This window comes from Enhydra lutris, unplaced genomic scaffold, assembly GCF_002288905.1.
Source record: "Enhydra lutris kenyoni isolate GAN:26980312 unplaced genomic scaffold, ASM228890v2 scaffoldscaffold8, whole genome shotgun sequence".
In the NCBI taxonomy this organism is placed as follows: domain Eukaryota; kingdom Metazoa; phylum Chordata; class Mammalia; order Carnivora; family Mustelidae; genus Enhydra; species Enhydra lutris.
In genome coordinates this window covers 18518933-18662669 of record NW_019154092.1, presented here as the reverse complement: position 1 = coordinate 18662669, position 143737 = coordinate 18518933, and the positions used below count along the sequence as shown (strand labels likewise).

Below are 143737 nucleotides of genomic sequence, written 5' to 3'. Positions count from 1 at the left end.
AGACCATCGCTCCAGGGGAGGCAGTCCCTGCTCTAGCTGACCTCCAGCCCCAGGGAGCAGGGCCCCAGCTGCCGGTCCCAGCTTGCCAGAGCCCTACTACCGGGCAGATCTGTGCTCTGGGTTAAGGTACCTCCTTCACTCTCTCATTTATTCAAAACATACCTTGTCGGGAGCCTGGGTGGCTCAGTGGGTTGGACCGCTGTCTTCGGCTCAGGTCATGATCTCAGGGTCCTGGGATCGAGTCCCGCATCGGGCTCTCTGCTCAGCAGGGAGCCTGCTTCCCTCTCTCTCTCTCTCTCTCTGCCTGCCTCTCTGTCTACTTGTGATCTCTCTCTCTGTCAAATAAATAAATAAATAAAATCTTTAAAAAAACAAACAAAAAAAACATACCGTGTCAGGATCTGTTTGGCCTTCCTGAAGCTTTGCTTCCTAGTCGTGATGGGGACAGAAGACAAACGAGTAAATAACAGAATTTCAGAGAGCTAAGGGCTTTTAAGAAAATAAAGCCCAGAGGGGAAACTCAGACTCTTCTGAGCATCTCCTGAAACGTAAGGAATTTCTTTTCTAAAACGGATGGGATCTCACGCACACTTGAGCACGATGCCCCGGGGGCTAGTGTGCTGCATGGCCTGGCGCTGAGGTTGACCCTGCGCCCTGCAGTGCTGCTCCAAGTGTGCCCCCTGTGCGGCATGTCCCCACCCTCACCAGGAGCCTCGGGGGGAGGGATTGCGGAGGAGAAGGCAGACACAGAGGTGAGCAACTCCCTTGAGGCCCTGAGGTCTCATTAGTGGGGGCGTGAGGACTTGAAGGAGGCCGCCTGAGCTCGCAGCCCACCAGCCAGCGGGCCCTTCCCATGCCAGGGGACAGGGGACCTGGGGACCAAGGACCGAGGGAGCAGAGTCGGAGCGGGGAGGTCTGACCATGCGCTGGGAGGGGCGGCCAGTGGCAAAGCCCAAGCCAGGGAGGGACTAGGGAGGGAGTCGGGTCAGCCTGGCCGTGCTGATTGGAGTGCTGGGGTGGGAGAGAACCCTGGTCCCTCCATACTGGCTGCAGGTGGTCCCAGCTCATTGTATCACCAACCACTTACAGCTCTGAAGGTCCGACCTCCAGATGGGGCCTCGGAGACTCTGACAGGACAGGAAGCCTCCCCAGGCTCCCTGCTTCGCAGTCCAGAATGTTTTCAGGGCCGGCTCCCTGGGCCTTCCCCATGCTATGGCTTGTCCATGGGCATTGCCCACCCCCCTCGGCCACCTCCCCAGATGGCTGGGGTCTGAGCACACCAGGGGAGTGGCGGCCGCAGGGTGGTGCTGCTCACGGCCAGGCACTGCCCCCCCGCAGCACCCCCCCCCCCCCCCCCCGGCCCTGATGCTGGCCACCTGCCGGCAGCCCCTGGGTCCTCTGAATGGGGCAGCAAACCACCAGGAAGGCCAAGTCCATTCCGGAGCCTGCACAAGACTCCCTCTGTTCTGGAACCTTTCAGAGGCAGCAGACACCCTGAGCTCCTGGTGAAATGGAGGTTCTTTGCTCCGGCAGGGAGCTGACTTTTGGTGGCCTGCCCTGAGTAAAACAAACTGGTGTATAAAGCTTTGTGTGGTTCCCTCCAGGATCCACTGGGGAGGGGTCTGAAGGAACCGCGCCCCCTTCATCCCCCAAGCTCCCCGCCCTTGGCAGCTGAGCGTGGAATCCCATTTCAACAACTACCTGAGCCAAAAGGAACATTTGAGTCATTTCTTTCCTGCCTGTGGTGTGAAAGGGCCCGCAGGGCTGGCAAGGCCAGGCCCTTGTGCCCATTTGTCTTCACACCGTCATTCCGAGGGAGCCTCTGGGAGAGCAGTGGAGCCTTGGAAGGCCGGGACTTAATCCAGGCCCGGTTCCCAGGACCAGGGCGTCTGTGGGGCCCCTGGAAGTTACCAGGAGCTTGGGGACGAGGGCGCTAAGTCAGAGGGAGAATCCCAGGGCCTGTCCAGGCTCTGTCTGTGCCGTGGCAAGTGACGTCAATCATTCTTTCACTTTGTCCTCACTCCTTCATTCTTCACACCCGCGTTGAATGCGGGGAGCTGGTCTTGGTCGCAGGTGCTTCCGGGTGCTCCTTTGCTGAAGTGGGGGGGGGGGTCTGGCTCCTCACGTAGGTGAGGCCGTGGGCGGATCCTGCCTCACACCCTGGTGTTCGAGGTTGTCCCCGAGGCCGATTTGCCCTCGTTCTGGCAGGAGCAGCTCCATGGGACTTTCTGTGTGATCAGAGACAGGAAGCAAATACAGTGACCCTGGTACAAGGCAGAGGAGAAGGGTGCTGACCCCCTGCACAGTTGAAAATCCACGGAACTTCTGACTTCCCGAAAACTTAGTTTCTAATAGCATACTGTTGACCAGAGCCTTACTGATAACCTAAACAGTTGATTATATGTATTTTGTATATGCATTATATACTGTATTCTTATCAGTTAAACTAGAGAAAAGAAAATTCTATTAAGATCATAAGGAAGAGAATATGCATTGATAGTATTTTAGGTATATTTTTTGAAAAAAATCCGTGTGTAAGTGGACCTGGTCAGTTCAAATCCAAGTCCTTCAAGGGTCCCTATATCCATTCCCTGTTCTCACAGAGGCCCTGAGCCTCCAAGAAGACAGAGACAGAGCTGTGTTTAAAAAATGTAGCTTTACTGAGATGTAATTCACATGCCCTACAATGTATCCTTTTAAAGTATACAATTCAGTGGGTTTTAGTCTGTTCATGGGACTCCGCAACCATCACCACTATCTAATTTGAGAACATTTTCATCACCCCGGAAAGAAACCCCGCACTCATGGCCATTCATTCTTCCCTCCCCTGCTCCTGGGTAATGTACTTTCTACGTCTATAGGTTTGTGGGTTCCAGAGATCTCCTATGAACGGAGATCATGTGGCACATGGCCTTTTGTGTTAGACTCAGGTTTTTAAGTAGTTCATAAAATTCTTTCGAAGGCTGCTTTCCTTAACAGCACATCTCTGCCCGGGGTGGGAGTCCTGAACACCGGTGGAAAAACTTGGGGTGTAGGGATAGGACCTGCACCAGCACCTAGAGGCAGATGAGGGGGCTCAGGAGAGAGGCAGCAAGAGGGGGCGTGGTCGACACTCTTCCAGAGCCCTGGGGGCTCCGGTCTCAGTTTATTTCTCAGCGATGCCCCATTTGATCCCCAGGCCTTCGGTCAAGTCTGTTATGGCAAGATAGGCTGGTGTTGGCTGCGCTTTGGGGAATACAGGGGCCGGGTCTCCCGCGTGCGCTGGAGTTGGGCAGGGGAGAGGAGGACTGGTCACCACTCTCAGGTGGCAGCCCTTGAAGCTTTCGGCTCCCAGCCACTCCTCTCACGGGGTCTTCATGGTACAACTGAGTCAAACGTGTGCTTTCTGTTTGTGTTTTCGTCAACGGTTTATCATGTCTCCTCTAAGTCAAGCATTCTGTCCTGGGCAAAAGGGAAAAACAAATATGGCCGTAGGGGGAGTTTGTGCTCCGGCACAGCCCATTCATGTGCACATGACGTGAGGACACGGATCGGGAGGCAGAGTATGGAGAGCATCATGGGGAGCGTCTATCTCCAGGTTCCCGGCCACAGCCTTGGTGGAGGCCCTATGGAGGCCCGTTTGGAACCTCACCACAGGTGAGGGCAACAGACCTGGGGGACGGAGGGGCTAGGAAAGCTGTTGGCCTGTGCTGGGGATGGTTCCCACCTCTGGGCACCCCCACCCCTGTCTGTCACCCCGGCTCAAGCTCACCGTGGTCTGCCTCCCCTCCGTGGAGCATTGGAGCTCTCAGCCGCTGCTCCTACAGGCCATGTGGAGACGGCTAATTGCTTCCCCAACCTACATCTCTTCTTCCTCAGTGTATTTGTTTGCTGGGCCTGCAGGAACGAGACCACAGACCACGTGGCTCAAACAACGGAAATGCCTTGCCTCACGGTGCTGGAGGCTGGGAGTCAGAGATGGAGGTTTCGGTGGGCTTGGTTCCTTCTGAGGGCTGAGAGCCAGCGGTCCATTCTGGGCCTCTTGTCCCCGTGTCTCCTCACCTGGTCTCCCTGTTATGCATGTGTCTGCGTCCCAATCACCTCTGTTTATAAGAACACCAGACAGGCTGGATCAGGACCCACCCTAACTACCTCACTATAACTTGATTAGCTCTGCAGAGACCCTGTCTCCAAATACGATCACATTCTAAGGTTCCGGGGGTGAGAACTCCAACGTGCCTTTTTGTGGGGGCCACAGTTCATCCCGTGACACTTGGGAACAGCAGTAACAGGGAGCATTTTACTTGAGAGGCTGTGTATACAGCTAACAGATGCACACCCTCCCCACCCCCCGTCCATGCTGCTTATTTGGGTTCAGGCCTAGGAGATGTAAGCAGAATTTGGTGGGTGACGCTTGGGGACAGTTCCTTCAAAGAGCTCAGAGAGGTGGACTTCCTGCCTTCTTCCAGCTTTTTTCTTAGACTGAGGTCATGATAGCTGGGGTTCTAGCATGTATCTTGGGTCCCTCCAACCTTCAGGTTGGAAGCTGTGTTTTTTTTTTTAAGATTTTATTCATTTATTCGACAGAGATCACAAGTAGGCAGAGAGTCAGGCAAAGAGAGAGAGGAGGAAGCAGTCTGCCTGCTGAGCAGAGAGCCCGATGTGGGGCTTGATCCCATGACCCTGGGATCATGACCTGAGCCGAAGGCAGAGGCTTTAAACCACTGAGCCACCCAGGCGCCCTGGAAGCTGTATTTTAAGGACAGTGGAGCCGATGTCAGAAGGAGCTGGGTTTCTGACAAGACTGAAGCCAACATGGCACCCATGGGCTGCCCACCTCCAACTGTGTCAAGTGGGAGAAAATACTTAAGTCTTCCTTTGTTCATTCTAGTCTCTGTGACTAGCTGCCAAAGGCGACCGTAGTGTAAAGAGTCTCCAAGGAGCCGTGGGGTGGTGCGGGAAAGGCATGTGGTGATACTGGGGCGTGAGATATACAGGAGTCAGTGAATGTCTCTCCTCTCATCTCTTCAAACACACAGTTGCCTCATAGCATAAAAATGACCTCTCTGTTCTCTGCCCTGCCCTCTAGGTTGTAAGCTCCTTGAAGACGGGTCCATGTCTGCTTATCACTGTTTCCTCAGTGCCTCCCACACAGTCTGCCCACAGAGGGTGTTCTGGGTGTGTGGGCCCGAATGGACTTTAAATCCTCTACACTTGCCAACTCTGTGGTCTTGGACTCTGAGTCTCAATTTGTGTGACAATAAAAATGGAGGGTATAATCCCAGGGCTGTTTCAAAAAGCAAAGCACAGTTAAACGTGTAGTATTTAGCACAATGCCTAGCACATGTTGGATGCCCAGGGAAGGGAGGCCATTATCAGTATTATGATTTCCTAGAAAAAATCTTGTTCTAGCCCCTGTGTGAGGCTCCACTTATCTTCTGACAACCAGAGTTTACTTTTCCCTATGACCAAGTCTCCGATTTACACACATTCTGTTCATGAGGTTCCCATCTTATTCTCTTGGCTGTCTTTGGGTCTTGAGAACCTCATTAGTACATGCGTCCCTGGGTTGCCTCCATTCCAGTTCTGGCGTGGTAAGCCTTCAGGCTCAGCCAGCTTACCAGCTAAGTCAGAGTATAGGAAGCGTTGGGTGCTATACGTTCTGCCCAAGGGTCTTGGTGAGTGAAAAGGGTCTTCCCATGAGAAGAATAGGGAATCCGTGGCAAAGATGGCACCAGTGTTCATGGTTCCTCATGCCCATTTGCCATGCGATGGAGCCGTTTCACCACTGCCTGCACCTGAGCCAGCCCTGTGACTTGTTTGGCTTTTAAAGGCAGTGGAAGTGACACCATCAGTTTTTAGTTAAGGCCTTAAGAAGACTTTACGCTCTTCTACTTGCTCTCTCAGACTCTTCTCTGAGCCCTCTTCTCCACCAGGCCCTTAACTTGGCTGCGGAGTTCAGTTCAGCAAGATTCCTGCCCAGCCAGTTTAGCAAATAGCCCTCCCCCCTCCCCCTTACCAAACCGAGTTCCTGGTATTTTTCCATCCACGGGCTCCCTCCCCCTGCCCGCTGGCTACACATCCCCAGCTCTCTGTTGGATTCCCAGTTGAGCACCTTCTCTGTCCCCTGTTACAATGGTCTTGACGTCTCTTGCAATGGCCTTGAGTAGTTTTCCTTGCCTGTTTAACTCTGTCCAGGGCGTTTCCTTTGACAGCTTCCACCCTGAGAACAAGCCCAGACTTGCCTGCTGGAAGATGAGAGACCTCGTGGAGCAGGGCTAAGTCCTCCCCGCCGGGGCCTTCCCAGACCAGCCGGCGGCCCTCAGCTGACCGCGGACACCCTAAAGGAGCCCGGTGGAGATCCGCTGAGCCTGGCTTAGGCAAGCAGAACTGTCCAACTGACCCCGAGGGGCACGAGAAATCGTGAATGTCTGTTAGTTGATACCGTTGCGATTGGGGGTTTGATTTGTAGCGATATTGTGGTCACCATGGATGACGACGGGTACAGCGGAGAAGGAAAGGGTGAGAGAGGCAGAGCAGAAGGATGTTTGGAAAGAGCCGCCGCCCTGAGCCCTATTGTACGTTCCCCTGGCATTAGAGAGGGACAGCTCTCTCTCTCTTTGGCTGCCACACCCGGGGAGGGGAGGGGGGACGGGGCTGCTGCTGACTGTGTGTGTCCTGCAGTCACCGGGCAACAACCCAGAGGCTGGGGAGGACAGAGCCTCGGGGGCAGGGAGGGACTGGCTGGAGCTGGGGTGGCCTCGGTCTGTGCCCACTGGGGGACAATGGGGAAAACCAAGTCCTGTGTTCCACATCACTTCGAGTGAGGGCAGGGGGACCGAGCTATGAATAGCAGGCTGAAGAACTCTGAAATGTCGGCACAGAACACACTGCACGCTGGAGTCCCTTCTGGAATATTCTCTTCCCTGGTCTGGGCCCCACCCTGCCCTGGGCCTACTGTTCTCCCACACAGCGTCTCTTGCCTCCTCAGCCATTTCTTTATTTTCGTATCTTTAAAAATTGTGGTGGGCACCTGGGTGGCTCAGTGGGTTGGGCCTCCACCTTCGACTCAGGTCATGATCTCACGGTTCTGGGGTAGAACCCCGCATCGGGCTCTCTGCTCAGCAGGGAGCCTGCTTACCCCCCTCTCTCTGCCTGCCTCTCTGCCTACTTGTGATCTCTCTCTCCTCTGTCAAATGAATAAATAAGCTCTTTAAAAAAAATTGTGGTAAAATATGTCCAACATAAAATGTACCCTTTTGACTATTTTCAGTGTCTGTTTTGGGGATTCACAGTGTTGTACGATGATCACTGCCATTTCTGGAACTTTTCATCACCCCAGACAGAAATTCCACATCCGTTAGACAGTAACTCCCGATTCCTTCTTTCTCCCAGCCCCTCGGGGACCTCGGTTCTACTTCCTGTTGCGTGAATTCGCCTATGCTCGATACCTCATGGAAGTGGGGTCATAAATCTGTTCGTTTGTGTCTCTCAGCTCTTTATTGTCAAAAGCAAGGCTCCTGTTGTTAGACATCTGAAAAGCAGCCCACCAGGAATATGCCATTTCTTTACGTTTTTATCATTTATTCATTTAAGTAATCTCTACACCCACTGTGGGGCTCGAACTCCCGACCCCAGGATTAAGAGTGATAGTCTTCTGGCTGAGCCAGCCAGGAACCCATCAACACCAAAAGTTTTGTTTTTAGACCTCTGAAAAGCATCCCATCAGGGATCTACACTTTCTTTAATACCCATTTCTCCCTCCGATGGCCCCCTATAAGAGCTGGGCTGCGTGACCGTGACCTTGGGGTATGGGTGTCCCTGTCCTCATCAGATCTCCCCACAAAACAAAACAAATCCCTCCTCCTGACCAAGCTCCTGAATAGGGGCCATGAGGACACCCACCCTGCATTTTCCTTTCCACCTCGTGAGTCCAGCCAGTCTCCCTACGCACTCTGAGCTGCAGGGTTGCTCCCACTCCAGTGCGATGGGGAAGCCAAGGTGCACTGAGGGCACTATGGGCCTCAGATTGGTCTCACCAAACCCCAGAGGACAAGGTCCATATTCCTGGAGTGGCCCCAAGGTGCCCCACCCAGTTGTAGGTCGAAACCTTAAAAGATAAGTACTGCTTTAAGAGCAGAGGCCCCTGGCTTGCGGCAAGTTGAGATCAGACCAGTCCGAAGGGGCCAGACCAATCCAGTGGAGACCAAAGTCTGCAGGCAGACTGTTCACACAGGTGGATGAGGTAAAGAGGATGATGAGGGCAATGTAGAATCTTGCTAAGCTCCCCACCCCAGCGCCGCTGGCCCACCCCCACCGTACACATGCTCACACACACGCACGCGCGCTTGTTCACACACACACACACACAAACACGCCTCAGGGCCTCATGTTTTTCAAGCCCGAGAGGTGAGGGCTGCTCCAGACATAAGTCAAAGGAAGTATTTTTCAGAAGACTCTGGGGGCCATCAGCAGTGGGATCAAAGGTGAAACTGACAGAGGGGGTCTTTTTCTCTCCCTTTTTTGAGAACTTAGCACTGTTCTGGTCCTTTGGCAAGTTAGGGACAGAGCCTGGGGGCCAGTGGACAGGACACTGGTGGTGTTTGAGGTGGGGAGGTTGAGAGACTGTGGGTACCCAAGGGGGCAGGGGAATTGGGGAGGGAGAACAGGAAGTGGCAGGGAAGGGGAAGGACGGTCAGCCTGTTATCGTGTGTGACTCCCCCTGGGGGCTCTCAGGTTGTCTTTGATCAACTTTGCCCACAGATGGGGCACCAGACAGAAAATTCCACCCTGTCCTAGGCATGGAATTTATTTTTATCCTGTGGCAAAGCGGATTCTCCATTATCAAGAATCCCTTACATGCCTTTCCTCCATGATCTTCCCCAGAACCCTTGGTCAGGCAAGTCGATTGCTGCCGGCGTTGCGGTCTGCGGAGCGTGCGGACATGGTCCTGGGCAGGAGCTGGGGAACCCCTTGAATCCCTGTCTTCCTGTCTTTAAAATGGACAACGGGGCGCCTGTGTGGCTCAGTTGGTTAAGCGTCTGCCTTTGGCTCAGATCATGATCCCAGGGTCTTGGGATCGAGCCCCACATCAGGGTCTCTGCTCACTGGGGAGCCTGCTTCCCCCTCTCCCTCTGCTCCTCCCGCTCATGCTCACACACTCTCTCTCAAATAAATGAATAATATATTTTTAAAAATAAAATATTAAAAAAAATAAAATAGACAATAATCCTTTATAGATATGTTAAAATAATTAAATGGGGAAAAGGTATATATATATATATATATATATATATATATATATATATGTTTGTGTTTATTCACCATATGTCTATGTACATATGTCTAGGTACACATACCATGTATATGTATGTATGTACACAGGGTGCTCAGCATAGTACGGAGCACATGATAAGCAGTAACTATTACTATTATTATTATTATCCTTATCCATGATGGCTCTCCACAGTGGTTGGCTTTAGGTGGCAGGAGATGGGAAAAAATGGAATGTGGCAATAACGGAAAGTGACTTTGACATCTCTTAGCACTTGCATATCCGGGTGCATGTGGAACACACAGGCACCCCGGAAGTCCCCATTCAGGGGTCACAGGACAGGACACATTACATTCTCCAGATGCCCATAAGCACGAGTCTCAAATGGTGCTCTGTACTCAAGCAACTGGTCCTTTCTCAGGTTGGTTCACTTTCCTGGATCTCCATGACAGTTCAAATGCTTTCACTCTCTCCAAACCCTTTCCTCCTTGTCTGGCCTCCCCTCTCCCAGGTAGATGGGCCTCAGCTCTTACTGAAGGGGAAATAGAAGCTGTCAGATGAGAACTTCACCTTCCCGTCTCATCCACAGAAACCAGCTCTCTCCCCTCCTTCTACAGTTGAGGGCTGCCTCCTCTCCAGCTTAACATCCATCCCTCCTTCTCTGCTCACTTTGATTCTGCTCACTCCTGCCGCCTCAGGAACCTGACCACATCTCTCTCTTGGTTATTTGACTCCTCTCTTTCAACTGGCTTTAGACACCCTCAAGCCTTCCTTAACAACAACAAAACAGAAACAAGAAAATGCTGAACTTGACTTCTTTCTTCATCCCGTCGTCCAGAGCTGGCTCCCCAGAACCACCAACATGGCCGCCGACAAGCCAGAGCTACTGCCTCTTGATGCCGCCAGCCGTCGGGAGCACAGTGAAGCGAGGTTTTCAGAGCAGGGAAGACAAGCTCGGGATGCATCAGGAATTGGAAGTTTGCTTTGAGGTGAGTCTTTGCGTGTGGGGATCTCGGACTGTGTCACAAGCACGATACCACAGGGACAGCAGGGGAGGTATTCACAACATCTTCAGGCACAAGCAGTAAGTGCTTTTCTCTGAAGAGTTGAAGGGTCTTTGGGGAAGTTTCTGCAGTGAACAATCACAGTATTTGCTCGGGACAATCCCAAAAGAGTCAAGAAAGGCTAATGGAGAGAGTGGAATAGTCAGTGGCTAACTGGGCAGTCAGTGGTGGTTTCCCTTCTCTGCCTCCGGGCTGACTGTGGGCTAGAAGGTCTTGGTTCTCAGCCTCGAGCTTCAGCTCTTGCTACTTCCTTCCAAGACTCAACCCTTCAAGAATTTTCTCTGCTTGCCGATGCCATCTCCTCGCCTCCTTCTCACACCTCCTCCCTACCTCCTGACCTCAGGCACCTTCTACAGCAGTGCCCATCCTCAGCAACCATCATGTCTTCTAACTGGTTGGTATTTTGCAAGCCTCATCACACATGGCCTCTCAGGGCCTGGGTCTCCTGCTCCTCGGTGCCCGTGAGACTACACGCCCCGGGAGTCTGGCTCCCTCTCTCTCACCACTCTTTCTCTTCTTGGCAGACTCATTCTAGTCTACCCAGGTATTAAACATGATGGTCCCACAAAACCTGGGCCTGGGGCTTCCCTCCTCCCTCTAGACCTGCTCCCGTGGCAATCCCAGGCATTCCCGTTGCCCTTGCTACCATCTCCAGCCCCACCTACCTCTGGAGCTCCATGTCTACCTGGCATCTCCTCTGCCTGTCTCCAAGCCTTTGTGAGCCAAGATTTCCGTAGATATGAAGTTAGCTCTGGGACAGACAAATCCCCGAATCTCAAGGGTTCAGCATCGTAAAAGCTTACTCCTCTCCGATATGTGGGTCCAGAGCGGAGTTCCTGGTCTGTTGCTTGTTTCTCCCGCACGATGAATCAAAGGTCCCGGTTCCTCCCATCGGCTGGTTCCACCACCTGCTGTAGCCTCGGAGTCCTTTGCCTTTATCCAGCGGGTAAGGTAGGGGAGGGACGAAATGCTTTCCCTCTGCGCTCTGAGATTTAATAGCTGGGTCTAGGAGATAAAATTACAACAGGCAGATTAATAGGAGAAAAGGATACAAATGCATTCATTTTTTACTATTACATGCCTGGGGGCATCGCAGGAAAAAACAAAATGAATACCCCTCCCCAAGATGGTGAGAATTGAGAGCTTATATACTGTCTGATAGGGGAAGGGGAGGGGAGGTAAAGACAACCCAGGAAAGAGAAAATGATTTTTAGGAAGGACGAGGAGGGAGACAGTGTGTGACAAATTTGTCGGGCTGTGGCGCTGCTGCCTTCCAGTCTCCTCTCCTGCGGTGAGAGTAAATTTTCTTCATGGATGAAACTCCTCAGGAGGGGAGTCTATGGCAACCGACCTCTAGCTCCTTTCGGAGGATCCGACTTTAGGCAGGTAAGGAGAGTGCAGAGAAAGCCTCCCACTGCATTTGCTGTTCTTCTAGTGCCTTCGGCTCAAAATAACCAGTACACCAAAGCGGCCCATATTGGGGTGGCGTGTCCTAAGTTCCTTCAGGAGGGAAAAGGGGAGTGTAAAACTACACCTGAGTTTTAAAAGCTTTGGACTGGGAAATAATATTGCTTCAACTTGTGTTCCATTGACAAAACAGACAAAATCAGTCGCGTGGTATTATGGGTTGGATTGTTACCTACCATCCCCCAAATAGGTATGTTCAAATCCTAATGAGAAGTACCTGTGAATGTGACCTTATTTGGAAATAGAGTCTTTGTAGATATAATCCAGTTACAATGAGATCACACTGACTTAGGATGGGTCCTAATCACATGACCCTTACTAGATGGTAGAAAGTTGGGCATGCAGATATATACAGAAGGAAGGTGACCCGGTGAAGTGTGTGAGACACAGGAGAGAATGTTCTTGAAGACAGGGGCAGAGATTGGAATGACCCACCTATAAATCAAGGCACATCAAAGATTGCCTGCAACCATCAGAAGCTGAGAGAAAGCTGTGGAACAGATTTTCTCTCAGAGCCTCTGGAAAGACCTGACCCAGCCACCACCTCCATTTTGGACTTCCAGCCTCCAGAACTATGAGAGAATAAATGTCTGTCAAGTCATTCACTTTGTGGTACTTTGTTACAGCAGCCACAGAAAACCAATATACTTGGCCACACCTGGTTCCAAGAAGAAACATAGTCCCACATTTTGGTGAAAACTCCATCCTACTGAAGGGTTTCTGTCACAAGATGGAAGTCTGAACTCACCCTCTTCCCTCCCACTCTTTGACCGCTTTGGGTGTTTCTTACCTTAGTGTAGACATTGCCCTCCTTGTAGGCTAGAAACTTGGGTTTGAGCATGACCTCTTCTTCTTCCTCTCCTCCCATATCCATTGCCAGGTCCTAAATATCTCTGGGGTCTACCACTTCTCTCTGTCTCCATCACCACCCACTCCCCAAGCTGATGCCCCATGTCCTGATCACTGCAGAAGCCTCCTGACTGGTCTGCCCTTGCGCATGCTTATTTCTTGTTGACCTTCTCCTGAGACTCCTGCCTGAATTCAGTTTCCAAATCTCAAATCCGCTTATGTCATCATCCTATTTAAATGAGTTAAAGATGTTCTATTGTCCGGAGGATAAAGATAAATTTCTCGTGGTCAACAAGGCCCTTCATGGTCGAGTATTGAAGGTTCATTTGATGTGTCAACTTGACTGGGCCATAAGATGCCCAGACATTTGGCCAAATGTTGCTCTAGGTGTGTCTGTGAGGGTGTTTCATTTGAATTGGTAGACTAAGGCAGATTGCCCTTTCTAATGATGCTGTATCTCATCCAATCAATTGAGCTGAATTGAACAAAAAGGCTGAGTAAGAGGGAAATCCTCCTGCCTGGTAGTCTGAGCTAGGACAGACTCAAATGGAAAGATCCATTCTTCTTGGGTCTTGAGCCTGGTGGCTTTCAGACTGGAGTTTACACCTTTGGCTCTCCTTGCTCTCAGGTGTTTGGGCTTGGACTGGAAACACACCATCAACTCTCCTGGGTCTCCAGCTTGCTGACTGCAGATCTGGGGACATCTCAGCCTCCGCAGACATATAAGCCTATCCATCCATCCATCCATCCATCCATCCATCCATCCATCCATCTATCCATCCATCCATCCATCTTCCATTCCCTTCTTTCCTTCCTCTTGGTTCTGTTCCTCTGGAGAACCCTGACTAATACACAGACCTTATCTATCTCTCTGGTCTCATCCAGAACCACACACCACACTCCCTCCTGATGTTGGGGCTTTGCATGTGCTCTCCTCCTAGAAAATCTCTTCCTTCTCATCTTGTCCATTTTACTCCTATTCATTTTTCCTATCTTGGATCAAGCATCACTTCTTCTTCCCTAATTTCCTTGACTAAGTCAAAGTCCTCAACTAGATTCCCATTAACACATCATGAACCCCTCCACTGTAGGACTCGTCAAAGTTATGCAGCCATTTGACTGTCTGTCTTCTCTATAGCCTGTGAGCTTCACCAAGATAGTCACCATGTCTGTAGTAACTACACCTCACTATTGTGCCCCAGCACCTAGCACAGTGCCTGACCAAAAGAATGTGTGGATTGATTCTTGTCACCATTTTGGGGGGATGTCTGTTTGGAACCCATGCCAGGAATGAGCCAGAGCAGTGATAGACAGTTATCCCTGTCCTGGGTTGGGGAAGGGGTAAGAGACAGGTGAAGAATAGGTATCTTCCATGCAGGGGTTTCTTTGTGGGGACCTGTAACCTCCACGGCAAGGGCAGCCAGTCAGAATGGAGGCAGAACGGAGGCCAGGAGCAAGTCAAGACAAATGCTACACAATTGCTCCAAGGACACTACTAGACCTCAGAGCATCATTGGAAAAAGCCTTCTGAAATTACTCATTTTCTCTCTTTAAGACTTACTATGGACAAGATTGCTGTGTCCCCCCAAAATTCATATATTGAAATCCTAAGTCAGCAATACAATGTTGGAGTTGGAGCTTTTGAGGCTAACTGGGTCATGAACGTGGAGTCCCTATGGGGGGATTAGTGTTCTTATAAGAAGAAACACAATAGAGGCGCCTGGATGGTTCGGTCAATTAAGCATCCAACTCTTGATTTCAGCTCAGGTCATGGTCTCAGTGTCATAAGATCGAGTCCTCTGTCCGGCTCTGTGCTCAGCACTGAGAGTGGAGCCTCCTTGAGGTTCTCCCTCTTCCTTTGCCCCTTCTCACCTTCCCCTCACCTGCACGGTCTCTCTCTCTCTCTTTCAAAAAAACAAAAACAAAAACCCACAAGAGAACTTGCCCCTCTCTTTGCCCTCTGCCATGTGAAGGTACCATGAGAAGACGGCCATCTGCACACCAGAAAAGAGGGCCCTCACCAGTCACCGGCTCTGCACGTGCCTTGATCTGGAACTTCCCCGCCTCCAGAACTGAGAAAGCAACATCTGTTGTTTAAGCCGTCCAGTCTGCGGTGTTTTTGTTATAGCAGCTGAAGCAGACTAAGACAAATCTGGATTTTAATTCTTGAAAATTCCAGAAGGCATTTGCTGCCCAAAGCGACTGGAATAGTTGATGGCTCAGTAAACGATAGTGTTTCAGGTCAAAGTGGAAGTGAAGGGGTGTCTTCAGGAGACCGATTTCTTTCTTTCTTTCTTTTTTTTTAAGATTTTATTTATTTATTTGACAGACAGAAATCACAAGTAGGCAGAGAGGCAGGCAGAGAGAGAGAGGGAGGCAGGCTACCTGCTGAGCAGAGAGCCCAATGTGGGGCTCGATCCCAGGACCCTGAGACCATGACCTGAGCTGAAGGCAGAGGCTTAACCCACTAAGCCACCCAGGCGCCCCTGGAGACTGATTTCTCATCCTGCATATGACTTGGCCCTCACTGCCAGACCCAGAGGAGGCATCCCCCACGTGCCTTCTCCCGGGACCTACTGCTAACGGACCATGAGTGAGAGCAACTGCGGGTCCGGTTCCACCTATAGACTTTACGTTCATTGTCTGCCGGATCCCTCACCATCTCCAGAGAGAAAAAGGCGGTGCCAACCCCATTTCACAGCTGAGGTGTGAAGCTTGGGAAGGTCCCTGCACTGGTGGGCTCACTCGCTGGGGAGGGACAGAGAGCACCTGCCATGTGAACTCGCCCCTCTGACATCAGAGCCTTTCTTTGAACCACTCTTGGGTGCTGCAACACAAGCGACGGCTTGTGAGGGCGGTGGTTGTGTAAATAATGTTTAGAATCTTTACTAAAACAATAGCCTCATTATATTTCACTAGGGGAGAGAAGCCATGTGAAAGGGCTGTGCTGTTACTGTGATATATGCACACGTGTGCTCACGCACAACGGGAGGGAAACATGCTTTCCAGAGCCTTGTTACTAAGAACACTAGAAATGTGACTGGTGGCCCAGCAACACCAGCTCCAGAGAATCTTGAGTGCCCTCCTAGACCTAGCGACTCAGCATCCGCTTTTTTTGCAAGATCCCATGCGTGTTGCCTCTCGAGCAGCCCTGCCAGCATTAGCCTGGCCTCACCTGACCTGACCTGACCTAAGAACCCTGCACACTCACAGCTACGACTCTCAAACTTCTGAATGCAGAAAAACCGCTGGGGAACTCATCGCAAGTATGGATTCCTGCATCTCAGTCTCGGAGAGTCTAGAATTCCCAGGCTTTTTCATTTCTAAAAGGCATGCTGGGTGATTCTGAGCCATCTGGTCCTACTAGAACACCGTACTTTGAACAGTACGCATCAGATCTTTAGTTTTCCTGCAGAAAATGTGTCCTTAAGAGTAACTGGGCTCAGCAAAAGTCTAGATCTTGTCTTAATTGGAATTGAGAGGACGGTTTCAGTTTGGGGAAGTCTACATAATAAATACCCAGTTCTCCTCCTCCTCTGCCTCTCCATTTGTGTCTGATTCCTATTCAGTTCTCAGCAGCTGGGACTCATGCTTTGATTTAGAACTGGAGTGGAGACTTCCTGAGAGTCATTTTGATTATTCTGCAAAAATAAAAAGCTTGCGCTGTCTCTTTCGGGATGGTTTTTAGATCACTCGGGGAGATGTAATTGCTGTGGCACGTGGGCACTGGGAATCCTGCAGAGCGAAAAATCTCTCTCAAAAGTGAGACCTCAGGGACTCCAGTGACCAGATAGCTCCAGAAAATCCCCATCGCCGAAGGGCGATTGGGAATTAAAGGGACTTCCCAAACTTGGGATGGCCAGAGGTTTTGGTGAAATTGACACTGTGGGTTGCTCGGTGTGCTTAGAGAGGTTCTCTGTGTTCAGGGGCTGTGAGGGGGTGTGTGTGCTAAGTGCTGAGGAAGCCTGGAAAGGGAGAGGGGGACCCTGTGACAGGTCTGGAAGCAGGAGGCCCTTTGCTGGCCCAGAAGGACAGGCGGCAGGCAGCCAAGGACCAGTTTTGAGGCTCGGATGGGGCAGGAGATCCCAGATGTGAAGCAGAGGTGCAGCTAGACAGGAAGGAGGAAATGCAGGCTACGGGTTGACTGCAGGGGGTGGGACTGGAGGGGCTGTGACAAAGGAAAGAGGAAAGCAACGCCTTCCTTCCTTCCCTCCTTCTCTCTTTCCTTCCCTCCTTCCTTCCCTTCTTCCTTCTTTCCTTCTCTCCTCCCTTCCTCCCTCCCTCCCTCCTGCCTTCTGCCTTCCTTCCCTCCCTCCTTCTGTTTCTGCCCTGCCGTCTTTTCAGTATATGGGCTGCCCAGAAAGCAAACCCTTCCTGAGAGCAGAAGATTAGGGGCTGGAGGTGGGCTGGGGTAGAAGGAACACAGAACGATCTAGGACTTCAGGAGACCCACCTGGTTGCTGTCAGCGGGGCTGGGTAGAGGGCAGGAAGCCTGCCCTCCACAGAGCCTGTTTGGATTTGGATCTGACATGTGTGTAGAAACCGAGCGGACGTGTGAACCGCCTTGGCTTGGGGGCATGTCATGTCCACTCTGAGGGTTATGGGCTGGACTGTGTGCCCCCTAAAGTCCCGGAAAGCGACCCTGTTTGGAGACGGGGCCTTTAAGGAGACATGGAGGGTCAACGAGGCTCATGTGGGAGAGAACGCATCCATCTGCTGTCCTTACAAGAGGGGATTCACACCCACAGAGAGAGGTCAGGGATGCGCAGGTGCAGAGGAACGGAAGAGGCAGCGGGAGAGACCCCAGGGGAAGCCAAGCCTGCCTGAAACCTCCACCTGGGGCTTCCAGCCTCCAGAACTGTGAGAAACAAGTGTCTGTTCTTGCAGGGTTGGGGGGCTGGGGCTGCGCTGGGGTTCACCTAAGACATTAGGTGTGTCCTGGGGTGGTCTGCTGGGCAGTGGGGGTGTGTGCAGAGAGGGAGGAGTAGGGGAGAGAGCGAAGGCTGAGAACCCAGCCCCTCCTCCTGCTGGGAGCACTGGCTGCGGAGCAGTTCCCTAGGTGGGGCCGGGGTTCTTCAGGTGAGCGGTGAGCGGCCCCACAGTGTTTGCACCTGGGCTCTCCTGTAGAAAAGGGGCTGAGGGCTGGCGGCGCATGCACCCTGTCTGACTTGTGAAGCTCTGTGCTGATGCAGCTGGGGGGCTGGGCGGCGGAGGTCCCCACTCTCTAGGCTGTTTGTCACAACGCCCTTCCCCAGAGTGGGGGCTGTTGCCAGGGCCCAGTAAGGGCCCAGGCTGGCAGGCCAGGCAGCCCGGCCCATGCTGGCTGCTCGAAGCTTCCTGGTCCTGCACCTGGGAAACCTCTGGGAGGGAGGAGGTAGGGGGAAAGAAGCTGCCTGGCAGGGTGACCCCTGTGAGGACCCCGGTCCAGGTGAGTTCGGCCGGGGCCATGGTACTCCCTCTTGTGGTGGGGAGGGTGTGAGGGAAGCCGACAGGAGAGCCTCATGGTCACCCCGGGATCCTGCATTCAGCACTTGGGGGTCCTTTGGGCTAAAGGCAGCAGCGAAGCCTCCAGGACCATTCACGGGCTCACAGGTGCAGGAGCTGCCTCCTCCCTGCGGCCATCATCGGGTCTCCAAGCTGCAGCCCTGCGGACCCAGCCGCAGGGATGGGAGGGAGTGTCGCCTCCCAGGGGTGAGAGTTCATGGGGGGTGGGTACGTAAGTGCAATACCACTGCCTCCCCCTGGAAAGGTGGAAACCTCAGGGCTCGATCGTGGCCGACAGCAGGTGTGACTGTGCCCTGTGACCCAGGTGGGGCAGACAGGATGGCAGACTCAGTGCCCCCCCGCCCCCCGCACCCTCTCCCCTGCTGCTGGCACCTGCCTCACGTGCCAGTGGAGGATTTCTGGTTCATGAGAAAATGACAGCAAATGCCGCGTGTGTGTGTGTGTGTGTGTGTGTGTGTGCGTGTGTGTGTGTGTTTAACCATATCTGTGAGTATGACTTTGTCCATGAGTCTGTCTATGTGCGTGTATCTGAGTGTATGGAGGCAGGGGGAGCCTCCGGTCCCAGCAGAGGACCCGTCTGGCCTGGCTGGCAGGAGGAGGGGGCTTAGCCGCTGGCCTTGGGTGGGTGAACAGGTGCCCAGGCTGGGCCCTGTGGCTCAGACTGTCCCCAAAGGGCCATGGTCTGTGTCTCCCCTCCAGAGTGAGATGGCTGAGGCACCTCCTCAGCCCTGAGAGCATGGGGGCTGCTGCTTCATCGTCAGCCATGTGGACCCCGCTGCTCATCACCCCAGCTGTCCTAGGCTCGGGGCCATAGCTTCTCACCAACTGCCTGGCCCCTTGGGGCTCCTGGAGTTGTACTCTAAAAACTTAGGGTGTCCTGCCTGGGCTGGAGTCTCTTGTGGCCTGAACAGCAGCATTGTCCCATCAGGCCCAAGGAGTACGTTTGGGAGGTGGACAGAGTGCTCCCCAACTCCCCCAGTGCACCCTCGTAGGACTAGGGACTGGAAGGCCTGGAACACAGGATTAAAAAAAAAAAAAAATGGATTTAGAAGGAGTGGTTCTGACAGAAGCCATCAGGCTCCCTCGAGGACCCACTGGAATTTTTTTTTTTTTTTTTTTTTTTTTTTTTGGTCAACTTTTAAGATTGTTCAAAGCCCCTCAGTGGGAAATGACCAAGAACTTTACTGTTCCAAAGGAATGCCCATGTGGTGGGGAGGGGGTCTGGATACCACCAGCACCTTGAGGAGGGCTGTTTTTAGGGTCAGATTCACTTTTTTTTTTTTTTTAAATGGTGTGTGATCTTCTTGACTATTCTCACTCATTCTTGATGGTTTTATGGGACAATTTCCCCTGTTTCCAGAATGATTTGGAAATCTAGAATGCTTGTTTTCCCATTTGCTCATGCTTGATGAAACCCCGTGTTCTCATCTACCAGCTGGGGGAGCCGGCTGGGGTTCGCACTTGCAATGGGGGGGAGCAATTAAAGCTGAGTTCAGTGAGGAAATAATTTCTGGAGGTGAGGACAGGTTAAGGTACCAAGGAGGCCAAGAGCCCTCAGGGCCCCTTGGGTGGGGGGCGGGGGTTGAGCTGTGGCACCACAGAGCTGGACATCCTTGTCCTCCTGCTCTTATTCACCCTTGGCAGAGCCGAAGCAGCAGCTGGAGGGTAAGGGAGCTGGGGTGGTGCGGTCCGTGGGGTCAGAGCTGAGCAAGACCCGAGTGGAGACCTGATAGATCGTTCACCTGATGGGGTGTTTGCTCTGTGATGATGGCTTATTAGACTTGACCCACATTTATCTGTGAATTCTGTGCACCCCATATGCTGCTGAGTGCTTGCGGATATGGGGGTGCAGACTGTTCCTGCCCTCCTGAGTGTAGAGGTTGAGAGCAGTAGTTAATGACCGTGAAAGTGTCTCTGGACCCACCTGACAAGGCCTGTGTCCTGCAAGTGACATTAGGGGACTGAGGTGTGAAGTCTCAAGCAGCTCCTATTCCCTAAGTCCTTCTCTGGACTCTTCTGCGATCTGGCCCTTCCTGCCAGCCCACTGCCTGTCGGACGTGTACTTGGCCTAATCATAGTGGAAAGTGTGTGTTTGCTGGTCGCATATTGATGGAGGGCCAGCAGCCAGGGAACATGCCGAGTCGTGAATAACCGGGAATTTGTGATCCTCCACAGTGGGAAACCCATACGTGAGTGATGAGAAGCTGCTGGGTCGATATTGATGGCCACCAACGCTGGCGTGTTTCCCATGTGAACTTCCACTTAGTTGCAAAACCCCTTAGCTCACCTGTGGCAGGAGCATGCTTTCCAAAAAGCCGATGTTTTCCCAGGGCCCGGAGGTGTATCTTACAACGGCTGTGATGGTTGCTCGTATCCCAGAGGGCAAAGCTCTGAAACTTACAGCTCCAGGTCCCTTCCTCCTCCTGCCTGGAAAGGGCCGGTGGCCGCTGTGTGGGTGGGGAGAAGGCCCCAGCGAACCTGAGGGGCCATCCAGGCCAGCAAGTCAAGGGGGACAGCTGAGGTCAGCCTAGCTCTGGCCTTCCATGCTCCTAGCTTCTTAGCTTCTCTGTGGTGACCCAGAGTGAGACAAGAGGGCTGGCTGGGCTTCGGAATCAGACCTGGATTTGAATCCTGCCTTTCCCACTTCGTAACTACGTGCTCTTGGGAAAGTACCTTTTCAGAGCCTGTTTCTTCTGCTATGAAATGAGAGCGTAATCCGTAATTTGATGGTTTAAGGGTTACATAAGAACATGGGTTCGGCGTGCCTTGCACAGGTGTGGCGTGTGGTATCTGCTTGGCACGTGTGACATCATCCCCGCTCTGCTCCTCCAGCCAGCAACATCCAAGGGCTTATCTGCCTATCACAGTTCGTGTCTCTGGCTTCCCACCAAGCTGTCCAGCTGCCCTGGGAAGGCATCCCTGATTTCAACCTGCCAGTCTTTTTGGTCTTCACTTCTAGGACCAAAAGATGGCTCTAACTTGGCCTGCTTTATCATCCGCGTGCCAGGCTGACTCGAGAGCACCAATTACCAGCCAGCTGCCTTGGACTCCTCCTCGCCAGGACCATCTGGAGAATCTGGCCTGCCCTGGCGCTTCCCTTTCAAGCTACTCTGCCTTTAGAGCTCCCTCTGGAGATCAGCATCATGGTACCTGGGGAAGGTGTCTTCCACCCACCCCCAGTGGTCCCTCCTCAAGCTCTGGGAGCCCCTCCCTCAGGGACAGGCCCTTGGGGTCCCTGTTGTCACCCACAGAGCCCAAGGTAAGACCTATTTAAAAATGGAAGGTGGACTCCAGTGAAAATACAAAATGGGAGGTCTGTTCATCTGTGAGGTTTCCAAGGTCATGAGTGTACAGCCCTGACCCCCCCACATTTCCAATTCTCCGATGCCTAGGACGCAGGCCTCTTCTCAACAGTGGCCCTAGTCAACCCTGGATGAGGCCAGGTACCATGGGCCAGCTCAGATTTACAATATGTGAGCTGTAGGTCTGTCTGGTTTAAAACTTTCTGGCCGTGTGCATCCAGAAATTGTTAGTGGCAGGGGCTATGTAATCTGATGTCAAAACTACCTTCCAGTGAAAGACTGGCGTTTTGTTTCTTAGGGGTTTTTTTGTATTAAAAACCATCTAGGGTCTTTGCATTTCTATTTTAGACAACTCTGGGTGCTTATTTTTTAGCCAAAAACTTTATTTCTTGTGCTTATTCAGAGGAACAATGTCTCTGAGATATTGATGTACACAAATCTTCGTGAAATGTTAGGGTGCGGATCCTGCATTCGTAGCAAGCCCCCAGTGTTGCTCGGACCAAACTCGGAGCAGCGGGACGGTGGTGAGAAATGGCAGAGGCCAGCGCCATACTCTCTGGGTGTGTCTCCATGCCGTGGCCAGCCCTGTGTCTGCGGACTTTCTGGAGTATCTATTCAGAAGTCTGAGTGGTCTTTTATGGGGTGGGGTCTCTGAGTAAGGCATCACATCCTGCTGGGAGCTCCTTTGGCAATAAGACCACCATTCCTGTCACCAATTATTTTCTTCTTCTAAGCTTTTCACCTCAGTTGTGCCTCACCGTTGCACTTCTGGAAGCCGTCTTCTAAGTTGGTGTTAACTTGTGACTCAGGACTTAGAGTCTTCATTTTCTCCCCTCCCAGGCCACCAGCACTCTCCAACCTGGCCCTGCTGTGACCTGGCCAGCACTATCCTTAACCACACAGTACTCAGAGATTCCCCCCCACCCACAGGAACTCAGGCCACCCCCCTCACCACCCCCTTTCTTTGAAGGACTTTCCCTGTCAAGGACCGATTAACAGGTAACAAACCTATGGGGCTCAAATGTTCTCCAGCAGATGGCAAGGGGGCAAGGCAGCCTCAGGCTCTGATCTTACGGAGGCAGCCAGAGGCAGAGGCTGGAGGGAGAGGCTGGAGGGAGAGGCCACTGCTCAGGCCTGAACCGGAAATGTCTGAGAGAGACAGTTCGGCAGCAGGGGCTGTAAACAGTTTTATTCTAGCTGTTGGGGAAATAAAGAGGACAGGACAGAGTAACGAGGAGGAGGGAAGGCTCTCCAGTGTTGCCTGCTCCCCCACTGGCAGGGCAGGGCCTGTGGTATGGAGTGGTTTCTGTGCAGTAAGGGACCACCCCAAAATGGTCCAGGTGGGTGAAGACCAGAGAAACCATAGATGGGGAGTTTTTAAGTTAAAAACAAGGAAAACCCACACAAAGAACACTAATAGCCTTGCATTTCATGTTTCCTGTGTCCACTGAGGTCTACCCCGGGGAAATGGAGGGAAAGTAGTGACCTCTGCTGTCACTGGGCTGGGCCAGGCTCAGGCCCTGGGGCAGCTACTCTTGGGGGCGGGGGGAACAGACCCTCCCCAGGCAGGGCTGTTGCTCCAGGATAGAGCGGCTGCTGCCATTTCCTCCCCAGGTAGCTGTGTGAGCCTTTCTGCCCAGTTGATATCCGTCACTTTTTTTTTTTTTTTTATTTATTTGACAGAGTTCACAAGTAGGCAGAGAGGCAGAGAGAGGTGGGGAGGTGGGGGGTGGGAAGCAGGCTCTCTGCTGAGCAGAGTGCCGGATGCGAGCCTCGATCCCAGGACCCTGGGATCATGACCTGAGCTGAAGGCAGAGGTTTTAATCCACTGAGCCACCCAGGCGCCCTGGTATCCGTCTCTTATTGAAGAATCAAGGCTGACTAGAGGAGAGAAGCCCAGTCTGGGGGAATGACCCAGGCAGAGCAGTTAGTGTGGTCCTGTGGGGCGTGCAGCTAGGCAGTAGGCAGGACTTCCTTCCAGACTTGTGTGCAAGGGGAGCTGAAGAAACTGGTCTGAGGAAGCGGGGCTGTTAAGGGGCTGAAATTGCCCCTTGTGGTGGAGGGTTAAAGGGCAGAACCTCAAGGTCTTCTAGAACAGTCTGCCAAGTGGCCTCCTCCTTTCCACATAGGCTCAGGCTCCTTGACTCCTTGTCAAAAGCCCAGGCTGCCTGGGATGCAGGTCACTGGGACAGCTCTGGTGGTGACCTTCATCCCCTACCCTCAGTCTCCTCCTCCTCTACCTTGAGAAAGCTCACGTCAAGGACAAGCTAAAGAAGCCTCTTGACAAAATCTTCCATTCCTAGACCCCTCCCCACAGGCCAAAATAGAGTTTAAAATTAAGTCTTTAAAAAAAAGAAAAAAAAATGGACCAACAACTTCCTAAGTTCATTCAGACCCCAATACAAGACAACTAACCTGATTTTCAGACCCAGGAAGGACCCTGGTAGCATGTGTCACCCACTAGACGTCCCCCTAAACTTGGCAGGACATTCAAGGCAAATGGATGGTGGAGAGCTCTGTGGGCAATTTTTAGATGCCAGTGGCCTTGCTCCTTAGAAATGCTTTCCATCTGCCAGGTACTCACCCGGGAGCCAAGCAGGCTGGGAGCCTGGGGTGGCTCATAAGACGCTGCAAATGACAGACACCGAGAGAGGAAGGTCAAGGGCGTGTCTAGTTCAGGCGATAAGAGATGCTCTGAACACTTCGTGATTTGTTCCCAGTTTGCCTCAACACCAGGCAGGTGCCCCTTAACTGTGAGTCGATTTTTAGAGATTGCGTTCACCATGGCCCCTGACAAAATCACAGTCTTATAATCGAGTCCAGCCAAGGAAAGCCACTGACTTTAGTATCCAAAGTACAATATTTAGTACCAAATTCAATTCAATCTAGGGCTCTGGAGGGGGATTCTGTTCTCTCCCCAGCGGTTTCTTAAATTCCGCCATCCTGTGTGCCCGTCCGCTTCGGTCCAGCTCTGCTAAGCAAAGCTGTGTGTGCTCGGCCTCCCTGGGGCCCCTTCCCCGGGGCGGGGCAGGGGTGGGGGTGGCTCTGAATCAGTGTGCAAGTGGGGATGGCAGATGACGCAGGCACACAGGGCAAGGGGTGACCGGGGCCACACAGGTGTCTACACATACACATACATGTATATAGAAACAAAATATTTTAATTCTCTTTTCACAGGGCCCCAGGCCGCCTCCTGTCAGGTGAGCTCCAGCAGGGAGATGTCTTGCGGCCACGTGCCTCGGGACAGGTTGTGGAGGCCGACGGGGGTGAGTTCCAGCCGCAGCTCTGCAGACAGCTGTCCAGGCATCGAGCAGTCCCTGCCTCCTCGGGTGACAGAGCTGCGGCTCCAGATGCCGCATGTCCCGGCTATCAGGCGCCTCCGAACACCCAGCGGGTGGCTGACGCCTACTGTGGAGTTTGAGAAAACCTGTGATACGGAGCGAGCACAATCAATGTGCCTATGATGCACTCTAACGTAGAGTACAGGAATACACACCACGGAGCGCAGCCCCGGCCGCTCCACAGCTGGGAGGTGCCAAGGGCCAACTTCAGCGCGCGCGGGGACGGGAAGGCACAGGGCGCCGCCCGCCATGCCGTTCCCCGTAACCGGCACCGAGAACTTGTCCTTTGTCCCGTTGGTGGTAGGAGCGGTAACAGAAACTATGGCATTTTCTATGAGCAGAGGATGTCATGACCCAGAGATTACTTAGAACTAATGACTGAAGGTCAGGCTGCTCTCTGGCGGGCAGGACTGGCTTTGCGGGGCCGAGGAGGGCTGTCGGGGAATCTCTCAGACACTCAACGTTCTCACCCGGGGGTGAGGGGGAGCACAGGACGGGACGGGAGTGCACTTCCAAGAGCTGACACAAAAACAGATTGGCACACTCTTTTGATACAGTGAGGATATCTTTTAAAAGCGCTCCCCCAGCTGCTACAAATTCTCTTCCCCACTCTGTTCTAGAACTTTGGATCAGGTCTGCAGGGGAGGCCCTGAACCATGCTTTCGAGGTTTGGATGGGCCCAGGGAAGAACCCCAGGGTGGGGACAGCGGGGAACTCTTACCAGGGGAAAGCCAAAAGGCTGCCTGCCACCTTCTGCACAGGTCTCCCTTCCCCTGCTGTGTAATAAACCACTCCCGGCTCATCCTGGCTAGCCAGACCAGGACTCCCTGAAAAGTTTCCAGTACTGCTTCTACCCAAAAACATGTTGAGAAGAAAAAAGGTTGGTATGTCGAGTTCTGTTTTTGCATTTCCAGTAGTAAGTGCTGTTCCATGGGCTCAGAGGAAGTGGTCTCTACTCCTCCTTGGGGCCTGTGCTAGGAGCTCTGGATCAGGCGTCTGTAATGGGGCATGACTTCGTGCTCCGGCAGGTGGAGAGCAAACTCCAAGGCCACTAACACTGGGAATTCAAAGGCAATCAGTTCTCGTCTATTCAGCCGGAACTTCTCTTCCAGTTTCTGCAGCAGAATGAAAGGAAACCAAGAGCATTTTAGCTTTGAAATAAAATTCCGAGGCTTTCTCCATGTGTAAGCTCTCTATCCCCCTAGCTAATGAGTGTTTACGGAGAAACCCTTTAGGGGCAAGATTAGGAGGACGGAAGGGGGGCATCAGCTGTACTTCCTGTTCTCAGTCCAGGTGGAGAAGGAACCGAACCTCCCCTAGGATACACAGTCTGCCAGGAGACTGCCATACAGCCCAGACTTCATTTCTCAAGAATCCTGGCAAGGTCAATGCTACATTTATGTCCACTTGACAGATGAGAGAAGATGGGAGTCAAGAGGGTAAGAAGTGGGACGCCTGGGTGGCTCAGTTGGTTAAGCAGCTGCCTTCGGCTCAGGTCATGATCCCAGCGTCCTGGGATCGAGTCCCACATCGGGCTCCTTGCTCATCGGGGAGCCTGCTTCTCCCTCTGCCTCTGCCTGCTATTCTGTCTGCCTGTGCTTGCTCTCTCTCTAAAAAAAAAAAAAAAAGGGTAAGAAGTTTGTCAAAGGGGACTTGCGCGGTAAACTACAATGTTGAGCTCCAACCTTGACTGGGATTCAACCTCTACCTGTTAATGGTAGAGGATTCAGGCATGGAGGGAAGATTAAAAAGATACCATATCCTCTACAATAGTAGTAACGACGTGTAAGTTTGGGATTGGGGCAACTGACTATGTAGTTTGGTCCTTTCATTTCATACACAAGGACCCCAAAACCTGCTGAGATCACCTGCCTTTCAGGGCATCGCCCAGCTGGAGTGTGTGCGTGTGGACAGCAGTGCTCAGCTTGTGCCCAGGGGCTCCCCTCCTGCACTGCCTCTCGCTCCAACCAGCTGTGAAGGTGAACACCCGGGGGCAGGGTGAGGAGAGAAGTCCTTGTTTTTGCCGGAGTGCATTCTGCTTCAGCTTAAAAAAAACAAGGACAACAACAAAACTCGCCAGCAGAGCCGTTTGTGCCCACGTTCAGGTTCTAATTGGGCTGGGACCTTGCGTCAGTTTTGTTGCTACTACAAATGTCAAACCACAGCCTGTAAGTGTTCTGCGTGGACACGGTCGGCTCTTGCCGGATGGTGTCTTACTCAAATACAACTCGATGTGTATAACATCACACACACAAAGATTAGTTCATCGAACATCTATGTACACCTGTTGATTCTCCGATTTGGTAGCCAAAGATACCCCTCCACGTTCCTAAAAGTACAGACAAGTTAGACGAGCACCATTTCTTAGGAGCAGTAAAGCACTGACTTGAACACTTCCTTCCATCAGTGGCTGACTAGACACACAAACTGTGGAATAGACATACAGTGGCATACTGCTCAGCTTTAAAAAGGAAGGAAATTCTGACATGTCACAACACAGATATCTTGAAGACCTAATGCTAAGGGAAATAAGCTCATCACAAAAGACAAATAGGAGATGATTCCACTTAGGCGAGATCGCTCGAGTCTGGTTCAGAGACTGTAAGCAGACCAGTGGTGGCCGAGGCCTGGGATGGGTGGGAGGGGGAGTTGGTGTTTAACGGGGACACAGTTTCAGTTTTGCCAGACAATGGTGATGGCCGCACAATATGAATGCACTCAGTGCCACTGAACTGTACACTTAAAAATAGTAAAAATGGGGCGCTTGGGGGGGCTCAGTTGTTAAGTGTCTGCCTTTGGCTCAGGTCATGACCCCAGGGTCCTGGGATTGAGCCCCACATTGGGCTCCCTGCTCAGCCAGAAGCCTGCTTCTCCCTCTCCCCCTCCCCTGCTTGTGTTCCTTCCTTCGTGGTCTCTCTCGCTGTCAAATAAAATCTTATAAAAAAGAAGAGTAAAAATGGTAAAGCAAAAAAGAATGTTCTTACATGGGAAGTACCTCCATTAGCTCCCTTTCTGCTTTTTCTCCTTTCCAACTGAGCCAGCCACACAAACACATACACAGGGCCTTGTCATAGCCACTACCTGGAGCTGCTGTATTCTGACGCTTTGAATTCTGGGTCCTTGTTGGCCTGGGCAGCTCAGCTCCTCCTAGGATTAGCCTGGGGTGCACAACTTGCCAGTGGGCACATCTTTCCCGTGCAAACGCACCAATCCAAGGCCCACACCCTGACCGTCTCCTCAATCTGCCTCTCGCATTCCACCTGCCCTTAGCGCCCAGGGCCAGGGAGACAGGTAGGGACAGTGTCTCAGCCCAAGTCCACGGAAATGACTCTCACTAGACAGCCTGAAGCCTGTCTACCCTGCCTGGCCTGTTCTTTCCCATAGGAACCACAAGAGAGTCTCCTGCCCACAGTTCCCCCTTCTCCTTCTGCCTCCTGACCAACCTGGTACTTCCCGACATGGCTCCCTATGGTATGATGTCTCTCCCCACCCCGTCCCCCAACATGCTGATATTAAGTGGGGGGCTCTGGGAGGTGATCAGGCTGAGGAGTGCAGTCCTCGCAACGTAAGAAGAGAGCTGAAGGCTTGCTTGTTAGCTTTCCCTGCCATGTGAGGACACAGTGAAAACCTGTCCATCACAAGCCAAGGAGAGGGCTCTCACCAGAACCGAAGCAGCTGGCACCTTGATCTTGGGCCTTGCTCGCCTCCAGAACTGTGAGAAATAAAGGTCTGTTGTTTAAGCTGCCCTGGCTATGGGATCTCACTATGGCAGACAGAAGTAAAACATTTCCCTGGGAACTGTGGTAAGAAGTGTTCTTTTCAATGGCAACTGTCTCCTGATCTGTTGGTTTTACTGTATCTCAAATTTTCTATGACTACAGGCAATCACATATCCATCCAAGATCGGGGTCTCCTTGCTTTGATGGGGCGCTCCTTTAAAAGCAGGAGAAACCACTCAATCAAACCCATGCCCGTCCTCAAAGAAGAGGCAAGTTAAGACCACAGGAAGCCGAGGTCTGTTGAGTCAAAGTGTCTGACAGACGCTCTGTGGTCACCACACCCCTCAAGTCCCCTTCCCGTTACAATGGCTTCTGTGACTTTGAGAATAAGTTCGCCCCTCAGGGTGTCTGAAAATGGATTTTTTTTTTTTAAAGATTTTATTTATTTGACAGAGATCACAAGTAGGCAGAGAGGCAGACAGAGAGAGAGGAGGAAGCAGGCTTCCTGCTGAGCAGAGAGCCCGATGTGGGGCTCGATCCCAGGACCCTGGGATCATGACCCGAGCCGAAGGGAGAGGCTTTAACCCACTGAGCCACCCAGGTGCCCCTGAAAATGGATTTTTATGGCCAGACCCAATACTGGGGATCTTCGGTCTTGTCAAAGTAGATCCTCCCTCTGTTCCAGAACGGCCTGAGCTGGGGGGCCTGACCGCTGCTGTAGGATGACCTCCCAGCCCTGCTCTTTCAGTGGCTACTAACAACTGGAATTCTCCCAGGCAGGATCACCTAGCAGGCTCTTCCCACGTGCTCCCTCAGCCAACAGGACTCAGGTCACTCACGTCAATTAAATGCTTGACTTCGTGTTTTTTGAGGTCACTTCCGATTTTGGCTGCTAACAGTACACACGCTCCAGCACAAAGCTTCCGGTTCTGTTTGTTCAGCTTTCCCTTGAGGGCGAGCTTCTCAAAATAGACAAAGGCCATGGCCACTGTGGGCTCCTCGAAGCCACAGTCATCCTGGGCAAGCTTCCGCATCTCTCGCTTCAGACTAGAGAAACACAGGAAGAAAGGAACATTATTAGAAGTTGGGAGTTTCAGAGGCCTCCAAAGAAAACGACTAGTCCATCCTGAAAGCCCTTCCTTTTTCTCATTCCCAGAAGGGTGACGTGGAATGGGAACAAATCCTGAGGAGTAAGAACTTTCCATTCTCTGTAGGCAACAGACTTAAGCTGCTAGGGTTCTTCTCTGTTGGTGGAACTGGAGACCACGTCAATAAGGGACACGGAAGACCACACTGAACCCAGGTGGTGTCTGAGGGTCTCTGGAAACTAGGCGTAGAGCTGTCCAAAGGCAAAGAGGGAAACTGAGGGGTACTACGATCAGTCCACAGAAACACCAAGAGAAAGAAACTAGGTGCTTGGTATCAACTCTGCTGAGGGTCCGCCATGTTCAGAAACTATGGCAGAAGAGGGATTAGGCTAACAACACAATGGCCAGTGTACTTAAGAATGCTACCCAGCAAATGGACACAGTGGGAATACTGCAGTTTTCTCACATCTTTGGCTTGGAACAGACAAGAGTCAAATCAGCACTGGGCTACACAGCATGTAAATGCTGGCACATACTCCCACGCTGTGTTGGCATATAGTCTAACCTCTGTAACCATGTGCACTGAGAGTCTGTCCTGCTAGACAGACGCAACCCCAGGCGGCTCCTCTCTGGCCCGGGACATGTAGATCACTACAAAGTCAATCCAGTCTGCTGCAGGGGAAACATGGCCCTGATTTTGCTCTGGCTGCTCTGCTAAATGCTTAAAGGTAGTGCTTGGCTGGCAACTCTTGGGTGGAAGGCTGTGGGCAAAGAATTCCCTCAAAGGTTATCAAACCAACTCTTTTCTGTCTTGTCTACATTTGAGAAAGCAGGGAACTGAATGTTTCCTATTCCGAGTTCTCTGTAACATAACCCTGACTGGACAGCTGAGCCTCGGACAGTAGGAAATAATGGTTCTTTCACATAAGGAAACTATCCTCACACCCATGTCAACTCGAGTTGAGAGCTCCTCCTTCTGCCCTGCTTCCCTCAGCTCTCGCTCACGGAGGCAGGAGCCAGCCAGAGGAGGGTGAGCCTTTCCTCGCCGCACACACCTGTTTTAATTCCCTGAACTACACAAGGAACCTGCATACAAAAAGTGAGCTGAATGCATGGCAGGAGAGGGTCTGAGTGGAGAGCTCAAGTGGATGTTGAGCCTCACGTACCTCCTTATTTTGCTGAGTGTCAACTTAATGTGAGGAAACTTCTCCTTGAAGGTCTCATTCATGTCCTTCTTGAGATCTGAGGGCTTCACATAGTCGATCACTGTGGTCTGTAACAGATCGGGCAATTTGGGTCACTCTTTCAAAAAATTTTTTGAAGAGTTTATTTATTTGAAAGAGAGAAAGAGCACGAGTGGCGGTGGGGAGAAGGAGTAGACCCCCCACTGAGCAGGGAGCCCGACACGGGACTCAATCCCAGGACCCTGGGATCATGACCTGGGAGATGCTTAACCAACTGAGCCACTCAGGTCACGGGTTACAATTATGTGCACATTATGGCCATTTTACAACTTCTGACAGCACCACGCAGTGAGGAAGCCCGGAGGAGAGGCACAGCAAGAGCCCCGCTGAGCCTGAGCACCTGAAGGGGACACGTTTCTGGAACACAAATCCGTGCTATAGCAGGACCAGGCAACATGGGGAAGCAGCAGCCTCCAGACAGTCAGCAATCAGGGTCTGGCAGGGAGGGAGCCCCTCTCTCAGTTCCTGTGCCTCAGCCTGGTATTCACACAGCACAGCGTTTAGGGCACGGTGTGGGCACCCACACACGAGGCTTCAAGCCACACTTGACCATCACTAGTTGTCCAACCGTGGGGTGTTATCCAATGACCCCAAACATCAGGTTCTACATCTATAAGATGAAAGCAGCTAACAGTGCCTACTTCACATGGCTATCTGGAGAACTATGAGACATGTCAAGGGCTCTGTGCAGCACTTGGCATACAGCAAGCACTCGATAAATGTCAGCGATTTTCTTTTTCATTGTGGGAAAGTATGTATCCCACAAGCATACATCACACAAAACTTAGCATTTTAACCATTTTAAAAGATGCGGTTCAGTGGCATTCAGTACATTCATGTTGGTGCGTGGCCATCACCACCACCCATCACCACAACTTTCATCATCTTGCAAAACTGAAACTCTGTCCCCCTTCATTAAGTCCTTATTCCCCCCCACCCCAGCTCTTGCCAGCAACTACTATTCTGCTTTCTGTCTCTGAACCTGACTCCTCTCGGTCCCTCATATGAGTGGGATCACACAGTGATGGTGTTGGTCCTTTTGTGCCTGGCTTGTTTCACTCAGCATCACGTTCTCCGGGGTCAAACAGTGCAGCAGGGGTCAGAATTCCCTTCCTTTTTAAGGCTGGATAACCTTCTGTTGCATGTACATGATGTCAGCTACCAGTAACAGTCCTTTAAACCCTGGGTTTCTTCCTCTTCCCCTCCTCTTCTTTTCTAAGTAGGCTCTCTGCCCAACATGGGGCTTGAACTCACAACCCCGAGATCAAGAGCTGCATGCTCTATGGACTGAGCCAGTCCCCTCCCCTTCCCCTTTCTAATCCTAGCCATCCTTAAAAAGAGTGGTTCCTTCGAGCCCCTTCTGAGGCCCTGGGTCTTCCTGGCTAGTCTGCGCTGCACAGTATTAACTCTGAAGGAAACAGGGTCTCCTGCCAGGCCTCACTAGGTTATAGCCTCTCTCCTCCTCCTTGGAATTCTGCTTTTGAGGGGCAGCAACAATGCCTGACGCCTCCCTGGCTGGCTGGAGGCGATAACCTTCACCAGGCAGAGCCCGAGAAAGGAACAAGTGCAGATTCTGCTGAGAAGGCCCGATCCTGGGGTTGGCTTCTGTGGCCTGGCGCCTTCCAGGGGATGCGTCACCACTTTCCTCCATGGCTCTAACAGCAGCGGGCGGCTATCCGTAAACACCTCCACTCAGAAGATGCCTTTAGTACAGGCACGTGGAGGGCTCTGGTGTGTGTTAATAACCCAGAGGAGCCGAAGAGCCAACATGTCCCCACTCACACTGATCCGAACAGCACCTTCAGAACAGCAGCTTTGGTGAGTAAAAGCGAAACCACAGCAAGACGAACTCAAAACGGTTCCGCCAAACTCGTTCAGAACTTTCTCAGATTCTGGGTGGAAGCAGACTTGGTGCAATGCCAAGAGCTCTTCCTTGGCGCCATGTCTCTCTGGCCCGGTCAAGAAGGCTCCCCCTCAGCTGGCCCCGGACATGCCCGTTCCGGGAGCTGCCCTGTGCCCCTGCGATGTGCGGGCAAGGAGCAAGGGAGTGGCCCCGTGGCCCCAATGTGCAAACACACGCATGCACACACTTGTGTGTGGCGAGGTTTTGCTGGATGCCCAGAGAAGGGGAGTACGGGACATCATGGAGGCCGCTTAGTGTCTCGCAGAGCGGGCGCTTCCCCTGTGGCAGCCCTCCAAGACGCGTTTATCATCCCGAACAGATGGGGTGGAACAGGATGTACGAGTTTTCATTTAGGAAACAGGCAGCAGAATGGGGAACTACATCTAACACGGTTACCTCAAGCTGGGCCCTCTGGCCGATCAGCCAATTCTTCTGTTTCCGAAATACCCAGCCCTCCCTCCCTCTTCTACCCCACACAAGGCATCCCAAACTCTCGTGGACAGCCTCTTCTGCTGGTCCTCGGTGGACGAAAGTCTTAAGCAAAGACTCACCAGCCCTTGCTGAGGACTGAAGCCCCGGGAGCTCCAAGCAAGGATCCCCCGGAGTGGGAAGGGGAGATCTGGAGCTTTGCCTATGGCAGCCACAGCAGCTCTGCTCTATCTTCTATGGAGCTACACACACCACGGCTTTCCCGCGGCCAGAGAAGCAGCCTGCAGCCATAAGCCCCATCTCCCAGATGGGGAGGCAGAGGCTCGGAATGGGGAAGGGGCAGGGCCAGCACCGGGAGCCGGGGCTCTCAGCTCACCGCTTGCACTGCCTTCCTGCCATCTCCATCCTTCATCGGGCTGAAATGAGCAGGGGAGACAGCTCAAGACCGCCGGCAGGAAGGAAGGGCCGGCTGGTGGAGGGCAGCTCTGCTTCCAGCAAGGCGGCAGCCCTGAGGAAGACGTTCAGCCTCCTGCGGCCTCGCCTCCCTCGTCCCTGAAAAAGGATGGACCCCTGGCGAGAACACCTGGTATGGCTGCTTCACAGGTTTCTCCCGGAGCTAACAGAGAGAACACTGTGTACCCAAAGGCCACTGGCGAATCAAGAGCAAGGAGGCAGGAGATGGCAGAGACGAGGCTGCCCCAGGTACCCTGAGTCAGGGCGTGTGGGCGGCGCCCTGGGAGTCATCTGCATGGTGATGCTGCCCAGGGGACCTGCACACCCAGCAGTCTCCTTGCGGGGCTGGCACCCAGCCACGGTTTGGCCTGGAGCCACTCCTGTGGGGTCACCTTCCCCCAGCCTCCAGCGACCTGGTCCCTCTTCCAGTGATTGGCCTTCACTGCACACAACAGTCCGGACAGGGGACTGTCCGGGGAGGATTCCAGATCCGTTCCAGTTCTCTGCGACCTGCACACCGGTGCAAGAAGGCACCACGGAAACAGAAGCCGGGCTTCTGGTCTTCCTGCCGCCAAGAAAAGTCACGGCAGGAGTCCTGAAGTCCTGGTGCCTGTTCTGCTGGGGGCGGCCACAGCAGGCAGCACGGATCTGAAGCTGCCTGAAGGCGGCGGTGGCACTGCCATGTCTGAAACTGGCAGCTGGTGCCCGATCCCAACCATCTTCCGGGCCCTGATCAAGGACGAGGTCAGGCGGTGGCTCCCCTGGTGGCCTGGCTCTGCAGGGTGGTCCTGGGGTCATTCCTGAAATCCCAACTTAGGCAGTCGTGCGCACCTCCCCAGTGACTCTGCAAGCTGTTCAATATTCGGTGATAAATCCCTTATAAACTAGCTTGCATGGATGCCGGTCTTTGTACCCGAACCATCACTGACGCACACACTACCTCCACTGATGGCCTTGACCGATACCCTAAGTGAATCTCACCTGGGAAGACATGGGATAAGGGCAGAGCCCATGGGGGATCCTTTGGGGGATAAGGCCCCAATGTCATCAGTTCCCCAGGGCACGGAGACTTATCCCGTGGGCCCTCACACACCACTTCCTGACCAAACTGAATTTCAGAAGGACCCCATGAACACCGATGACCCAGCTCAGTCTGTAGCCCTGGGCCCAGGAGAGACTGTTTTCACAAGCAACCCTGCCTTAGCCTGCCCTAGCTCTTGGGGTACAGATGCAGAGCCTACTATTCCCGAGAGTAGGAGTGGACACGTGCCAGTCCTGGACAGGGGAACAGAGGGCGGGCCGGTGAGCTGACACGGAGTCCTGGGCCCACCGCCTGGCTTCCAGCGTGCGCGGCACAGGGCAGCTGCAGGGAGAGCCAAGCCCTTGACTTCATCTTCTGGGTGACAGGTTCCTCTGGATCCTGGCTCTGCTGTCCAGAGGTACAGAAGCAGCACTCTGTCATTCTTCCCGTGTGGGGTTTCCGGCCTTACAGTCACATCCTTGCCACTGCTCCTGGCGTGGAGGAGGAAGCCTGTCGGCAGCCTCACCCTCCACTTATTTGGCTGGCGCTGGGCTACTCTGGGTCATTTCTAAAGTAGATATGGTGCATTTGGGGGTGGAGGATCTCTGCAAACCTCCGTCTCTGTCAAGGCCCCCCATTTCCTGACCCCCATGTGGCTGGCAGCCATCAGGACATGTGGCGGGGGAAGGGCTCCACTGGACATGGGAGAGCTGGGCCCAGCAGTTCCAGGGTGGCTGCTCTGGGAAGTCCAAAGGCATCCAGGGAAGGAGAAGAGAATATAGACTACTGGACGACCGTGGCTGCCGCACCTGAGGCAGGGGCCCAATGAGGCCATCATTTCAGCCCATTTGCTGACATATGGCAGCAGAGCAGGCTGGCCTCTGGGGCAACGAAAGGCCTCCATGACTTAAGACCGGAAGAGGACAGTGGTAAACTGTGGACGTCAGTCTGAGCACCTCAGGAAGGCAGAGAATGCAAAAGTGGCTGCGTTCAGTTTCCTGTGGCTGCCGTCACCCAGCACCACAGGCTGCGCGGCTCAAACAGCAATTTATGGTCTCTCAGTTCTGGAGGCTACAGGTCTGAGATCAAGGTGTCAGGTGGGCTCTGTTCCCTCTCAAAACGTGGCTAGAATCCTTCCTTGCTTCTCCCAGCTTCTGGCAGTGCCAGGCAGCCCCTGGCTTGCAGAGGCATCACTGCAGTCTCTGCCAGTCATCACCCGGGCTCTCCCCACGCGTCTGTCCACGTGGCCGTCCTCTCTCTGGCTCTGTTTATGACATCAAGTCATACTGGGTTAGACCCACCTTACTCCAGTAAAACCTCGGCTTAACTGGTTTATAACGGCAACACCCTACTTCTAAATAAGGGTCCAGTCTGGAGTACTAGGGGTTAGGACCTCAACCTGTATTTTGGGGTGACACCTTTCACCTCAGTGCAGTGGTGTTTGCTCCTAATGGTGCAGCTACACAGCCTTGCCGTGCTCTGATCCCAGCTGCTCTTCCCAGGCTGGACACAGCTGCCCCCACGGGCCCTGGCTTCTACCCAGCCAGCAGGCACTGTTGGCCTTGGCCTCAGTGTGTGGGAGCCCTTCCAGTTTCTCCTTTCTCTACCTCCTCTACTTGCTGGGACGGCTCTGTCTTCAGTCTTGCTATCGTCTCTGCTTCTTGGAGCTGTGGCTCTGTGGGGGAAGATCACAAACCATGGAGCCAGAGGCCTCGGGTCAGGCCCCAGCCCCGCCGCTCCGTAGCTGGGTGGCCCAGTGAAACTGCTCCGTGTTCTGTGCTGCAGGTCCTTCCTCTGGCTTCTCTGCCATCTGCTTCACGTCGGTAGCTGCACGGCACCTGGACATCTGTGGGGGCTGTTTCAGTCTGACTTAAACTCAGCTGCTTGGGGCCCACAACCAGGGCAGCTGAGTGGGCAACCCCCAAAACGACCATCTGCTCCCAGCCCCTCGCTCGCCTGCTGCACCTTGAGCCCACTGCTCCTGAATGGCGCTGCTCCGCCCAGACTCTGGGTACTGGCCGAATCACCCCGAGTCCACGGCCACTAGGTCAGGCAGGTTCCAGAAGGGATGACAGTTCTTGCTGTCTTCTGCTCCAGTTCCTGTTGAGAAGCACTCTCTGGAATGTAAGCAGCCACGATTCTCCCACGTGGTCCTGTCTTGAGGGTGCCTTATGACCTCTTGAAAGGCAGGACCTCTAGACCACCCGAAAGGCAGCTACCCTCTTTGCAGGGACAGAGGTGAGCTGAGGTGGCAGTCCCTGAGGCTGAGCTGCATGCACAGAGGTACGATGGGTCCCCAGTTATTCAGTCCTTCTGGCTTCAAAGGATATGAATTAAAAGTGAGGCACTGCTATGTGCTAGCTCCCCTACGAGTCTGACTGTATAAAGACTCCTAATGCCCAGGTTTTGCCAGCACACGTTACTACAAATCAAAACGCTATGAAGCGGTGTGGTTCCTTCCTGGCCTGGGACAGATTCAGTGGCCACTGTTTTCAAAGCCACCTAATTCCAGGCCACGGGATTTGCCAGACGTAGGGCTCCTTATGGTCCAGGGCAGAGGCCGACAGCTGGGCCAGGCCACACGGTAGACAGAGAGTTCCAGCCCCGCAGTGCTTGTCATTCCACTCTCAGTATGAGGTGGCTCGGGTGAACGGTCGTACCACGGCCTGCCCACAAGGAAGCTGTGCACACAGCTACAGAGGAGGCAACAGAGGAAAGTCAGCTGGGAGGAGACCATCCCAAATGCACAAGGTCCGGAGATGCAATTCAGAAAGCAGCCCAACCTGCTGGAGATGGGAGGCAGAGTCAGGAAGGCCTGCTGTGGGGCTGACACCTTAACTACCTACCAAGACGACAGGAAAAGATGGTGAGACCAGACCTTAGTTATCTATCTGGAAGAGTCTACCACATCTATTGCGGACACAAGGAGGTATCTTTTGCTTTTTAAAGAAAACAAAGACTGACTGACAGCAGGAGGGAGGGAAGGGACCTGGGCCTCCCCAGGCTCACAGTAGCAGACACAGTGCTGTGCAGTGGGGGCCTCGGGGGGCTGGATGCAACGGGAGATGGTGGGGGCAGGTGAGGCAGGGAGCAGAGGGAGCAGGGGTGTGGTATTACACATACCCTAATAGTGCCGGAAAACAAAGAGGGTCTCAGAGCTGACAAGTCGCTGGTCTGCTTTCAAGAGAAACAATATAAAAGGTGCTTCCACTTCTGGGCCCCGTAAGTCCCTCCTGCCTTCCTATCCTCCTGCCCTCCACAGCTCCCCAGGCATTCTTGAGAGCAGCTCTGAACAGATGTGCTCTTGCTGTAGACTCAGCTACGGTTCCCCTCTGGGTCATAGGAGCTCCCCGGGGACAGAATGTCCCAAGGGAAGGAGGGCTAACTGGCAGGGCTCCCTGTAGCACCTTCCAGCCCTGACGGCCCCCGCACAGACAGGGCTCTCCCACCTGACCGACTGCCCCACACCCATGGGCGCCCGCTCAGGTCGTTAAGCCGAGCAGCCGCCATTACTCCATCTATCTACCACCAGCAGCTGGGCATTTCGGCTCTTCTCGGCATTTCTCCTTTTCCCTAAGAGGACAGTAAATCACGAGGAAAACCGTGGGAATGAGCAGAGGGCCTTTGCAGCCTGGGGCAGCATCTCCTGCTATTTCTACCCATCAGATTCCAAATCTATGACCCTGGATTTACTCCCTCCCTTGCCCTGAGAGGAGCAGCTCTTTGGTTTCCTTCACTAAAATGAAACCATGTGCAAATCAAGGAGAGAAACTCAGGAAAAACTACTTCTGCTTCAGGCTTACACCACCAACGAGGAGATGCCGGGAGACGCCCAGCAGGGCCATGGTCTCAGGCATTTGTGAGATACAGAAACTTCTAGGGTAGCGTCTTCACTCACGCCAGAAGACACCGGGTGGGTGTGGCCCTGAGGGCACTTACGCACGCGCGCACACACACACCACACACACCACATAGTATTTGGATGCACTTGTAAACACATGCTCCTTAAGTGGTCACCTCAGAGCAGGAGCTGATGAACCAAGCCCGGAGGAGCACGGTAGAGACACAAAATGGTCACTGCAAATCTGAGACAAACATGCAGAAATGAAGCAGATGCTATGGCATCTTGTGTACAATGTAAAGCCAGTATTTCATTTTGTATTATTTTTGTAAGAAAAGATGAAAGAAAACCACCATACTGATGCACACTACAACGTGGATGGACCCTGAAAACATTATCGAAGTAAAAGCCAGACACAAAAGACCACATAGCGTATGATTCCATTTTTATGGTATGTCCAGAACAGGAAAATCTATGGAGACAGAAAGTAGATTAGTGGTTGCCTAGGGCTTAGCAGGTGGAGGGCTGAGGGTACAGGGGCTTCTTCTGGGAATGATGAAAACGTCTGAAATGGATTATGGTGATGGCTGCACAACCCTGTGAATGTTCTAAAAACCACTTTATTATTTTTTACTTTTAGTAGGCTCTATGCCCAGTGTGGGGCTTGAACTCACAACCCCTAGACCAAGAGCATGTTCTACCGACTAAGCCAGCCAGGAGCCCCTATACACTGTACACAAGTGAACTGTATGCTATGTGAAATATATCCAATAGAGCTGTCACATACAACCCAAAAAAGCCCTAGAGCGAAAAAACAAACCCACCACAATGCAACAGGGGATTCAAGAAGGCATTTTAACACTTGCACCGAAAGCTAGTGGGCCTCAGAGATCCCACTGCTCAGCTCCTATGCAGTGCCTGGCAGATCTTCCCTAGAGCTGGGGAAGCTCTAAGGCCCTTCCAGGTCTTAGGGGAGGCCCAGCAATGGTATCACTGTAATAATGACTTACTACTTTTCCTAAACTGAATGAGCTTCAAGCGCCTTGAAACCTGAGGGCCCTGGAAGGAGCCTTACACGGGAGGAGCCCCTGGGGCTCACGCTGCTTTAGCTTCTCTACAAATCCACCCTGCAGACAGGTAAGTACCTAGTCAACAAGATGGCTTTCAGCACAAAAGAAATATGGTGAGGGAAACCAGAGCCCAACCGCCTGCCACACAGAAGGTTGACTTCACCTTCCTTTATTGAGTCTTGAATTTCCCACTGCTCAGCATCTCATACTTTGCTGAAAAAGCTCTAAGACATACTCCCACAATGCTGGGAGGGGGCGTGGGGGACCTGGGGGTAGGAAGGAGGAGTTTTTTCCTAGGAGTAGTTAGATTATAGTATTAAGTAAACACGTGAATAGGCACTTTATCAAGATCAATCCAAGACCTGTCCTCTCGAGATTTACATGCCTACAGCTATGGTCAAGGTTATTAGTCGGTTTTCCTTCTGATGTCAAAAGAGTCTGAGAGGGATTTCTTCCTGAGACAGGAAAAGGATCCAGATATGCGTTCAAATAACATTAACTTTGTTGGCATTATCTCAGTCAGCTCTTTTGCTTACTTTCTCCTCTTAATTGCTCTCCACACCCAGAAAGGGAAGAAAAAACAAAACCACTACTGGCTTCAGCTGCCAGGTTCTAATGATAAGCAACCACTTTCTGGCGAAACTTTAATGACAAGGCAGGCGGCGCACAGAGCAGGAAGCACCCGGCTCCGACTCGAGGCCTCGCGCCCACCCTCACCACACTGAGAAACACCATCATTAAGCTAAGGCCCTGCGAGAACCTGCGTGTAGCCAGGAGGTTCAAAATACTTTCCTACTCTGTGGTCACTGTCTAGAAACTTCAGGGCCAAAACCACAGGGGCAGCTGCGACTTGGGTTTCCAGACCTGCCCCAGGAATTTTTGTTTTTTTACTTCAAAATGTCCCCTTTGCCCTTTCCCAGCAGCCAATAGTGGGAGGGACTTGCACAGATCAAAGTTAAAAACCTGTGTCACTCTGAATGCAAGGGCAGTTCTAAACGGCTCCCACTTAAAAACTTTGTACATGACAGGCTTCTTTCTAGGCCTCAGGGAAATGTTCACCTCTGGAACTCTCCCACTTTTGAAGGCATGGCAACTGTGGCCACGAGTGGCCTTTTTATCTTGTACTTTGAACACACATGAATGAAAATACACACCCAGCCACATCCTGGTGAGTTAACATCACCTACCTAGGATCCAGAAAGCCCACTCCTGGGTACTTACCCAAGAGAGATGAAAATGTCCATGAAACACTTGTGTAAGAATGCCCATGGCAGCCATGTTCAAGGCGCCCCCTCCCAGGAAACCACCCAAATGTCCATCAACAGGAGTGGAGATAAATAAACTGGGGTACATCCAAATAAGAGAAACCTACTCGGCAATTAAAAAAACCCAAGCTACTGATAATGTCCAACACGAGTGAATCTCACCTATTAAATTCCGTGAAGGAAGAAGAACAAAAAAATTTTTTAAAGAAGTGCATAGTATATGATTCCATTTACATCAAGCACTGGAATAGGTGAAACTAGTTTACAGTGACATTAGTCAGAACAGGATGTATGGGAAGGAACTTTCCAAGGGGAAAGAAATGTTCTATCTTGATTAAAGCAGAGGCAACAAAATTCATGAAACTATACACTTCAAATGTGTGTGTCTGATCATACATAAATCACACCCTAACATGAAAAGAGAAAACAAATGACGGCTGGGGGATGTAATGGGGTGAGGGGTTTAGCCTATCACTTTCTAGGTTGCTTGATTCTGCAGAAGCCACACGAACCTCTCAGCCCCCGAAACGCCATGCAAACAGAGCACCCACAGACCCTGGACAACAGCCCCTGGGCCTCAGGCTCGAGGCCTCCACTGGGCTGGCCTCCCCTGAGCTGTGCTGGCAACTAAGGGAGACAGGCATTGGCAGCAGGACCTCAAAGGCCTCCGGGGCCAATATGAAGGGGGGTGGGCAGTGCTGTGCAGTCAGCCTGGCACCTGGCCAGCACCCTTGCCCAGTCTTTCAGCAAAGGCCACACCAGGAAGCCCTGCGGGACGGGACAGAGGAGCTGGCCGCACGGGCTTCACACAGGCCTGACATCTGCCTGTAGGGGGCGCCCTGCCAACGATGAGGGTTCGAAGCCCAGGAGAAAAGCTCTAAGCTGGGTGAGCTTGTCTGGGCTGAGTGCCTCCCACCCACCCACCCATAGACCAAGATGGGCCCCGGAGCCTCAAAGAGGGTTTTCAAGTGACCATGTTACTTGGGTCAAGTAACCGTGTAGCTCTGTCTACCCTGGTAGTTGGTGCCTATTACAAGCACAGCTCCGTGTGCCTGGGGTTCAGTAAGTATGGACAACCTGTCAGGATGATTGTTCTATGGCTTGCCTTCTCCACTTCTGGCTATGCCCATGTGCACACGCGTAGAGGGAAGGACGGGGACTGTCACTGCTAAAAATACCAATTTCCTACTCGCCCTCACTCACCTCTTCACAAGACAACAGGGGCCTTTCCCACCAAGGCCTGGAATGGCTGCTCCTTCTTACTCCTCACACTCCCTTCAATGCCATTTCTTCAGGGAGACCTTCCCTAAGGTTGACCTCCCACCTGCACCTCCATGCCCTGCTGCCATCATCTCCTAGCACTTTCCTTACCCTCCTCATGACCGCGGTGACTCGGCTGTTTGCTCACTGTCTGACTTCTCTATGCACAGTAAGGTTGAGGAAAATGGCGATCGTGGCCAGTTTGTTCTCCACTATATAAGGCCTCAGCCAAATTCTGTATCTTTAAGCAAACCAGCAAAAGCCAAAACCAAAACCCCCACATGTATTCGTGCAAGTTCGATGTACGCGAGACAGCCTTATAATGCAAGCTTGCTTCTAGAGAAGTCTTCTGGGAGCCAGTCTGAGTCTCTCTGTGACACAGGACACACATGGCCATGACAGAGGAGGATGCTGAAAAGTGGATGTCCCACATCTGATCAAAGTACCAATCTCTGTGGCCAGAAGAGATGTACACCTTATGGAACTGACCAGAAAATGTGGTTCACGAGCCATTTCATTCTCTAAAACACGTACTATTACAGGAAGCAGAGGCTGCAGATGCAACCTGGTAAGATGAGAAATGAGCCAGTTGGGACCATAAAACAAGGAGGAAAGGACATATATGCTGACTTGGCAAGTCATCTAGCACACTGCCCAAGGAGGAGAAATCGCTCATGTGCACAGGCACGCACACGTAGTCTGTGGCCCAGAACCTTGAAGTTCACAGTGACATCATTTAAATTAAAATAATAATAATAATAATAATAAGATCTGGCACCAGCCTGTCACCAGGCCTACCGGAGAGGTCGTTTTCGCCAAACATAACGTTACCTCGGGAAGAGATCCCTGCCAAACCCCAGTCAAAAACAGTGCCCTCTCTTATTCTCTGCGTTACTTAGAAATCTGCTAAACCGTTGGCCCAAAGAGTCATTTTCACGTCCTCCCCCTGAGTTCGGCTGTTCTGCCCACGACTGCTGAGAGATGTGAGAGTCACGGGCCGAGTGAGAAGAGCACCAAGCCAGGAGTTCTGGCCTCGGTCCCCCACTTCCTGTCTGTCAACAGTGAGAGCCTCACTCAGACTCCCCAAGCCACAGTTTCCTGCCCATTACTTAGTAAATAAGGCAATGAATAACATAAAGAATACTATTCTTACACAAGTCATGACGTTCCAGTTGTTTCCTCCTTGACATCAGGGCAGTGATTCTGGTCATTTATTAAACACTTATTATGTGCTAGCTTACACGAATAAGGCCTGGTTTTGTAAAAGTAACAACTAATCTTAACAAGTCACAGAGTGGGGGGAAAAAATACATGGCTCTGGTTCTGTTTTTTGTGTTAGGAGGTGGGAAATAAAGATGGGAGAGTGAGAAGCAGGGGCAATTTTAAACTCAGAGCCTTCGGTAATTCATTCTGACTCAGCATGGTGTATTAGAATAGAATATACGCTGGAAGCAACTGGCAAGGACCTGTGTTCTGCCTGGTATTTCTCTGATGGCAGATACTTGCTGAATGTTCAGGGAAGAAAGCGAGACTGGAGGGTAGAAGCCCCGCACTGAGAACTCTCAGGTCGGAGTGAGTGTTCAGGGGCCCTCTGAGTAAAGGGGGTCCCACTCTGGTCTCTGCAGACACAAGAGTCCAGAAGAGCAAAAAGGACCATTTGCTCATTCCCAAGGCCAGGGATGCTGAGAATGGCATGGGCTGGGGAGGAGCAAGGGAGCCGGAGCAGGATGCTCTCAGCTGCGCCGGCCTCCTCTGGGCCCATCAGGGAGGGGGTGGAAGCATTCTGGGTCGGTGCTCTCCTGGTGCCATGTGCAGCAGGCCCGGCCTGGCAGCCTTCCCGCAAGCCCAGCTCTCCCCTCCTCCCACGGCTGCCCGGGATCTGCCTGCCACTGCGTTAGGGCAAGTCTGCCCCAAGAAGGTACACAGGACCCAGCCAGGCCCCATGGGTGTCTGGAGAAATGGCAGACCAAGTGGTGGGAAACGGTGGTCAGCCAAAAGCAGAAACCAAAATTACACAAAGGGAAAAACAGGAAGAGTCCATGAAGCAAAAACGGCAAGGGAAGTTTTTGCATTTAACGCCCACAGTGGCCTACCTTCACTCCCCCAGGAAGAATTCTGTCATCCAGAGCCCAGTTCCCAATGATTGCCTGGAGTGTACGTGGAGGCCTACAGTCACCAGGGAACTCCAGACAGAGCCATGAGCAACCCACACTGGGGAGTTCCCCAGAAGCTCCCCAGGCTGTGCAGTGTTTGAACCAGCCCCCTGATGCCAGAGAGCAGCCACCTGTTAAGGTGAGCACGCTTGAGGGGGCAGCAGGGGTGAGGCTGAGGGGGTCAGCACACAGACCGTCTCTCCACCACTACTCACCATGTACGAAGGAAAGATCAGAACTCGCTTGTGCTTGCCACAAGGCCACTGGGGGTCATCCAAGAGATTTGGGTCATAGTCCATGAAGTCTCCCAGGTCGCTACCTGAGGATCCCACACAAAATAATCAATAGGGGTCCTGGACTCCCTGAAGCAGAAGCAGCGGGGCGAACGCCAAGTCTAAAGTTAGGGCCTCGGGTTGTTGAGACCAGAATCACGCTGCCCACTCTGCCCCTCAGGAGACATCCCTACAGGCCAGTGAAGGGAACCCCCCACTCGAGGGGTCACCAATACTTAACATCCTGACAGGTTCTCCAGTTTAGAAAATTATGTATCACTCCCCAGACCTGGGAGAGCACAAAACCTCATGAGCATGAACGATGCAGCAGGCACTTGGGTTATAAAATGGGGCACCGAGAAGGCGCATTTGCTGAACCTGCAGATCAAACGAGTCACTCGAGTCCTGCCTCGCCAGCCACTCACTTCTGGTGTGAAGGCTTCCAGGCGGGCTACTGTGTCCGCACACAGGTCAGAGCAGATGCCAGTGCTTCCAAACTCCGCACCTGGGCAGGCCCGAGGAACTTCCCCGTCATCTGGAGTTTCTCTGACAGTGGACATAATGCTGCTTCATACAGTTCTCTCCCTTGTTCGCACCTTACAAAGGTTTGCAGAGGCAAAGCTAGAAGCAAGCAAGCCTTCCTTCACGTTCACAGGGCCATGTTAGCTCACCCACTAGGGGAATCACCAAAAAGTTCTCACACCTGATCTAAATCTGAACACTAGGAAAACAGCGGCAAGAACCAGGCTGAGGTGAGGAGCTGAGTGGTGGGGAGAGGTGGGGGAGGGGGCGATCCGGCCATGTCTATGGGTGCAGATGCCCTCGGTTTTTCTCCTTGCGGGAGCTCGGGAGTTGGTAGCTGAAACATCTCCTTGGTCCCCCCTGTGGCCCAGCTGTGAACATGTATGGCCTGAAACTGGGCTTGTCCCAAAGTCATGTGGCCTGTGGGATGGGCTCACGCTCCATCCAGAGGCCCCTGTCCTCCAGTCTGTACAGGGAGACCCCGCCCATACAGTGCACTGAAGCACCTTCTCCACGTGCTGCCCGGCCCCGCCTGAGGTTACCTGTGTCCAGGCTCCCCTGGGTGCTGCTTGCGCGTCCTATGGAGAGACTGCGGTGGCTCAGGTTACGGAATTGGGAGAAGGAGGAGGCGGAGTCTATGGTATTTCTCCGGACTCCAAAGGCATTTGTGGGTAACAGAAACTGCGTGTAGGAAACAGTCTAAAAGGTGAAGACAAAAACAGACAAAATGAATTACTTCCAAGCCGTGAAAGGTGTGCATTCAAATTCTTACATCTGCACTTCTAAAATCCAATGAGATTGGAGATGAAATTTGTTTTGGTATTTATTTGCGCCAAAACCTAACCTCCACTGACTTGAAGCTAGACAGAGTTTTAATTTATCGCACTCTGTGCAAATATTCACGTTCTATGGTAGAAAGAGCAGTGTGTTTGAGAACTATCCCCGAAGCACTAGGATCTTGTGTAATACCCAAGACACATACCACACTGTCTTTTTTTTTTCTTTTTTGAACACCACATGAGCTTTACAACCCACCGAGTACAGAATTCCAGAACACATCAGGCCCCAAGAGTAATGATAAGGGGCTGTAGCCTCATTCCTGTGTAGACACTCCTCACCGCCCCTTTTACTAGATGAGAGAAATGAATTCTTGCCGTAAACAGTTCCCGAGATTACTGCTGATAACGAAGGAATTAATGCCACCACAGAACATCCCTGTATGTTCTGTTGGCAGATGTGATCTCTGATGCTTGTCTCTAGCTCACCTCCCTCATTCCTATGTAGACACTCAATCTTCAGGAATGGACACAGAACAAGTGTTTTTCTTTTCACCTACTTGGAGAAGCCCTGCTCATACACCCCTGCCTGTGAGCTCAGGGCTGATGACACCTGGACACAGTGGTGACCAACTGTTCTGGAAGAGGGGAGGTGGGGAGGTCAATGGCTGCCCCAGCAGCTTCAGCTGGAAGCAAACTATCCTGAGATGGCTTCCCCAAATACTTGCATCATCTCCATAAACGGGCTTCTGAAGGGTTTACAAAGACTGCCTGGATCCAGCACTAAAAGGTCAAGTTCATCTTTGAATCTTCACCCCTCAGACTTCCAGGCAGCAGCTCACTGGATCGCACACAAGGAGGAATGCGATGGCCTTCCCGCTGGGTGCTCACTAAGCCTGAGAGACTCAGCTTCTCAGCATTGTGGGAAGCCTCCTCCCTCCCCCACACTCAAAACAAACTTCCTAGTAGCAGTAAAGCAGCGTGGTGACACCATCAGCTAACGCATGTCCAAGCCACTCGGTTCAGAACATGCACGTTGTGTGGGGGATACTTGTCAGTATCCTGCATTCCATCATAAACGGCACTGGTGGAGAAATACGCATGCTGCTACTTCCTTACTGGCTCGGTGGGTTCCCAAGTGCATGCTAAGGGAGTGGGGACAGGCTGGCCCAGACCTGGTTCGTCCACCACCGTGGACTGTCATGCTGCCTCCGATCCTGACCCACCCTGGTGGTGTCGGCACAGACTCGCTGCCTGGAAGCTAGGAAGCCTTACCTTCCCGTCAGCTCCCAGCTCCACACCTTCAAGTCCAATGATCTCTTTCAAGCTCACGGCACCTGTGGACTGCTTCCCTCCATCCAACTTCAAATCCCTGGGGAGGATAAGCCCAAGAGAAAATGCTTTGGTTTGTACCCCCAAAAAGCCACGATGATGTTTACTACACAAGACACCACAGTCACACTGATGAAAACGAGCACATGGGCTCCGGCCAACAGGGTATCCCTCTGACCCTCCTCGGGGGCTGGTTAACAACATTCTGAGGCAGTCCCACCTTGTCTCATCCACTTTGTTATAAATGAAATCCAAGCAATTGGAAAGCCCGGGGATGAAAGGCAGGCTCAGAAGCCGACGGACCCCTGGCGATCCTCCGAGCAAGGCCCCTCTGCTCGCAGTCCGCTAATAGGAAGCCAGGAGCATTCCCTGGGCATCATGAGCCAGTAGTTCTCTTAGGCTCTGGCTGCTGGTTTTATTTTAAAGCTGGCAGAGACCATCTCCCCTCACCGCCCCTTTTACGAGAAGAGAGAAATGAATTCTTACCCTTAACAGTTCCCGAGATTACTGCTGGTAACAAAGGAATTAATGCCAGCACAGCCACCCCAGCCACCTTGCCAGGGGACCTAGAACATGAGCGTCCTTCTATAAAAGAACAATCTCCAGTACTAACCAGCATTTATACAGCACTTCGCAATTTACAAAGACTTCTACACATCGTCTCTGCCATGCCTTAAGATGACCCCATCAGACAGGTAGTGTTATCATTAACTTATTTTACAGACAAAAAACCCACAGGCTGAGCGGTTTGCCAAGGTCACCAGGAGAGGAGGCTGTAGAGATGGGGTTTGCATCCAGTGCTGTTTCTAGAACATAGCGTTGCAACTGATCCAGGACTGAGCTGGCTGTGGTTATGCTCACGTCTAACTGCTCACATTGTCAAGGACAATCCCCCTCCTTACGGTGGTCCTCCGGCTTGGCTGCTGATTAGAGAATCACGTGGGGAGCTCCGACAAACCAGCGCTGCCTGGACCCCACCCGCAGACATTGTTTCAGCTGGTATGAGGGGCAATCTGGGTGTCCATTTTAAACACTTGCCAGGGGCTTCTAAAATGCAGCCATGTTTGGGAAGGACTGTCTTCCCGTTTCTATCCCTAGGATGTGGTGCTTATGAGTCAAAAGTCATCTCAGGCTGGCAGTGCTCTTGCTGTGTGGCCTGGAGAGAGGCCCCACGTTCAAGGGCGGGCTCCTACAACCCAAGCAAGAACAAACAGAACGTAAAGACAAGACTCTCCAGGCCAAAGATAAGGAATTCAAGGAAAAAGAGAGGGAGCTGGGTGAGTAAGGAAAGAGAGACAAGGAGCCTCCCCTTCTGGGAAGGAGAACAGGGATTCTCTGATTTAGTTGATCTATTGCTGGCTCTATAAGCCTACCTCTAATGCAGCAGTGTGATTAACGACACTTTTAAAAGAAATAGCCAAGGGGCACATCTGACTTGATTTTGGGCTCAGATCATGATCTTGGGTCCCTGGGATCAGCCCTGTGTGGGTTCCATGCTCAGTGGGGAATCTGCTTGTCCCTCTCCTTCTGCCCCTCCCGCCCCCCCACCACGCTTATGCATGTACAGGCTCGCTCTCTCAAAAACAAATAGACTTTTTTAAAGAAAGGAATAACCAAAAATTACATCCAGTAAGTATGGCATTTTTTAAAGTAGTCTCCTTAGAACACCATAATATTGCCATGCTCAAACTCTCTGGAACCCATCCCAGTCCGCAAGCTTTATATTTATACATATTTTTATTCTAAACACTAATACTTGAATTAGGGCTTTCCCCCTTCCCCCTAGCCTACTGACCACAGACTGTACATGACTGTAAATGACTTCAGGTAATTCCAGACATCAAGCTCACCCACTAGGGATGGTACAAAATAGGACAGTAACTCACAGAGCTGTAGACACTGTTAGAAGGTGCAGACCATCCCATCCAGAGCTCCAAGCATATTGTGAACAATGGGAAGACTCTGGGCATGTGCTTGCATTCTCCTGAGGTGGGGGGGGGGCTCTTCTCTGGGGGGACCGTGAGATCCAGGATGACTGAAGTCACGTCACTTTATAAACATACCCTGTGAACAGAGACTTGCATTCCAGGTCCGGATCTCCAATCTGCAGCTGGAAAGACCAGGCAAGCAGGCGGGGAGCAAAGTGGGGCTCAGCAAGGTCACCAGAACCCGGGGATGGCCCATGCCAGAGACCACCCACCCTGCTGCCCTGCCTCACAAAGGGAAATGCCAACACAGCAAGAACCTGAACCAGGCAACGAGGCAAAAGTGGCCTTGGCGGGCAAGGAGAAAGGGGATGGCCGTGGGAGCCCAGGAGGGGAGCGGGTACAAAGAAAGCAGTGCCTTGCATTTCACGAAAGGATCTCCGGCTCGCTTCCAGGACATCCTCCTTGCCGGAAGTGCAACCCAGCGGGCACGGGCCTCAAATTCCCAACTCCCAAACAACTGTCTCCTTGTTTCCATTTTGCCAGACAGAGAATGTTATTTAGGGCTGAATCTAATTTAAAAGCAGGACCTATCTTCACGGGGTAAGAAAACCCAGAGAAGTACAGATATTAAAATATGCCCATTTTAAGGGTGCTCCTAAACAGAGAGCCGGCTGCAGGGAAGGACAGAGGCTCATTCCGTGTTTGTGTCCTACCTACACAATGTCTGACGTGCAGTATTTACTTGAAGAAGCCAGGTAGCCTGGCTCTTTGCTGCCTCACCAGAGCTGGTTTACACAGATGGCAGGGGCGAGGCTATTTTTCTATCATGCCCCATACCATTGGTCTCAATTTGCTCCCAGGCTCCTGCTTCCCTGGGCAGACTTGCCTTAGCCAGGGGCCCCTCTGTGCTGAGGTACACAACCCAGTTCACAGAAGGAAACCGGCCATGCTCAAACCACACTCCCCTTCCCGATGCCTCCCCCGAGGAAAATGCAGCCCTAACATGCATTCAACTTCATGTGTGCACAAACAGCCTAGAGGCCTCTCATGAGACAAATCCCAAAACGCACTTAAACAAACAGGGGTTCTCAGATCCAGTGAGTATTCTAGCACCTCGGGACACCTTGGACCACCCAGAGGACAAAGGGTAACAGGCACAGCGCCACCACACGTAACCACGGGAACCCATCTCTCGAGAATGACTGTGTGGGTCTGCTCCCTGCAGCCATCACTTCCCACAGCCCTTCACTTGTATCATTGTCCTTTCTCAGTAACTAAGGCCAAGCTGAGTCAGAAAACAGGCCCGGAGTGCAGTGGATCCACCCTCAACTGCTCCTAGGAACAACGCAGACTGCTCGTTAGGGACCGGCCCTGTCCAACAGTGCTTCCTGCAGAGACAGACACATCCCCCGTCTGAGCTGTCTGGTGTGCTAGCCAGCAGTTCTATGTGGCAACGGGGTACCTGACGTGTGATCACTTGACTGAGGAACTGAATTGTTTATTTTAGTTCATTTATTATTTATTTATTCGTTTAAAGATTTTTATGTCATCTCTACAGCCAACGTGGGGTTCGAACTCCCAACCCCAAGATCAAGAGTCACATGCTCTACCGAATGAGCCGGCCAGGGACCCCTCATTTCAGTCAATTTAAATTTCAACAGCTAGCTAGTAAGCTAATAACATAGCAAGCAGCTACTGTATCGGACCAAGTAAGCCTTCCACAGCAGCCTGGTCACTGCCTCCGGGTGTTTACTTTCCAGGCCCAGCTCACTGGAAAAGAGACTGTGTCAGGTGTCCCAGAGGAGGTGGGAGACAGGCAGGACCCTGCAGATGGAGCCAGCACAGGACCACCCTCTGTGGGGAGGAAAAGGACAACCGTGGGACTCGTGTTCAAAGGGGAGCCACGCCCCGCACCCCTTCAACATTCTGGAACAGGGCTCCTGACGGTGATAAAATGCACATCCTAGGTGAGGCACAGACCAGCAGGGTCCCCAAATCTGAGGCATGAGAGAGACTCCAGGTCCTTTACACATCCTGGTGGAGAGAGAGAAGGATGCCCAGTGATGATTATGTTTTAATTTCCCTTCAGTCTTGGGGAGATGGGGCACTAATAGTTCATATTAAGTTTTGTTTTAAGATGAGACATTTTCCACACACCACATCTGGTGCCGTGCTATCTGCTCCATTTGAACTTCAAAACCTCATCCACGTGATAATAAATATATCTACTCCAGAAAACCCACAGCTTCATGGCAGTGGCTGAGGGCAGACTTTCCAATTTTTCTGTCTCCCACTCAAGAAGAGTTTGTCCCTAACTTCCGGGCTGCCGTTTTGGTGGCACTGAATTAGGAGCACACTTGTACACACATCTGTTTGCACGTGCATGTCCACCGATCGAGGCATAGATCTCATCTAAGCTAGGTAGTATGTTGGTTTCCTAGCTTTTTATTGTCTCTATATTAAGATTTTTGGCATCTGAAAATGGCATCTTTCATAAAGAGGCTGACAGACTTTTCTAGGTTCCTTAGCTAAGTGCTTGCTGAAATGTTGTATTAACGCGAGCCACACGAAAATGCTGTTGTTTGCCCATTTTGACCAATGTACACAGAGACTACATGCACATTGTGCCACCTGATTTACAGGTAAGGCAGCCGCTCAGGACTGTAGGCGTGACTGTAAAGCAAGCAAGAGACTATGGCCCCGGACACCCCCGGTCTGGGGGGCCAGGAAGAGTTGCCTACAGAAGGGAACTGTGAACGGTCCTGCTGCTTCACCCAGAAAGAATCTTTTAAAAAAACTTCAGTGAAAAAAGATTAAGCAGAAGTCCCCAGGGAGTCATGATAAAATCTTGATGTTTCCTTTCTAACATCATTGTCCTGAATTCTCATTAAAATCGTGTATGAAAACAAAAATATCTGTTTGGCTCAAAAGCTAGCATTAACCCTCCAGGAGCAGGAGAGAAAACTGGAGAACACGGAATTGCAGCTGTAAGTAATTGAAAGCAGAATGAAGTCGGACTTTCCAGTTTCTTTGAAAAGCCTAGATTATTTTCCCCAGATCCATGCAGAGTCCAAATATTAATTTATATTCTGCCTTCTTCTAAAAATGGCATGGAGGCAAGTTCAAATGCCATATGTGGATACTGGCCAAAGCTGTATGCATTACGGTTTACAAGCCGTAGCTCGCACTTACAGACGGACGTGGCTAGGCAGGTCATAGGGAAGGATCTCATTTGGACCAATACACTCACAGAAGCAGTGGTTGGGAACCATGGACAATGCAAGGGTCTGTTTTCTTCTCTTCCACAGGCCCGGGTGACGCTATAGCTCAGACCTACTTAGCTACAAGAGCTCATTTCTCATCTATTCAAGTTTGTTTTGCAGAGGCTGTAAGCAACAGACACACTTTGAAAACCCAGCACAAAGGTTTTCTTACAAAGTCTGGCCGATGGGGATGGGGGTGGCTGGGAGATGGTTTAAGGCGGGACGGTGCAGGGGCTCCCAGAAGATGGGGGAAGCAATGAAAACAGAAGATGAAAATGCATTTGGAGAGACAGCCAAGCAGCAGTTATGCCCTTAAGCAAGGGGCAGAAATAGAGGTTGGTTCTTTGTGGAGCGAAACCCTATTCTTCTTAGAATGGGCCCACGATTCACTGAGTGTAGCTCTCCTTGAAAGCCTGTGACTTGGTGGTTGCAAATCCCCCCGCCGGACCGGTCTTGGTTTCAGCTCTCATGGCAAACAGTAAATGCAGATGATTCTGCAGTTGTGGAATCATCTGGTCAGAGCAGATGGCCAATCTAGATATCCTGGTACCCAAAGGGGATTAACTAGGTCACTGCCACCACACTATGGCCAACTCCTGATTTCATCACGTTTAACAGGCAAAATGATCTTTCATTACCTTTTCTGATACTCATGGAGCCATAATGCATGGAACTGATCAAACTAGATTCCTTATTAGGTAACAAGAAGTTTCAGGATGCCTGGGTGGCTCGGTTAAATGTCTGCCTTCATCTCAGGTCATGATCCTGGGGTTCTGGAATGGAGTCCCGCATGGGGCTCCTTGCTCAGCAGGGTGTCTGCTTCTCCCTCTGCCCCTCCTCCCCTGTTTGCGCATGCACACACGCTCCCTCTCTCTGACAAATAAAGTCTTTAAAAAAGAAAAAAAAAATAAGGTAAGCCCTTTCTCTTAAGGAGTATATGATTAGTGAACCAATGTTACTCCTAATAAAAAAAAGGTATGATTTAAATACTTAACACCTGGAAAGTAGATGGAACTGTGTGAGTAATCCAACTAACTAGTTTCCAGGGCTTTTAGCTTCCAGGATGGCCTGACTGCCACTTGTGATCATTTAATGGTGCTCTAAACTTGAGACCTTGTAACGCCAAACAGAAGCACCACTGGGCACTTGCTCGTTAAGGGACAATAGTTTAAACACTTTGATGCATAAATAATTTAAAAGCCAGTTAAATATTAATATGATTTCTAGATCTTTCAAAAAAAAAAAAAGAAAAAGAAAAAAAGAGATTTACTGCAGAGAGCAAAGCCTGAAAGCTGGATTAGGAAATACCACTTAATTTTAATTAAGAGATTATGCATCAACTGGAACTCAGTGATTTAAGTATTTATCATAGTTTAAGAAGTCCTATGTCTTGCCTCTTCAGATACAATACAGCTGCCATCTTGGACTGGGTCTGCTTACTTGTATCAGAGCACAGCGTTACACCACCACAGTTCAGAGTCAATGGAACAAAGCCCAGGGCTGACAGGAAAAAATGAAATCAAAGCGGCTTTTAGTCTACAAGGCCTGCGCCTCACACTCAGCACTCCATCGATAAGCCAGTCCCCCAAGGGTAACTGGCAGACAATGAAGCGGTCTTAATGTAGCTTACACCAAAATCTTTTGTCTAAAGGCAGCTCCTATAAACAGCCGGATAACGGCATGATTCATCCATGAGATCATTCCAGAATCTGTCTCTGTGTGGGAATATGGTTGGTGTGAGGAAAGAAACACAATTTGTGAATGTGTAATTTTCCACAACAAAAAAGAGATGTTCTGGGAGAAAGTGGGTAGGGAGGAAGAGGGGGATAGCAGGGGGCATTCAGGCTTCCAGGCCCCCTCTCAGAAGGAGCTGTTCTCTACGGCTGATCTCTCAATGATCAACACTCAGGAAACAGACCCAAGAGGATGACCTCATCTGAAAGGCCCCCATGCCAAAAGCTAAGGACACAAACAAATACCATGTGGGCACTGCTATTTATTTTTTTAAGATTTATTTATTTATTGGGACACCTGGGTGGCTCAGTTGGTTAAGTGTCTGCCTTCGGCTCATGTTATGATCTAAGGACCTGGATAGAGACCAGCACTGGGCTCTTTGCTCAGCAGGGAACCTGCTTCTCCCTCTGCCTGCCGCTCCCCTCTTTCTCTCTCTAGCAAATAAAATATAAAAATAAATAAATAAATAAATAAATAAATAAAGGATTTGAGAGAGCAAGTGAGCGACAGGGGAAGTGGGGAAGGAGTGTAGAGGGAGAGGCAGAGAATCTCAAGTAGTCTCTCTGCTAAGCGCGGAGCCAATGCAGAGCTCAACCTCATGCCCCTGAGATCACGACCTGACGTGAAACCAAGAGTCAGCCACTCAAATGACTGAGCCACCCAGGTACCCCTGGACACTGTTATTTTAAAACACGCCCCCAGAGATAACCTGTGCTGCACTCAGAAGCCATCTCCTTCACAGCATGGTCTTAGATACAACCGTAGTAAGCGAACCCAGTCACTATCATTTAGTCAGGTCTGGTTATCTGAATGGGTCCGTTCCTACACACACATCAACAAGCAGGAATCATCCAGAGTGGTTACTTTACATAACCCTGAGTCACAAGTTAACTCGGTTCACTGCTACTTCCTTCTGAATCAGATCCCTATATACAGAGATACCTACTGAGGTCTGTTTCAGAAAATAAAGTGCATCTGGGCACTTGTCTCAGTTCCCGTATGCAGAGATGGTCCTGGGACTGGCCCTCAATACAACGCTTGCAGTCTCTCACGCCCCAGTGGTTGTGTTCCAAAGCTTTTGAGCGGGCTGTCTGGAACTTGGAATGCATTTTCCCACTGACACTATGTTACAAATGGAGATCGCCCACACAGTGCTCTTTTAGTCTATAATGTCACCAAACTAGCCCTGGGCGAAGCAAGAGCTCTGGTTGTAGGAGCAACAGGTCAGAGGGTGTAAGGGGGGAAAGAAATAGGAAAAAGTAGAGTCTCTCTCATGGTTTCCTGGTTTGGGGCTGATCTTCAGCAACATGTTAAAGGGGGTCAAGTTTGCATTATTTCCCTCTCCCTCTCTGGGGCTCCTTTTCCTTCTCAGGACCCCAGGATCCTTACTCCTAAGTTGTTCCTGTCCATAGTTTCTCCCCTCTCTCTACTTCTCAACCCATAAATTGTTTTGCAGCTCCTGGTCCCAGGGTGACGGCACAGCAGCCCAGAGGACAGGGCCGGGGTGCAAGAGGAGGGGGCAGTGGTCTTAGGTAGAGGTGTGGATGAGCTGAATCAAAGTTGGGTCTGCCTACTGAAGAGAGTCGGGAAACTTGCAATTTATTTTGTAAGCGAAGGGTTGCCACGCCAAACCACAGATCTACACTAGAAAAGAGAAGGCAGTGACTCATGTGGATAAAAGGCAAAAAGACTCCATCAGGCCTTGGCAAACTGCTGGTTGAGAGAAGAGGAGCCGGTTTAAGGCTGGGACTTTTCCCAGAAAATAGTATAATTTACAAGCTTAATCTGAGAAGAGTGTTTACAGCTATGGGAAGGTTTGATGTTACAGTTATAGTGAAAGAGACGGGCAACATCTGTTCCTCTTCTCAGTGACCAGCTTCCAATAGCTTGTTTTGAAAGGTGGGATTTGGCAAAGCTTCTTCCCACCAGCAAGAAAGATCAAAACAAAACAATCATCTCCTCCTATCCCATACAAGCACGTGTACTACGGGATAAGAAGTTTAAAAAAAAAAAAAAGACTGGAAGGAAATAGGCCAAAATGTTAATGAAGGTTTTGTTTAGGAGGTAAAGGCTCAGTAAATTTTACCTTCCTTTCATTTTCACATACATTCTAGATTTTTAAAAATAAGCCATGTACCACTAAGGAAAACAATTTAAAGACCAGATAAAAGCAGATTTGAAGATGAATCCTTTGTGTTTGCAGAAACATAGTGCTGGCTAACTCATCAAAAATTGAACTGAGACCTGCTATGGTGGGGCAGACTTAGAGCAATGAAAGAGCTCCGTGACTGGACAAAAATGGAACCAAAGCGGACATTTAATGAGTATTTAGTACATATGGCCTGGCAGGTTGCTCAAAGCTTTCATATGTAATACTTCCTTTGATACTCTCAACACTCTAAGGCTGACATCACAGCCGGTTCTACAGATGAGTGAGCACCAGCAAAGCTAATTAATTTGCTGGGACTGAAGAGTCTGCCTGACCACCAACTCTATCCTGTGCAACCTATGCTCCTTGGCTTCAGCTGCCCATCAGCCGTGAAGGCAGGGATGGAGGGCTGTGGTTTTCCTACTGGGATCATGAAGGATGGAGTGAAAATGAGGGGGCTTCTCATTCCCACCCACTTTTCTGGAATAACTCTGTGGTTAGCTATTTTATTTATGGGCATTCTGTGTAAACTTGTATTGGAGGAATGGTTTCTTCAGCTTAAAAAAAAAAAAAGGGTCTGAAAACCACAGGACTAAACAGTCTCCAAGTTCCTTCCAGCTCTAAATGTCTATCTTTGAAGTGTGCTCCTTACCACTGAACTGACGTGAAATAGCATTCTGTGGCGAACCTTCTGGGTCACGTATCCATTAGTGAGTTAGCCTGGGGATGCCCCGAGAAGTGGCAATGCTCTCATGTCGAGGAGGGGCTTCTATACCCTTGGAAGTGGTTTCTGCTCACTGAGCTCAGCCCACCAGCCTGCCGTTATGAGTGACAACTCACTCCTGCTAATGATTAGTGGGACTCAGGGGCCTAATTGCAGTTTACTTGAAAGGAGTTAGGGCAGCCTGATGCCAGTCTTCAATCTAAGCATGCAAGAAAATTCCAGCACCTTCCCAACACATGCCCCTGATCACACCTGGCCATGCTAGGCCCCAGAAAAGGCTGGACAGCGAGGACCAGACTACACACCAATGTGTGAAGGTGTGAGTTGGTGATGGGAAGGACCAAAGCAAAAGCGTCACTTCATCCAACATGGACAACATGGAAAGGGCACCAGCGACAAGATGAAACTCCCCACTGCCCCTTTGGGAAAACCACCCCCTTCTAACTCGATACAAAAGTCAACCCAAAGATGTCCATTGCTTTAAGTATACATGAAAGGAAAAAATCACATGTTGATCAAGGGCTAGAAAAGCAAGCCAGCTAAAGCCAGGAAACCCTGATGGGGCTTGGGAAGACCAGGTGTGACATCAGCAAAAGGCCCTTGGCATTCCTGGGATTAATATTCAGGGCGTTAGTATTTGAGAGGAACTCCAAGAGCACAGCATGAGTGATACACTGTGTTAGTGAAGCTACACGTGGAGGTCACTTGGCTGGGTAGGTCAGGGGAGGAAACCTAGCTGGGGCTTAGTGCCTGCAGCCTGACACCCTCTTTAGTCACTGCAGACTTAGCAGCTTTCACTGTGGCCGCGACAACTATTTGCAGAAAAGCAGGGTGCGGAGCCCATGACCGCTCGCTCATCCCTGTTGGCACCTTCCAGGCCCCTCCTGCCTGTCCGGTGTTGCCATTCCTATCAAGACACCCACAGGGATGGGGTGCCAGGCTGAGGACTCAGGAGAGCACTTGCTCCTATGGAAGGTGACAGTCTGGCCATCATTTTCGGGGACAATGACATATCCATAAAATTAGCCATTCTCAAAAGTCCAGAGACACAGTCCTCAGAAATCCTGTCTATATTCATTTATTCAACAAACACCGTGTCTACTAAGCACACTGCAGTGTGAGCAATGCCTTGAAAACCAAGACAATCCACACCCTCAAGGAGGGTTAAAGACAAATTACAAAGATGTTAAAATAGATTTGTTAAGTGCTAGTACAGGCCTAAGGGTACCACAGGACACGAGCGGCCTCTTAGTAGGGCCTTGAGGTAGGGCATTAGGTGGACTGTGACCGTCGCCTGAGAAAGGGCCCTGGAGGAGAGGTCTGAGTTCCTTCAGTAAGAAGCTCCAATGGGTTGAAGGACAAGAACAGTCTTTCAAGCTCTGCACCAAATATAAAAGCCCCAAAGGCAAGGAGAACCTATTACGGGGCCAGGCAACCTGTTAAGGCCAACAAGAGAAGCCACGGGGAAGAAAATGGGTCTGAGAGAAGTGAGGCCAGAGCCCAAGGCCCTGTCTCTGTGCTCATTAATCTAGAAAATCACGAAAGAGGCTTTCAGCAGGAGTCAGAAACCTAGGAGTCACAAAAAACAACAAACACTCAGGGTGCGAGGGCTCCCACGTATCTGACTTCGGTCCTGTTTTCCTAAACTCAACACTAGTCCCAGCTGAGCGCTTCGGTCAGGAGCCAGCAGAGGCACTGGTGAGAACTGAGGAGGCTGGGAAGGGGATGAGACGCGCTGGCAGCACCAGTCTTGGGCCCAGGGCTGGGGGGTGCTGCTTTCGCCTGGGGTTTGGAGATATATGGAGTCTGACTAGACATCATCTTCTCAATAAAATTGGAAAAAAAAAAAACCAATAAAAACAAAATGAAAGTGAAACAAAGACATTTTCAGATAAAAGAAAACTTGAAGCAATAGATCCATACTAGAGAAATAGTAAAGGAAGGGCAAGTTCTTCAAGATGAAACCAAAAAATACCCAGGAAAATTTAGAAGTCTGGGAAAGAATGAACGCTGGAGTGAGTATCTGGCTAACTGCAAGGTCTTTTTGCTCCTTTTTGTCATTATTTCTTTACAAACTACATGCCTGTTTGCAAACACTAATAGTTTCTTCTTTCAGGGAAGCATGTTTGCGGGGGGCAGTGAGGGGCAGAGTAAAGGGTCCCTTACTTCCTGATGGTTCCTTCCTGGGACTGATGCCAGGTTAAGGCCTGGAGTCCTCTGGTGGCCTCCACAAGTTCAGTGTGGGGACAGGTGGATTCTCCAGTTAGCCACTGATGGCAGAGACCAGAGATGGGCCCACAGTACCCAGGAAGGCCAAAGACTACATTTCCCAGACACCTGGAAGCAGCCTGTGTTCTGCGGAGCAGAAGTCCTCATGTGGAGGCTGGAGGTGGAAATAACATGGAGTGGAGCTGGGGGTCAGAGCTTCCGGTGACTGTGGGGTGGCGACATCCAGCACGTTTCCAGAGAGGCAGCCCAGAGCATGGCTGCGTGTTTGTCCCCGCTGCACTGCCTCCCACTGGGTCACTCTTGGGTATCTATACTGCTTTCTCTGTCTGTCCTGGACATTCTGTGGACCATCCCAAGTCCACTGCCTCCCCACCAACAGTCAGGGTGGAGCCTGTCGTCTCAGCCTATCTGTCCTGCACTCCATTCCTTCGTGCCCAGCAGAGCCACAGCAAGACTCTGAATTCCTAAACTGTAAGAGCAGGAATGGAGGACAATTATTAGAAGAACCTAATTTTACCTAACAGATGATTTCTCGAAGTGTTGTATGCAAGCAAACTCTATAATCAAATGATATTTTAAGAAGGAACAGAGCTCATTAAGCAGGCAAGAAAACCATCTTTAAAAAAAACAAACAAAACAAAAAACCCTGTCACCAATCCTTTTGTGAAGTGAAGACATGTTTGGTGCTGATGTAACTACTTAGCACACCTTCTCAAAGACCAGCATCTTCCAGCACAGTGTAAAGACAGGAGGAAGACGCTTACCAGTCCCTCGATCGCTTCCTGGTGGCGTTTGTGGGTGACCTGGCCGTGGCTGCATGGGTACTGGGGAGACCTGAGCAAGCAACACTTCAGGATCCTCAGCCAGCGACGCCCACATGCAGCCAGGCTGTCTGCACCCGGGGACACCTGCATCATGCGACCTCCTTTCCGCTCTATGCAGACCCTATTCTCTAGCCAACAAACCCTCAGGTGAGGGCAATGGTAGATTATTTTCACCCAAGACTTCCCCTAGAGATACCTGCAGTTTGCCCTTGGAGGAGCCAGGCCACAAGGTGAACTGGCGACTTCCAAAGCTTTCAGAAGGTCACCACCCAGCACCATGGCCACTGGGTCCCCAGGAGGTGGCCCTCCTAGGGCATACACTGAGCTCCACCAACATCCAGGTACACACTAGCCAGCCAGCATCCTGCACCGGTCACTGCCAGCAGGATCCGAGCCAGCAGGATCCGAGCCAGCAGGTGGAACCCAGAGCCTGCTGTCTGCCTGCTCGCCCTCCCTGCTACCTTGGCCATCGCTGCTAAGCTAGTCCCTGCCCCAACCTCGTATCCGCAAACTGACCATCCCAGAATCCAGCGCATGAGCTTCTGGCAATGATGCAATGAGCAAATGTATAAAAGCCCTCAGCATAGTGCCTGGTGTACCGTAAGCATTATTTTTTGCTTCAGCAGGTGTTCCTACCGTTATCATGTTCACACACATGCAGGACTACCTAGTCGGGGAATCCTAAGGACACAGACTCTTTTTCTCAAGAATCTTCATCTATAAATCAAGGCAGGAAAGAACAGTTTGAAGACTGTGGTACTCACTAAACATCCAGGACAATCTGTTTCAAGCAGGGGCCCTAGAAATCTGTGAAGATTCTACTACTGTCAGCTTGAAGTGTTAACCTGATGGCATCCAAATGACCCCAAACCCTGCATGTCAACCCTGGGGTGATCCAGCCCTCACCAGGCAACCATGTACCAAACAAAGCTACAAAGTCACCAGACCCGTGTTTTTGTTTTTTTTTTTTTAAAGTCTCAAATTTTAAAAAACTGAATGGAGACTCATTATTCATATAGGAGTGCTAGAAGCAGCTGATCGTCAGTGGATGGAAAATGTGAAAAGCACGCCTCATTCACAAACTCCTCGTTCAGCCAGACTTAACAGCTTCCACATTAGCAAAATTGACAAGGGTGAGAATGTGCAGGATCTCTGGACAGTCTACTCAAGCCTCCACCCGGTATGCACTGAGACCTGGGGCAGGCTGAGTATGGGTCTGTGGCCGGGACGTCCCAGGATAGCCCACGTCAGTCTCCACCCCCTCCCCTGCCCCCCAGAGCAAACTGCTGCAGTGTGGGTCGGCAATGGGAGTCCTGCCGGAATGGTGCTTTACCCAATCCTCTCAATGCCAGGCCTTACCGAGAGTCCCCACCCCAACCCCAAGAAGTTCACAAGGGGCCAGGCTATCTATATCCTCCTAAGTCACCGGGGAGGCTTGGAATATGCCCCTCCCCTTCTCCAAGACCTCACACTTCTCCATCTTGATGAAGAGCTTTGGTCTCTGGGGAGCACTCCCGGATCCCTTGGTCCCAATTCCCTGAGCACCTTCCTCTGTGCTCCAGCTGCTCACCGCTGAGGACTCATTTCATTGTTGGTTCTCGAGTCTGATGGTCTCCTACCCTTAGACGGTAACGAGCAAAGGGACATCTTCTTGTTCACCACTGTGTCCCTACTGCTTAGAACACTGCCTGGCACATAGTAGGTCCGAGGGTTCTATGGAGCAAATGAGTGAATCCTGCTGTGAAGCAGCAGTACCTGGATTCCTGCCTGGGAGGCAGGCAGGGGTGGCAATATACTTGGAAGGGGATGGAGACTCACAGAGCAAACTCTTAGCTTTTACTGCCAATAGTAGATTCCCTATAAATGTGGGTGCTGATAAAGATCTGGGCGGAGTTAAAGCACTCCGTAACACCTCTTTGGGGATCCCCAGTTGTGCTGGATTGGTTGTTTCCATGTCTGGCTTCCAGCTTGATCATAAGCTCCTAGAGTATGAGTCTTACTCATCCCTATACCTCCCCAGCCTCCATCAAGGTCTGTACCCACCCACAGGGGCAAAAGAAATGCACGAGTGAGTATACAAATAAATAGTAAAACCTCTCCTGAGACTGGCCTGTTTGCCTTGGTCAATGGATGCCAGGAGCCAAAGTGTGTGCTCATTTCAGTTTAAAACCAAGAACAAAGCTTTGGGGTCAGGGTGGGAGGCAGGTCCAGCCAAGACGTGAGAGCCAGACTTGGGAAGCTCCAGCGCAGCATGAGAAGCCAGAAAACAGAGCCAGAAAGAGATAAGGCCATCCTGATAGATGCTTTGTAAAAGAGGTTCAAGTATACACTGGATGAACTTCTGAGTTTCCTGTTTTTTTTGTTTTTGTTTTTTAAAGATTTTATTTATTTATTTGACAGAGAGAGATCACAAGTAGAGAGGCAGGCAGAGAGAGAGAGAGAGAGAGGGAAGCAGGCTCCCTGCTGAGCAGAGAGCCTGATGCGGGACTTGATCCCAGGACCCTGAGATCATGACCTGAGCCGAAGGCAGCGGCTTAACCCACTGAGCCACCCAGGCGCCCGAGTTTCCTGTTTTTAAAACTTCCTTATGATGAAGTTGGAGTTGGACATCATCCCTTTCAGCAGCGGGGTTTTGCTTGTCTGGAATAATCAGGCACCTGTGGCTCAGTCCACGTGTGTAAGCATAGCAGAAAAATGGCAACCAGTAACCAAGAAGTCAGTGGGCTAAGGTGGCTGGAGTACTGGGCTCTGGAGCGGCTGGTTCTGCTGGGTGTCCACCCCGGAGCCAGAACGGGCCCCAGCTATGAAGCAGGGAGGCCAGGCCACTACATCTCTGAAATCCTTTCCAGCCCTGCAATTCTAAGATTTGAATCTCAGTCACACTGAGAACTCCAGCAGAAGGTACTGGTTTGTACAGGCATGAGCTAAAGTGCCGTAAAATATGGACGTATAGAATTTACTGGAATAAATACTTCTGTTATTTGAGCATAGTGATTTCAAACAATTAGTGAAAATAACCCTAATTTTAAGCGGCAGTTGTTCATTCTAGGATGTCTGCTCATCAAAAAATTTACAAAGCACAACTGCTTTTCTGTCTCACTGCTAAATTACAATATTTTGAGTGGTGTTCGTACTTCCTTGTGTGAGTTCTTAAGCAGAATATGCTACAGAAACAGGCACGTTCTTTTGTCTGTCAAGCATTACAACGGAGCCGGTGTTTTTTTGTTAAAGAAAGTTAACCTTACTGCACCTTGGTTTCCTCATTTATAAAGTAGGAAGGAGTAGAGTTTATTCATGTCAAAAGATGGAAGAGGTTATGCCCTGTGAGCCCCCAAATGCACTTTGCTACTTCCTCTGGGGCCACGAGCAGCACAGCTGAGCAAGTTGGCCACCCGGTGACATCTCCCTAGTAACACACAGGGCCCTCCCAGCAGGAGTCAAGGCGACCCAGGTAGTGACAGATGCCCCTCTCCCCCAGTGTCAAAGATGAGGAGGGCCATGTATTTCTAATAAGGATATCAATCACAGATAGTAGGGGTGAGCTCTTCCTGGGCAGTTTAAGTTAAACTGTGTTCCCACAAGCTCTGTATAAAACGCAGGGATCTTCAAAGCTAACAACACTGGTAGTAACTTGTGAACCCATCCTACAGAGGAACAAGCAGAGGCTCGCAGAGGCCTGCAGAGGCAAGTGATTTGCCCAAGCACAAAATGGCAAGTCTCCCAAGTTCTCCTCACGGATTCCCACGTTGTGTTTACTTAAGAAATTTGGGGTCCTTGACAAGTTGGCCCCATGTACCGCTGTCAGGGGCTGTGCTGGACCGTGCATAGTCAGTTGCCCTGGGAGTCTTACTTCACCTCCGTGAGGCAGTTATTATAAAAGCTCCATTTCGCAGATGGCATTCTGTGAATATGGAACTTACTTTGCCTGCTGGCCAGAGTGAGTCACGGGAAGTCCCAGGGCTGGACGGACTTGGGTTCAAATTCCCATTCTGGCCCAAAGCGATGTTTGAGACCGTAACTCTTGAGGATCAGTAGTCCTATCTATAAAATGGGGATAAGTACTTGGGTACCATGGTGAGGGGGCCTCAGAACTTGGAAAGAAGAGCACCATTCCAGAATGAAACAAACACGAACAGTTCTAAGATGAAAGCACAGAGAAGTCAGATTATGTTCAAGAAACCAGATGAGTTCTCAGTCAGAAAGACTTGGCAGTCCCCTGACTGAACATTAATTGAAAGCCTTAATTGAAAGTAGTAATTAATCGTATGGGAAATTTTAATGTGTTTCCCCCTCGTGGTTTTAAGTTTCAGGAGACAGGAACCAGGCCCATCTTTTACTGTCTTTACCCATGCACGTAGTCACATAGGAAGCACTCAGTACACGAGAAAATGGACCACGGCTGGAGGACGAATACATCAGTCAGAAAGGTTAGCAGGGGAAGCCCAGAAAAATACAAAATAAGGCCAGGCCCACAGTGGCCATCCAAGCTGACCATGAGAGGACAAACTTGCACACAACCTTCCAGGCTGATTCAGATCTCCCTGGAAATGTGTTCACAGGCTGGTCACACCAACATCATCTGGGCCCTGGCATGATTATTTGTGTAAAATTAGTGAGCTGGCCTTCTGGGTCACGCAGATGTCTGAGAGCTAGTACCACCCGTTTCCACAGGGAGTAAGTAAGCCCGCTGTCAGGTGCAGCCAAAGCCGGGACCACGACAGGTCGGTAAGGTCAAGCAAGCCTCCTCATGAGGTCTCTTGCAGGCAGCTCTGTAGGCCACGCCCAGGTGATCCTTGAATCCCTGACCAGAAGGGTTTGTTACTTTTTTGAGAACACCTACTTTGTAAGGTTGTTGTAAGGACACAGGGAGTGAAAAGGACCCGCACAAAGTGTGCCCTCAATCAACAGTAAGATTACTGCGACTCTTTAAGGTGCACATCTAATACAGGACCGAGTCAGAATTCCATGAAGATGCGCTACTGTCTGCCCACGAAGCTTACGGTGCAGAGCAGAAATAAGGACCGTAGGTGAGTTGAACAGCCCAAGTCTAACGGGGGGCGGTGGGGGGCGGGGGAAAGCCATGGTGAACAGGAATGACCAGGGGAGAGAGCTCGTGGAATACGGTGGAAGACGAATAAATGGTGAGTCAGCACCAGAGGCCACACCACCCTCCCACAGGGCAGCGGTCATGAGTGGGTAGTGTGCCGTCGTCACAGGGTCCAGGGGGCAATTCTAGCATTTCACCTGTAGAGTGGAGTCAACATGCTGCACGATTCCTGGCATCCCATGCGGTGAGCTGTCCTACCCTAAATACCGCCAGCTCCCTGGCGACAAACACTGGATACGGTGATATGTGAGGGGCCAGGTCGTGAAGACTCAGAGGAACCAGCACAGAGTTTGGCACAGGGAGTGAAGGGGAGGCTCCACAAGGACAGAGCCTCACTTACCTACTTCTCTTCAAAGCAAAAGGAAAGGCTTGTTGACCTAGAGAAGTAAGCATTCTTTTGGCCTGTGGCAAATCACATAGGTCTGTTCCTGTACCATTTTGCTTTGGTATTTGCTCCAGCCTGCTGGTCAGTCTCCAGCCCCAAGCCCAAGATGCAAAGAGGCAGGACGTTCACATGGTTTTTCTGATTTTTTTCTTTACCTACCTTTCTCCAAAAGCCGACACGGCCCCGAGCAATGGGGTGGGTCCCCAGATTGCTCTTGCTTTACAGCATTGGAAGAGGGGACAAAATGTACATTTGTAAACAGCAGGCAAGACGGTGAGGACAGACGGAGACAGACAGACAGACAGACACACACACACACACACACACACACCCACCCACAATAACAAGAAAGCTTTCTGGCTGAAAAGAAAGCAGAACTTTCTTCCCAGTTTATAAGTACTCAGTTTGCAGTGTTAGAGCCAGGCAAGTTCTTGGAAACGGAAAGGGCAGCCACATTATGCACATGGTGTCACAACTTTTCACCCAGAGAACTAGAAAGCAAGCATGCATATACATACCCAACTTGGGCACTGTCACGATAGGGCAGCACTGAAAATATACTACAGAAGGATCTTCTGCCACTGATAAGGACTATTCTAAAAAATAAGAATAAAAAAAAAGAACAAACAACAAACAACAAACTAAATGCAAGGACTCTTAAATTGAAAAAAAAAAAAAAAAAGAAAAGAAACAACTGTAGCAATTAAGCATTCATGGAATTCACAGCAATATTTGCACAGTCCCGCCGCCTCCTCTGACAGATGGTATTCTGTGCTCCTTGCAAAATGCAACCTCAGCGCAGCTACAGCACGCGGCCTCTCCTTACCCAGAGGTTAGCACGCAAGACGTCAGCTCGGGTCTCTAAGGAGTACACACGAGTCCTCCCCAGCGGGAACTGTTGGCTGTGGGTTGCACAGCAAGATGGAGCAGACAGAGCCATGAGTCTGGGGTGCCCAGTGCTGCCAACAGTCATGCCACACTGAAACCATCCATGTCTCCTCTGCAGTGAACAATGCAAAAGCCATAGTGCCAGAAACCGTGAGCAAGAGACGCTCAGATGCCACTGTGATCACTGGGGTTTTTTTTATATGCTGGCAGCACGTTAGGTTCTGAGAATAAATTAAGGGAACGATTACATAATCAGTCTTAGCCTCCATTCCTGCTATAAAGATACGACTGGAAACAGTTCTGCATGATGCTCTTATGCAATCAAAGGCCACTTAAGAAAACATTAAAAAAAATTCTCTCAAGTACTTATCCTGGCATATGAAAATAACTTTTGCCAAAAAGAAATGCTGGTTTAAAAAAAAAAAAAAAAAAAAGACAAGTGGAGACGATTAAAAACCTAACATTCTTTAACACAGTAGAAACACACATCAGATATGAAATTTACTCTTGTAATCTTTTTCTAAAATAATCATGATGAAAAATCAGAGGGGGAAAACAAAAATCCCAATATTACTAACTGCATCAAGGTTGGGAGACTGTGACCTTGTTTTTACAACTACGTATTACATTGTCGACCTGCCCAGGATAAAGTTGGGTTCCCTGGCATGGCCAAGCAGGCCCTCTGTCTTCTGGCTCTTTCTCCTTCTCTGGTCTCAGCAAACATGACCCCACACCCCCAACTTTATCATCCATCCATGTTAAAGGACTTGTTGTCCCCTACCTTGAAAAGACCCTGCTGTTGCATGCCCGTCCTTTGCCTGCCATGTCCAACTTAGTAGGCTCAGAGTATTAACTATTTACTCTTCCAAACCCAGCTCAGAAGTCATGGCCCTAGGAAGCATTTCCTCCCCCTTCACCGAGTTCTTCATTTCCTTGTTGGGGAGGACATCAATCACAAAGGGCTGCTCTCAAGCTGCCTCCCTGCCCTTCCAGAGGGTGCCCGGCCCTTCCAGAGGGTGCGTCCAAGGGTGGGGCCCACGGCAGCTCCTCCATAAACAGGGCCATGCTGGGCTTCACAGCAGCACCCGAGTCCCCGTCCCTGGGAAGGGAGGACCAGGGCTACCCATTCATCCCACACTGACACATGTCGCCAGTGGTTAACAGGACTGAAGGCACAGTCCCAGTCTCAAATAACAGCTGTGTCATCTTTGTATGACCTTCTACCTCTTACTAACTTTTCTGAGCCTCAGTTTCCACAACTAAAATGATAGGATAAAATTACTAACTAGCCCACAGGAATGCTGTAAAGAGTAAGTCAGTCTGTACTGGGAAAGCCCTCGGAACAATGCCTGGCAAACAATGACACTCAATAAATATTAACTAGTTTTACTGGGAATCGCCTTCTTCCCTGGTAAAACTGAGGGAAGTTTTACCAGCAGAGCACCTGGATTCTGAACCTCTTCAGACCTCTGTGCTAAAATATACAGGCCTGCTAAGACATACCCAACTGTCTTAGTTGTCTCAGAGGTGTGCCCAAGGGCAGCTGAGGGATGACACGTGACTGCAGGTGTGTAGCCCACACACAGAGCTGTCTCTCCTCTCTAGAAGGAGAGGCTTTTCATCAGGTACCACAGACCCAAACCTTGTCACTGCCACAAGAACAAGAATGCCACAAGCAGAGTGGGCCACCAAGGCTTCCAGGGCCAACATCTAAATAAATCGTGAGCATGCCACCTTGCTAAACACCAGCCAGCCTCCTCGGGCTCTCACGGCGACCAGTGGCAGATTCTCACTATAAGGCCTCTGCATGTTTACTTACACAGACATAATAATAGTTAATACTTATTAAGTACCCATTAGATGCCCAATTCTAGATGCTTCAACTGATGAAAGTAAGTTAAGTGACATGCCAAAGGGGACACACTAGCAGGTAAGACCAGTCGGAGATCTGAAGCCATGCCCTTCTCCACCTTGTGCCCTGATGCTTTGCCCCTCACTAAGACTCACTAGAAGAGTCTGCCCCTGTGGGTTTGACTGGGTATCCATGGACTTTCTGGACACCAAGAAGTCAACCTTCACCACATTTTCTAGGGTGGCTTTCCAGCTCCGCCTGTAGGTGACCAGGCTGGGAATGGGTGGGGCCAGAGGGTGACCTATCACAGCCACCCTGACTTCAGAGCTGCCCGGTGCCTCCTTCTCCTGCTCTGCTCAGCTGGAGTGCCTTCCCAGGTGGAAGGATAGAGACTCTCTGAACAACCCCCACCAGCCCCAGAAATCCACCCAGGAAGAAAGTCTGGAACTACTCATTCCCTGAGGCGCTCGGTATCCACATCTCCTGCAACAGAGGAAGGAATGGATCGAACAGCCTCAGCTGGCTTAGGGTTAGCGCATTTCCTTCATTACTTAGTGCTAATGGGTGCTTCCTTCCCACACACTCAATTTGTTGGGACATTTCTACTAGAACAAGGAAACGAGAGAACATAAATGCATGTGAAATTAAGTATTCTTTCCAAAGTTCTAACCACAACGTGCCTATTAGCAAATGGGCTGCACTGTTCTCTAAATGAGCGCTCAGCTGTGTGGCCCTCACCATTTAGGTGTCGAGAAGAGGCTGACAGCCTGTCTCATTCAGAAAAATGTGTTATTCTACTGCACAGGTCAAGTTTAGGAACTATGAATATGGGATGTTTCCCAACAGTCCAGTCAGGCAGGTCCTTTTCCGGTTGGCCATTCTCAAGCAGCTGGAACGGGAAGGAGGTTAAGTAAGAGCATAGCATCCTTCGGTACTTCCCTTTCATTTTTGGGTGGAACTGTCCCGCCGATTCCAACATCATGCAGGGTTCAGAGGAGGAATCCAGAACAGAGACCCGACAGGAGCTCCACACAAGTCTGTGGCTGTTGAAGCCCTGGGGAACTGGAAATGGCCAACAGAGCTCGCAAGAATGCATCTAACATGTTGCCTAAAGTAGCTCTGGCTTCAGGCTTTAGCTAGAGCAGGCAAATATCAGCAAGTGGCAAGTTCCTGTCTTCTATCTCCTCCACGAGCAACTTGGAGCAGTGTGAACCTAAAGAAAGGCCCATCGTGACCAACTGCTGTGTCCCAAACCTGGAGGATTCCTGTGAATTTGCGGCTTTCTTCTTTGTGTTGGGGAAATATCCATCGTCATGGTGATGCCCAAGAAAATCAGATTTGTTCACCTTCTTCAAGTGCTTCTGGATTTGTGAGAGAATTAAATCAGATGGTAGCTGTCAAGAATGACACAAGACAGCCACATTCCATTTCCAGGGGACTTTGGAAACTGGCTACCTCCATGTGTTGGCCTCCAACCACTGTATTTATTTCTTGTATGCCCACATTGCACGCAGAAAGCCCACATGGTTTTCCCTTCTGTGCCACTCAACACAGAGTCAAGGTGACCAGAAAACATTATACAAAAGACTCTAACTTCAAAATAGGAATTAACTCCAGAAAGACAGATCTTTAAGAAATTAAAGATCAAATTTCCATACAAACATCTGCCAGAGAAGGAAAAAAACAACAAAACAAAGGAAAAAGCTCCCAGGGCGGCAGCCCGCAAGGGCAGAACTGCTTCAAGATACACAATGTTTTCCAAACCTCTCCAGGAAGCATGAAGAGCACCGTGTTTCTCCTTCACGTGGCTTCGGCTCCTTGCTTAGAAAAGTGTTTCTGGTATGCGGCAGCGAGGGCTTCAGGCCACAAAGCTTCCAAAGGCACACACTGCCTGTGAGATATTGGAGTGTTCCAAATAGCCCGGAGATGCTCAAGGGCCCCATGGTTGACAGAGTATCACAGACCCATCATTAAATCCACTTTCAACCCCTTAGCCCAGAGCCAGGCAAGATCTCATGCCATTTTGGACCCTCAAGTGTTCCCTCAATTGCTGAAAACTGGCTTTCTGTTCTATTTCCAGAGCCCTGGGGCATCTCTGTTAGCTGTGAGAAAGTTCAATCTCTCCCAGGTGGAATATTCCATGAGAGCAGAAATACGATCTTAAGGACATAAAAACAAGCTACCAACATCTGAAGTTAGAGCAAAGAAAATCACATTTGCAACAACGGTGGGTGAGCACGAACACAGCCCAGGGGTGTCCCTGACCCAGGAGTCTACGTTAGGCATTGGGCGCACATGTACACTGCATTTCCCAATTCTGTAATCCATTCCCTACATGACCAGGAAGAAAAGAAAAACACACTTTCAAATGCTGGTGTCATGGGTTGAATTGTGTCCCCCCAAAAAGGCATGAAGTCCGTGGCACCTGCAAATGTGGCCAGCAACATGGTCTTCACAGATGCAATCATGTTGGGATGCGTTCATGCTGAATCAGGGTGGGCCTCGACCCAGTGGCTGGATTTCATAAAGACAGACATTTGCAGACACCCAGATACACACAGAGGAAAAGCCGTGTGACAATGGAGGGGTGCACTGGACTGGCATGGCATAGAGCCCAAGCCACCAGGGACTGCCAGCCGCCCCCAGAAGCTGGATTAGGTGACAGATGATCCCTTTCTAGAGCCCTCAGGAGGCACAAGGCCCCGCTGCCACCTTGACTGCTGACTTTCGGCCTCTGGAGCTGCAAGAGCGCGCACTTGTGCGGTTTTTGGCCCCCTCTTCCGTAACAATTTGTAGGGCAGCCCTGGACAGTGCATCCGCCCGGCGTCCGTCACTTTGTTCCCATGGCTGCACAGCGCCGCATGCCTCCCGCTCGGCAGGTCAGCCGTGCACTCATGAACGGGGACGGGTGCATGCAGAAAGTAAAGCTGTTGAGACTGACGCCAGAAAACAAACAAGTATTATGAAATCTCAGGACCAGAGCCTGCCAGACGCTTTCTCTTCCCAGCCCCCATCCCTCCCCCAACTGCTTCCTCATCCCACAGTACTTTGTTACAAGTGGGGGTGGGGGGGTGGTGTCTCGACACCCCCCTCCCTCACTTTCTGAAGGGCTGGCAATTACATAGCAGATGAGTGAAAATTAAAACAAAATCAAGATGTTCTTGTTTCCTCTATTTAAACTCTTATTAGCCGTGGGGGTGGGGGATGCTCTTCCTCCTTAGGAACACTCACTCCTGCATGTGCTATAGTGGGGAGGAGGGCAAGGCCAGACAACCTGTGGCCATTCCAAGGCCGCTCTTCACAGGGAGCTCTGTCCTTTGCATCCTGGAGTGGGATGAAGACAATCTCCCAATTCTGGGAGTGGGAAGAAGAAAAGAGACTGTGGAGAAGAGGGACCAGAAGCCTGAGCAAGAGGCAGGGCTGAGGCCAGTGGCAGGTGCTTGCAATCTGGGCTGGGCCCTAGTGGAGGAGTGGAATTCCAACGGCTGAGAACAGAGAACACAGAGCCCAGGATGAAGGGAAACATGACCATGGCAGATGTGGCAGGCTCTCAGGCAGTCAGAGTAAGGGCAACTGGGGGCCACAGAGCTGGCCTGAGTTAGATGGTAGAAAGTACCGGAAGGTCTAGGCTAAAGAGCCCACAAATACAAGATGGTGGTCTGATCATCAGTGGCTGTTTGTCTACTAATCCTGAGTGCTCACACCACTTTCATCCTCACAGCCATCCCATGACTGCCGACAGCACTACCACCACAGCACAGGCCTTCAGCACCGGCTTACGGGGGCACAGCTTACCCTACAGCGTAGGGAGTGGTGGAGGACCTGAGAAACAGCTGTGTGCGATCTGCCTCTCCTCCCTCCCTCCCACAAACACTTTCCTAGCACTTACTCTATGCCAGACACTGGGGACGGATGACAAAGATGGGAGCTCCACCCTCACAAAACTCATGGTGGTGGGAGTGGCCTGATTGGGAAAGAAGTTGCTATCCAAGGGACAGCTAACCTGGCCTGAGGGAGGCAAGGTGGGCTTCCTGGAGGAAGTGACACCTAAGTCAAGCCCTGAGGGATAGATAAGGAGCAAGGAAATACACCCGCGGAGGGACTGCATGAGTCAAGGCTGAGAGGAGAAAGAGCAGAAGGCCTACTGGAGGAGCGGAGTATGGCAGAAAACTGCTGGCCTCACATGCCTGACCCACCAGGGTCTCCACATCCCTCTGTGAGTCACTTTGACCAACTGTCTTGCTCACAGCTCAGTCTTAGAGGCTGTTCTCTAGAATAGACACACTGAGCTGTGCACTTACTAGGGGTTAGTTATGTACCTCCCCAACCTGTTTCAGTTACAGTTATGTACCTCCCCAGGTAGAGGGGTATGAGCAGCCAGTTACACTTGTTGCTCATTCTTGTTCGATAATGACTGCACAGAACCAGTGAAATGTGAAGGGAAAAAAATGTGAAGGGAGCAATGCTACAAAAAACACCAAATGCTTAGAAAGTATTTAAATAGAAAGTATTTAAATAAGTCACTAAAAAGGGGGGGGGATGCTAGAAAGACAACTTTCGAATATGAGGAAAACATTGAAAATCCAATAGAATTCTGCACATGAATTCTTGAGTCACTTTAAAAACGTCCAATCTGAGGACGCCTGGCTGGCTCAGTCAGTAGAGAATGTGACTCTTTATCTCAGGATGATGAGTTCGAGCCCCACGTTGGGTGTCAAGATTACTTGAAAAAAAAAAAAAAAAAATCTTGGGGCTCTTGGCTGGCTCAGTCAGAAGAACACAGGACTCTTGACCTCAGGGTCATGAATTCAAGCCCCATGTTGGGAGTACAGAGATCACTTAAAAATAAAATCTTTTAAAAATACGTAAAATAAAAATCTTTTTAAAAAATTTAAAAATAAGTGAAATCTTAAACAATAAATAAATAAAGAAGCCCAGTCAGGACATGGCAGCAATAGGTGGGAACAATGACAGGTGGTTTTGATGCCAGAGACAGAGTCTGATCAGCAGGCCCAGATGCAAAGAAGAGGCTTGGCATCAAAAAAATGTGAATGGATGACCACTGATAGGCCTGAAGGTGAAGCACAGTGTTTAAGCAACACACGTGGTTTCTGCAGAGAGCTTTTCCATAGGTCACGAAACTCCCCTCCTAAGCACACACTACCCGTCAGTAATCGTGCAGAGCTGGACGGTGTCTCAGCAGCAGAAGAGCAGCAGAGCTGGGAGGGCCACAGGCGCACTCCTGAAAGGCCTCCTAAGCTGCGGACGGAGGGAGTCCTGGGGCTCAGGGAGCCCGGGAGTGGTTAAGATGGTGATGGTGACAGTGACAGGGACCAAAACTGTGGCCAGACAAGCTCCCCAAGACGGGACAGAAATTGGAGCTCCTGGCAGTCGTGTGAGCAAGAAAGGAAGGAGGTCTTCGAGGGCTGGCTGCCATGACAAGTGACCACCTGCACATGGCTGACACACAGGAACTGCTCATCTCTTGGTCCGGGAGCCCAAGTCCAAGCCCACAGTGTCCACAGGCCACTCTCCCTCTGATGAAGGCGCTAAGGAAGGTCTGCTCCAGGCCTCCCTTCCAGCTTCCAGTAGCGCCTTGTCAGGTGTCAACCTAACACCAGCCTTTGGCCACGTGGCGTTCTCCCTGCGTGCAGATCTGTGCAAACCACCCCCCTTTTTAAAAAAGATTTTATTTATTTGACAGACAAAGAGATCACAAGTAGGCAGAGAGGCAGGCAGAGAGAGAGGAGGAAGCAGGCTCCCTGCGGAGCAGAGAGCCCAATGCGGGGCTCGATCCCAGGACCCTGGGATCATGACCCGAGCCGAGGGCAGAGGCTTTAACCCACTGAGCCACCCAGGCGCCCTGAACTTCCCCCTTTGAACAAGGACACCCAGCAGATTAGATTAGGGGCCTGCCCGGCTTCAGTACAATCTCAACTAATTAGTCATCTGCAATGACTCTGTAGCCAAAGAACTCATTCTGAAGTACTGGGCTTGGGACTCAGCAAAAGAATCTGGGGGGCAGGGGTACACAAACCAGCCAAAAGCAGGGAAGGAGGAGGAAAACAAGCTGAGCATGAGGTCAGAAGTCTCACCTTGAGCCATGGAGCTCTCCGCTACCTGCTCTCGTGCACCCCAGGCCAGGACTGGTCACCGTGTCCTGAGCCCTGGCCCACTGGCCCCAAGCCACGTGCATGATGGTTTTCTCCTCTGACTGCTGTATTCCACTGATGGGACCACGACCTGGTCTCCCCCAGGCTCCTAGGCCCTCTCACCACACAGAGAACTGAAGCAGAACCACCAAGAGAAGGTTCTAACTCCCAAGCCCTACCTCTGTGACTCATTTTATTTCCTGTATATCAAACTGGTTGAAAAGCAGCAACCAGTGCTTGCATACTTCGAATACGTCTGTACACCTGAAGCACTGAAAATCATTTCTCTCTACAGCTACGTGCAGAGTCCCCGGATAACCTCCACGCTTCTTAAAAAGGCAAGAGCGATAAAACCTGGCCTGAGGGTGTTGGCTCCGAGGCACCAGCATCCCCAGTGGACAGTCGACGTGCCCAGCTGCTCCCTTCCTCCTGCTGTTCACAGCACTAGGGAAGGTTCGAAGGAAAGCCGCTGGGTCAGCACGGAGGGCATTCTGGGGGCCATTTGGGGCTGGGAGTCTGAGTGAGGCCTGGGGATGGCTGAAGGCTTCTTCAGTCTGTCCACTCATAGCCCCCTAGGCCTGAGGTTTCGCTGACGCCTGGTTACAGACATAGATGGATACAAATAAGATGCTTCCCAGCCAGCCCGTGCTACTGGGGGATGGGGATCCTGGTCTTTTAACAAGGAAAAGTTCCTCGATGGGAAAAGCATGCTTGGGAGGGGTAGATGTTGCACAGAGCCTCGCAGAAGATGCCTGACATCTATCAAATCAGGTACATTTATTTCAGAAGAGACAAGGCAATAACATTTTTTTTTCTTCTGAGAAGGTCGGTCCAGAAATTAGCTAGCAGCTCTATTTATTTATTTATTTGAGATGTGCCATTTCCTCCAACTCATTTTTTCAAACTAAACTAAGCTGACAGATTGGGACTGATGAGATCACAGGCAAGGTCTCAATTTAGTTATTACCCGTCCCCTGCCTTCCCTCCAAAATTTTTAGTATAAAAAGGAAAGGCTACAACTTGACTTCGGTTACCATACTTTCCCCATCTGACTTTGGAAACCAGATAAAGGGGAGCTAAAATCTTTTATACCTCTTCCTTCCTGCTGAGTCGGCACTTTAAAGAGCCAACACTCCAGAGCTCACTTCTTTGTGTCCACCCGCACCTCAAAGCCTTTTTAAACCTCTTTGAAAATTCCTCCCAAAGGATGAGACAGCCTAGTCAGTCACTGCAAAGAACACCTCTCTGCCTGTTCAGAGTGAAATGACTCTCAAAGCGGAGCCGGGGGCGGGCGCTTCCAGCGGACTTGGCAGCCATCGCCTGTGTGCCATGCAGATGCCTGAAAACCAGAGGACTTCGGCAGAGCGCTGAATGATGCCACACGCCTGAGGAAAGGTGTCACCCACTTGAAATGGAGGCTCTTGCCTCCTATCATTCTCAAGGACAAACGTTCGATGCTCCAGAACTGGAAGCACCAAAAGAAAAGGACCATGATGGTTACTAGATAGAAATGCCCTGAAAGGTCACAGGCCACCTGCGTGTCTTCAGTCTTCATGCTCAGAAGCTCCACCGTCTGCTCTGATGGCCCCATACTACCCGGCCTGCAACCCGCTTTCCACCAGCACTTGCTGGCCTGCCAAGGCTGGTCATCTGTAAGGGCATATCGCATCCCCAAGGACCGAGGTTTGTCTTCACTTCTGCTGAACCTCTCTTCCCCAGCAGACAGAGGGGCTCTCGGTAAAGATGCAGATTAGAGCGAACCGTGCCTGGCTTTTCTCTAACAACCAAGTGGCCCGCAGCCCCCACCTGCCAACTCCCCTCCTCATGGGATGCTCAGGGGCACCTTGTTCCAGATGCTCTGGCACGGGATCACTGGTCATCTCTCCTCCACGACAGAGGGTTTGCTCATACATTTGTAATAGTTTGAAGACTTCAAGTCATTTTTAAAGGTTTGTTTAAAAAATAAACCCACTTTTAAAAGACAATACACAATATACATATCCACTAATTTTCTGTAAGGATAAGGATACCAAAAAAGTCCTGCAATGCCTGCCCTTGATTTTTGGTTAGCCGGAGTACTCCTGTTCAAGTGCAAGCGGACCATGCTGGTCCTCTGCTGGGCACCCTCCATGGCTCTCATCGGGCTCACAATAAAAACAGACATCATCACAATGCATCCTCCAAGACTTCTCCTCTCTCCTCTCTATTCCTTCCATGCCAGCTATCCCACAGTTCTGCAGGCACACCCCTCAGCCACGTTTCACCATTAGTGACTCTACTGCTGCTGTTCCACCTACCCTGAATGCCCTTCCCTGCTGGGACAGCTCAGAGCTGGCTCCCTCACCTCCTTCAGACCTATGCTTGAAAGTTTCCCCACTGGGGTGCCTGGGTGGCTCAGCCTGTTAAGTAACTGACTCTTGATCTCAGCTCAGGTCATGATCTCAGGATCATGAGTTCAAACCCCACAATGGGCTCCGTGGTGGGTGTGGAGCCTACTTAAATAAAAAAAAGTCTCCCCATCAGTAGGGCCTCCCCCACCCCCAGCCCACCTCCCCAGCTAGCCTGGGAGTCCTTGAAGCAGGATCTTTGTTTGCTTTATTTATATAAATATCCCATCATTACAAATGCCCAGCACAGGGCAGGTGCCAGGGCCCCCAAAGGGACCACTCTGCATTCCACATAGTTAAGGAACTACTCTATCAGGCACCTTCTGCCTGGACGCATGTCTCTTTCCCCAGAAATGACAGTTCATATACAGGCAGTTCAACAAAACGGACTCTGGCTGTTCCCATTCACTCTGTGTCATCCATCCTTCTGTGAGAAAGAGGCCTGGAGAACCCCAGGCCACTGCAATGAGGCCATGCCAGCACAAATCCAGTGTTCTAAAACAGGACGCTCATGCTGACTCCAACAGGGCAGATGGGACTGACCCTGGCTGGGTGCGAGAGTGATACGTTTCCCTCCGTTAGGACAAGGTAAATAAGCTCACTCTGTGGTTACAACACGCTGCTAGGCTTTCTGGAAAACAGTGTCCATCCAGATTCCAAGACACGTTTCACTTCTGAAGAGTCTTTACCCTGTACTGAAAACCATCACCAACCTCCATGACAGTTATCCCTGCTGACTGAACCACCCTGAGCTGGGTCTAGCATCTCCAGCCGCTGGGGAGCTGTGGTGCAGGAGGTCATCCATCACGGTCCCCCTCCTCTTCCTGCCTCTGGCCTCCTGTACGGCGCGTAGTGAGGCTTGCTGGCCTTGGCTCTGAGGAGCATGCAACATGCTCCAGGGAAGATGGTGTGCCAGGCCCCTCGGGGTCCCCTTTAGGCAGACAGCAGTCACTGCGTGCAGGGGCTCTGGCTTCACAATCCCCTAGCGATTGCTGGCCTGAGTGATAACGAGGAACAGTGTAACATGTTGTAGAGATCGAGGAATGTCACGTCTATGGCAGTCCACTAATTTACTAACCTAGTTATCCCATCAGTGCAGAACTGAAGTTAACCTAACGTGGCTCCTTAGTGAGGTCATGTTGACGGCTATCAACCTCCACTCGTTCGGAAAGCACACGAACCATCTGTTTCCCAGTCCTCCCAGCTCTGCCAGCAATCCGCCTGAGGCCTGCCTGCTCGCTCGTGATGGTTAGGGCTCACCCGCGGCTACCACCTTGGTCTCTTTTTTATTTTTTTAGGCAACATCTGCCTGGCAGTTGACTTAGAACTTCTTTTATTCTCGGTGATATTTTAAAGGTCATTTGTTGTTTCTAAATTCTTTCTGTTCCCTGGGATCTAGGCCCCGAGGACTGGCACTCACTTCAAAATATAAGGCCTCTCTGTTCACTTATTCCACAATAAGTGGTATCTATTTACTGAGCGCCAGTGGTGTGCCCAGCCCGATGCCTGGTTTTAGAGTCGACATTTCACAGTTCTGCCAGGTAGAGCAGCGAAAACGAGGCCAGCGGCTGACTTCCGCTCTGTCTTTATACCATCAACCCCAAGAAGTTAACCATCTCTCCCTTCCCTCTTCTGAATGTGGTTTGAAAAGCCCCAGGGCTATCGCTGGCATTTTATTTGATTGTGGCAAAATACATATAGAACAGAAAATAGATCAACCATCCATAGGTGTACGACTGGCCGTTAATAAGTACATGCGCAAGGCCGTGCCTTCACCGCCACTGCTTCCAGAACTCTTCCATAACCCCACACAGAGACTCCATCCCCCTTCACCCAGTCCCTGGCAACTGCTGATCTGCGAGTGTCTCTCTAGATTTACCTCTTCCAGATACTCTGTATAAATGGAATCATACACTCTGTGAACTTCTGCGTCTGGCCTATTTTGGTCAGCATGATGTTTTCAGGGTTCATACCTACTTTATCAGGCGTGTTAGCAGCACTTTGATCCTTGATTATGGCTGAGTATTATTTCTTCGCAGGGACAGCCCGTATTTTGTTTATCTGCAGTCACCTGCTGATGGACACTCGGTTTGTTTCTACCTTCTGGCTGTTGTAAATGGTGCTACTATGAACACTGGCACACAACTATGATTTGAACTCCTTTTTTCGATGTTTTTCCGTATACACCTGGTGGTGGGATTGTTGGGTTATAGGATAATTTTATGTTTAACTTTTTTAGGAACTGCCAAACTGTTTTCCATAGCGGCTGCACCATTTTACATTCCCACCAGCCACATACAAGGCTGCCAGTCGTTCTTTCTTTTCCTCAATTCTGACTTCACTCAGGACTTTAGGGCTCCTCAAACTATTCTTCCAAGCTTACCTACTAGTCTGGGGCCTTTAGTGAATAAATTTTTAAAAGCAGAATTCAATAGTTTTCTCAAAATCCACCAGGACGTATTGTCTTATAATATTTAGATTTTTACCTCCCACCTCTCCCTTTGATTACGAGAACGAGCTTTGCAATCTGATGCCTGGATCTGGATTCTACCCCTCGCTTTCCATTCATATGCTCCAGCTTCCTCCTTTACAAACTGGGATGTTGAGTGTTTTCGTTTACTATGGCTGCGGTAACAAATCACCACAGTCATTAGCTTAGAACAAGAGTCATTATCTTATAACTCTGGTGGTCAGAACTCTGAAATGGGTCTTGTAGGGCTAACATCGAGGGGTTAGAGCCAGATCCCCTGAGGGCTCAAAGAAAGAATCTGTTTTCTTGCCTCTTGCAGCTTCCGCCACAGTCCTTTGCTCAAGGCCCCTTTCTCCATCTTCAAGGCCAACAATGGCGAGTGCGTCTTTCTCACATCCTATCACTCTGACACGGACTCTGCTGCCTCCCTCTTCTACCTTTAAGAACCCCAGTGATTACCTGGGCAAACCTAGATAACCCAGGATCAGCGACCTCAACTCCCCCTGCCATGTAACCACATGTTCACAGGCGCCAGGGATATGACGTGGACATCTCTGACTGGCATCATTCTACTTAACACAATAACAGCAATACCTTCCTCTCAAGGTTGTTCTAAATTCTTTCCATTCCTCAAGATACATAGTTCTGAAGACTGGAAGTCACTTAGAAGATCTCTCTACTCACTCAACAAATACCCACTGAGTTAATGAAACAAAGCATATAAAGTACTTAGAGCCTGGTACCCAGTAAGCACTTAATAAATGTTACCCATCATCACAGTATGATCCACGTATTTTATAATCCCTTTTGGCCATAGGATTGTAGCCGCAAGAATCCCCTTCATAGTCTGAACGTTCTGGGACCAGTCTTCCTAAAACCCAGCCAAGCACTACTTCCTTTCACACCCATCAAGTCCAACACAACCTCCCCATCACTAACCTGTGTTTGTGTTATAACAATAGTGGAACCGAAGCACGGCGGCTCCCCTCACCATGTCCCCTGACCGCGAGGAGATGAAGCACAACGTGGAACTGGTCAAGAACTCATGATATACCATCTGGTTCCAATAGCAGAGCCGAAGCTTCCATCACTGGGTCTCTAACCTGTGTCCAGCCGCAGCCTTCAGCCCCACCTGGCTCAAGGGTCAGCAACATGACCCCGAAACACGCTGAGCTTGGTGCTCTGCACTTTACTCCCACACGAAGCCTTCTAGCAGGTCCCCAAGGCCAGCTACACAGAATTCACTGATTTTGAAGAAGGTGATGACAGATTTTCCTTCAAGAAGAGTCCATCCTCCATCAGAACCACAGCTTTTACTGAAGGTGCTCACCTCTACTTCAGATGTTGTTGAGATTCCTCTAATGTCACAGAGAAGTGGGAGAACATGAAGCTGGCCAAGACCCCAATGTTTGTTTCTAAGCAGCTACCCTGACATTGATCATTATGTCCACCTGAGTTTGATGCAAGTGTTGTCTTTTATCATATTTGGTCCTTAGTTTTTATGATTTTTCTCCTTCCTGTTTTAAGCTGTTTTTCATACTCACAGGTTGGCAATGAATCCCAGAACAGATGCTTCCTTCCCCTGGTGTCAGCGGCACTAGTCCTTGCTGAGCCTGGAGCCCCAGTTCCCCTCCATGGTGGTGGTTCTGTCACAGAGTCAGCAGGCCTGGGGACGGAGCAGTCTCCATACTGAGTAGCAAGTGGGCCCCAGGTCCGGCCTGCAGTCTTGAGAGTCTGGTGTGTGCTAGTCGGAGATCATCATGAGGACACTTGGGAGCTGGCACAGGCTTGAGTGGGAACCACTGTGGGACTGGGCCTCGGGACTCTGAAGGGCCCCTTCTCGGTCTCTTTCCCCAAGTACAAGAGGCAGGATACCACAACTCAGGCCATTCCATTTGCAGTCCAGATCTTCAAGCTCTCTAATGAACACCGCCGGCCTTAACTGTAAAGCCTCAATCTGTTCCAACCCTAGCAGGCAAACCTGAGTTCAATCCTCACTGCAACAATGTGCCCTCTGGTTTTGTGCCACACAGGTGCCTCAGTACACCCAAGCTGGCAGAATCCTAGACCCCCGCCCATGCACCTGCCCCTCCCCTCGGAGAGCACGACCGGGATCCCTGCTCCCCACCACCACTGGACTAGAGCTCACCCACAGGTCCCTCTGTCGGGACAATCTCATGGCTGCTTCCGAGCCGTGGTGGGGGCAATTCTCCTTCCCTTTCTCAAAAGGCTGGGTCACATCCTCCCATTCATTAGCTCTTGACCACAATTTCCTTCTGTTATCTCAGAAACCATATTATCTTCCTGGGATCCCCTCAGGTTGTTTCTTTCATCTAAGGACAATCCAGCCTTGCCAATAACGCAGACAAGAGAGGAGAGCACCTCCAGCCCTTTTATTGTCCTCTGGCACAGGAGAAGCTGCTCTCACCTGGGCAGATAAAACCAACTGTGGCCCAGCCCATAGCCTATGGGTCCCACAGCAGCTCTTAGCTTGCTTTCCTGCCCTAAATTCCAGTTCTCAGATCTTCAGATAAGCTAATAATCCTTCCTGGCTTCCTCTGAAAATTCCCCAGCAAAACTGCTAGCAACTGCATGCTTTCTGGACTGTTTATGCTGTTCCTGGGTCAAGGGTGTGCCAGGAAGGCCAGCTCTGTCCTGTAGGCCCGCCCGCAAGCCCATCGGCCCAAATATCTTCCTCGCTACATCCTTTCGCTACCGCAGCAGGCCAGGAGCTTAGCTGCCTCTGCACCCTTCCATAGCATCAGCACCCCCAGAGGTGGGCAAGCCTACTCATCTGGCCCACTCCTTTGGTTCTGTCTTGATTTTATTTGGGAATTAAAGGCTATCTACATTTATTTTATGGTTAAAGAGATTATGACAAGAACACAAATGTAAATAAACAATGATTAATTATACTAAAAATGGCATGAGTGAGGTTTCAGTTCGGTAAGAGCCTCAAAAGAAAAATAAAACAGGATGGTTCAGGGAATAAGGCACAATAACCGTGAGAGAGAGATTGAGGGAGAGAAATTCAGAGTATTCTCTTTAACAGATGACAGCTGGGTAATTTTAATTAAAAACTCTGTATTTAAAATAGGAATATACACCGACTACACAAACCCTAGTTGATGAGGGAACTCAGTTCTGCTATTCTGAAACCACTGAAAAGCTGGAAAATTATGTTCCCTATTTCAGTCGGCTTAAAAAAATAGGTATTAACTTCCAAGAAAACAAATCTTTAAACTCTATAATCATTGGTGGTATCTTTTGGGTTGTATAGTGCTATTTTATACCAAATTACAGACAGGTACGCTGGGCCTTGGTCCATGCGTCTAACTCAAGACTTTTTAGCAACTTTCATTTGATATGGCTCAGAGATTATTAGTGGGGGCTATGTGGTTTTCTGTAAATCCAGAGGCACTAAAACAAAATGGTCCTTGTGGCAGGACCTCTGCTCTAGGGTGGTGTCTCTAACTTTCCCATTCACAGGGAATACTCGGCAGGTCACAGGTCAATGGGGAGGAGCCTAAAGGTCATAGGTTAATGGGGGAGGAGCCTAAAGGGTACAGAGTGTCAGGGACCCTGAGATCTTGTAGCTCTGTTTCCATGCTGCCGTCAGGCTGCTGTGAGTAGACTTATCGTGACAAGAATCCGACCTATTTGTTGCCAGGAGTTTTAATATCAAGGTTATACAAATTTCCATCACAGTCACTTTCATTTAATAGCACTTTCCAAAAGAGCAATGAAGAACTGGAGAGACACGTGCTCCAGATCTCAGTAGCCCAGGAATCCGAATCGGCACCCAAAAAGAACCTGCTGGCAAATCTGTCATTCTGCTCTCCTATAGAGCCCTCAGAGCCAGCACCAAAACCAAGTTCAGGCACAGACCTGGTGGGATATTTACTGACCAGAGCATACAGCCCTAGTGAAAAAAAAGAAAACCCAACAAAGCAGAAAAAGAAAAAAACCAAAAAACAAAAAGTAACTTTTTCTGTTAGGTTTTCTAATAAAAATGTATTTGAGTGCAATTAGATAGATAGTCCATTAGAGAATCTCACTGAGCCTTTGGTCACTATCAGGGAGCATTATTTTCTGTAGTCTTCTCTAGATGTTTCTAGTGGGAGTGGGGTGGAAAACAGTCTGTTTGGGATGGTTCTATGAGGTCCTGTTTGTGTGAACAGCATGGGATTCTCTGGCCAGGCCAACAGTCCCCCCACCCATCGTCGCTGAACACCTTCTACTACAGGGAGGCTGACAGGGTAGCTCTCACTAGCGTGGTACCTGCCATTCCTGGTATCGTGCTGCCGCATGTTCTTGATAAAATGAATCTTCTTAAAGTTCTTTGGTCTGGGCGAACCTGAGAGAGTTCGACATCTGAAAAATAAAGTCATTTCAAAAACACGATCAGTTGCCTGCAGGACAGCTGAGACATCTCCACACAAAGACAGGAAGGAAGACCAGACAAATGGTTTGAATCACCCCGAGGATAATGAGGACAATACGGCTAGAAGCGAGGAAGCTTTAAAAAAATAAAAAAATAAAAAATAAAAAAAAACCATCGAAAGACAACTTCCTTGATAATCCTGATAATCATTTATATGGGTCTCTGGAAAGCCAACTAATGAAAACTATTGTCCTCAGTTACAATAACATAACCTACACGGATTCTAAAGCCATTATTCTTTCTTGTCATCTTAAAAAGAATCCTCCTGTATCAACACTGGTAACGGGAACAGAAAACTGTAAATTTAAAGAATTTACAGGGGGAAGAAAAACACTGGAAAATTTAGTTTAAGAGCAATGCCAAATCATTTTTCTTCCATAGCAGGACTCTGGCCTGAACCACCTGGACGGCTGTTGCAACTTAACTTGCTTAATTGACTACGCCTGGAAGTCATGGCTTTACTTTGAAAGGGCGGCTGTTTTCTTTCTTTTTTTTCCTCAAGATTCATTTTTAAATGAATATTTGTTGAACAAAATGACCTGGATTCAAAGTTACTTTTTTCCTGGAATATATGACACTGCTTGCACTACAGGACTAACAGAACACACCACAGGCTACACAGATCTTGTTTGTGTATTTTTCAAAGTTACCTGGCAAACTCTAAAGTTATACAACTGTAACAACAAGAAAAAGGGCAAGAAAAAAAAATCAACAAATAAGTCTAAAGTTTGATCCTGTCTTCAGAAAGGGAGCTGCGACGTCTCTGGGTTTCTGCTACCCATTTTTTTTTTGTCTACTTAAACCTGTCTGACCATTGGCCCCAAGGGCTGGCTCCTGCCATGGGGCGTGGGTACTTGGGACCTTAGGCTTCAAAGAGTGAGTTTTGGAGCAGTAGTGCCTGGCTTCCCAAAGCTACGCTGAGCTCTGGGCTGGGGCCACCACTGATGGCTGGTCAGGTCTGAACTCTGAGGCTTCAGGTAAGACTGACAAGATGACCCAACAAGGAGGTACAGCTGAGGGCTGGTGGGCCGTGGGGGCATGCTGGGGTACAGGTGTGGACAACAGGGAGGGTCACAGACCTGCACAGCAACTCCAAGGGAAACTGGGTGCTGTCCCTGGCCTAGACGTCAGGTGTATGTTTCCCCAAGCCCCCTCATTCACCCTCTAGTAAAGACCCAGTCTTCCTAGAAGCCATTCCCTGAGAGCGCAGAGAATGATTTTTTCCCCCACTTAACTTGGAAAAAACAACAACATGTTGAAGTGAATGAGTGCAGGCTAAAGCAAGGACATGGTATCAGATACTTGGTAGCTTTCATCGGGGGAAAATGGGGGTTTCCTAGTCCTTGGGTCTAGAGAAGGGAAAGCCCCCCCTTTAAGTCATGTCCACCACATCAGGGCAGGGTCCATGGTCCATGCACACCATCCATGTGGGCCTGTAAGATACTTCAGCAGAAACCATGGTCCTCGCTGCCTCCAGCCCCAAACTCACCAACTCTGACACCCTATCAGTAGTAATATATTTCAGATCCCTCCTGGCCTTGTTGTGAGGAATAAACGCAATGTTATATACAAGAGATTCACAAACTGTCAAGTGACACATTCAAATACATCTGTACAAACAAGTAAATATTTGTATACAAATCTCAGTGTTGTGATTATTAACATACCATTAACTAGAAAGCATGCATATCTTGTTACTATTTGCTTCCTTTATTCTTAAAATTGTAGCTATCACCACTGGTCCTGAATTCTTGGTTTTAGATTTTTTCAAAGACCTTTATTTAGTTGATGTTTCCTGTGGCCTCCACGCGGGGTTTGAACAGATGGCACCCATCAATCCCCCTTCCCACTCCAAGTTTCCAAACTCAGAGTTAGTCTTAACTGAGGTTCAACAGCACGGTGCCTCAGTCTGCCTTCTTGGGGCAGCTCCCTGGAAGCAGACCCAGGACCCAGAACTGCCTCAGTTCTACCTCCAAAATAACCATTTGAGTCTGCAGGCCCCAAATGTCTCTCTCATACACACTACACACTGCAGAAGGTTCTAGAGACATGTAGCCACTGGAGAGAAGACAATCTCTGAAAGCATAAGGCTATGCTTCCACTGGTTTCTGGAGAGGGCCAAGTGTCCAGCAATGTCTCACACCCTTACCCTGCTTCCTCCCAAACAGCAGAGCTTCCTGAGCCAGCCAGACTGAGGACAGTGGGCCAAGGGCCGGACTGTGAGGGTAAAGGATAGGTATTCCTGCCCCCAGCAGCCGGAAGCTGGTACCCTTCAGGTTTAAGCACAAAATTCCTCTGCCTCCTGCTAGAACTGGAAGTTGGCAAAAGGGCCACAGGTGGTTGTTGGCACTCACAGGGGAAGGAGGAGGCACCAGTAATCACTAAATGGTGCAGTAGCCAATACCCATCAACCCAGATAGGCTGGAAAACAGGGGCAGGTGGAGATGGCTGGCACATCTGCCACCATCAAACTAAGGTTTTTCTGGACACCTCATAGCAATGTCCTGGGCCTTAATAAGGGTACCAGGTCACCACCAGGCAGGTGCAAAGTCCAAAGCCTCTCATTAGAAACACTTAACTCTTAGAGTTCTAGGCAGGTGCAGGACACTAACTTACTAGCAAACTGTGATATGCAAGAGAAAAGTGAGACTTTCAAAAAGAACGCATCAGCCCCCAATTATAAGGGCATATGCTACTAGTCTAGGCCCTCATCCAGCAAGTTGTGTGTTGTCTTGCATTTTTTTAAAGCATTCAACTAAACCACCAGGGAATCTAAGAAATGTTTTAAAAGAGAACTGTGGCATTAGCAACAATTGCCAAGGAAACTGGAAGACTGAGCCCTCAGTTTGCGGCAGGTTAAGCAAAGAACGAATTAATTTCAGTATCCATTTAAAAACATACATCTTAAATGATGCAAAATTAAATTAGGATAGAATTAAATTAAAAACTAATTTAATGAAAGATTAGCTCCTTCTTGTTAGCCCTGATTACACCGTACACTTAATTATGCAAAAGGTTTTTAATAGATGCCTTGCAGCCATTTGTTCAATGTGCTGAGTTTAAAAGCAAGTTGGGCTAATAGCCTTCCGCCCCCACGGTTCCCAAAACACTTCAGTATTCTTACTGGTACATTCATTTCACAAGACTGCGAGCTAGAAAGGACCTCAGAGAACAGTCAATTTGCCCTCCCATTTTACAGATGGGAAAATTGAGGACCCAGAGAAGCTAAATAAAACGTCCAAGGCCATGTAACCAGTTAGTAGAAGAATCAAACCAAGAATTCAGGACCCCAGACTCCCAAATGAATATCCCTTCTGCTATACCATGCTAATTTTATTTCCGAGAAATAAGTACATTTCTAAGTTAGTTGTTATTTTTATTCCTATTGTAATTCCACACAGCATTACATTAGTTTCAGGTGTACAATATAGTCATTCAACAATTCTGTACAGCACCCAGTGCTCATCCTTTCTAAGTAAATATTAGAACTTCGGAAAAAAAAAAAAAAAGTCTATTACGGAAAATAAAGCCTTCCCAAACTGCCCAGGTTCCCCTGGTTTCAGATTTGTTTTTTAAATTTTGTATTTACAAAATATTTGTTGGAAATTAAGTATTCTGTAACTAAGAGCTGGATAAGTTATAGCTAAGGCAGATGACCCCTTTTTACTATGGTCATTTGTAGTATCCGACGACTAAAGGGTAGAGGACAGAGGATCAGCCTGGGTGGACTCTGGAAGGAAGGTACAGAGGTGAACACGCGGCACGTGACCAGGCACAAAGCACGGTACTCCTCCCCACCCCCCTTTAACCACCTGAATCCCTGAGGACAGAGTAACTCATTTTTACCTGGTTTTCGCTGACTCACAGCTACCACACTGTTTTAACTGAGGCTTCTCACAGCCTCTGGACACACCAGGCGCTTTTTAGTCCTATTCACTGATTTCCCCATTTGTGGCAAGAGTGACCTTAACCTGCTCCAATACCAAAGCCGCTCAGAGCCACCTGAGAATATTTTTCCTCCACTTTCGAGGATTACTCTGGACCAGAGCCAGCTCCCTAAGTGGACTTTTTGTGCAGCTTTTTACAGGACTACCTAAGGAAACAGCCTTCTCCCAACATTTAATAGTAAGGGATAGAAGAACACTCACACCCAAGCCACATTAATCACACAGCCACACGCCATTCACCCTAAAATGGTCCCAGAGATTACGTACGTTTTCAGAAAGACTTTGGAAGTGGAAATCGGACTGGCTGGCCCTGACTTTTGTCTTTGCGAAATCAGCAGCTAGACTCCACTATCACCCAATACTTTCGATCAGATCCGCCACCGATGTTCCAGCTTCTAGCCAGGTAGTCTGTGGACAGGACTAACGTGGGAGAAAAGCCCCAGGTTGGGAAGGAGCGGGCTCTAGGGTGAGAAGCCTCGGTCCACAGCGGCGCTCTCTCAAGCTCAGAAAAAGAGCCCACACTCCCGAGCCCTGGCCAGGAACCAAAGCAAAAGGTGTGCAGACGTGGATACCGGAAGCTGGTCTAGCCAATGGGAACATACGTTCTTCCATGGGCCTCCCTCGGCGCAATCCAGGCGCATGCCCTGTGAAGCCGCGGCGCATGCCCTGTGAAGCATCCGTGTCCCATCCTGGCTCAGTTCCTTCTGCCGGAGGAGCACCCTGTAACCAACCGCGCTGAGCCGCCACGACTACTGAGGAGCTATGCTGTGTGAATACAGTCTCCTCCACTCAAGAAGGGCCAGGGGAGACCAAGGCACAGATGGGGGTGGGCGGGGAGGTGCAGGATGAGAGCAAGGAAAGCTGCCAGAGGCACAGCACAGTTCAGCAACTGCTGTCACCCAAACACCTTGCAAGCACCTTTCCAATCCCAATGGAGAAATCACTTTCAGCCCAAGAAAGCCCTCACGACTATCCCCACTGAGTTTCCCCAGCAACTGGTGATGGAGTCATGTGGTGGGTACCTGCTAATGAAATCCAGGATCGTGATCACTGTGTCACTGCACCTAAGAAAGCTGGGACAATGATGGGCTCGTCTTCATCAAGCAGCAGCTTTCCCATTGCAAAGGAAACAGCACCCCAATCCAGCACACAAACTGGGCTTTCCCAATACATAATTGAGATTTAATACTGCTCTAGTGGTCCTCAGACTTGGTGTTTCCAAAATATGAGTCTGGGGATCAGGCCACCATTTAAAAAGATTAATTCTGCTGATCAAAGGCTTAAAAAAAAAAAATCAAACTTTGGCTGTCATATTGTACTGTGGGCCATTTACATACACATAAATGCAACAGTAAAAACTTACCTCCGCAGAGGGGCATTCTCCTCAATATCTTCCAGGGTCTCCAAGGATGATCTCTGAGAGATGAGGCGACGTCTGCAGGAAAGAGGGAAGAAAATCTACACGTTAAAACCGGATTGTAAAATGGATCAGCATTTCTGTAATCTAAAACTGTTCTAAAAACTAAAGTTCATTTAAAAACGAAAAAAAGACTAGACAAAAGCTATCTTTAAGAGGCTGTCATGTTCCCAGCCTGCACCCTGAATGCCAGGCCCATCTCACCCTGCTGAATTTTGAGCATTCCCCCTGGTTAATAGGGCCACTTGATGTTGATCAGGGAAGTGATGTTTTTATGCTGCAGTTTTATCAAAAAAGACAAGGTCCCTCTTATTTAACTTGGAAACTGTGCAGTTTTTATAAAACATTAGATAATACTGTTAAGTATTCAAGTACCCCATGGTCTGAACCAAGTTAACTGATAAATATTACATTTTAAAACCATATTAAATAAAATCTCAAAATCATTAGGATGCAATAAAAAAGTTATGGTCTCTGGATGGCCATGATTTCAAAAGCAACTAGCAACATGGAAGACATTACTCCTTTGGGAAAGTTTCTCGGGGACCATAAGATTAGACACCCAGGCATGATTAGGTAAAACATGGACTCTTTGGGGCTGCTAAAGAATTGCAAACCACCAGCCAAAACCTCCTTAATCTAATTCCTTTTGCCAGATGAAAGAACAAACAGATTCTAGTTAACTGAGACTATCTTAAAGGGATCAGGGTGGTGTGCAGAGGCTAGTAACTTTACAATCAGTCCATTTGAACAAACACCATTATTTCACAGGAAATGGTTTGGCCGAGGATGTAGATGGAAAAAAATCTGATTGGGCTTTTATCTTGAAAAAAGGGGACTATAATGAGAAGGATAAGCCTATTTTATATTACATTTGATAAAATTAGGTTAAAAACATGCATTTATAACCATGTTCTAATCTGTCCTAAAGAACAACAACAAAATGAAATGTGTATTCCTTCTTAGTGTGTACTTTTTCTGACCATTACCCTGGAATCTTTTATGTCTTACTCTTAATAAGACAATCAGAAAGGTCACTTCTGCAAACGATTCAAGGGCTTCATCAATTTTCTAAGTGCCTTTCCTAATCTTTTATATCAATTCCTTTCCAAAAGAGTCATCACACCCCTTCTACTTTGTTCTTCAGTGGTAAACTGGTATTCTCTCAGACCTTCATTTACCAATGTGGGAATACCAAGAGTTCTAGAACATTATCTTTAGTGTCTTCATGACACACTGGACCTTTTGCAAGATCCACAGTGTCACTCTGCACTTAACTTCCACTGAATTTCTATTTCCATAATATTCCCAGATTTCTAATAGTCAGCCAGACCTGAGGCAATGGCTGTAGGGAGACACTGGTCTTACCTGAGAGGGGTGCATGGGGGCCCAAGTGGGTGGGAACTGATTTTATAGGTGGCCAATTCATTAGTAAGTAGGACTGTCCTGAGCAGCCCTGTAACTCCAGGGACTCGGCTACACCAGGATCCTTGTGACAGCCCCTTGCAGCTGTGGCTTTGAACTGACCAGGCCAGCAGCTGAAGCACAGCCCTTCCATGTATGGAGTCCCAGGCTGGGACAGGACAAATGCCCAGTCAGTCTCACTGCCATCCATCACAGCTCTTGGGACCAGAGCCCCCACAGTCCCCATCCAGAGGCAAGTGCAATTCCACAAGCACCAGGCATGCAGAGTCAAACAAATTCAGTCCTGGGGTTCAGAGGCTTTAGAGTCCTAGAAAACTCCTTAATCTTTGAGCCTCAATTTCCTCATCTATGAAACAGGAAAAGGAAATAACTAAGAAACAGAGAGACAGATTCCCTGGCACAGGGCAAAAAATGACCGATAGCTACTGGATTTTTTTTTTAATTTTATTTATTTATTTCACAGAGAGAGATCACAAGTAGGCAGAGAGGCAGGCAGAGAGAGAGATAGAGGAGGAAGCGGGCTCTCCGCCAAGCAGAGAGTCCGATGTGGGACTCGATCCCAGGACCCTGAGATCATGACCTGAGCTGAAGGCAGAGGCTTTAAACCACTGACCCACCCAGGTGCCCCTAGCTACTGGATTTTTGACAACACTCCCGGCACTGAGGCTGCACCCTGACCTGACACCACACCCCCACCCACGCATCCTGGCTGGAAGGACTGGGATCAGCTTGGCTGCCCTAGCTCGGGCCCCTCCCCCAACCCCAGCCAGCGGTAAAGTCACCCCAAAATGCCTTGTGCCTGAGCCCACCTGAGGCACATGCCCTTTTGACACCTACACCCCCTAAGAAGAACTGAGTGCCACCTTTGCTGATGCCCTGGTCTCAGGCCTCCTCCAGCATCTGATGCTGCCTCCTAGCCCCTCTAAGAACAGTGTGGTTGGCACTCCAGCTGCAAATGCCAGGTGAATCCCATGGTGAACATACGAGGCCCTGGCATGTAGCCTGGGACCCCACAGGCTCTTATCCAACATTCAGGCCAGGCTGTTCACCCTGGACAAAGAGGTCCACTCACAAAAGCACATAATCTAACAATTTCCCTATCAAAAAGCTGTATCCAGATCTTCCTACACCAGGAAAAAGAGGTGCTTATTTGGAAAAGAACCAAATTTGAGGGGCGCCTGGCTGGCTCAGTCAGTAGAGCACTCAACTCTTGATCTCAGGGTTGTGAGTTCAAGCCCCATGCTGGGTATAGAGATTACTTAACAATAAAATCTTATGGGGCAGTTGGGTGGCTCAGTGGGTTGGGTGTCCAACCCTTGATTTTGGCTCAGGTCATGAACTAGGGGTTATGGGATTAAGCCTTACATCTGGCTGAGTGTTCAGCTCAGAGTCTGCTTCTGCCTCTCCCTCTACTCATCTCCCTACTCATCTGTGTTCTTTATTATGCTATTAACTAACTAATTAATTAAATCTTAAAAAAAGAAAAAAGTAGTCTGTATGCCCAAGGTGGGCTTGAACTCACAACCCGGAGATCAAGAGTCACATGCTCTACTGACTGAGCCAGCCAGGTGCCCCCGATTTGTTTTCTAAAAGCCAGTACACCTGGGACACTTGGGTGGCTCAGTCCATTGAATGTCTGCCTTCAGCTCCAATCATGATCCCAGGGTCCTGGGATCGAGTCCCAAGCAGGAGCTTGCTTCTCCTTCTGCCTGCTGCTCTGCCTGCTTGTGCTATCTCCTTCTGTCTCTCTCACTCTCTCCATCACATAAATAAATAAAAATCTCTTAAAAAAAAAAAAAAAAAAGGCCAGTACATCTAATGGTCTCTTCATGAGTAGAACAAGTATAGATACACACACACACACACACACACACACACACACACACACACGAATTTAAGGTCTGGGGGCGCCTGGGTGGCTCAGTGGGTTAAAGCTTCTGCCTTCGGCTCAGGTCATGATCCCAGGGTCCGGGATCGAGCCCCGCATTGGGCTCTCTGCTCAGCGGGGAGCCCACTTCCTCCTCTCTCTCTCTCTCTGCCTACTTGTGATCTCTGTCAAATAAATAAAATCTTTAAAAGAAAAAAAAAAAAAGAATTTAAGGTCTGGTACCCTTAAAGGGAAGAAAACCCAAACCCCAAATACCCACTGGTTCCTTTAAATTCGGTGACTGTGCTTCTCTTCTTCATGAATGGAACCCAAACAATATCCATTTGACCTTTGAACACCATGGAACTGGCTGAGCAGGTACATTTATATGTAAACATTTTTGATAAATACAGAACAGGACTACAAGTGTATTTTCCCTTCCTTATGGTTTTAACATTTTCTTTTCTTCAGATTCCTTTATTGTAAGAATATAGTATATAATACCTATAATGTACAAAGTATGTGTTCATCAACTATTTGTCATTGGTAAGGCTTCCTTCTGTTCAAAAGTAGGCTACTAATAGTTGTGGGGGAGTAAAAAAAAAAAAAATTACACGCAGATTTTCCACTGCACACAGGGGGGGGGGGCAGTGTTCCTAACCCCCGCGTTGTCTAGGGCCAACTACATGTATTCTCTGAGATAGACATACAGAGCTTGCAAACAACATTATAGTCAAAAGGCACCATGGAAATAAAGATGTGATGCCTGCCCTTCCCACATAAAATAAGCCTGTGTTCACGGCCACAAGGGCATACCCTGTGGTGTTAACCCAGGGGTGCTCCTCTCTGCCTCCTGCCACCTGTTAGATCCTTCCAAGGCATGTAATAACCTCTCCTCTTGCTTTCTATCCTCAGAAAGCCCGAAATGGAAGAGAAGGCTCAGGGCAGGGGGCCGACCTTCACCAGGAACTTTCCACCCTTCAATCGGCCTCATAAGCTGAGTCCACTACGACACAAAGTCCTCATCACTGGGCACAGGTAACAAGCAGAGATCTCGGCACGTTTAAATGACTGACAATGCATAGCCTTCTTAGTAAGCAAGCAGACATTAAGTAAGAGCCCCAGCATTACGTTTCGACATCAACAAATGGGAAGACGCAGTGACCGGTCCTCCCATGGAGTCGTCAGGTTTCCCTGCCCGGTCTGAGGGTTATGACTGGGGCCTTTCCACACAGTCCCTGAATACTTTTGAGGCCAATGTGGCTCATATTCAACTGTGCACACTGTTTCCCTAAAGCCCCCAGACTTATTTGAGAACATCATCTTCCAAATGCTGACTCTGTCTAGACAAGCAAGTGCTAATCGTGAGGAGACTGCTTATCTGGACACACCCCCACCTGGACCAAATTAATTCACTTATCATTAGGGCAATGGTTCACTGCAGAGTGACTCACTGTGTGCTCCTGACACTCAGAGCTGCTTACTGAATCCACTGACACTGAAAACTTAAGGAAAGGTCACTGGGAGAAGAGAGGGGGGAAAATCACATGGAAAAACACATGACTGGGGTAACAGGGGGCCAGAAGAGGCAGGACCCAGGGCCAGTATTTGGAAAGTGTCTTTTAGGCAGAAGTGTCAGCACAGTAACCATTAGTGGTTATCCGCACAAACTGACGGAGGTAGAGGAGCTGCCCGGCCACCCCAAAAGGCCTCCTGGCCACCATTGTTGTCAACCCAGTTGGTAGCAATTCTGGGGACCTGAGGAGAGTGAGGGGCAAGGTGGGAGCTGTGCCTGGGACATCTTCATCAGGCCTTCTGGAAAGGGGCTGTCTCTTCTTAGCATTGTAAGCAGAGTGCCTCTGAGAGAGAGAGCTGATGGGGGCGGGAGGGTAACTGCCAGAAGAGCCTCGCCAGAGCTGAACTGAGCTCACTGCTGTCCCTGCTGATCAGGGAGCCCAGGCAGGGTCATCCTGGGGGCCAGCTGGGTCACCTGGTCAAGGGCAATCCCCTTAAGGGGGGGGAACGTGAAGCAGCAGGTTGGCTCAAAAGCAAATAGCAGACAGTGGGCACCGTAGGGAACAGCATGGGACTCTGACAGGACCAGCAAGTGATGAAGAAGGTGGCCCCTAGCCTTAGCCTCAGTGTCAAACACGAAGTAAGTTTGGATCACTGCTCTCTCCCTTGGCTGTCCATTGGGACCCCTGGAGCTCTGTTAAAAATCTCTGGGGGCAAAACACAAGCTTTGAGAGCAAGAAGGAGCATGGGCCATCTGGGCCAACCAACGCTATCCTCACAAAAAGGCAATTTCCTCCGTGGCTCCAGCCCTGCCCATGTAAGAGCCCCCTTCCTGGCTATGAGACGGGCCACTGGAGGGCACAGTTAGGCCTTCACAGGTGTGAAGGAAGCAAGGGCCTCATGGATACCTCAGTCACACAGGTGATGGGTGAGCTGAGGTCATGGCTTCAATCTGCTCAGACAGTTATTATGACCCCCCCCCGGCCAAAAAACCCACAACCACCACAAAAATAACCTATAACTAATTTAGTCATAAGACATGCACACACTTGTAATTTATTTGCTTTTTACCTATGTCTTTCACCCACTGACCATCTCTAACCCCCAGACAAAACTGAACCGCACTAGACAGTGGGCTGACTCAAGCGAGGTGCCATTCCTTCCTTACTTGTCTGGCCTAGGGATAGAACGTGTTTCAGCAAACAGTAGGTACTCAATTAATGCTGGCTGAATAAAACAATGAACTCCATCAATCAGGCAGGTGGGTTTCGTGGACTTTTCCCAGAAAGCATCTGATCTTTCTCTCAATGCTTTTCTATACACAATGATCAGCAGGCTCGCTCCACTCAGTGTAGAGTTCCCAGTTTGGTCAACAGAAGCCCCAACATCATCCTCAGAAAGCTTCCCAGTCTCGCACTGCAACAGGAAGTCGAGGGAGGCAAAAGACACTCAACTAGCAGAAGGGCAGGAAGGGACAGCTGAGTAGTCTTGGGTATAAGGCAGGCTGCTTAAAACGGGTTTCCTCTAAGGAGGGTGCCTGGGTGACTCAGTCATTAAGCGTCTGCCTTTGGCTCAGGTTGTGATCTCAGGGTCCTGGGAGCTAACCTCGAGGTGGGCTCCCTGCTCAGCAGGGAACCTGCTTCTCCCTTTGCCTCTGCCCTTCCCCCAGACTTGTGCTCATGCTGTCTCTCATTCTCTCTCAAATAAAATCTCTTAAAAAGGGGGGGGGGGACGCTCTGTCTGCCCCTCTGCCTACTTGTGATCCCTCTCTGTCAAATAAAAAAAATTTTTAAAAGAAAAAAAAAGGGGGGGGTTTCTTCTGTTAGAGCTTATCACACATTCATTTTTCCAAGTGGAATTTGAACTGCTTTTGTGACTATGAAAGTAATACATCTCACCAGAAAAAATTCAAAGCAGAAAACGCGTATGGAGTAGAAACAGAAATGACCTGTAGGTGTGGGGGAGACCCTTCTTGGGTCTCAGAGACCTCTGAGGACAATCAGGGTGCATACCCCCTCCCCCTGATAAAGCTGGTGCTACAGAGCTGTAGGCCAAGAGTCAGGGCTGGACATTGAAGAAGCCCCACCTCAACCAAGAGACGATGGGAGCTTCCTCTCAAGTTTCCCTTTCTGACTTGGTATTCAAAGCTCCCAAGGAGCCCAAATAGGACCTAGCAAGACAAGACAGGTAGGCCAGTAGCCTAGAACCTGGCAGGGCTGGCCCCTTTAGCAGACAGACAATCTCTTGGTAAAATGTTCTGAGATCCTCCCCGTCTCTTGCATCTCCACTTCACAGACCTAGTCTCTTGTTCCAGAAATAGTGTTCAACTCATGCACAAGAGGTGTTCCTAGAAAGCAGAGCAGAAGTCTGTAATTGGTAAACTTATTTACAAGGGGGCCTACTGCTTAAAGGAACACTAAAGAGAAGAACCTCCGTATGTCCAAGAATTGACACTGTCATTGATACACCTTTTGTGAAAACGCTGGTTTTCAAATACCAGGCTCTCTGAAAGCCAAGTGCACCTCTAATCCATGCTGTTCCTCCCTTCATTTCTCCAACACGGCTCTGAGCTGTTGACATCACAACATCATAAGCTTACTCGACAGATTCAACAAGTAAGTTATGATGACTTTGTTCGTGATCTGGCAAAAGTTAAAGCCAAGATTCCAGATGCTCCTTTAGCAGAAATCAAATGAGACCAGGCTCAGTGAAGAAGCAAACTGTTTTTGTACCAATACTTATGTGTTCACAGATGAAGAAAGAAAAGTCAGCTGTCACCTCTTAATAGAAGCAACATACACAGTCTAAAAGCAAAATTGGCTTGAGCTTCAGCCTGAAGATATGTGATTCAGACCCAGGCTTAATTCTGCTTTCCATGGATCTCAAGCTTTGTCCAGCAGCAAAGGTGGTGATGGACCTGAAGCTGGCCCTTACTGCCCACCTGGGAACATCCGCCTGTCCGACCGCGGAGGAAAGCCCGGTGGAAAGCCATGGAATCCATCACTGCGGGGGCATTCTGACTGGGCCAGGCCCCCAGGCTGGGGCCATCAGCCAACACCCTACCACACCAGTCAGCCCTTGCCCTGCCTCTGAGCAAAGGACATATGGCTGGCTTGCCTGTGCAATGAAAACCTTCCAGGGCAGCTCATGCATCTAAAGCCAGCTCCACACCTGGAATATGGACGGAAACAATTCAAATCCCCAGTGGGTCATGGAAATCTTCCTCGCAAAAGAAGGAAAATGAGGATTATCTTTAAGAAATGGAGCGGGTCACCTGGGTGTCTCAGTCAGTGAAGCGTCTGACTCTTGATCTCTGCTCTGGTCATGATCTCAGCGTTGTGAGATCAAGCCCCCCATCGGGCTCCACGTTCAGTGCAGAGTCTGCTTGAGGTTCTCTCTTCTTCTCCCTTTGTCCCTCCCCCTGCTCGTGCTCCCCCCCACTCCAATAAATAATCAAAATCTTTTACAAAATTAAAAAAAAAAAAAGGAGGAATGGAAATGGATTTTGAAAGTGGCTATGTTTTAAAATTTCTAGCCGATGAATCGGGCAGAAATCAAATTTTAAAATCAGTGCACCGAGAGTTGCCAATCAGCTTCCTCAAATAAGATCTGTTTCTACATTTTTGTACACAGGTCAAGAAAGCAACTTTAAATGTTTACAGAGAAGACAAAGGCGTTTGGCTTGCCTGAGTTTGCTTTCATTTCAAAGTCCTCATCAGACTCGCCAAATCCTGGAAAACCAAGGTGTGAGGTCATCTTGGTATTTAGGGCTATTCAGAGACAGACTTGTTGGCAGGATTTAGTAAGCGGCCGGGCACTCAGTCCTCAGATGCCCGGGTCCACCCTGCCCACCAGCACCCTGCTAACTTTGCAAAACACTCTTTCTGTCACGTCACTCCCCAGGGTAAAAGCCACAAAGATTCACTGTGGGAACAGGTCCAACTCCTCTGACAAAAGGACTAGATGGGGAGGGGAGAAGACAGCAGTGTCACACAGCACCCCGAGCCACCACAAAGGCCCTTGCCCAGTCTCCTGGGACACCGTCACAGCATCAGGAAATAAAGGGGCCAGTCAGGGCCACAGGCTGGGTGACAGGGCTGCATCCTAAACCCTGCTTTGCCTTGTCCTAGAGGGAAGGGCCTTGCCCTGCAGCTGAGGGGACCAAGTTGACCAAATGTGCAGAAAGGCAAAAAAGCAAAAGTGGGCATAATGGTTTGGAAAAAAAAAAAAAAAAAATCAATCAATCAATTAATCAGGGTCCAGAAAGGTTTGGGGTTTTGTGTGGCTGAGAGATAAATGATGTTGTTCTTGCCGCGCAACGTGCCAGATACCAACCAGGGGGCAGGGGGTAAAAGAGTGGGGACCAAACCAGGACAAGGATGGGAAAGAGAGATGAACAATGGGAAACCACCCAAAAATAAAAGGGTTGACTTCACCCTGAAGACAAAAGATCCCTATTGATCTAACATAACCAACGCAAGAAGTATGGGGCCAACTCATGGATGTCCTGATTGGGTGTCAGACTCTAAGCAATCAGATCCAGGGGTTCTCTGCAGAAGGGATTCCCTGGGCCTGGTGGGGGTCGGCGACTGGAAATGCAACACCGGGGCCCAGAGTCTAAGGCCAAGAGAGATCAGGTATGGCAGGTATGGCATGTGTGGGAGGCAGGAGAGGGCATGAGTGAGCTCAAAGGAGAACCAAAATTTAATTGGGAAGAGGCAAGGAGAAGGAGCAACCAGACTAGCGTGGGTGGTTCGAAAGGTAAACTCAGGGCAGATTTCTCACAACCTGCCTCGCCAAAGCTCAAGAGGATGGAACACCAGGTATGTACCAGGCACAATCCTGGAAGCAAAGTCAGGGAAGAACCTAAAAAGAGCTGGGAAACAAGCCCCCCAATCAGACGCCCAGGGTCAGTTCCAGAAGAAGCTGGAATGGGTGTGTGGGGCTGGAGCTGGTGCCATGTTAAGTGTGAGCCCACCTTCATGCAGTGTGTCCTTCTGCCAGTGGAACAGCAAAAGAGGTGTGCAAACCCCTGCAGGGCTCCCATCGGGGAACGAGGATGCGGATGCAGCCGGCTGGTGAAGGCCCACGGGCACCGAGTTATATCAGAGAGATGCGCGGCCTCCACTCAGCTCAAGCCTTTTCAGGAAGCATGTTGCATCCAGGACCTTCTTCTCTGCCCTCAGGATGGGCCCTTGTCTTAAATATCACACCCTGACAGTGGGCTGAGCATGGGCAACGGCACTTCCTTTCCTGATCATTAGGAGGCCTCACGGGCGCTTTGCAGGAATGCCTCTGCAGGCTCAACACTTTCTAAGCCACGTACACACTCTTCTATTGGGAAGCCAAACCAGGGCTCTCTACACCCAGCTGTAAGGGCTTTGCTGCACAAAGGCTGAGGTGCACCTGCTCTGGGAGAAAGCCTGACTCTGGAGGGAGGGGCACCCCTCTCCTGGGCTCCCCAGTCCTGGGAAGGTGAGAGGCCAATGGAGCTAATTCAACTCCGACCAGCAGGGAGTCAGGCAGGCTGGTTACGTCCACATCAGTATTTAAAGGGACCTTTAGGAAGCTGCCCTTCCAGCATAATCCCTCCCCTGAGTTTCTCCCTTGGTTCCCAGCTTGACCTTTCCCTGTTCCAAAGGGCCTTCAGAAGAAATGGATTTTGACAGCTCAGAAACAGCATGCAATTATTTATAGCAAATTCAGGATTGACGGGGTTCCATCAATCTTTATTTTCTAGTTTTCCAGATTAACCTCAGCCCACGCTCCATCATAACAGTTTATGGAAACAAAGATTGATGCTTCCTTGTCCAGCAGGCTCCAAGCCACACCATCCTCTCTCCTGACAGTGGGCCCAGGTGACTTTATTCCTTTCTGGAAGGCTTTTTAAAAATGCCTTATTTCTCCCACCTCAAGATGTTAATTCCCTTTACCGAAGTTGAATGGGGACTGGGGACTTCAGAATCACTGGCCTCATAAGGGGTTTATGGGATAAGGAATGCCCCCAAGGGTGACCAAATCTTATTTCAAAAGAAAACTCAGAATCTGCTTCACCTGCTCCTCATCCATCCAAATTCTACCGTCTCCTCCCAAGGCACCATGTAGAGCCACCTGCTCTGAGAAGCTGTCCCTGACTATTTCTCAATTCCTACGTTTCGTATCTTTACCGTATTAGGAAATATTCATATCTAGATACTTGTAGAATGATTGATTTTATTCTTATTTTAAACTCTGTGTCTCCAGCCAGACTGCAAGTACCTTGACCAGGTAACTGTCTTTCCTTCTTTGAACTCCTTTAATACCTACATTACCTTTGTCTCAGTAAGTGCTCCATAAATCCTGAAGTATAGCACAGACAACCGTCTGTAGCTACCACTGGCCCACGCGGGGCAGGGGGGCTGGGGGGCCAAGGATAGATCTTAACTGCTCCCGGGAGACCCTCAGACAAGCCCATAGAAGCCAAAGCCATATTGAAAATGAGGTCCAGGGACGCCTGGGTGGCTCAGTTGGTTAAGCGGCTGCCTTTGGCTCAGGTCATGATCCCAGAGTCCTGGGATCGAGTCCCACATCGGGCTCCTTGCTCAGCAGGGAGTCTGCTTCTCCCTCTGCCTCTGCCTGCCACTCTATCTGCCTGTGCTCACTCTCGCTCTCTCTCTCTCTCTGACAAATAAATAAATAAAATCTTTAAAAAAAAAAAAAATGAGGTCCAAAACCAAAGCTGGGACCTCGGGGATCATCAGATCGCTGATGTTCAAACTTTTGAGCAGCAGGATGTTTTTTTTCAAATTAACTTTATGTCAAATCCCAAGATGTAATACAGATTAGAATAATTAAAACTTTTATAAATTGGATGTATAAAATGCACTTATGACTCAACCACTATTAGAGCAGAGAAGCTATTTTGATGTACAAACAACATGAAACCAGGAATTATGGATGACATTTCTAGTCTAAGATCAATGTCAGCACCTAATTTGTTTCTTTTGGTTGTGCAGGACAGAGATAATCTCAACGGACAGATAAGGAGCTGCCTATGGCAACCATTTTTAAACATCTCAGGACCCAATTCAATTAAAGAGATGTGGCAGGTGAAGCTTAGTTGCACAAAATCCACTTATTCTGGCAGCACAAATTAATTAATGCATAATTAAGGCACACATGGTCACCCGTGTGATAGGGTTTGCTAGAGAACACCATCAGGTTCATGTTTTACTGCAGTTTTTAAAACATTTATATACAACTATATACACATAAATATGTATGATATATGCTATGTGTATATTTATATATTAATAGACAACTACATGTGTACATACATATGTACATATGTATAATATATAACACATATATATTATAAACATACAATATAATACATGCATATAGATTACATGTATTATATATACAGATATATATGTGTATATGTATACACATGTACGTGTACATATACACACGTACATTATACCTCAAAATGTTAAATACAGAGCTACACCACATGACTGGCAATTCCATTCCTAGCTATAACCCAAGAGAAACAAAGGCACACGTACGTAAAAATTTGCACAAGAAGGTTCAAAACAGCACGATTCCCAACAGCCAAGATGGGAGAACAACCCACACGTCCAACAACTCATGAATGGGTGCGTAAGAGACAATGGGATTCAGCCGTAAAAAGAACGAACTATGGACACAAGCTCCAAAATGGAGGAACCTTGAAAATATGAGCGAGGTGAAAGAAGCCAGTCACAAAAGAGCACGTATTGTGGGATTCCAATTGTACGAACCGCCCAGAACAGGCCAATCCTTAGAGACACCCCGCGCGTTAGTGGTTGTCCAGTGCTGGGTGTGAGAAGTGCGGGGATGTGGAATGGCTGCCAATGGCCAGAGGGTTCCTTCTCAGGGTGATGAAAATGTTCAAAAATTACATAGTGACGATGGTTGTACAACTCCGTGAGTACAATAAACCCACTGAATAGTACCCTTGAAATGGATGGTGTGTGAACTGTATCTCAATCAAGCCGTTAAAATACTTACATATGAGATATATATATATATATGTTAAAATATCTATGCTATATATAGAGAGAGAGAAAAATGCATATTGAGGAAAACACATAGTGAAAAATAGATCAACTGTTTGTGGAATTGCTAAAGTTCTTGCCGAGATTCTCAGAGCTCTAGATAACACAGTTTTGAAGACTATGGCTCTGGTTCAATTTCCCTCTCCCAGAGCTACGGGAACTGCGAGCCTCTGCCCAGGCCGCGGCCAGACGGGAGGAGAGCAAGGCCAGGGCGCAGACTACCTCACCGCAGACGGGTTTCCTTTCCTTCCTCAGGTGGGTTGAACCGGTCCTTTCGGGTCTGTGTCCAGCCCTCAGCAGCAGGCAGTGCAGGGGGCAGGGAAGGTAGACCTGGGCAAACCCTGGAAAGGCACAGCCAGCTCCTTGCTTTCGCGGGGGCCCCAGAGCTGCGTCACCCACCGCCTGCTGAGCCCTCACGGGGCCGCCATCTTTCTCCCTGTGGGGCCAACAGGCAACCTCCTGGATGCACTCACCAGAGTGCTGGTCTGTTCGGACTTCTCATCTCTCTAAGCTTTAGCGGAAACTACGTGGACAAAGCGCTCCCTTTTTATTAAAAGCTGATCCTGTTTTCTAGGAGAGAACCCGAGAGCACCTTCAGGCATCCAAGAGGCAAGACAGAAGACAACACCCGCTCTGAGGTGCTTCTGTGCTCCTGTCAGTGTCTGGGGAGGTAGTTTAATTTTTTAACAGCTCTTGCAGAGCCCTTTGAAAATATATTATTAGTGCATCTGCCTCGCCGTATACATAATTAGCAACCACAGTTCTAATTACCAGGCTGTTCAGAAAAGGTTTCCAAAGTGAATTTGCGGCAGAAGAACTGTGCCTAAAACCACATGAATATTCACTTAGATGTAATGTGGATTCAACTGTTTATTGGATTCTTTGCAAAAGCCTATCCCAGAGGTCTGAATAGTCCCTTTATGCCAGGGCTTCCATAGGATACCACATGGTTATTGTGGAAAATAACATATTCTGAACAACCTGGAAGGTGGGGGAGGGGGAGGATACAAGGTTTTCAACCAATGCCTTCAGTAAGTAATGGGTTAAAATAAAAGCAATCAGCCGCCATTTTATTTCCCTAAGGATTTTTTTTTTTTTTTTTTAAAGATTTTACTTATGTATGAGAGAGAAAGAGGGAGCACGAGCAGGGGGAGGCGGCAGAGGGAGAGGGAGAAGCAGACTCCCTGCTGAGCGGGGAGCCCCAACACAGGAGCTAAATCCCAGGACCCTGGGACCATGACCTGAGCCGAAGCCAGGAGCTTCACCGACGGGGCCACCCAGGCGCCCCTTCCCTAAGGAGGCTCAGTGGTGTCACTCTTTAGCCCAGGAGACTTAAACTGGGATGCCTGACTTCCCAGGGGTTCTGTGCACATTTAAAACTAGATGTAAAGGTGGTTATGTATGTATGACATATGCTCACTTCCCCCTCTTTTGTAAAAGAGAGTCTAGGAAATCCCAAGGGAAGATTAGAAACCACTGTTACCAAGCAGAGGATGGTGCTAATGGGGTGTCAGGGGTAATGGGGAGAATTCCAGATTCAACTGTCACTATTATGTGACCCTAAGCAAGACGGCATTACTGTCATTATTACTGTCACCACCATATATACATACACAAGTACTCACAGTCCTGGGTGTCAGGGATACAAAGAGCAAAGAAATGCTAAGACTCGGCCCCCGTTTGGGGTGACTCATGACCTTGTATGGAGACAGGGCAGACATAACTCTAAAACTTCAAAACTTTTGGGGCACCTGGGTGGCAGCGTCGGTGAAGGGTCCGACTCCTGATTTCAGCTCAGACCATGATCTCAGGGTTGTGAGATCAAGCCCCACATCAGGTTCCATGCCGGGCGTGGGGTCTGCTTAAGGTTCTCTCTCTCCCTCTGCCCCTGCAGTGCTCACACCTGTGTGCACGTTCTCTCTTTCTCAAATAAATAAATAAAATCTTAGAAACAAAACAAAAATAAAAACAAAAAACCACAAACATCAGGACTAGTCAGATTCTCATAAGCCAGAGCTTGGGACGCAGGTGAGCTCTGAGCTATGCCTCTTTGGCAAGGACACAAGTCCGACACAGTCTCAATAGTGGGGAACCAGAACTCCAGCGAAGGCACATATGGTGAGTGGGTGTCTGAGGGGGGCCAGGCCCAGGGAGCTGGGGTTCCAGGGGATGGTGGCAATCTGGGGGGGGGGACACTAAGGGAGGACAGTCAAAGCACCACCAGAACTAGAAGTGAAGGCCCTCTCTGAAAACTGAGCAGATTCCTAAACATCGCAAGGAAAAATAATAATAATGTGATCTTTCAAAAAGTTAAATAGTAACAAGACAGAAAGACATTGCAAAGCTTTGCCAAGAAACAGAGGCATAAATAAAGGGATGAGGGGCTGACAAGCAGAGAATATATACCAGGGGAAGGTTCAGTGTGCAGGAACCATTCCCTCACCACATGGGACAAAGCTCACCAGAACTCTAAACTCTGTGTGCATTCAACCATTCATCCATCACGCATTACGCACCTACAACAAGGTGCCGGGGAATAGAGGATGAAAAGAGCGTGGTGCCCACCTCCAAGAACAAACCGGTGGAGAGATCCATTTGGAGAGAGAATTATAGAAGTGGAGAGTGCACCAACAGGTGGGTTCCAGGTGGGAGCTAGGAGGAGGGAGGGCCCCAGATGGGGCCAAGGAGGAGCAAACCAAGGAAAGCTTCCTGGGTGTCAGCGCTGGGAGGGACCCAGGAGATCACTAATCCAGGGGAGGGAACCATGCACTGCCCAGCTGCACAGGTCACTATGCTAGCCAAGCCCATGAGCCTCCAATCACGTATAACACTATCTGCTCATCCCTCAAGGGAAGAGCAAACCTTTGTCTTCTTTGCAGCCAACACATGTGAACAAAAGAGATTTTAACCTTTCCAACTCGAAATACCCCTCCAATTTGTCCTGGCTCCCTGCTCAGTCTGAGACATTCTGTTCCTGGATTCTGACACGTGTCCTTTGAAACTGAAGCTGGTCAAGCATCAGGACAGGCGAGGCTCGCTCTGAGGCTGGTCTGTGCCTATTAAACTGGCTCTAAGATTTAAAGCCTCATAATCATCAAGAACCCATTTTCCCAGGTTAGTAAAAAAACCCAGCAGTCTGGCTTTGGCTTCTGCTTCTAAACTAATAAAAAGCACGCGGGCATAAGGGGACCCAAGGCCCATCAACACGCTGCCCGGGAAGCCTTGAGTGTGTGGTCTTGGAAGCCAGAAAACACCGAGCATAGAGCTCGGAAGCATCCCTACCACCCAACCCTCCAGAGGCCCAGAGCGAAGGTGTGGGACAAAGGGGACAGTCGCCCTATGTGTGCTCAGGCACCCCTTCCAAGAGCACTGAGGCTCTCAGGAAGAACATCACACCAGATCAAGAAGCCGGCAGGCCCCGGTTACACATTTATATTTCATTTTGTGAACACTCCGTACTAAGCACTCTGCTAGAGGCTTTTTTTTTTTTTTTTAAAGACTTTATTTATTTATTTGAGAGAAAGCATGAGCAGGGGGAGCAGCAGAGGCAGAGGGAGAAGCAGACTCCCCACCGAGTAAGAAGCCTGATGCGGGTCTCGATCCGAGGACCCTGGGATCATGACCGGAGCCAAAGGCAGACTTAACCAACTGAGCCTCCCAGGCACCCCTCTGCTAAAAGCTTTATAGAACATTTCTGTGTTTATTTCTCACATCACCCCTGCAAGTTTAAGTTCCACTGGCTTCCATTTTACAGATGAAGAAACTGAGGTCCCGGCATGGTGCGTAACTTGCCCAAGGCCACAGAGCGAGGAGGTGGCAGGAAAGGAATGGGGCAAAGTCTATACAACACAGTCTGAGGTGGCACTTTGAAAAGGGACATTCATTCTTGTGTCTTGCCTTTTCTGGAACTACAGCTCACAAGTGTCTCTTATAGAAGAAGGAATGGGTCTGTCTTCCAGAGGGGTGCTGGGAAGGACAGAGGGCTGCTCAGTGATCCCTCCCTCCCGCAGGGCTAGCTGATGCACTCAGAGCCACTGCCAACCTCAGGAAGGAGGCATCTCCTCTGAGGCCACCATGTGACCCCACAGGCGACTAGCTTCAATTAGGGGAAAACCAACCGGATTTCAGAGGAGTCTCTGGAGAGCCTCTGTAGCTCACACACCACTTCAACCCCTCTCACTGCCTATGTAAGCAACACATCTGTCCCACAGTCCTTGCAAATTCTGCTGAGTTCCTCAGGACCTTGTATCAAAAGAAGTGAAGCTCTTTCTGTTTCTGCTAGCTTTGAAAGGAAACTCTTTTAGCTTCAAACAACCTTTAAGTTCATTTTCCAATGAGCTATTTTGCCAAAAAAATGAAGTTTCACCCAAATAAGGAGGAATGATGGGTTTTTAAAGAATTAACTTGGGACACCTGGATGGCTCAGTCAGTTAAGCTTCTGCCTTCAGCTCAGGTCACGATCCCAGGGCCCTTGGATCGAGTCCTCCATTGGGCTCCTTGCTTAGCAGGGCGTCTACCTCTCCCTCTGCCTCTGCTGCTCCCCCTGCTTTTGAGCACATGCTCTCTCACAAATAATAAATAAAATCTTTAAAAATAAATAAATAAAAAATAAAAAAATTAACTTTGGAGCATAGAGCAGCTTGGTTGCTTGTTGGAGGTCTTTGCTTGGTGACTGTAGCTCTCCCCGGGAACAGCAGGAGTGCTGCGGTGGTCAGAGAAGCAGTCTAAGACTTCGGCATTGGGGTAAAAGAAAATGGCCCCGGGGTGCCTGGGTGGCTCAGTCAGTTGAGCATCCAACTCTTGGTTTCAGCTCGGGTCATGAGCTCAGGGTCATGGGATCCAACCCCGGGTCAGGCTCCACACTCAGCACAGAGTGTACTTTTGTCCCTCTCCCTCTGCTCTCCCCCGACCTGCCTCTTTCTCATAAATAAAATCTTTAAAAAAGGAAGAGAAGAGAAGAGAAAAGAAAAGGGCCCAAGCCAAGCAGACCACCCACAAATCCACGGCTGGGAAGGGGCCTTGCAATGCCCACAGGAGAAGTACCCCCTCTACCGCCGGGGTGAGAACACCCCATGGCCATAGGCCCAGGACCATTGCACTTCTGGAGGCCTGTGGTTACCAGAAATCCACTGAGCTTGAGCTTTTTATCCAGAAGCTGCCTTTCCAGAGGCTGGTGAGGGAAACTGCCCAGGATTTCAAAACCCATCTGAGGTTTTAGGGTGCCGCCACCGGCTCACTTCTGGAGACCAGGGAAACACGGCCAGTGGGCTTCCTCGAAGATCCTAATCTGGGAGCCATCCAGGCTGAGAGTCACCATCATGCCCAAAGACATTCAGTTGGCTCACCAGACACAGGGGAGAGAGCTTAAGTGAAAGCAGTTTTTATGGTGCTTTGCAGTAAATCCTGTCAAATACTTTGGCTTCATTCGCAACATTTTTTTGTTAAGAAATTATTTATCATGCATTGCATTTGCACTTAAGTCTCTCCACCTTTCCCTCAGGATGACTGTGAAAAGTGAGTCTTCACAGGCCTCGGGGATGTGAGTAGTGGTGCTCGGGAGCCAAGTTGCTAAGATGCAAAAGGTATGGGTCTCATGATGCATGTTTGTGTACGTGAAGAACTGATGCATGTGTACAGGGTCTTTTTGCAATAAAACTGGTTATGACCTGATCCAAGGGTTTAACCATTGGGGCTGCTAAGTCTGGCCATACATCACTGTGCTAGAATGTGGGCTTTTAAGGGTCAAGATAACAAGTCTTTTTTTTTTTTTTTTTTTTTTGACAGAGAGACACAGGGAGAGAGGGAACATAAGTAGGGAAAGTAGGAGAGGGAGAAGCAGGTTTCCCACCAAGCAGGGAGCCCAATGCGGGGCTCAATGCAGGGCTCAATCCCAGGATCCTGGGATCATGACGTGAGCTGAAGGGCTGAAGGCAGACGCTTAAGGACTGAGCCACCCAGGTGCCCAAAGATAGTAAGTCTTAACCAAAGTGTAGCTTACAGTTTCCTTTAAAAAAGAAGAAAAAAGTAAAAAAAAAAAAAAGTGCATTTATAAGATCTATTTTTATATATTGTAGTGTCAACATTTTTAAATTAAATGTTTTGCATTTAAAAAAAATTAACTTTGGAACCTTGGATTGAGCCACACTGCAAGCTTTACTTTGGAACCCTAAGGCTCCAGTAACAGAATAATTGTGTGTTTCCTGACAGACTAGGCAGCTTCTCTATAAAAGGTCTGACAGGACAGGCTTGACGTATTTAACCATTGGTCTTTAGGTGACTAGGGCCCTGTGGAGACCCTGCATCATGGGGACCTGTGGGGGGACCCTTCCAGCACAAATGGGCACATGCAAACCTCCAGCTGCTCTTCTGCCCCACGCAGGGCCTTGTCCTTGTCCTCCTCATGGGAGGCAGTATAGAGGGGGGGCTCCTCCGGAGGGGGGAAGTGGAGGGCCCAGGGACTCCTCCTGTGGCTCAACAGTCAGCTCTGGCCTAGAGCTCAGCTTTGCTCTATGCCTTGCTCACTTGCTTTCTTTCTTTTTGAAAAAGATTTTTTTTTATATGAGAGAGAGTTGGTGACCGAGTGGGGAGAGGGGCAGAGGGAGAGAGTCTCAAGTAGATGCTGTTTTAAGCTGAGCGCAGAGCCCGATCCAGTAACCCTGAGATCACAACCTGAGCCGAAACTCAGAATTGGCCGCCCAACTGACTGTGCCACCCAGACGCCTCTATGCTTGGTTTTTTTCTGCCATTATCATTTTTCTTATTGTGATAAAATATGCATAACATAAAACTGCCATTTCAACCATTTTTAAGTGCACAGTTTAGTGGCATTAAGTACTTTCAAATTGTCGCACCTCCATAAGCACCATCCATCTCTAGAAATTTTTCATCCCACACTATACTCTTATTAAACACTAATTTCCTAGTTCTCCTCCCCACAGGAAACCGCAGTCCTATTTTTCCATCTCCGTGATTTTTATTACTTGAGGTACTTCGAGTAACTGGAATCGTTCAACATTTGGTCTTCTGTGTCTAGTCTGTTTCACTTAGCGCCATGTCCTCAAAGTTCATCCACGTTGTGCGTGTGTCAGAATTTCCTTCCTTTTTAAGGCTCAAGAGTAGTATATATACTGCATTTTGGTTAAGAGATTTGTCCGTTGATGGATATGTGGATTGCTTTTGTGAATAATGCTGCAATGAACATTAGTGGGCAAATACTTGTTTGAGTTTCAACCTCGTTTTTTTGTTTTTGTTTTTTAGTCTTAAAAGGCAAACTGGTATCAGTCCCATCAGATACCTGAGGGGTTGCCCTGGGTGACCCTGCGGGGCCTCAGGTGTGAAAGGGCAGAGGGGGGCAAAGGGTGTCTCGGGAGCTGCCACCGTCTGTCCTGTCCACACAACCACAGGTGTCACCCAGAGAGCTGCCTGCTCAACTCTACGGTGTTTACAAGAAACTGCCTGCCTCTTCTAAGCGTGGGAATGGACAGAAGGCACAAGCCCTTGCATGCCCTGGTATCCTTCCACGCCCCCAGACACACCCTTGCCTCCAAGGAGGCAAAGCTGCCTGTTGAGATTCCCCCAGGACATACCTTGGGTTGCAGGGCCTCTGGATTGGAACGGCCCTTTCCCTGCTCCCTCTTGCCCCCCTCTGCGAGCCCCTCCTTGCTCCCATGGCATCCTGACCTGTACTCCGTCATTACAGCCCTGGACCATCTGGGGATATTGTTGTCTGGCTCTCCTAAGTGATTCACAGGTCCATAAGGCCAGGACTAACACACCTTAGGTGCATACAATAACAACCTCTTAAATCACCAAACAAACCAAAATAACCAGCACCTCAAAAACCCCCGAAACAATTAGCACCAAATTAACACTACCCAAAGTACGACCGACAAAATCTAACCAGTATGACTTCCATATGGATAGCACCTTGCTAGCCTTTGAAGGACTAGTATTTTGAAAGAGCTAATAAAACTGCAAAAAGGGAGGCATCTGGTAAATAAGAGAGACCCTGAATCTCCAAACAGCTTTTGAAACAACTGGCCTGCTGCTGGCCTAAGGATTCTCAGTGGGAGTGTCCAGGGGACGGTCCCAGGCGCACACAGGCTTCCAGCCACGTGAGAGAAACATCCTTGAGTCTCCCAAAGAAAGTCTGGAAAGTTTTCACTTTCTTAAGTGGGGAGAAAAAAAAAAAAAAAAAGACATGGCATTGAAATTACCATTAAGCAAACATACAAATATTAAAAGCATACTCCCAGGAGATTAGGGGAAAATCATTTCCGCTGATAGAGATCTTGAGATTAGTTTTATAGAGTGACTCGAGCAATAGGCAGTGAATGAGCACTCTGGTTTCTATTTCCAGCTTCCCCTGGCCCCATTAAGTCGTTTGGAGCTACCTTCTCCTAGTTTTTTCTACTGTAAAATGAGGAGAATTGCCACCCTTCCTCCTCCATTAAGATCTGCAGCAGAGAACTCACACTCTACACAGAACCCTCGGGACACCTGACCCTACAGGAGGCACGAGGGACAGAACGTGCCACATTTCTGACAATGGAGTGAAACCCAGGCAGCAGGAGTCACACACAGGGTATGATTTCACAACAAGGGAGGGTGTTCACAATGTCTTAGTGATAAAAGGACACTTACAGAACAGTATGTGCAGTTTGCGCTCCAGGACTTAAAAAGAGAGAATATACACATACACCGTAACAGACAACCGCCAGTCCGTGAGCGCACGTGTCCTATGCCAAAATGTTACCTGGTCCTCTCCGGGTGGTAGGTTTACAGGGGATTTGAATTTCTGCTTTTTCTAAATGTCTCACACAGGTATTCCGTTTTCTTACCAGAAATAGAAAAAATCTGTAGTTTGGGAAAGAGATGCATCCATGTTATTTAGAGAGAAATACGGACCGTTACAGTGTTCTGGGTAGTCTGAAAGAATCCACTGGCACCATTACTGAAAAAAATAGGGGGAAGGGGAAGAAATAAAAGGTTGATAAGACAGCCCATTAGGATTAATGTCCTAGCCAGTTGCTTGCACATACATGGAAAAAAAAAAAAATCCCTAGAACTGCTTCTTTCCAGTAGACAGGAAATCAGCCATTTCCCTTGAAATGTGAACTTTCAGGCACCAAGCTTGATGAGGAATCATTGCATTCAAAGCAACCTTCCCCTTCCCTTTGTAAATCACCCCTTATGAGAGATCGTTTCTAGATGGGTGGGGGGAAAAGAGAGCAAAATCTTGAGTGTGATTTATACCCACATTCGTAGCAGTATTCACAACAGCCGAAAAGTAGAAGCAACCGGAATGTCCGTGGATGTATGAATGGATAAGCAAAACGTGGAAAATACACACAATGGAGTATGATTTAGCCTTTAAAAGGAAGGAGATTCTAACACATGCACAACAAGGATGGGCTTTGTGCTAAATGAAATAAGCCAGGTAGGTAAGCATCCAACTGTTGATTTCGGCTCAGGTCATCACCTCAGGGTCATGAGATCAAGCCCCTGCTTGAGACAAGTCTCTCTTTCCTTCTCCCTCTCCCCCTCCACTGCTCTTACTCTCTGGCTTAAAAAAAAAAAAGAAAAAGAAAAAGGCAAATACCGTACGATTCCACTTATATGGGACACCTAGAACAAGCGAGTTCAGAGACGGAAAGTGGAACTGTGGTTTTTCAGGGCGGGGGAGAGGGGGCAACGGGGAGTTATTTAATGGGTACAGAGTTAGAGTCTCATAAGATGAAGGGTTCTGGATACCTGGGTGGCTCAGATGGTTAAGTGCCTGCCTTCGGCTCAGGTCATGGTGTCAGGGTCCTGGGATCGAGTCCTGCATCGGACTCCCTGCTCAGTGGGGAGTCTGCTTCTCCCTCTCCCTCTGCCTCTCCCCCTGCTTGTACTCTCGTTCTCTCTCTCTCAAATGAATAGATAAAATATTTTTTTAAAAAAAGATGAAGGGTTCTGGTGATTGAAACAATCTGAATGCACTTAGTATCACTGAACTGTATCCTTACGAATGGCTAAGATGGCAAATTTGATGTTATGTAACATCAAATGGGTTTATATTCTCTGTTCAGTTTGGTTTACGAATGCAGGGAACAATTTCTGATGCACAGAAACCCATGTCCTCCCGACATCACACCTGTCTTCTAGCAGAGGCTGGCCTGTAGTTAAACCTAACGCAGGAAAAGAATCTCATTCCCACTCCACTCAGGGATAGATCCTTCAAGAGATACACCAGAAAACACAGAGCCCACACGTGGCCCAGCACCGGCCTGTGCTGCTGACTGCTGTGGGGGCCGCAAGAGGTCAGGCTGCACACTCAGCCCCAGGCCATCGTGATGACAACACTGGCCTGTGTCGATCTTTGGGGGGCCAAAAACAACACAGTCATGGGCTAAAGGGAGACAGCCTCACCCTAACTTGCAAGGTGAAATTAAGCGTTCCTATCCGAATTCATCTTCATATCCAAACAGAGCTGAAAGAGCCCATAGACCCTTCCAGGGAGAGTCTGCTCCAGATGACAAAGCTTCTGAAACAATTTCACTTGCTTACAATCCTGGCCCCTCCAAAGTAGTACAGTGAAAGACACCCCCCCCCCTTTGGCTGCAGAGCCCCAAGGGTAGCATGACATACCAGATAAGAACCCAGACTTGATAACCTGTTAATCGCTCTGACATCTTTCCAGGCTGGCTCCCTGGGTGAATCCACCCTCCTCACCCTCTCCCCTCACCTTGAACACTAGCTGGATGATGCCGGTATCTGTTTCACAACCAACCCGCCTCCCTAGGGAGCTCCAGGCCCCTGTGTGCCCATCTGCCTTCCTTAAATCTGCACGTGGCATTCTCACAGGCGGCTTGGACTTCAATCACCAAACTCAACTTCTTCCTCTTCTCCCATTAAACCAGCCCCCCCTGAGCTGCCCTGCCTCAGTTTCTGGTACCAAGAAGCCAAGTCACAAACCCAGGACTCATCTTTGACTCCCCTCCACAACACATCTACATTAAGCAGCAGTAAGTACCGCCCAGTATATTTCTGAAATAAACCTTGAACCCTGGTTCCCCAGCTTGATCATGGCTTGTCTCCCATCTCCTGGGTAGCCAATGTGAACTAACTGGACCTGGTTGCTCTGGGCTTCAAACCCACTGAGTGTCTCCCACTGCACTAAGAAGAAACCACAAACTCGTTAAGGAAACCCACAAGGCACAAAAAATCTAGCCGATCTCCCCCCCCCACCCCATAATTCTCAGCTACACTGGCATCCTTTCACTTCTTCCCCCAAATGGGATCTTCCTAGCCACACAGCCTTGGAACACGTCATTGTTCCCCTCTGCTGTCCTTAACTTTCTCTCCTTCACTCCACCTACTGGTGGCTTCTCTTCTAGCTCTTGAAGACACCTCCTTCAGGAAGCCCTCCTTGACTCCACCCAGTGGAAGCTGTTCTCCTTCCTCCACTGATCTCATTCATGGCCCACATATTCTTCTTCTCAGGCACACATCATATCTTATACTCATATTTGTGTGTACTTACTTATTTCTCTTAATTGCATCCTGTTCCGAACTCTAAGTTCCCTGAGGGTGAGAACCAACAACATTTTGTTCAACCCCCTATGCCCAGCCCCCCACAGATATGTTTACTCAATAGGCATTTCCTGAAAAAAATGAGCCTAAAGAAAACAAGTGTCAGGTACATGCCTCCCTTATGCTGCCTAAGTGTCTGGAAGCACAGCAGGACATTAAGCAGCTGGCTCTCTGAGCTAAAAACATCTTGCTTAAAAAGAACGTAACACACCCAGCAATCATTAGAGGTGATTATCTAGATTATAAAAATTGGCTCGCAAAGGATTTATCACAATTATTTTTTAAGAGTCTTCCTGATACTTTACAAATGTGGTTCTTTTTTCGCCTTAAATGAAAAAGAAAAAAGCAATTCAAAAACATGGAAAGCATGATACCACTTACAGAATACGTACACACGTGTGCGGGCGCCTTCCTGGCACCCGTCCTCAAACCCTGTGAGAGCAGAATCTGCATCTACAGCCTATGGCTGCTCTGGTCCCTGTCACAGAGCTCAGACCCGACAAACAGGGCAGGGGGAGTGGAAGACCGAGGGAATCCCGCCCCAGGAGTCACACCAGCATGTTAGCAGCAATGGGATGACAGGTGACGTGACTCATGTTCTGTCACTCATTCTGAACACTCAGACGATGCAGATACAACTTTTCTGCCACACAGATTCCCAAAAAGCATCAAGGAAGCGTTCGATCAGAAAGTACAAAGGCGGAATGTAGCAGATGAAGTGAGAGTTTGCTTTGGGTTGTTGTTTTCCCATTTTTCAAAGCAAAATTTTTATCACAGTCCACAGGCCAGTTGGTGTTTAGAAGGGCCCCTCACGGGGATGGCTGGGGACTCAGTGAGCAGAGCCTAGCGACTCTCGATCTCAGGGCTGGGGGTTCCAGCCAGTGTAGAGATTACTTAAAAATAGGGTTAAGCCCCTGCCTTCCGCTCAGGTCATGGTCTCAGGCCTCAGGGTCCTGGGATCGAGCCCCACATTGGGCTCTCTGCTCAGCAGGGAGCCTGCTTCCTCCTCTCTCTCTCTGCCTGCCTCTCTGCCTACTTGAGATCTCTCTCAGTCGAATAAATAAATAAAACCTTAAAAAAAAAAAAAAAAGAAGAGGAGTCTTCACTGACAAGTGTTAGGATGAAGACCCCATGGGACACAGGGCCCCTGCAAAGCTCGTCTGGGGACCATCTGGGGGAATGCCCCGGAGCACCTCTCCTCAATCCCCAGCCCTCTGCTGACTGCAGACAGCAGATGAGCAGGGGTCCCTACAGGAAGGGTGGGCTGGACAGACAGGCCGGACAGACCGGCCACCACTGAGGCACTCAGGACAGCGCATGGCAGTGTGCCGTCCCCAGTACTGCACCAGGGGCAAAGGGCTTGCAAAAGAAAACTGAAAGATGACTTTGCTGGTGTCTTTTCCTATGTCTCATTCAACACTCTAGTACTCCATCACCAAAACACCTATTTAAAAAAATCAACACATCTTTTTGAATTGGGAGAATCGCTTGGTAGATCTTCTCTTATTTTAGGCCATTTCCTAAAGTGTTAAGAATTATGTTACAGGTAAGACTTACAATTCTCCAGAGATACCAAAGAGTACTACCTGCAGTGTGAGAATATTTTAACTTGACAATGAGTTTTAAAAAAAAAAAGTTAAAACCTTTATCATTTTCTCTACACAGATGTTCAATGAAATGAAAAAAATAAAAAATCAAATTCTTTGGAGACAAATATAAAGAACCCCTGTAACACAGCAGACTAATTTTAATCTCGCTAGGAGCAACGACCTTTTGTCTCTGCCTGTGTTTTAATTATTTATTTTTGAACTTAAACAGATGTCTTTTATAAACTCACACACCCAGGATCATCTGACTGGAATCTGTTTAGCAGTGTTATCTCACGCCGTAGCCTCAGGTTGAGTAAACACAGACTTTGAAGAAAGAATCACTTGTTCACTGATAAAAAAAAAAAAAAATGCGTACAGTGGAAGAACTATTCTAGGGTAAAAGGTCTACCTAAAATGCATCATAAAACACTTCCTTATAGGAAAGGTGCCCTTTTCTCTTAATAGGGGTTTTCAATCAAGAGAACTCTATATTATAATATGAACTTGTATCATGAATGCAAGCAGGGGAAGCAAAGCAAAGCTTACGATTAGATAGCAGGAGGAACTGGTCTGCAATTTTTTGTAAGCAAATAACAGAAAGTGCCACCCCCCCCCACCCTCCAGGGTTGCAAAGTTCCAAACCCTATTTCCAGAGAGCAAACAGAAATCTCCTGTGCCGTTCCCATAGTCTACTGGCCCTATGCCCTTGCTCCTGATGGAAGCATCTCCCAGAAAAGATGAATTTTGTGAGACCTGGGTCCGTGGGCAGGGAGTGGGGGTGGGGGAGAGAAATGCAGAAAGTAACTTGATTGCCCCAAACTGGGGTTTCCAGAGAAAAGAAAAAGAATCAATTTTTCCAAATGACTACCATATCGTAGTTGTACAGATGTGGAAATAATGCTACGTCCTTTGCAATCATCTTCTGCAGGTGACCCAAAAGGTATTACCAAGGAAAGGGGCTGGTGGCCGTTTAGAAAGATGTGGGTCTGATGGGTCTGGGGATGGCTTCCGTGTGGGGACTCTCCCCACGGTGTGTCTCCACCCGAGTGGAGCGCACAAGTGCTTTTTACTAACATCTCTACCAAACGCTGAGAAGCAGAAGAAGGAGAGGAAAAACTCTGGCAGTTTTAAGTTCACTTGGGTAGCTGTAGAGATGGAGATTGTAGGGTGACATGGAAACGTGCTCTTTATACCCCTTAATAGTTCTCGGCCTCGTGACATCACATACTCCTCTCTTACTTGAATGTTCATGGGCAGGAACAATTACACCCAGCAGGCTCCCTGGCACCCAGGAGGTACCCACTAATATTTGCTCATCTGATTAGCTGTCCACTCACCAAAAATGACACAGACTTGACAAAGTCTGTTTGATTTGCTGACAGTCAAACTGGATAAATAAAGCTCTAAAACAGATTTTCCAGGTCTGAACTGTGTCGCCCCAATGGATCAAAAGGACTGGAAAATTGCAAAATCTCCTCTTGGCTCTGGGCCGTGCAAAATTACAGTCATACGTTACCATTTGCCTAATTTTCGGAGTCATCGTGGACTGACTCGACACCGATTTCCTGAGTACTTATCCTGCCAGCCGATAATCACGGCTAACACACAGAGGGTTACAGTGTGCCAGGCACAGATCGAAGCACTAAATAGGAATTAATTCACATAATTTTCACATTAACCCCACACAGCAGGTGTTAATACTATCTTTATTTTACAAACAAGGAAACTAAGAGTCAGAAAGGTTTTATTTGACTTATAAAGTACCCCAAGTCGCATAGATAGTAAGTAGCAAAGCCAGGATTCAAATGGAGTCTGGCCCCAGAATTTATGCTCCTAGTCACAATGCTATGCCACCTTTATCTAATGAGATCATAGAGAAATCATTACAGAAGTAATTTTTTTATTTTTCTATTTTTTTAAATTTTATTTGTCAGAAAGAGAGAGCAGGCAGAGGGAGAAGCAGTGTCCCCGATGAGCAAGGAGCCCGACATGGGACTCGATCCCACGACCCTGAGATCATGACCTGAGCCAAAGGCAGACGCTTAACCAACTGAGCCACCCAGGGGTCCCAGGAAGGTAACTTTTTTTTTTTTTTAAAGATTTTATTTATTTATTCATTTGTCAGAGAGAGAGGCACAGTGAGAGAGGGAACACAAGCAGGGGGAGTGAGAGAGGGAGAAGCAGGCTTCCCACTGAGCAAGCAGCCCGATGTAGGGCTCGATCCCAGGATGCTGGGATCATGACCTGAGCTGAAGGCAGACGCTTAACGACTGAGTCAACCAGGTGTCCCACGAAGGTAACTTTTTAAGCAGTATTAAAATATGATGTCAGCAGGGACGCCTGGGTGGCTCAGTCAGTTAAGTGTCTGCCTTTGGCTCAGGTCATGATCTTAGGGTTTTGGGATGGAGCTCCACATCGGGCTCCCTGCTCAGCAGAGAGTCTGCTTCTCCCTCTCCCCTCCCCTCTGCTCATATACTTTTTCTGCCTCAAATAAATAAAATCTTAAAAAAAAAAATATGATGCCAGCATTCCAACTCTACTGGTTGAAGCACTCGTCCTGTCTTGCACCTATTCCTGCCTGCATAGCACAGCGGGAAGAAAATGGTGTCAGAGCCAGAAACTCAGATTCGGTTGGGATGCTGGGACCCTGAGTAACACCAGCTCTCGGGTTCTTGGTTGCCTTGCCCGTAAAGGGAAGACAGTAAAGCCAGCTCTTCCCCTATCAAGGGTGTTATCGGGAATAAATATAAGAACACACAGGGCAGGCCTTTGTAAAACAGAAAAAACACCCCTTCTAAGACATCCCCATCTTAGGAAGCATCCAGCATACAGCACACACTATAATAAACACCTGCAAAAAGGATAGTCGATTCTCCTTACTTGCAGATTCTGGAGCCGTGAATTCACTTACTTGCTAAAATTTACGTGTAACCCCCCAAAACCAATACTTACTGTGCTTTTGCAATCACTCGTGGCCATGTGCACAGGCAGAGCAGGGAAAATTTTAAACAGCTGAGGTGACAAGGCAAGGCTCTGCCTTCCTGTCTCCACTCTCATACTATAATCAAGTATATTTCAATGTACTTTCAGCGCCACATTTTTTGCATTTTTTTGTTGGTGATTCTGCTGTTTAAAATGCTCCCCCCGCAAAGAACTAGAAGCACTATTCAGTGTTAAGTGCAAGACGGGTGCAAGGTGCCTAAGGGAGAAGCACGTGTATGAGAGAGAGAAGCTCCATTCAGGCATGACTGTGGGCTGTGAGTTCAATGTTAATGACTTAGTACCAAGTAAGGTATCTTCACACAGAAACACACAGAAAACAAGGTGATGTATTGACTGATTGATGGAAATGTGACCCCAGACTCACAGGAGCCCACCTCTATCCCTCCCCTCCGAGTGACGGTTGAGCGCTCAGTGTCTGCAGCTAACTCCGCGTTCACCCAGACTTGACCACTTCCCGGGACAGGACTACTGCACCACCCTTGTACAACACAGGTTGGAACTTTCGGGGGGTGGGGGTCATCTATTTATACATGATTTTTTTTTTTTAACAGTACCGTGCTATGAACTTATTTTCTCTTCCTTATGATTTTCTTAATAACATTTTCTCTCCCCTTGCTTACTTTATTGTAAGAATTTGGTGTATAATACATATACAAAACGTGTGTTAATCGACTACGCTATCAGTAAGGCTTCCGGTCAGCGGCAGGCTATTAGAAGTTTTGTTTTGTTTTGTTTTGTTTTTTAAGATTTTTTATTTATTTACTTGACAGACAGAGATCACAAGTAGGCAGAGAGGCAGGCAGAGAAAGGAGGAAGCAGGCTCCCCGCGGAGCAGAGAGCCCGATGCGGGGCTCGATCCCAGGACCCTGAGATTATGACCTTAGCCGAAGGCAGAGGCTTTAACCCACTAAGCCACCCAGGTGCCCTTATTAGTAGTTTTTTAGGGAGTATTAGTAGTACTTTAATTAGTATTATTTAGGATACTATATTTAGTACTCTAACTAGTACTAATTATATTAATTAGTATTATATGCAGATTTTTGACTATGTGGGGGAGTCAATGCCCTTAACCCCCACATTGTTCAAGGGTCAGCCATATAAGCCAAAAATGTGATACTAAAAATCCCCATAGAGTAGAGGCAGCTAACATAGGAGGACAAAGTCGGGATGCTGGGCTCTAAAGAGGAAGTGTGAAAGTACTGGGATCACCCAGTCTTGGCCCCCTCTAGGTCTCCGGCCATAGCTGAGAAGCCTTTGACCAGCATTAGCCCCAGTGTGCAGGGCAACGGCTCCCATCCTTTCATTCCACCATACAGGAGTGCATGGCAGCCTCACCTCTCTGGGCCTCTGCAAGGTCCCTTCTAGTCCATCTGAAAGTCTATACAGCTTGGCCCCTGTAGGAAATACTAAGGCTCATCTGGAGGCCATGGGGTGACCTCACTCCACTCCAGTCCTGCAATCCTCCAACCACCCGGGTCTGCTATTCCTCTTTTCCAGACTCAGCCTCAGAGAGTGATTCTCACCAGAGTCTGACAGCCTCCAAGGTGTGGAGCCAGAATCCAGACTCCGCTCTCCCAGTCATCCCGGCAACTCTCCAACAACTCGAAATGGGAAAATCAGCATATCCTCTTACCCAGCAGCACCTTCTCTTTTTTCTTTTTTTTAAGATTTTATTTAGTGCTTGCTGTGGCAGCACATATACTAAAGATTTTTTCATTCGAGACAGAGACAGAGCAGAAGCAGGGGAAGCGGCAGAGGGAGAAGGAGAAGCCGGCTCCCCGCTGAGCAGGGAGCCCTATGTGGGGCTCGACCCTAGAACCTGGAGATCATGACCTGAGCTGAAGGCAGATGCTTAACCGACTGAGCCACCCAGATGCCCCAACAGCAGTGCCTTTTCGAAAGCATTCAGGGAACATGGCAGAGGTGTCCAGCCTTTCAAGATTTCATTTTATGGGTCATTCAAATGCCAGCAAGAAAAACGGCCTGGAGGAGAAGGGAACACTGCTGAGTCCAAACCTAAGACCCAAAACTAAAAGCTATTTTTTTTTTTTTTTTTTAAACCATAGGGGAAAATGTACCAGCCACCCCATGAGCCTGGGGTCCTGCCACATGGAGACCACAGGAGGCCAGCCGCCCCAGACAGAAGTGCTCTTGTGCCTTCTCCTCTGACCTGAGGTTGAAGGGAATGGAAATGAAACTACTAGCTCAGGACATGGTTAGACAAGGCTGAGCTAGCTCCCAGCGCGAGTGGGAGATGCCAATGTTAATAAAATGTCACCTCAATTACTTTTGCCAGGGTTATAAAAAGAAACTGGAGACTTCCTCCCTTGGGCATCTTCTGTTAATTGCCATTTATAAAAGTTCTGTTTGCTAGGCCTGGAATATGCATTATTTTCCCTTTGAAAACAAAAAGAAACTTCTAAAATATCAATCAGCATTCCAAATGGCAAAGTGATTTGTTTTCCAACTCACACTCTCGGATCAGCTCGGGAGTCTGTCTGAAACGCAGGCATCTGGTAACAATTTGTGACAATATAAAATCAAAGCTGAACTCCCGTGTAAATATTCTTTTTTTTTTTTTTTAGCCCAGATTTCACCAGCCTGCACGTATCTTATCCATTTCCTTATATTCCAGTCTTGACTTTTATTTTCCTGGCTCCGAAAGAACTAGAGTCACACATTACGAATGTCACACCTCTTAATAAGCTCTACAGGCTAAATTCTTTCCAGCTCTGTGAAATGCAGCTTGCAGGGAGGGTATGTATCTAGATTGGGTGACCGGACTGAAATACATCATTCCCGTCTCTTCCAATCTGCTTGGCCTCAATTATTTACTTGCCTTTGGAGCAAACAGGACCGAATAAAAAAGTCTGGTGTGGGGGCACCTGGGTGACTCAGTGGGTTAAAGCCCCTGCCTTCAGCTCAGGTCATGATCCCAGGGTCCTGGGATCGAGCCCCGTATTGAGCTCTCTGTGCAACAAGGAGCCTGCTTCCCTTCTCTCTCTCTGCCTGCTGCTCTGCCTGCTTGTGATCTCTCTCTGTCGAATAAATGAATAAAATCTTTAAAAGAAACGAAAAAAAGTCTGGTGTGGTCACTCTATTTACACACAGCTGCCCCACTGACACATCCAGAGGCAAACGGGCTAAATCGGTAAAAGACAGGTACATCAGCGTATCTTCTTAGACAGCGAAAGTGCTGAACAGTGCACATGCCAAGAACCATCACCGGATTCTCAGGCGAAACGCATTTCACTCAGCAAGGGCCACAAAACTTGTTGGGTTGAAACAATGCACGTGTCAAAGGCAATAAAGCATCGTAGCAGAAGTACGGTCTTACGGGTGAGGGAGGATCCCAAGCTCTACGTGACTTGGCGGGAAAAACAAGCTCCCTAGACTTCAGTTTCCATTTACGGGGTGAGGTCAGCCCCTCTGAGACATGCAGAGTGCCGGCAGAGCATAAGGGATGCAATGATCACATTGGGTATTTACCGAGATCTAACTATGTGCCAGGCACTGTGCTAAGAGCTCTAGAGAAATCACTGAATTTAATCTTGGCAGTCATGCCGTGAGGTGTCTGATTATTACAGGCTGTTTCTGTCCTCTTTGTAGAGGAGTGCTGAGCTCCACGGGGATTACAGAATCTGCCCAAGGTCACACCCAGGAAATGGCAGATCTGGGATGTGAAGCGATTTCCATATGGCTCCAGAGCTCAGAATGTCAGTGCTCCATAATCATGCCTTAGGATGAAAAACCACCAATAAAACAAGAAAAAGACACAACGGCATTGAAATATTGACACAGCATCACAGCCTTACTCTGAGTCATGGACAAGTATGACGTCACCCCTAACCTGCGTCCCTGTTTAGCCACTGCAGCACACCAATCTTGCAGATTTATGAGTGGCGTCTCCTTTTCTCCTGGAGAACATATCCTCACCCTCCACATTCCAGATCACTGGGACCTCAGCACCTGGTAACGAACTGTAAATGTGCGCAAGCTGAACCAGAAATTGCTTGGAAAGTCTTAGGATCTCACTCAAGGATATTTTTTTCTTTAATAAAAAGAAACGATAGGTCTTTAACTAAAATTAAATGAATAAAATCTGATGTACGGTATTTTTTCTTTTTTGGAATTAATATGCTCAACATTTACCTTAAAAAGTAATTATTAGAATTTTTAGGCCAAAGAACTTGGGAACGAGAATATAACTTGAGAGAGTCTCCAAGCAGAAATAGCCTTCTCTATGTCAGAGGAAAAAGGAAAATGAATGCATCTTCACTCAAAAAGTTATTTATGACCCTACAGATAGGTCACCCCAGTCCCTGGCATGTGACAGAACGCTCCCAACACGCCTGTTGGAATACTCGAGCAAATAGCTAAGATCTGCAAATAGAGGGAACTATGAAATGCCGAAGGAGGGAGGGAAGACTGATGCGAGAGGGAGCCCTCAGAGCCACGTCTAGAAGCTCACAGGATAGATGGCGGGGGCGGGGGGGGGGGGCAGAAAAGGTTGAACCTAAACAGTCACAAGCAGCCTCATACCTGAATCACCCAGGCCCTCAGCAGAGCCCCACATCGGGAGAGAACTTCCACTGATTCGCACTTGGATAAATGTGTTGAAGCAAAATGAAAATACATCACATAACACCAGACACTGTTTACATCTCCCCAGAGGTGCAATAAAGCTGGAGACACAACAGGCTTTGTCCGCAGCGACAACACGGTTCCCAAACTCGCATGGACCCCAGAGGCACCTCAAGGGCCTTCGGGGACAGATGGCTAGTCCCAGCCTCCAGAATTGCTGATTCACACTGGTTGGGCGTGGCCTGGAAAACTGCATATTTCTAATGAGTTTCTAGGTGATGCCTGTGCTCCTGGTCCAGGAACGACATTTCGAGAACGGCTGGTCTACTGCTGTGACAAAGAACTGGACAAAAACAGAATTGTTCACCACAGAGTTTAGGTCCCGCCCCCCCACCACCAAATTCCACAGTGCCTGGGCCACCTACAGACACGCCTTCAGGCTGTGCATTGGGATTTCTGTCCTTTCCCACTGGCCAGGGAGAGGAAGGCTGGTCCACACGGGTGGAGAACCGGATCCAAGTCTAACACCGCGACACCACCAGGCCTGTGTTTCCTGGGACCACCATAACACCTTAACGCAAGCTGGGCAGCTTCAAAAATCAGAACTTGATTCTCTCACAGTTCAGGAAACCAGCTAGATGTTCGAAATCTGGGCATCTGCAGGCTCTAGGGGAGCATCCTTCCCTGCGTCTTTCCACTTCTGGTGCTTGCTGGCAATGCTTTGGCTCATAGATACACTGCTCACTCTCCGTCTCCATCTTTCCTGGTGTTCTCCTCTCGGTCTCTTGGGTGTGTTGACACGGCCTTCTTGTGAAGACACCAGCCCCTGGCTTCAGGGCCCACCCTACTCCAGTAGTTCTGACCTGACTACAGCTGCAAAGACCCTATTTCCAAATAAGATCACCATTCTGGGGCCCCATGTGGACCTGAATGTGAACCTAGAGGGCTGCAGAGGTGGGTGACCCAAGGGACTTCAGAGATTACAGGCAATGCTTCCCCTGAGGGGCATGCCCTCAACCCAGGTCACCATGACAAGCTAGCATCACGTGTCTGGGACGGTCAGAGGCCCCGGGGTTGCCTCTGCATTCCGGCCCCACCTCCCTCTGGGACCCCTACACCAGCTTTGTCACCCATATCCCCACCTTGGGGAGAAAACTTCCAGCCTCCATGAACCTCCGGACACTCTTCCAAAAATTCTGCATGTGTAAAAGTAGAGGAACTCCCTCAAAGTGAACATTTTGGACATACACACGTTCGTCTTTCTGAAGGGACAACGAGGATGCCAAAGGGTGAAAACCACAAGGAAGGCATTCCTAGGGTCCTCCTCCTCCATCTGACCCGCCTCCAGAGGTCAGACTTGCCCTACTCAGAAACCTCTGTCCTTGCTCTGAAATGAAGCTCCCATCCAGAGTTCAGCACCCAGTGAACCGAGCCATCACGCTGCCCGCACCCACGGCAGCAACAGTGGGCCTGACCTCTCTTGCTACCCGGGAGCCCAGCTGCCTTGGGCTCTACTTCTCTCCTGGAAGGCAGGCACTGGCCCCACCCATCTGTGAACAAAGAAGCCACTTGACTGTTCACACGGAGGCGGAGGCGTGTGAACAATCCGGCACACAGAGAGGCATGGGCTGCCGCCAGCCCAAAGCCAAGCCATGCTGGGAGCCCTGGAGAAAGCCCCAACTCTAACTCTGTTCAAAGACAGGAGGTGAGGGCCACATGCAAAGGGACCTTTGAACAGTGATGGGAAGAGGGGGAGGCCAAGACACCAGAGGAGCATGCAACGGACTTCATGGTCACGACCACAGGGGCCCGAGGGGTGCCCCAAGGTCCCTCACCCTCGAGGGGGATATACTGCTTAGAAAAGGAGGCCGGCAGACAACACACACAAACCCTGGAACAAAGGCTGTGGCTTCTGCAAAGGGAGCGAGCAAAGGTACGCCTTCTAGAATTGTCTTTGGAGGCAGCAGTCCCATGTGTGCCCCCGGGCAGCGTCTTCCATGTGCCTGCCTGTGGGCCAGACCAGCTTTTGCCCTCCACCTCACCACCCTGCAGAGCCAAGTGTACAATGCTGAACATGTGAATTCAGCCATCCTTGCTTCCCCGTCCCTGAGACCTTTATTTTGGCAATGGAAATTGTCAAGACTCCAGTGCAAACAGAGGCAAAAGTCAGGGCCTAAAGGAAGGGGCATCGTTTTCCTTCACTGCTCTGATTTTACTTTACTAGTTATGAAATGAAAACAATGCAGCAAATTATCTGTTTGGGGTACTGTAGCACAAGCTCCACCAAGGCTAATGACTCCGTGCCAGATGATGTTAGCGGACCCCGTCAAGTTTCTCAACAGACCGCGTAAAGCGCAGGCAACTTGGACTTAACGGCTGTTATGAGACAGATCAGCTACCAAACCTCTGCGAGGTGCTTCGTGCTTCATTCTTACGTCAGGGCTGGCAACACTCCAAAAAGGCAGACATTCTTATCCCCCCATTCTACAGATGAGGATGTTGAGGTTCAAAGGGGTTAAATGAGGCGCCTGAAAGCGCCCTATGTGCCAGAGCCTTCCGACTCCAAAGCTGGTCTTTCCAGTCTTGAATCTGTTCACCCAATTAGCTGAGGAGGAGGCCGTGCCTCCAGGGGCGGGGATGCAGGAACTCTGATTGGGGAGCAAGAGGTTACTGGGGAAATTTTCCACAACCAGCCTTCTTGGCCTGCCCCAGAGCTTATCACGTGGAAATCAGCATCCTGCCTGCTGAGAGGCGCTGGCCAGACAAAAACTATGGCACAATATTTCTTTGTACTTCAACATGCTGAAGACAAAATTCTGGGTCTGTCACACCCACAGTTCACGTCCACGGACCTCTTCATTCTTCTTAGTCTGTGCTTCCTAGTCAATAAAATGGCTAACGCACCGCCTTTTTTGAGACGACCTGATGAAATAATCTATATGAAAACGTTCTGTAAACCGCAGAGCCCCAAAGCAGCAGAAAGAACTTCTGTCATCAGATTTTTGTTTGGTGATGGGTAAATCGAGTCCCTCAATGACCCCCCCCGACACGTGACCCTGGACTTTTGTCCTCTTCTTCCTTCACCATTCCCCCTCCAAAAGCAAACTTTATTCAACTCATTAAACGCAGTACTTAACGAGAACCACCTTTCAACACTGCATCAACCATCTGTCTCCTAGCATGCCAATGTCTGTCCTCAAGCAAAACTGTCTTCCGGTCCCTGACGTTCCCCACGCTCTTCCTAAGACCGTCAAAGCCGATAGCGGGTTATAAGCGTTGGTTTTACAAATCACTGGGTTAATGAGTAAAGTGCTTTAAAATAAAACTCCGTGTGCTAGGCATCTCCGGCATTCTCAGTATTTTACTATTCTCTTCTTGAATGGTTTGTCATCTATCATGGGGTTGAACTTGGGTATGTGAACGCCCTGGCCTTTAAATCAAGCGCAGAACTAGACCCTCTCACGCACACACATATTATCACAAGATTCCAAGTCCTAAACTTCTGGCATTTGCATGTGCCGCCTTGCAAGCTTTTTAGTCTTCATAACTAAATGTGCAGCAATGAACTCCAAGCCGCATTAATGATAACCCTGTTAAATAGAAACTAGTGTCGAATTATCCAAAATGCTAACAACACAAACAAAAAGGGGGAAAAGAAACCCAGGGAACTCTGATTGATTATATGTTCTTGGAGGCTTTTAAAAACCAAACAAAAATAAAAATACAACATCACATAGTTTGTAAAAGAGAATAACGGCTAATACTTATGTGATTCCTACACGTAATACGAAACGGTCTGTTCGAGCTCACAGTGCCTGTGAAAAGCCTGGTTTTTAAATTGTACATAGGCTGAAATATAAGGGGGGTCTGACCTTTTTCTGAGGTGGAAAGTAAATGGTGGTGAACTCTGGGGACATTTACAACATTGTGTGAAGTAGCTGATTCTTACATAAAAACAAACCAAAACAAAAACACAAAAAACCTCTGGTTTTCAATACTCTTCCCCTGATGGTGACATTGTGCACAGCCCCCCAGGGGGAGAATGGAACCAAATGATACGCTGGTAAACCAGCTCTCTAAAGGGGGGGGGGGGGGGGGAAAAAAAGAAGAATCATCCCCGCTGGCAGAGCTGACTGATTCCCGGGGTGTAAATATTCCTATCAGGACTGATTTCAGGCTATCAACCAGCTCAGATCCCGTTAGTCGTCTCTAACCACCTCTGTAGGAGCCAACTATCACACACCGGCTCTAGCAGAAACCCACTTACAAACCAGAGTTCAAATCCCAGCTCCAGATCCCAGCTGGGCCTTTGGCCAAGTTCCCTTTACCCCTCTCCAAGCCTCTGCCTCCATAGCTCTAAGATGGATAGCCTCCCTATTCCACAGGAATGCTGCATTATTGAAAGAAAACGATGCATGTAAAGCACACAGGACTTTGGAAGGCACCCAGAACTCCATACAAGTTCCCTCCTCTCTTCAGGGAAGGGGAGAGGCAGACAGGGGTGGGTGGGGTTAGGGGTACAATTTATACCACCTGCACCTGTCTCACACCTAGGACGGGGACAGAAACATCCAAGTGGGGAGGTTCCTTATTGCAGAACTGAGGAAGAGGTGGTGGTGAGGTTGTTTTACTAAATAACGGGTTGGGGGTGACCCCAGCATGAAAAGAAAAGACCTAAAAGGCTCAGGGGTTGGGTACCAGGCTTATCGTTACCTTGAAGACCAAGGTATCCTGCAGAATTTCAAGCGGTTTTGCCAGTGTCTTGGGATCAAATTTCCCTACTAACAGTCAGGGAATGTGGGTTTAGCTTGATTCTGTGGGTGCTCTGTAGAGGGAGCTGCTCCACTCTGCTGAGAACCAGCCCCAGATCATCACCAACCAGCCCCCAAAGGGCCAACAACCAGGGCGGGGTCAGGGCCCGTATGCACCTGGAAAGAAGAAAGTCAAGGCCCAGAGAGGGTGCTCAGTGCCAAACATGAGGGCTCTGTGGGGTGATGGGTCAGAAAGGAAGGAGCATCTGGTGGGAGGGGAGTAGGGACCCTCCCCTGGGGAAGCCTGTTGAGTGCCACAGCCCTCAGTGCTCCGTGGAAAATTGGCAGGCCTGGACATGACAGGTGGGGGAAGGAGAGGACACGGTTGGGGGGGGGCCGGCGGTTTGCAGTGGTTGCCAGAAGGTGGCCACACGTGAAATACGAGGAATTTAAAGTGCGACAGGGTCAGATGTGGGTTTCAGAAAGGTCCCTCTACCAGCCAGGGGGAGAAGGAGTGGGCAGTCCCAAACAGAAGCCAGGAGCCCCCAGGAGGCAAGGAGAGTTGGGAGGGGGTGGTGCGGGAACAGGACAGGGCGACACCAGTGCACACCTCCGGGGTTCGGAGGGCTGGGCTGGGGCAGGGGGTCGCACATGTCTCCTGTAAGGAGCCAGAGAGGAACTAGCTTAGGCTTTGGGACCATGCTCTCTGCCACAGCGTCTCACTGGGGTTCCTGCAGCCCAGGGCAGCCAAAGACAATACAGAAACAAACCGGTGGGGGCGCCTGGGTGGCTCAGTGGGTTGGGCCTCTGCTTTCCGCTCAGGTCATGGTCCCAGGGTCCTGGGATGGAGCCCCGCGTCGGGTTCTCTGTTCAGTGGGGAACCTGCTTCCCCCTCTCTGACTACTTGTGATCTGTCAAATAAATAAATAAAATCTTAAAAAAAAAAAAAAAAGAAGAAGAAAAGAAAAGAAAAATCGGGTGTGGTGGTTTCCCAGAAGATGTTATGAAAAACAGCCCGTGGGCAGCAGTTGGCCAACCCCGGAGTTGGGGGAAAGGGATACAGAGGGAGAAGACACGGCAGGTCCAAACAGAAAACACACCCAGGAGTGAGGCAGTACTGTTCCCATTTCATGGATGACAGCCTCGCCACAAAGGCGGCAGCAGGGCGGGGCCACAGTGGGTGACGGCAGGGCCAGGCTCAGGCTCGGTCCCGCTCTTTCCTGGCCCCTCGCTGTAGACCAGCAAAAGCACAGACACAGCAATGGGAAGCCAGAGACAGCCAAATATGGCTGAGACGAGCTCAGGAGGCCAGGCGGGCAACTCAGCAGGACTGGGTTACTGGAGTCGCCAGAATCCTCGTCCAGCCGGGACTATCCTCCGGGCCCTGGGCCCCAGAGGTCCTCCCTGAAGGCCAGAAAGGCAGAAACCTAAACCATAGGTCTCGCAAGGCCCTCCAGTCATGTAGGCCACCCTCTGCCCTGTTCAGCAGAAGCCCCGGGGAAGGAGTGCTTATGAGCACTCGAACCATAGCACAGACTCGGGAGCCAGACTACCTGCATCTTTAACACTTTCTTACAAGATTTATTATATATTACTTATATATAATGTACATTATATATGTAATATATAAATATTTATCATATATATTTTATATTATATATATTACATTATTTAGGTTATATATTTATATTATATATTATATTATTATATATTATATTATTTGTATGTTATATATTTTATATGTTATATGACTTATATATAATATATATATCTCTCTCAAATATTATATGAGAGGCAGATAGCAAAAAGAGAATATGGGGTTGTAGAGAGAGGGAGAAGCAGGCTTCCTGCTGAGCAGGGAGCCAGATATGGGGCTTGACCCCAGGACCCTGGGATCATGACCTGAGCAGAAGGCAGATGCTTAATCAACTGAGCCACCCAGGAGTTCTTCGACTACCTGCATTTGAACCCAGCCCCCATAAAGGCTCTGGGACCCTCTGCTTCAGAATGGGGGTTATGCAGTAGTGTTGTCTCAGGGCATTTATATGTATGAACTTGCTTAATCCTCATTAAGAGCTTCAAATAATGCTTGGCACATGTTTGGTAAATAAAAATACTGTGTCAAGGCACTGAGCCAGGTCCCACAGGGGAGGGCATAGTGTTCCCACCTTGGTGGGGGCCCAAAACAACACGTGCACCTCTAACAGAGCACTTATCACTGGAAAGACTGGTCCATTTGCTATTTATATCTCCCAACAGACAGGGACCCCCCTTTATGTCCCTACCTCCCATGACTAGCCCACTGGCACCTCACCAATGAGAGTCAATATTCAACGTTTGTTGAATAAATGACACAAGACGGTAAGTCCCCAAACTAGAATTTCCTCTACCTCAAAGTACCTCAAGTCACCCTTTGCTCACTCTGTGGCCTTGGATTCCTGCCCCTCCATGTTGTTAGGGGGCTGGAATCAGGGTCTACAAAGAGCTTTGCCAACCTGAAGGCCCCTGAGCAAGAGAGGAGGTCAGCACAGACTTCTTTCTCAATGGGGTGGTATTGGTTGGGGACTGACCAACTCACGAGGCAGTGGCTTCCAGCATGGATGGCCTCCAAAAGTGGCCAGTCCAGTTATCACACCTTCACTGCCAGAAGGAGCACAGCTGAGGGTGTTTGGAAAGTTCTCCCCGACACCAGGGGAAACCCACTCAGTCCTTCATTCATCAGAACACGTCCCGCCAACCGGAGCCACGTGGGACCAACTCAGTGCCACTTCCGCATCTGATTCTAAGGCTAGGTGATCCACCGGACCTGAGCTAAACACGCTCCATCCTCAGCAGCAGGCCCACGACTGAGCCGCTCAGAGCCCCACGCCAGGAAGAGTGGCAGCTCACCTATCCCAGCCCTTTAAGTCCATAAAGGTAGAAAATGACCTGTCCAGAGTTAGCAGGCCTGGCAGGGGCTGGCCCAGAATCCAGAGCTGGCCAGAATCCAGCTGACTGGCATTCCTGATTCACACCATGACACCTCACCGGGCCTCACCCCGTTTTCCTTCCCAGTGTGCTTGAAAGGCTACCTAGTACCAGGTCCCTCTCCCCACCAAACAGCTCTCCTTCCAATGGGAAAAAGTCCATGCAGGCGGAGCTCCCCGGGCCAGCTGTGGGGACAGGGTACAGAGCCATGCTGCGGCTCCCCCACCCCCTTTCCAAAGGGCAAAAGGTCAAACTTGAACTAGCTGCCCTTTCTGGGCCCTTGCCAGCGGTGAGCAGGCTTCCGATTTATTTCCCTTTCTGAGTTTGCCCACAACATTACAGGCTTTGTGAGTGCAAAGAGGAGGGCAGCGGGTGAACCTCGGGCCACTGACCTCAGTCCCTGGCAAGGCACGGCCTCCGCTTAGTCTTAGGTAAGCGTCCTGACCAGGGCCGAGCCTGCCTGGGACTGCAGCTTTGGTCATTCATGCTGCTGGAAAGATGGGTTTGCTGATTGCTGGAGGAGATCAAAGTCCTGTCTGGATTTCTAAAACCCAGATGGGTCAGGTGGCTTACAACAGAAACACGGGGTGGCGATTTGCCTGAGGTCCCAAAACAAGGAGGTGACAAGCTGAGAGAAAACGTCCATCTACCTTCTCTTACTCTGGCTGTAGACCTCCTGGTCAGCCCACCTAGTTTTCTTTTCAGTGAAGGCAGGGACTGCGGAGACAGCACCTTGACATTCAACCGAAGAGGGGCAAGGCGGAGGGAGAGGTGGTCAGCTCAAGCAGCCTGAGCCCTGCCCCAGCGGGCGGGAGTGACCTTGAGCACATTATTTCACAACTCCAAGAGGAGACCTGGTTTCCTCGCTCTTACAATTGGAACAATCCTAGCAGCTAGTCAAGCCTTCCTCCTCAAAAGGCTGTCCATTTGCATTTGCAGGAAGCTGTAGAAATGCAGAATCCAGGCTCTCCTGGACCTGCAGGATCAGAATTTTCCCATTTTTTCCCCCCAAGGTCTCAGGGGATTCTAAATACATTTACATTTGAGAAGCCCGGATATAAGGGAGGGGATATGCCCCCTCCGAGGCACCCCTCAGCCCTCAATGATGTAAGCCCAGTTCACACTTGAAAGGGCCCAAGACACAGCCCCCACCCCCGGCTCTCTAGGGAAATTCAGACCCAAAAAGGCTGATTAATTTGCCCAGGGTCTCACAGTGGCTTCAAAATTTGAACCCAAGACTTGGGAGTTCTTTTGCACCGCGGCTCTCTTTCCACGTACGAATGAACTTTCCACCCACAAGGCACAATGCTAACGCAGGTGCTCTAAGAAGGAAAGCCCTTGTGTATTTTTAAATTAATTCCCTGGTCACCACGCAGGGTCCTCAGGCAGGCCTGATGGCTCACACTGGATCAGCCGGGCTCGACTCTGTGCTTCTGGGCAGCTGTCTGCCATTCAGAAGCTCGAGGAAGTGGAGCAGCCAGGACTGCTGACGGCTGCAGCTGGAGAGGAGATGTCTAAAGTGAAAGGAAGCCTTAAAACACACCTTATAAATTTACACTCCCTTTCACCTATTAACACCTTCCCCAAACAGCTGGCACCGCCCAAGCACAGCACACAACAGAGTGTCAAGCTAGAAGGCATCTTTTTGGCTTCCCACCTCTGACACCTAGCCAGAGAGCAAACCCCAGCATGCTGGCTTCCCAGGACTGGAGCTCTGTCCATCAGGCTGGGAAGACGCCCAGGCCCACAGGACTGGGTTCCCCAGACTCTCCAAAGGAGACAGTAGCGGAAGCAGCAGGGGGTCCAAACAAAGGTTAAATGGGGAAGGGGGTGACTAAAGAGTAGAGAATCACACCAGTAGGACTGGCCTGCTGTATCCCAGACAAACATTTCCAGCCCACAGCTCCAAAATTGTTCTAGGGCCTACCACATGCAAGGCATAACCACACAGCTGAGTGGCAGAGGAAAAGATGGCAGCCTCGGATGTCCCAGGTCTGGGTTCCCATCTTGGCCAGCACTGGCTCTGGGAAACCACCTACACACAGATGTGCCTATGCAGATTCAACGAGATGTAGGTCAAATGTCCAGCCCAGGGCGCAGAAATGGTGCCTGGGCCCAGAAACTTTCCTCTGACATATTTCAAGGTCTAGAAGTCTGAGCCGTGACTGCGATTTTTACCAGTGGGCAGACGGAAATAACACAGGACATTTCACGGTTTCAGATGGTGAAATTCTGATTTTATGTATTCATAACAAACCCAATCTAGGATATCTCAAGTTCATCATAAAAGGCAGATTTCAGATTAACTACGGCCATGACTTCTAAGCTTTCATTTGTACATGAATCATCTGGGGTTCTTGTTAAAAATGCCGATTTGCGGGGTGCCTGGGTGGCTCAGTGGGTTAAAGCCTCTGCCTTTCAGCTTGGGTCCTGATCCCAGGATCCTGGGATGGAGCCCCCCATCGGGCTCTCTGCTCAGCAGGGAGCCTGCTTCCCTCTCTCTCTCTCTGCCTGCCTCTCTGCCTACTTGTGATCTCTGTCAAATAAATAAAATCTCTAAAAAAAAAAAAAAATGCAGATTTGCACTCAAGTAATCTGGAGTAGGACCAGAGAGTGTGCATTTCTAAGAACTCTGGTGAAGCTCAGGTTCCCAGAGCCAACCCTTTTGAACAACAAGTTTCTATGGAATTCCTTAAACAGTAAGAGATACATGCACGGAAGGTATAATTTGATTTAAAAAGGACATCCCAAGAGAACAACCATGAAGTAGTATACAGAACCAAGCTGGCCGGGTGGTTTCTTAAAGGGAGGCACACCTGGGATTCCTGTAAATTGGCCCTGGGCCCTATTCAGATGAGCCTGTACTCCACCTCACACCGTCTAGGCAGTACTCGTTAGTGGTCATAAAGGCAGCACGCTTCTGACAAAATTCCCCAAAGCAGCATATGGTGTTAGAAACAAAGCATCCAAGAGTATTTCAAGTTCATGACCACTCCAACAGCTGTGGCCAAGCTAGGCTCTTCAAGGCCTTTCTTAAATCCCTCTTTTACCCATTCACCTCTTCTCTGTAAGCTAAATCTCATGCAGTTTCTGTTGACAGCTGTAATAAAAAAAAAAAAAAAAAAAATGCCTCTATCAAGTTGCCAGATAGGGATAATTCCTAAGTAGTAAGACGAATGTGACTGTCAGGAAGCATCTTCAATTGACTGACTCATCCTAATGTGTGTGCTGGGGTTGGGGGAGGGGGGTACTCCATAAAACATCCAAGGGGTTCATATTTACAGGACTGGAGATCCAATTCTGGCTACTCTTTGGATCAGAAATAACACAGGAACGCCGGCTGGCTCAGTCGGTGGACCATGTAACTCTTGAGCTCAGGGTTCTAAGTTCCAGCCCCATGCTGGGTGTAGAGATAACTTAAAAATAAAATCTGAAAAGAAAAGAAACAGTAACACCAAAGATCTTCCATATCTCCTGCAATGAGATTCTTGGAGACAAAGTGTGAGGTAATCTGATCTCCAGCTGCTTTTAGCACAGGAACTCATCTGTCCACCATGAGAAACAGGCCAGCCCAGCACACTAGCTTAGAATAACATGTATGTTTATTACAATTCCTGTCATGACCCTCTGGCCTGGCTGGGCTAACACTCAAACTATAGAGTCATTATGAGCCAGTGGTAACAGCGAGCTGCCCAGAAACTGCTGAGCCTGCAACAGTCACCCAGAAGGGAAGGGATTCCCCTCCTGTGCACTTGCCCGCTAACGGATAGATGCATGCTCAGACCAGAAATGCCAGGGCCAGTCACCTGTGCTCAGCGTCTCTCATTCATCCGTGCAATCACGAGGCTGCCTCCCTGTTCCACACCCCTCCCCGCAGCCCATGTCCAATCACACCGTGAGGCTACGCACCAGGCAGGCTCATGATTTCACCCTTTGGGGAAGAAGGAGACTCCGAGCAAATTTCTGGAGGAGACTGGCTTGTTTTCCCCCATCTGCCCGTTGGGGGAGGAAGTGAAGTTTTCCAACAGGGCCACCTTCTTACTTGGGGCAGAAAAAATGTCTGAGGTTTCAGAAGAGCAGTACAGAAGAGCAGTACAGTACAGTATATAACAGAAAATATTCTCCTTTCTCATCTTGAGGTCTGCGAAATGTTTTCAATTCAGAAGGGGAAATGGAGACCCCAGAGGTTACCAGGCCTTATTAGCGAACAAGGGAGGATACTCCCTTCCAGGAAACAGGCCTGTATTTCTCCACTGCTCCCCACACAGGTTCTTTTCCAAACTCTGGTCCCCTTCTCACACAGACCTAATTCCCAACTGTCCTCTGAACATATGTTGACAAACTCCAGCTATGTCTGCCACAATAAGCAAATGTCCAACATTTCAGATTATTGCTAAGATGCATAAAACCTGCAGAGGACTGAAGCTGGCAAATACAAGCTTGTAACTAATTCTAACAAATTCATCTTGGAATGGAGAAAAAAAAAATCCTCAAGCCCTATTTCCTCCCTCTCCCCAAACTCCAAAGCCCCGTGCAAGGAAATGTAAGGATTTTCCATTTCTTAGGAAAGCAAAAGGAAAACGCCAAGTTTTCCTGGGACGGTGGACCACTCAGGGTAGGCACTAACTCCCCTCAAGAGGGATTCACCGCGCATCTTCGAGAAGCTCAGGCTCACACGCGCCACTCGGCGGGCCGGAAAGACCCACCGCTGGACTTTGCGCCCCGCCAGGTCTTGCCTGGCGTGGGGAGAGCGCGCCTCTGGGTCTGGACAGGATTTCTAGAAGTTCATGATCTCCTCCTTGCAATGGGAGGTTTGGGGGCGGCTTTTTAATGGGCTCCTGCAACTCCCAAGTCCGGACTCACAGCGTGAAGCGTGATGCTTCTGCTCTGCGAAAGGCGGGCTCATGCACACACCTGTGAACACAGTCCCTCTTTCGCGTGCCCTCGTGGTTTGGAATTTGGGCCAGAAGCCCAGGGATCCGGCAGGGCGCGGGAAGGTGGGCGCGACCCGTGTCCCGCGGCCAGGAGCCTGCCGGGAGGAACCTGGGGGTTAGGCGCGCGTCGCGTCCTGCCTACTCACCGGGACCTCTGCAACTGTTCCAAGGCGCTGGTGCTGGCCCCCTGGCCCGGCTGTTCCAGGGAGCAGTAGTTCTGCGAAGTCTGCCTGGAGAAGGCGATGGGCAGGATTCCCTGAGTGAACGAGTTGAGGCGACCCCGACTGCCGCTCCCACTCCCGGGGGTCCCGGAGCCTAAAAAGGCGGCCGCCGGCACCTGCACGCTGAAAAAGGCATCGTCCTCCTCCAACTCCTCCTGCCCGGCGTCCCCCGGCCCGTCGGGCGGCTGCGGCGGAGCGCAGTAGGCGAGAGGCGCCGGCCGGGGCGGCTGTAATTGCTCCCCCGACGCCCGGCCCGCGCCCAAGGGGCTCACGAAGCCCCGGGTCGCCCCGGGGCCGGGCCCCGCAGCGTGGCCGCCGGGGACCAGGGGTGGCAGCGGCGAGGGCTGCGGGAGGCAGGGGCCCCATCCGGCTGCCACCGCCGCCGCCGTGCCCGCCGCGGCGAGCGCGTTACAGCCGCCCCGCTCGGCGGCGGCGATCAGGCTGAGCCGAGTCCTCGCGCCGCAGGCGCTGCCCGCGCCCGGCTTGGCCGCGCCGCTCTCCTCGCCGCCGCCCCACCCCTCGTCCTGCAACGGCGGCCGGCCGTCCAGCGAGATGTTGGTGAGGAAGGAGAGGGCAGCCTGGCGGCGCCGCGGGTCCATACGCGGCTTCCTGGGGGGCTCGGGCGGCGGCGGCTGGGCCGGCGCGGCGGCCGCGGGCTGGGGCTGCGGCGGCGGCTGCTGCAATCCGCTGGTGCCCGCGGCGTCGGTGCCGGCGCTGCTGCTGCTGCTGCTGTTGCTGTTGCTGCTCCTGCTGCTGCAGGCGGCCGTGCCGGCGGTGGCGGCAGTCGCCGCCATTGTGTCCGTCTATGGCGATATTTCCGCGCTGCCCGGAAAAGCGAGAGGCGCCCGAGTGCTAAGCGGCGAGCGCGAGCGACCCGGGCTGGGCAGGGCGCGGGGCGCGGGCGGCGTGCACGGCGGCCCGGCCCCCCCGCGGGCGGGCCATGCTCGCCCCTCGGTGCTGCGGCCGGGGACGCCGCCGCCCCAGCCCACGCGCGCGGCTTGCTCGCTGGCTGGCTGACTGGCCGACCCGCCGCGGATCGCAGGTCCCCGGCCCTGCCCGCCCCTGCGGTCTCCAGCCGTCCGACCCGGCAGCCCGTATTTATAGGTGCGCGCGCCCTGCGCTCGCGCTCCGAAGCGCTCTTTGCAATAACACAGTATCACGTGTGGGGAATGAAACCTGGGAGGAAAACAAAGCCGCAGGCGGCGGCCGCGGAGGCAGGCGGCGGGAGGCGAGGGACCGGAGGAGGAGGAAGAGGAGGAGGAAGGGAAAGCCGAGCGAGTGGCGGGGCGGGGGAATCTTGCTGGCGGTCCAGGTAGCCCGAGCTTCCTGCGGGGAGCTGGTGGCTCCCAGGGCGCGCGGGACCCAGTTAAGGGAGGCGAGCACGTTTCGCCGCCGCGCCCGCACTGGGAATTGGGGGTGCCAGCAGGACCCCGGAGTCGCGCGGCTTGAGGATGTGGCCCCGGGAGAGTTGTGGGTCTGCAGGATAGTTACTTGGAGGGACGCTGAGATCTGGCCCACGAGCTCCTTAACTGGACCCCGCGCCGCCGTTGGGCCCTGAGAAATAGGTCCTTGTTAATAGTTAACACGGGCAGGTCCACAACCCCGTCTGTGGATAGTCGCACCTCAAAGCTGTCGCTTAACCCTTAACGGTTGTGTCTCATTCATTCGCAGGCGGAGGGTGCAGCCCCTTGAGATAAATGCACGCCCCTCTGTGCTTAAGAGCCCAGGCGCATTTGAACGTCCTCTGTGTGGGCAGATTGATTTACACATCCCCATCTGATGGTGCCGTCACTTTTCATCTCTCTATTAGCAAAGGCCAACGTCAATTTTCACTCTATGAAGACCGAGAAAAGCCATGATGGCCTCATACCCTTTTCCCCCTTGTCACCCTGCACAATTTGCGGCTTATGATCTCGTTTTATCCCATATAAACTGGGAACAGTATGGTTACTTTCTGTCATTTCATAAACATCCGTTTGGCACCTACCCTATCTTCTCTTAAGACGGGTCCCTGCCCAAGGATTGGAAGATCGTTCAGGAGCAGTTGGCATGCTGTACCTCGGAGCTCCAGCCCCACCAAATGCCTGTGTTGGCTGAGGAGGGTGGTGGGCTAGGGGGCACCAGGACCAACCTGAGAAACGTGTACCGGTTTCCCTGTGCGGTTTGGGTGACATACCAAATGTAGTAAGGAACAATTGTCACACTTGATTAAGCTTAGTGCCATCTAAGACACCTCTCTACACTTTTCTGAGGGAGAAGCAATGTGTTTACCATCAGGGGATTAATTTAATTAAAGGTTTAAATTTAGCTCTGGAACTAATGGGTAACTCTACATTGAAATTCCACTCCACTTCAAGTTCAGGAAAGTAAATTGAGTAATGTGGAGCAAATACACCAGAGATGTGCACTGAGCCTGGAGTGTACAAGATATGGGTGAGTTTCAGGTTACATTTGCTTAGGACAAACATGGCACATGGCCCTTTGCATGAACAATTGTTCATATTTTATGCCGTTTTTAGGCCTTTTGAAAAAGTAGAGAATGGGATCTATTTATAGCAGCCTTACAGCAGCTAAGTCAAAGCTTGGTGACCAGCTCTGTGAAATTTCATTAGGAGTTTAATGATTTTGTTTAACCAACTACCTCGAAACTTCCAAGTGGCTTTATTACAATTAACTTAATTTGCATGAGCCCTGGCCTGGTTGTGCCCGAAGGCCTTGTTAAATGAAAGACACCAGCTCTTTGTTCATGTTAAGTAACTCTTTTTTTCTTACAAAAATGATAAATGTTAATTGCACAACATTTAGAGAATAAGATAAAGAGAAATTTTAGTAACTTTTGAACTTTTTATGTCTGTCCCGTACTTTTAAACAGGCTAAAGCATGCTGTTCCTGTGTTGTGATTTTTGCTTGCTGTGTTGCGATCATCTTTTCATTTAGAATATTCTTTTATGGAATCATTTTAATGGCTGCATAGTGTTCAGTTTGATGGAGAGATTATAATTATTAAACCTGTACCCTTTATTGAACATTTAGGTTGTTTCCAGTTTTGCTGTTATAAAGAGAGTGGTGATGACTTCCTTGGTTTTTCTAAATCTTGTTACCATCCGGTATTTTCTTAGTTAAACAGATACTGGGGCAAATTCAGTGTCATGTTTTTAAGGCTTCCCATCCAGAAAGGTTGTTGCAGTTTGCTGCAACACTTTTGCCCGCATGTCAGTTTTTTCATCAATCTTCATTTTTTTGTCCATCTGATATAACTCTTTGTCTATTTTAAGTGGCAAACATGCCGGCTAATTTCAAATATTTATTAAAGCATCAAACAAGAATCAATATCTTATTTAACCTCCGCAGAGTTCCTGTGATGGATTTTCTTATAGGGACCATGAGAGATATGGTTTATTGTTCACCTACTGTGTGCCAGCCACAGAATATTTCTATTTCCAATCCTTTGTACTCTGCAAGGAGGGGTGGTGGTGTGTTATGATCAATATTTTACAGAGGAGGCTCAGAAAAATGTAATAATTTCCCCAAGGACATCTAGCTCTTAACTGGGCCAGTACACAAACCTGTTATATTCTAAGACCCATGTGCGGTCCTGCGCCCTCTGCTGGTGAGGACATTTTACAGGGCGGTCCATCCCCAGATTTAATCTCATATTTGTACTTAAGAGTCAACTCATCTGGGAAATAGTACAAACTTAGAAGGAAAAAGATCTGAGTTTTAGGAGCAAGTCTCTTAGCCTCTCCAAGCCAATTTCCTCTACAGGTTATTCTGAGGTACAAATAAGACTGCTTGAGAAGGATTTTAGAAAACCTTAAAGTACCTTTAAAAATATCAGTTGTTATTTATATCAGCCCAATCTACCTACTCCCTGAATTATTCCAAATTCACTTATTTTTCACCTATGGAATCACTAATTAAATATTACTGAGGAATTTCTATGTACATAGCACCATGTTGCTACAAAAGGATAAAAAAAAGTGTGGCTCTTTGCCCCTGTGCCCTCTATAGTGAAAACAGTGGAAAGCAAAGCCAAAGCCCAGGACATATTTCAATAAAAATGCGAGGCAGAGCCTGATTAAGTGATCAAATGAGCAATCAGACTGGAACTGTGAATGTTATCAAAATCTGAAAAAGGACTTTTATTTGAGGTGAGATTTGTCGGGGAGGCCTCAGCCAGGAGCCAGAATTTCTACTGACCTGGGTGCTAAGGAAGGAAGAGGGAGGACACCTCAGGAAGAGGATGTTCTCCATGCAAATTCCTCGTGGATTTCAGGCCTAGAAAGAATTTGAAATGTAATTCTTGGCCTTGCAGAGGTTTTTGTGTTTTGGGGGAGTCTCCCCCCCCAATTTACTTTAATATTGCCTCTTTCCAGTACCCATAAACATTTTTTTGCATGCATCAACTGTTTTGATTGACACATATGGGAGCCAGTTTAAAAAAAGAAAAAGAAAAAGAACCTACAGGTAATCACTGACCCTTTAAAAAAAAGTAATTCTGCAGAACATCTTGTCTGAAAATGAGCGTAGAGACGACAGTGGATGTCAATCCTAACAAAAGCCATCTGACACTGTGGTTCTGCGGCCCACTTAGGTGCTTACAGATCGTGATCTTTGGGGGCTTGAGCTGGGGAAAATGACAAACTTTTTGCTTTGGTTGCTTCACCTGTAAATATCAGTTTTGTGATATTTTCCCTTGCAGCATTGTGAGGATCAGTGATAATATAATTTATGTAACTAGCAGAGGGTCTCAAGCAGGTAGCTATTATTAGAAAAATGCAAAATGTAGAAGGTGCACACAACAAAGGCTGGGATATTTTAGGCTCCGGGGTTTTATAGTCTGCACCAGTCCTGCCAGGAAGGGAGATGAGAAACTTCAGATGCCGGCTTCGGTTCAGATCAGATTATTTTACTGCACGTTCCATAAAAGCACAGCCAGAACTCACACCAGGCCAGTAGGTCTAAAGCACAGGCAGAGTGCCTGGGAGAGACCTGCTGCTTGCCTTCATTGGATGAAAGATTGTCAAGACCTGAAATAGAGAATGCCCAAGAGGTGGGCCTCAACACCCCATCTCTCCCCCTGAAATTCACCTTCCCCGTGGGGACTTCTGATCATTTCTCTCGGCCAGGGAGACGGGCAGTGAGAGGAGGGGTGTCATTGTTTTCCCTTTACAAGTTGGCACAGATACTTTAATTTCCTTCTTTAGTTTCTCCAGACCATCTGAGACCAGATGCAAGACCTAAGTGAGACTTACTGGGAAGCTCCAGGATATTGAATGCAGAACCGAAGTCTGTGAGGACCATAGAGCCACACTGAGCAGCTCACAAAGTGGGACTTCCTCATAGTCCTCATCCCAGTATTTCTTAAAAGCCAATCCCGTGCTCTGTTCTGGGCTAGGTTCTGTGAGTACCAAAGAGAACAGGATGTGACCTTTTCCTGGAGACCGAAAGTGAATGGCAGAGAAAGCTACATCCATATTGTCACCAAAATTACACCAAGTATTTAAAAGAAAAAGCTGTATGCACAGGGTTCAGCTAAACCCCAGCAGACCTCCTAGACCAGAGGCTATCTCTGCACCACCCACCTAAGACACCCTCCTCTTCCTGCACGGGAGACGCCCTGGGAAGGTACATTCCTGCCACTCGGCTGCCATAGTGCGATTGCCTCAGATTGTCTCCAAGTCTCCTCATCCTGCCTGAAGTCCTGTCCTTCCCTCCATGGTTGGTACCTGCAGCCCCACACCTAGGTCCACACAGGAACATTTTGCCTCCAGACCCCTCACATTCTGTGGAGGAAAGAGAATTTTATGACAGTCCCTGCCTAGGATGACGTAAGGCCTCCAGGCTCTTAATAACTGGTGTGAGAAGCTGAGAGACGTAGGTGATGGGGCACGTCCATGGGCTGTGTGAACAGTCACGTGAGCCTGTGTTACCAGTTTATTAAGGACAACAGTTCAAGCCAAGAATGGACTTAGATACCTCGTTAATCTGGGAAGACATGTTTCTGTAAAACCCTTCCTCGTCTCCACAGTGTTTTTAGAGCAGACCTCTGAAGACAACACTGCAAATGCCTTTACTTTTCAAATTCCTCTGATCCATCGGAAATCTCCATTGGACACAGCCCAGCCAACTGGGAAGGAGAAAGGACAGCCATCTAGGGTGAAGTAGCCTGTCCCACAAGCCCACCATGAGAAGGGCATAGCCAAAGGTCACAGGCTTCAGTTTGTAGATCCCAACTCTCTCACTAACCCCTGACTCCTGGGCCTCAGCCTCTCCATCTCAAGGCTGAAGCGAGTCCTACCCACCTTGCATGGTTACTGTGCGGATGAGAACCAGATCACACATAAAACATCTCCCAGGTGTCCAGCACGTAGTGGGTGGTTGTGAGTAGTGCCTGTTGTCATTATACAAGGAACCCCAGAGAAGCACACTGTTGAGCAAGTGGACAGAGGACATGGTAGAAACCTGGCGTCAGACTGTGTTAGGAAAATACATTGCAGATGCTTCCATGAAATGTACTCAGTCTTCCAGAAGTGCATTGTTCATGCCTGTAATGCCACCCATCATCCCACTGCAGTTTTCATGGTATTAGCATTGTAAAGAAAAAGCAATGAATTTTCTCTGTTGTATTACCTTTATACTTAAATCATAGCAAACTCTTAGTTTTATTTTCTTTGAAATTAACCTGTTGTTGTTGTTGTTGTTTTTTAATTTTACTGGCATGCATGCATAGAGAGCTCATGGACAAAGAAGAAAGCACTTTCCATGTAATCATAGGGGCTAACCCTGCAACAGACATATGGCCTGCACTCTCAGGCCTCCAAAGAAGGTGCCTCTAAACCCTGAACATACAGGCCAGCCTAAAGGACTCTATGTCCCCCCACATAGCAGCATTATTTTATAGTGTTTGCATTTGTTCAGGCCATGGTCACATCAGAGTGGGATGGATGTGGCCAGATTCTGGGGGAAACAATACCCCTTTGCCTGTCACTGGGAAGTTCAGCGGGACTGACTGGTGCTCCGTGGTAACCTTGACTGTTAAGTGGGCAAATGATATGAAAAGACAGCTCACAGAAGATGAAATGCAAATGCCTGGCAATCACTTGTAGGAGGGACTATTAATGGGGCCCCTGGGTGGCTCAGTCAGTTAATCAGATAATTGTCTAACTCTTGGTTTCGGCTCAGGTCATGATCTCAGCGTTGTTGTCGTCGTCGTTGTCAGACTCTGCACTCAGCTGGGAGTCTGCTGGGGATTATCTCCCTCCTCCTCTTCTCCTCCTCTGCTCCTCTCCCCTGCATGTGCTCTTTCTCTGTCTCTCAAATAAATTAATAAGATCTTTCAAAAAAGAAGGAAAGAAAGATGATTAAGAGTGATGGACACTCATCTTTCTGGTGGTGTCGACTGGAACAACCTTTCTGGAAAGTCTGGCAGCAATGTGTATGAAGAGCTTTAAAAAGTTCATGATAGGGCACCTGGGTGGCACAGTGGGCTAAGCCTCTGCCTTCAGCTCAGTTCATGATCTTGGGGTCCTTGGATGGAGCCCCACTTCAGGCTTTCTGCTCCGTGGGGGGCCTACTTCCCCCTACCTCTCTCTGCCTACTTGTGATCACTCTCTCTGTCACATAAATAAATAAAATCTTAAAAAAACAAGTTTGGGGCACCTGGATGGCTCGGTCATTAAGTGTCTGCCTTTGGCTCGGGTCATGATCCCAGGGTCCTGAGATTGAGCCCCACACTGGGCTCCCTGCTCGGCAGGAAGCCTGCTTCTCCCTCTCCACTCCCCTCTCTCATTGTGTCTCTCTCTGTCAAATAAATAAATAAAATCTTAAAAAAAAAAAGAAAGTTCATGATTGAGAACATGAGCTTTGGGGTCATACCAGTTAGGTTAAATTTTGGCCCCACTCTCATGACTTTGAGCATATAGAGCATGTAACTGATGTAATTCAGTGTTGTCATCTGTGAAATGGGAATAATATCTACTTTATAACATTGTTATGAGGATTTGGTGCATTAACAGTGCAGTAAATGATGGGGTTCCCCAGGTAGCTCAGTCAGTTAAGCGTCTGCCTTCAGCTCAGATCATGATCCCAGGGTCCTGGGATTGAGCCCAGCACTCCCCGCTCAGTGGGGAGTTGCTTCTCCCTCTGCCCGTCACTCCATTCATGCTGTCTTTCTCTCTAATAAATAAATTAAATCTTT

General features: G+C 49.6%; 1 protein-coding gene across 1 annotated transcript; it reads right to left on the bottom strand.

Moving 5' to 3' along the window:
• Positions 1–24672: 24672 nt before the first annotated feature.
• On the bottom strand, positions 24673–141228 carry LOC111142702 (Cdk5 and Abl enzyme substrate 1). The gene is made up of 12 exons (XM_022495991.1): positions 141123–141228; positions 136348–136675; positions 135463–136266; positions 88976–89047; positions 83503–83595; positions 65991–66068; positions 47073–47169; positions 45564–45720; positions 44443–44546; positions 30755–30861; positions 29340–29547; positions 24673–25896 (listed from the first exon to the last, which is right to left on the bottom strand). The coding sequence occupies exons 1-12, from the start codon at positions 141226–141228 to the stop codon at positions 25756–25758; spliced, it is 2295 nt and encodes a 764-aa protein (XP_022351699.1). The 3' UTR covers positions 24673–25755.
• Positions 141229–143737: the final 2509 nt, after the last annotated feature.

Coding starts and splice junctions, on each gene's coding strand:
- LOC111142702 (XM_022495991.1), bottom strand. CDS start 141,228: ATGAGGAGACTTGGAGACAATCTGAGGCAATCGCACTATGGCAGCCGA. Junction 136,676..141,122: donor GGAAGAGGAGGGTGTCTTAG/GTGGGTGGTGCA, acceptor GTTATTGCAAAG/AGCGCTTCGGAGCGCGAGCG. Junction 83,596..88,975: donor GAGAATGCCCCTCTGCGGAG/GTAAGTTTTTAC, acceptor TTTATTTTTCAG/ATGTCGAACTCTCTCAGGTT.